Source organism: Rutilus rutilus (assembly GCF_951802725.1).
Source record: "Rutilus rutilus genome assembly, chromosome: 6".
Taxonomy (NCBI): domain Eukaryota; kingdom Metazoa; phylum Chordata; class Actinopteri; order Cypriniformes; family Leuciscidae; genus Rutilus; species Rutilus rutilus.
Window position 1 is genome coordinate 18,028,055 of NC_140214.1, and position 144,179 is coordinate 18,172,233.

General features: G+C 37.2%; 4 protein-coding genes across 13 annotated transcripts; all 4 read left to right on the top strand.

Moving 5' to 3' along the window:
* Positions 1-3,871: 3,871 nt before the first annotated feature.
* Positions 3,872-30,432, top strand: slc4a2a (solute carrier family 4 member 2a). Its single transcript, XM_084412369.1, has 23 exons — positions 3,872-4,011; positions 8,205-8,363; positions 14,066-14,222; positions 14,678-14,934; positions 15,009-15,145; positions 15,222-15,454; positions 16,937-17,076; positions 19,367-19,547; positions 20,459-20,594; positions 20,745-20,934; positions 21,021-21,126; positions 21,229-21,413; positions 22,057-22,273; positions 22,398-22,601; positions 22,702-22,850; positions 24,332-24,526; positions 24,799-25,011; positions 25,121-25,210; positions 26,343-26,509; positions 26,597-26,850; positions 28,121-28,290; positions 28,390-28,563; positions 28,895-30,432. The coding sequence occupies exons 2-23, from the start codon at positions 8,304-8,306 to the stop codon at positions 28,973-28,975; spliced, it is 3,696 nt and encodes a 1,231-aa protein (XP_084268495.1). The 5' UTR covers positions 3,872-4,011; positions 8,205-8,303; the 3' UTR covers positions 28,976-30,432.
* Positions 30,433-32,472: 2,040 nt separating this feature from the next.
* On the top strand, positions 32,473-44,887 carry ubtfl (upstream binding transcription factor, like). Of its 8 annotated transcripts, none has more exons than XM_084411370.1 (20): positions 32,473-32,614; positions 35,718-35,824; positions 35,952-36,133; positions 36,341-36,424; positions 36,548-36,703; positions 37,695-37,759; positions 37,854-37,974; positions 38,197-38,307; positions 38,410-38,537; positions 38,775-38,916; positions 39,678-39,719; positions 39,832-39,942; positions 40,050-40,208; positions 40,445-40,573; positions 41,054-41,139; positions 41,443-41,632; positions 43,224-43,271; positions 43,683-43,814; positions 44,010-44,126; positions 44,220-44,887. In XM_084411370.1, the coding sequence occupies exons 2-20, from the start codon at positions 35,767-35,769 to the stop codon at positions 44,307-44,309; spliced, it is 2,151 nt and encodes a 716-aa protein (XP_084267496.1). In that variant the 5' UTR covers positions 32,473-32,614; positions 35,718-35,766; the 3' UTR covers positions 44,310-44,887. The 8 variants fall into 8 exon arrangements, with proteins under 8 accessions (XP_084267496.1, XP_084267497.1, XP_084267500.1 ...); XM_084411371.1 differs by having other exon boundaries at positions 44,013-44,126; XM_084411374.1 differs by having other exon boundaries at positions 43,683-43,748.
* A 799-nt stretch (positions 44,888-45,686) lies between these two features.
* On the top strand, positions 45,687-95,879 carry asap1a (ArfGAP with SH3 domain, ankyrin repeat and PH domain 1a). 3 transcript variants are annotated; one of them, XM_084411367.1, is made up of 30 exons: positions 45,687-45,879; positions 46,289-46,373; positions 47,891-48,017; positions 64,711-64,783; positions 70,353-70,498; positions 71,553-71,627; positions 74,963-75,012; positions 75,217-75,346; positions 76,277-76,362; positions 78,615-78,690; positions 79,052-79,138; positions 80,062-80,162; positions 81,415-81,484; positions 82,796-82,883; positions 83,081-83,129; positions 84,263-84,426; positions 84,621-84,754; positions 85,448-85,539; positions 85,670-85,856; positions 86,078-86,163; positions 86,261-86,376; positions 88,197-88,264; positions 88,464-88,571; positions 90,086-90,311; positions 90,764-90,925; positions 92,396-92,471; positions 92,632-92,696; positions 92,788-93,344; positions 93,589-93,711; positions 93,803-95,879. In XM_084411367.1, exons 2-30 carry the CDS (start codon positions 46,315-46,317, stop codon positions 93,875-93,877), a joined length of 3,456 nt encoding a protein of 1,151 aa, XP_084267493.1. In that variant the 5' UTR covers positions 45,687-45,879; positions 46,289-46,314; the 3' UTR covers positions 93,878-95,879. The 3 variants fall into 3 exon arrangements, with proteins under 3 accessions (XP_084267493.1, XP_084267494.1, XP_084267495.1); XM_084411368.1 differs by lacking the exon at positions 90,764-90,925 and having other exon boundaries at positions 45,692-45,879; XM_084411369.1 differs by lacking the exons at positions 45,687-45,879; positions 46,289-46,373; positions 90,764-90,925 and having other exon boundaries at positions 47,391-48,017.
* Positions 95,880-96,498: 619 nt separating this feature from the next.
* Positions 96,499-116,137, top strand: fam49ba (family with sequence similarity 49 member Ba). Its single transcript, XM_084411378.1, has 11 exons — positions 96,499-96,637; positions 106,316-106,405; positions 108,960-109,081; positions 109,226-109,331; positions 110,705-110,841; positions 113,554-113,631; positions 114,384-114,500; positions 114,755-114,834; positions 114,948-115,074; positions 115,527-115,597; positions 115,708-116,137. The coding sequence occupies exons 2-11, from the start codon at positions 106,333-106,335 to the stop codon at positions 115,772-115,774; spliced, it is 978 nt and encodes a 325-aa protein (XP_084267504.1). The 5' UTR covers positions 96,499-96,637; positions 106,316-106,332; the 3' UTR covers positions 115,775-116,137.
* Positions 116,138-144,179: the final 28,042 nt, after the last annotated feature.

Here is a 144,179-nt window from a genome sequence, read left to right on the forward strand (position 1 = left end):
TTGTAGAGTGAACAATCCCTTCAAGAACCACTCGAATAATATAACAAACTCATTCCACATTTACATCAAAAACAACGTCAAGACCAGGCCTATCCCATAACACAGCGACGGAAACGATGGATTGTTCGTTTGCGGGTTAATATTTGTGCTGTGAATCTGTAATGTGACTGCTATGTTTTGCACTTCTTCCCCAGGGATTTAAAAGCTGACCAATTAATCACACGCACACACCATGCACCACTTCTTGTATATAAAGTGAGTCTTGAGTGCCCTTTGCAAAAAAAAAGTTGACTGATTCTTCATGAGAGGGCATGCAAAGGTTTCCAGGCGAGACCTCCCTCTCCTGACAACAGCAATCACTAATAGCGACTACATAATCTTTTTGTTACAAGAGCACAAATTTCAGCATTTGGAAACCTGGACACCTCTTGCATGACAGGTGAGTTCTGTTTTTTCCTGTCTGGTGAGACATGCAGTGCACCACGGAATAGTCTTTGACTAAAACTGTATTCTGTGAGTATGGTAGCCTACAATTTCATAATTTGTTTTAAAACGTCTATCTTTTTACAATTTAATGTATTATTGTAGGGTGGTTGATGCTCAACCTTTTTTAAACGTCCTTTTTAACCGGTCGTTTCATTAACTTCTTGTGAATTCTAGTCATGGTCAATATTTGACTGAAGTTGACGGAGCGTGCAGCTCAGAATGCGATATTGTTGGAGCTTATTTAACATTTAACATGTTTGTGACGGTACATCAAGTTCAGACAAATGATGAGGTCGGTAATCGTTTGAGCTCTAATGTTCAATTCATATTGTCATCATATTTATTTAACACACCCGATAAACACTGCTTACGAGCGACGCGACGCTGCTATCAAACTGCGTGCACTGCAAGCGCGTGATGTCAATTGTAAATAATGCAGCATTGATCGCTTTAAACAAAATGACAATAATGTGAGCCTCGTAGTTTTGTCGCGTCGCTTGCAGACCATGTAGATGGTTGTTTCAAACCTCTGAATGCCGCATCATGTCCACGTTTTTCTGCGCGTTTCGTTTCGAACTGAACGTGAACAGGTTTGTTCTTTCCAGACCGACCAAATGACATGAATCGAGTTAATTCAGTCACGTGCATCGACTCGGTTTGTGACCTGTCATAAACGCGTTCTGGAAGAGCGTTTGGCAATATGACGGTAAATGAAATATTAACGTTTGTTAAACTAGACAGAGGAGTAATCAGTGCAAGAATGAACATCATTTATATATCTATGTGAATAGTAGCCTAGGCTAAGCATGGTAAGAAGAAAAAAAAAAGAGTTAAATTGGACTGCTGATTGTTTGAAAGCTCATGGTCATTACAATACCCTGTTAATGAGATTCCAAACCTTTAATGAATTAGAATGGGCTTTTAAAGCATTTTCCAATAACTGCAGCATAAAATATCTCATAAGACTTTTTTTTAAAGGTGATGTACACATTAGCCAACTACATGTAGGCTACTACAACAGTAATTTATGCATACAAGTAACTAACCCTGAACCAAACCCTAACTGTAACTCTCTAGTAAGTAGGTTACATGTAGTCAATTAATATTAGGCTACTCAGTACTATTTGAGTAAGTACAAAAACTGTCACCTTAAAATAAAGTGTAACCAAATATCTTTTTATGAGGTCTTAAACGTGGATCTTAATTGGACAATGATGTGCATGTAAACATGGTCAGAGCATTGTTCATTGTACACAGAGTTTCTCTTGGTTTGTTATTAGGTTAGCTTACTAAATAGACATTATAAATTACTGTTTTTCCAGATCATTGATTTTTTTTTTTTCAGGTCAGTTTGACTTTGCATAGCAGTGTTCAGCGGAACATACAGAAATATACTTTGCCATTCTGGATGGTTGCTGAATGGGGAATTGGCAGGCTTGTTTTTGGGATAACTCCATTTGTAAATGAAGACCTTAACAACAAATATTTGTCGCTGTAAAAATAACTCCCTGCACCCTCCCTTCTTCTGCTCCCACCACAGCTGCTGGAGCTGAAAAAATGTTTTGACAGGGTTATGGTTATCCCAAAGCACTAATTATCCATAATAAGCCCACCAGTTGCTTGTTCCAATTTACAGTTCCAGTTTTTATTGCTTTATATTTCATAATAAACAATATTATTAATTTCACAATGCTAGTGGATAGAAAGATGTGTTTATACAGATGAATCTAATCAGCATAATAACATTTGCACTTAAATACCTGTATTTTTATGCTTATTGCTTTGATTTTCCAAAGGTTTGTACTGGGACAGGTCTTTCTCAAGTACCATAATCAGAAAACAGACAGAATCAACTTGTGGCCAAACCCTTGACTGCCATGCAATGAGTCGTGATTGCTGAATGCATCAGGGTGTATTTATGAAAAGAAAATCTGCATAGGTCAAACAGGAAATGACAGTGTTCAGTTATAATTGACCATTATAATAGCATCCTTGTAATATGAAATTAAAACGTACTGTTTCAGTGCTGGTGGCTGGATTGCATGTTGTGGAACAATTCAGCCGTGAATCCACGTCATCGCAGGATCACGGTTATCCATTATTTCATAATGTTCAAGACTAGGATTACGTTTATATGTTAAATGCGTTATGAAGACGTCATTTTGCAATTAAGACTATAACCTCAGGAAACAATAAAGATATGAGGCAAATTTCCTAGAACAGTGCTGGACATATAATCAGTTAAACACAAACTGTTGTAGCCTACTACAGTTTGTCACAGAGACTTAGTAACGTCCAGTGGCCGCTGAGGTCATTATCAGGATAAAGCGTATCTCCACTGATAGAAGAAGCATGCGAATTTGGTTGCTTGAAAACATTGTTTTGGCTAGAAAAGCTATACTGAGCTTCTCTATGTTTTATTGTTTCATAATGTAACTCTCGATTTTGAACAATAGTCAATAAAATAATTAGTTTAAAGTAATATTCCAGGCTCAATACAACAGCAACAGTATTCCAGGCTTAATAAACAGCATTTGTGGCATAGTGTTGACTATCACAAAAAAAAAAAAAAAAGACTCATCTCCTGTTTTCTTTAAGAAAAGAAAAATACAATGGATTACAATGAATGAGGCACTTATAATGGAAGTGAATGGGGACATTTTATTTAGGATTTAAAAACAGAAATGTGAAGCTTATCATTTTATAAAAGAAATTACACTAATCCTTCTGTTAAAACTTATTATTATTAATTGTATATTATTTGAGTTGTAAACCTGTTTATATCATTCTTACAGTTGTTTAAGGGTTTATGTTTTTTCAGCAACAAGGTTGGAAAACTGGATATAACGTTACACAGAAAAGGTTAATATACGATTATGCCACAAATGCTCTCAAATTAGCTTAGCTTGTACTGAACCCAGAATATTTCTTTAAAGTGTTAATTTCGTCTATTGTTACAAATTACGGTGACACATTTCAGATTTTGTATCCAACACTGCTAATTCATTCATATAGTGCAAAATGAATCGGTGAATAGAAAAATCAACTTTGTTTAAGGCATATGCAACTGCAAACTGCCACTTTTGTGCACACTTTAATGAAAGCATGTACTTGGATGTGTGTATCTTTTCAAATGAATCTTGGAGTTAAGGCCATAGAGCTGTATTGTTGAGTCATGTCCCGTCGGTCACATGTTTGTCAGAGGGCTAAAGGAGGAAACTTAATCGAGGGGGGAGGGACAGCTATCAGTGGGTGCCTCAAGGTTGGAAGTGAACGGCATGTAGTATGTGTGACAGATAGAGAGAGAGGGACAGAGAGAGGTTAGGGTAAAAGTGTAGTGTGCTTCTACTTCCAGAACAGCTTTTCTGTTCTCCAATCACTGCCTTTTTTCACCTCCTGTCCCTCCTCCTCCTCTGTGTCCTTTTCTTTATCTGCCTTTCGGTGGCTGTTTGGCTTCAGTGGGTCTTTGCCATCACACTACAATGACTGCTGTAGCTGTAGTCTGCCTGCAGTGAGCATTCTGAGGTAAGTCTGTCTCTCTGTTTCTCTGTTAGCAAAGCTTTTCTTCTCTGTAACAAGGTCTAGTTAAAGAGAGAGTTCACCCCAAAATGAAAATTATTTCATCCTTATGCTCACCTTCATGTTCTTCTAAACCTGCACGACTTTTTTTCCCAACGCGGAAACACAAAAGAAGATACTTTGAAGAATGTTGGTAACCAAACCATTTAGGTGACTGTTGACTTTCATTGTATGGACAAAAAAGACACACTGAGATGCTCTCCAAAATATCTTCTTATATGTTCCACAGAAAAAAGTTAGCCATTGGTTTGATGTCTTTGATTTTCTGTTGGATATTCATTTTATAGAAAGTGTATGTTCATATTTTTGTAGAAGAACAGCCTCATAAAGTGTTTGCAGTTGTATTTTGCTGAATATGTAACTGCAGCCCTTCCTGTCTTACAAAGTGTTTCCTGCTGGAATTTTTCAATTTCGCGCACACTGTCAGGGAGAGAGGAATGATACGCTTGGAAATATGCTTGAAGGAATCGTAGTGATGTTTTTGCCAGTTTTTGTTGTTGTTGTTGTGATTGGACTGTGATTGTCTGGAATCTGGCTCTTTCTTGTTTTCTCTTTGGTCTCTCATCCTCTGTGTATCCAGCTTAGTGAAGATGAGGATCTAAAGTTACTCTTGGTATCAGAGCAACAATGACTTTGGCCCAGATTAAGATCATTAGATGACTCAGTGATTCTAATAATGGACTGAAATACTGAAGGATTTACTCTGACAAACAGCTGCTTTTTCTCATTAACAAATCTGCTCTATGTTATGCTCCTGTAGCTCAAATAGTAGCTAGCAACATAAAGATTTTGGCTTTGATTTCCAGGGAATGCATGGACTGATAAAATATATTAGCTTCAGCTTGAATGGATAATAAATCACTTTGCCAAGTGAATGCATGTACTTGCAAATTAATCTAAAGATAGTGCTATGTAATGCAATGTTGAGTGTCTACATGGCTCAGACTTTTTTTCTATTTCTGACTGTCTAGTCAGTGTCGTCAGACAGGCAAAAAGCACAAATAGCATAGCAATAGGGAATGTTATGTGATAATTGCATGCTGTAAAGAAACTGCACTATTGCACTGTTTTGTTAGAAACTATCATTTATATCACATACTTCTGTATTTAACGTTCACATGATAGTGGTATTTGAGCAGCATAAGAATAAGCCTCACAGTGTGGATGTTCGAATAGTCTCTGGGGAGCATCTCTGCTGAATCACTGTCCTCAGTCACCTTTAGAGTACAAACACACAGTGGCACCCAAAAGTCTGCAGATACATTGAAAATCTGGGCTTTACTGTTTAAATCTAAATGAAAAGAAACTTTTGACAGTAATATTAAACCCAAAAATATTTGACACAAATAAAACAAACAAAGCAAATGTTAATTTTGAATTAAAAATGCTGTGAAATATTTGAGATTGTACAATATTTCTAGGTCTTCGTCTAGCAAATTTATGACATTGACCATCCTTTGTATAAAAGGTCAGATTTTCTTGTTGGATCATTCTCAAATCATGCTGGACAACATGATCATCAGGTTTTACACAAACATGTGGAATTAAAGGTAGGGTAGGTGATTTTCGGAGAGGCTAGCATAGCAAGCTAATTTGAAAGCATAAGATCCCACCCTCACATCATAGCGTCTCCAAAGCCACACCTCCTCCAAAACACATGAACGCATACAACAAAAGGCGTTGTGTCTCAAAGCAGATAATATTACAATAATAATGAACATAAACAACTTAAAGAGCACTGACCTGTACCACCTGACTGCTGCAGATTCATATCGTCGTTGATAGTGCTGCCATTGAAACGCATTATTCGAGTCACAAACCGCTCCAAGTATAACAACACAGGTTTCCATCTCTTCCCAATTACGGTAGTTATAGCGTGAAAGCAGCATAAGCTCCTTGTTTTGGCTCAGGAGGAAATGTAAAAGGTGGCTGCTGTTTCGGTTGCGGTGATCGGTGACTGACGTCTGTCTAACTCTGCATAGTATGAGCGCTGATGATGTGTGACGTTTGTGCGACCAGGTGCGGAGAGGCATGGAATTACATATGCTGACAGGCAGGTAGGACATCTTATCATTTTATCACGTCCGAATGCAATGATTAGATGAACATTTTATGGTCCTACTGTACGTCTTTCACAGACGATATTTGTATACATATAAATACATCTAGACCACTTAACTCAGTGATTGCTATCAGGATGTGAAGAGACTTTCAACCAGCATAACAAAAAATGTTTCTGGAAAAATCACCTACCCACCTACCTTTTATGCAGCTTGTGTACTGCTGTCATTAAAGCAAAAGGCCCTCTTAAAGGGATAGTTCACCCAAAAATGAAAATTCTGTCATCATTTTACTCACCCTCAAGTTGTTCCAAACCTGTATGAGTTTCTTTGTTCTGCTGAACACAAAGGAAGATATTTGGAAGAATGTTTGTAATCAACAGATCTCGGTCCCCATTGACTTCCATAGTAGGAAAAATATATACTATGGTAGTCAATGGGGACTGAGATCTGTTTGGTTACAAACATTCTTCCAAATATCTTCCTTTGTGTTCAGCAGAACAAAGAAACTCATACAGGTTTGGAACAACTTGAGGGTGAGTAAATAATGATAGAATTTTCATTTTTGGGTGAACTATCCCTTTAAAAAGCCTGGTTTCACAGACATGGCTTAGACTCAGCCAGGACTAGGCCTTAGTTAAATTAGGACATTTAAGTAGCTTTTATAAACATGCCTTAAAAAACATTACTGCTGTGAATCTTGAGACAAAACAATAGCACTGACATAAAGGTTTGTCAGTGCAAGTGGCTTTCAGTTAAGACAGCTCAAACATGCATTTTAAGAATTAAGCATTGTCTGTGAAACCAGGAAATGAACAGGGCACCTTCACCAAAATGCAGTCATATCATCAACACATGGCTCTGAACAATATCATTGCACAGTTTAAAATGGTACGTTGATGCAAATAACATTTGTAAAACTTTTTCTTGATAAAGCTTTGAAGACACTTTATGTCCTAATAATAAAGGAAACAGTGCACATGAACTGCAGCTATTATAACTACTCAGCCTTGAAAAGAGTGTTCTCTGTTTAGGCAAGTGCATGCTTCACCAGCGTCACACACATTACTTGACCTTTGAATGGACGGTGCCACAGGAAACTTTAAGAAAGAGTCAGGGGAAGTAGATAAGCTGAGACTGCAGTGGCAATGTTTTCTCATATTTAGGCCTTGTATTCCAATGATATTCTCTCTCTCTCTTTTTTTTTTTTTTTAAATTGCCATATTGTTTTTGTGATGGCTTGGTGTTAACCTGTTCTTTATAAGTGGAATATTTAAAAAAAGTACTGATGGTTCTGTGGGAAGAAATGCATTACGTACTGTGACCTTACACCTACATCTGTATCGATTTGAATCAGGATGTGGTTTCTAATTTTGGTGTTTTCCATTGAGAAATGTTGCAGAATTTCCTGTGACCTGACCAATTTATATGAAATGCTGTTACTGTGATATTGTATATGAGCTTTGACCTTGTGGTTGACTGATGCTCAGACAGATTTACAGTGTCTGAATATCTCTCTAATGGAGCGTACAAACATCAAGTTGAAGATAAAATATAGCATTGAAAAGCACATCTTCCAGCTTTCAGTTTTCTTGAGATTTTAAGGATGGGGAAATGCCTTTCATGGAATTGAGAATGTATTTTTAAACTTGAGAATGTGCATATGTGATGTTGCAATCGTTTATATGAGTACAAATTATTATGTGGTTTACTCTCATCATAATCTAATGAAATTACTCTTGGAAAAATGGTCTTTAAAAGACTTCCAGCAATATGCATTTACAGCTATTCACAGAATGTATCATTTATGTTACTATTTAACTATATGGATCTTTACTTTAGGGCTTTAAAGCCATTAATGGACAGGCTTTAATGGCCATTAAAGCCAAGCAATCTCTTTAGAATTGAGAGCTTTCTCAGTGCTGCATTTTTAAATAAACTACAAAAAACAAGCTCAGTGAGGAAAAAAATAAAGGTCGTCTCTAAGACATTGCTGCACGTCATTGTTGATATTATTTAAATTGATGTGTCATGGAACTTTTAACCAAGCATATTTTCTTTTTCTGTGTGTCACATCAGGTTATGCTGCCCGAAAGTTCCCAGTTGAGTCTGAGTGAAAGAGAAAAGGGCTAAAGCCAGTGCACTTTACAGCATCACCCACAAACCTGACCATAAGCAATGAGTGACCCTCAGGACGCCAGTGACGTCACTTCTGCCGCAGGCTTGACAAGACCTTCGGTAAGTCATTTTTAAGTATTTTTTAAGTTTGAATTTTTAGACTATGATGATCACTAAGCCGTCATAAGTTTTACTTTACGAGTTTTCATCCATATTACACACTAAATGTTAGTAAATCTGGCGAGTTTACATTGACCCTGATTACTTTTTTATGGCATATTCCTGCTGTAAATTATACAGGGAAGTGTTTCAGACTGATTCAAATGGGTAAATCGTCTTTTTGAACTATTCATAAAATAACTGCATCATAAAGAGTCATTCTGCTCGAGAATCGGACTACACTGGTTGCGCTGTATGTTTTTGAACAGACTCATAAGAGTCCTTTGCTTGTGAACCTAATTACACTGGTCCGTTGTATGAGTTTTTGGCATGCAGGCCTCAAGCACAGTTCAACAGAAAGACATTTTGTAGTTGCAAAGTTTTGTAACCACTGTAAAAAAAACTGGAAAATGTATTGATAATTTTCTGCCAGGACATTATCCAGTAATTTTACGGACAATTTAATGCATAGTGATGTTTAGGAACATCAAGTACCTGTTCTGCTGATTTGTAGAGACAGTGGTCAGATTGCCATTTATCCACCTGGGGTCTGATTCACTAGAATAAGATTTAAAAACAATCAGTGTAACCATGGAGACAGAGCCACCTAATGTGCCATACCCAGAAATCAATTTACATCTGAGGAACATGTTGTGCTATTATACAGCTGTGATGAAGACGTGCTGTGCCAATTGTGTCTTGGTTTTTAAATATTTGTATATTATGTCCCTGAGAAACTGTAGTGTTTTAATTAGCCTTTATCTGGGTGGTTTTCTGCTCCTCATGGCTTAAAGGACCTCCCCCCTTACGCTTCAAGGTGGGTACAGGGGCTCTCAGCAGTGACAATTGAGAATTTAAACCTACTATAAACAAAACTGTTGTTGATCAAAGGCTCATTTTGATGACTTTTGAGAGTGAATAATGTTGCATAATAGCTCCTTAAATAAAAATCTCAACTGGAATAAGACTGTAATTACTTTAACCCTCGTTTCACAGACAAGGCTTCAGTCTAGTCCCAGACCAAATGCATGTTTGAGCTGTTTTAACTGAAAGCAACTTGCACTGGCATCTTAAAATATGTCAGTGCCATTGTTTTGTCTCAAGATGCTCAACAATAATGGTTTATGTAATTTTTTTGAAGTCACGTTTAAAAAAGCTACTTAAATGTCCTAATTGAACTAAGGCCTAGTCATGGCTAATCCTTGTCTGTGAAACCAGGCCTAAATGTCTTCTAATTTAGGTTATATATCAGTGTTGCAGTGAAAATTGCATTAAGATACAGAGAAACAAGTGTTGCAAACAAGATACACACACTGCAAATATAATTTTTGTCTTGTTTAATAGTAAAAATAGCTTTAAACAAGATACATTTGCATCAGAAGCTACATTTTGTAACATATTGGCCTGGTCTCACAGACAGGGCTTAGATTAAGCCAGGATTGGGCCTTAGTTCAATATGGACATTTAAGTAGCTTTTATAAACGTCCCTCAGAAAAAAAACATTACTTGGTTTGCATCTTGAGACGCAACAATGGCACTGACATATTTTAAGATATGTCAGTGCAGGTTACTTTCAGTTAAAACAGCTCAAACATGCATTTTAGTCTGAGACTAGACATAAGCCTTGTCTGTGAAACCGGACGATTAAGACTTATTTTCAGAAAACCCTGAATTGATTATACTTTTCTTACCCCATTGAAATTTTTCTAGGCATAAACCTAAATTATTTATTTTAAAAATATGTAATTCGTTCATAAAACTATATTATTATTGTAAAATACATAATTATTTCCTTCATTTCAATTATTTACTTAATGTAAAACCAGACAAAATTCCTAAATAATGCAAAAATTCAGTGCAGTTGATTAAAATTCTTCAAAAGATTTATCAGTTTATTATATCATTTCATACATAAAGCGGAAATTGTCACAGGAAATGGCTCTTAAAATAAAGATCTCTTCAAAGTGGGTGGAACGGAACATCCTGAAATGTAATTTTAATACCTGATTAGATAATGGTGTTTGAAGGTTATGTGGAAAATTAGTTTTTTTGTGTGTGAAGACTGATGAGATAAAAGAGCTAAACAAATGTCAATCAGCGGATTCTGTGTGAAGTCATTTTCTTTCTGGTAAAACGATCATGTAATTCTGCAGGATCGCAGCTCATTCATTCATTGTTCCAGATATTAAAACGGTGCTCAGATCTCACAGAGGCAATTTCACTTCTGTGGGAAAATGTAAGTCAATATGAGTCTCTCACTGTGTAGATGGAAGGACGAAAGTGAAGTGATAGGAGCATCACATTTCATCCTTTGTAAAGAAAAAAGAGAAACCCTGTGTAGAGAATTCAGTATTCAGGAAGACAATACTTTGAGTTATATCAGAAATATTTGAGCCAGGTGTCCATGATAGAGCCAAATCAGAGAGGTGGAATGTTAGTGTCTTATGCCTCATGAACCTGGGGAACCAATAGCAGTAAGAAGTAAGTACACATACTCTTTCCCTCACTGAAGGCACCAAGTTAGGACTGCTACTGGTTCTCCAGGTGCATGAGGTCGTCACAACAAGATTCCAGGGACGTATTTTCATATAACTTTAGGAATTTAGGGATTTGGGATAATATAGGATTCTAAGCGTACATAATCAGTCCCATCCATGTTTGATATTTAATATAAATGAGGAGCGTTATTTTGGTCTAATAAGATTTTGGTGTAGACGGAGCTCCATGACAAAATCTAGTGTCACTTGTGCGGTCATGGTTAGGACAAACACTCCAGTTAACATACACCTTTTATTGCCTTTAGCTTTTTTTGGTTGCGACTGATTAGGATATGGTGCAAGACATACACTGTATAGGGGGCCATTAACACCAAATGTGTTTTTTTTGTGTGTTAAAAACGTCCATCTTGCACATGTTTACATAGAAAAGAAAAACAATTGAAAATCAGAGCAAAACCTTTCTGTGTGAACAGTCCTTAGGTCTGGTGGAATAGGATCAAAGGGGATCTGGGTTCAAATCCAAATCTATGTATGGGGTTTTGTTAGCCTATGAAACCAACTTTACTTGATAGACAGTGAACTTTAGTTGAGAACTAAAATTTCTCTGAGAAAAGCAGATTTTATATTTTGACTTCTTTTATGTTCCAAAATATTATGCAAATGACTTGTGGAGGGTGAAATGTCATTGGACGGACCAAATTTAGACGTGAATGGGTGGTTTCGGTCACAGTGTTTTTTCTTAAGAACTGGTAGTTCTTCAAAAGGGAAGAAGACGACGTGTGTAAGGGATCCGGATTTGACTATAGATATGGCCGATGATGTCATAGGCTGGGGGTGTAGATAAGTGTCTGTTTACTTCATGCTGCTTCCTTTACTTGACAGCTACCTAGTATGTGGTTGCCATGGTTATACACTGCAGATACCTTTCGTTGTCCTGACTGTCAGCTGGTCACTACTGTGTATTGTGTTTTCTGGTCCACAGCATTGGGTATTTGGTATTCTGATGTCTTACCAGGCTTTTTAACAAGGCTAACCAACAGCTTTATAAGTAAGACAATGCTTCATTTGTGTCCTCGACACGTTTAGCATCCCGATCTTGACTTCATGATCTACTTGAGCAACAGGCTCTGTGAGTGGCTGTAGGAGTGCTGACTCACTCTCTGTGGCATAGAGGGGATGAACTACATGATGTTGCCAGAGCCTGGTATCTGTGGGCATGTTAGTTTTACCCGGACAGGGCCCCCCCTGTCAAAACACTGAATTAAATTGAGCACAAGATCACAAGCCTCAGTTTATCCTCAGGATAGCATACCACAGACAGCGGGGGAGAAGATACGGAATGAGAGAATGAGTGTAGAGTGAGCAAAAGAGAGTGGATGGCCATAAACATTCAGATATAATTTACTAATACCCGAAGAAAGCAATCCATTTGCATTCACTTTTATGTCATTGGCAGTTAATTAGGTGGCGCAAGACCCCTGGAAGTGTGAGATTTGAAATCTGACTTTTTTATGAGCACTCAGTTCTGCATCCAAGTTTTCTTTTTACCAGTCATCTGTGACTGATTATTTGGCTGATGACAACACTGATTCACTGAAGGCAAAAGTTCATTTCATTCTTTCTTAAAGGGGTCATCGGATGCCCATTTTCCACAAGTTGGTATGATTCTGTAAAGTTTGTAACATACTTTGGTTAAAATTCCTCAATGGTTGTGTAAAACAACACCCCTTTTACCTCCTCAAAAACCGTTTTGGTGCATGTGTCTTTAAATGATAATGAGCAACTGCTAACCCCACCCCTCTCTTCGTGGAGATGACATCATATTGACATATGACATCATATTGCTCAGAAAATCCAAACGGCTTTATTATTGAGAGTGTTTAGGCTTTTTGAGGATTAAAAAAAAGGAGTGAATGGATTTTTTTCATTGAATGGTGGTTGTGTCCACACACTGCAAAGACACACTTATATGCAAACACCACATAAAAGTGAATTTTGCATCCGATGACCCCTTTAAGAAAAAAAAAGAAAAGAAAAAAACTTGGTAAATTACCTACTATAATATAACAATATATTTGCAAATCATGTGTTGCTTGCAAAATAATGTATTTCATCAGAATGCACAGGCAATTATGACTGGCAGTCATTGGATTTTGGAGCCAGATTGTGTAGTTCCAGAATATACTAGCAGGGGCTATCCTGGCAAACCTTGAGCCCTTGTTTTACCACGTTATTTTTGTGCCTTGTACTGAGCTTTTGCGTGCGTGAATACATTACAGTATTGATAAGTATTGACCACATAGCTTGTTTATTGAATATTACAACAAGCAGTGATAGATTGTATTTGTTTTTTTGTTTATCATAGTTTAATTGGGAGAATTCATTTATGAGATGGAATTTCATTTTTTGGTCTTTCCTTAGAATGTATTTTGTATAATCTTATTTCTATAATATTTATACAAAGTATCACCTTGTGCACACTCCCATTACAATTTTTGGGATTGGTAATATTTTATTATGTTTTAATGTTTTAAAAGAAGTCTCTTCTTACCATGGCTGCATTTATTTGATCCAAAATACAGTAAAAACAGTAATATTGTGAAATATTATTACAACATTACAAAAACCTTTCTATTTCAGATAAATGCTGCTCTTTTGAACTTTCTATTCATCAAAGCATCCTGGAAAAAAAATTTTACACAACTGTTTTCAACATTGATAATAATCGATAATAAATTCAGCTTGCCATCACAGGAGTAAATTACATTTTAAAATATATCCAAATAGAAAACAGTTCATTTAAATTATAATAATATTTTACAATATTACTGTTTTTCTGTATTTTGGATCAAATAAATGCAGCCTTGGTGAGCATAAGACGTCTTACCGATCCCAAACTTTTGAACGGCAGTATATATTTTCTTCTCTTTTCTCCTTATTTGTGTTTAATACTTTTTAAATAACTTTTTGTTTTGTTTTCTTATGCATCTGTCATGATTATTAGATGATAATTCTTAAATCATTTTATGTAAAGCACTCTGAATTACCATGGTGTGTTAAATGTGCTATAAAAACAAACTTGTCTTACCTGGCTATAATATAAAAATAAACTGAAGAACCTGAGAATGCATGTCTGTTAATATTTTTCTCTCTGGTTATGTGTAGCCTGTTGCAGTGCATTCTCCCCCCCAGCGATGTGACGATGATGACGAAGGGGACTTGAACAAGACACTGGGAGTGCAGCGCTTCCAGCAGATCCTCACTCCCGCCCCGCGCGTGCCCATCGAACAACACCGCACATTTAATGAGGAGGACTTTGAGTGTGAGAGCTTTAATATAAACCATTATATCAAATGAGAATGCATATTTATGTGACTGTTCACGGTGTTTATGCTGTTTCTATTTCTAAAATTTTGCTATTTATCTCCAAATGTGAACTTTAAAGACATAGTGATAGAAATGGGAGGGAAAAAATTGATTTCAAGTATAATAAGAATTGTGTTCCCCTGAGAAACTTTGCAGTCTCTGGCAAAACATTTGCATTCTCTCCCAAGAGTTTCCAGAGAATCTTTGCATTCACTCGCAAAGCACTGAAATATAGTTTTTCATCCTACCTCATATTATTTCCATCACAAAAGTTTTCTGAGGGGACGGAGACATTTTGGGAGAGAACACAATATTTCCTCCCATCTCATTTTATTTTTTACCATCACCATGTCCCTTAAGGGGCTCCATAGTGTGGCTCTTCTACGTCTGTGATGTTTGTGGTATTTGTAGATCACCGTCACACCTCTCTACACGTTCACCACCCTCTGTCTAAACATCTCCCAGAGGACCGGAGGAAAAAGCCCGGGAGGAAACGGAAGGACTCAGGACGGAGGAGGAGTTCATCCATGGGAGCAGCTCCCCCGATAGATGAGGATGATGAGGATGAAGAGGCGGATGAAGATTCCTGCAGCCAGCAGGAACGAGAGGGCAATGTCACCACCACACCTACACCGGACACAGACACAGAGGTGGCAGAGCGGGCAGAGGTAATCAAGGCTCACATACACATACACACACAACATGTTATGACCTTGCTAACCTTTCTCTCTTCGGCCTGCAGTTTTTTGTATCACAAGATGACCCCAACTCCACTGTAAAAAAGAACGGTAATGCCTCGCCTCATCGAAAACTGTCAATCATACCCCATTCAACACTTCACACCAGTATCAGCATCCCAGAAGATGTTGCAACAACCGCGTAAGTGAACACGCACGCACACATAGATTACCTACATGTATGTGCTCACCCTGACCTTGTTCTGTTAACTTTGCAGGGGCAGAAATTGGGTTCGTAATCTACCCAATGGCAGGCGAGTGTCCGCACCATGTTTGTTTCCAAGTTTGAGTTCTCCAGACGGCAGCTCTAAGCCCGGCCGCAGCTATGATCTGCAGGAGCGCCGCCGCACGGGCAACATGACGGGCACTGCGCTAGCACACTACCAACACATGCCCACCGACGAGAGCGAGGCACAGACGCTCGCCACGGTTGACCTGGATGGCATTAAGAGTGAGTATGTGTTTGTGTAAAATCTGACATTAACTTGACAATGTAAGACCACTGGAGAGTTTTAACATTTATTTATATTTAAATATAATATTTTATTTTATAAAAAAAAAAAAAAAAAAAAACTCCAAAGTTTGGGGTCTGCAAGAATTCTCTTATGATCACCAAGGCTTCATTCGATAAAAAATACAGTAACAACAGTAATCGTGTAAAATATTTGTTTTTGGTTTAATATATTTTAAAATGTTTTTTTTTTTCTTCCTGTGATGGCAAAGCTAAATTTTCAGCATCATTACTCCAGTCTTCAGTGTCACATGATCCTAATATGCACAATCATTCTAATACGCTGATTTGACATTCCATTGATTTCTTAAAATCAATGTTGAATATTTTTATGAAAACTGTGATACATTTTTTTCTTTTTGACGAATAAAAAAAGTTCAAAAGAACAGAATTTATTTGAAATATTAATCTATTGTAATAAAAGTATTTCTTTCAAATAAAATCCTACTGACGCCAAACTTTTGAATGGGAGTGTATGTGTGTATATATATATATATATATATATATAAAAAAAAAAAAAAAAAATTATGTCTGTATGAAAATGCACAGCCATTTGTGTGGGCTTTAGTACAGCAGTGTGAGCACAGATACTGTAATAACAATAATGAGAAGAAAAAGAATGTTGATGATAATGATTATGATTATTATTATTATTAAATACAGAATGATATGATGTTTCTAAAAAAGAATATATACAATTTATAATAAAATACAACCTATAAAATATTTTTGAAATACCCCTGAAACCTGTTTAAATGCCTTCTAGGCCTAGGGTATATAGTATAATATTATATATATTATATATTGTATTGTATTGGTTTTTAGTTAGATTGTTTTTCAGTGTTAAGTAGTTTGCATTATGCATTTTAGTAGATCATAGATCATCAATGACGTGTTTTGAGTGCAGGAAAAATTTTTTGTTTCCCCAGCTCTTTTCTGTTTTTTTTCTAAGGTTACAAAGGACTTCTTTATTTACCTTTCTGTTCTCATTCTTCTGAGAATAAATCATGTTTTCAGTCTGTACATCTAACCATCTATGGCTGTGATTCAGGAATGTGGACATTCTCAAAGGGTACAGAGCTTCCCACTACAACTGTGCCTTTGACGTCTCTTTTGTATCCGTGTGTGTGTGTGTGTGTGTGTGTGCTGAATATACAGACAATTTGACCAAACAATAGATCATTTTGAGACATAAAATTGAGTCATGTTCTAGTGACCGCTCAGTGGAGTTTTTCAGTTTGTGTTTGGATGCTGAGTATTGTGTGTAATGTAGCCAGTATTGTCAAGGAAAGGTAAGCACTAAGTTACTGATACTCACAGACCTTCTAGTGTGTTACAATGGATTCAGTGTTGTACTGACTTGTTTGTTGTTTTCAACTCTTGGTTTAGTATTTAAACATCGTCTTGCTGTCTTTCTCGCAGGTCACAGGTTTGAAGATGTTCCTGGTGTGCGGCGGCACCTGGTTAAGAAGAGCGCTAAAGGTCAGGTGGTTCACATCGGCAAGGACCACAAAGAACCCAGCAGTCGCATCCGTACTAAGCTGGATCGAACCCCACATGAGGTGAGACAGCAGCCAACTAGATAATCTTTCTCCTGTCCACTTGGAACTGTATCTAGGTGTTGCGTGTTTGATGTAGTAAATACAAATATTTGCATATTATGTCATCAGTATCACCTTAAAGCTGAAGTGTGTAGTTTCTATAGTGTCACTAAATGGAATTGTAAAAATATGATTAGTATTTACAGTAAAGTCCCCCTGTGGTGAAAATCAATCGTTTATATGTCTATGTGGTGTTTTTAATATGACAAACCATGTGCAAATGTATAAGTCAACACCACTGCTGAGTATGTTCTCCTTAAAACGGCGGTGAACCAAAGACAGTTTCAAAATCGCAATTTGAAATTACTGTTGTTTCTGATGTCACAAACTACATTGCAGCCAACCAATAAGTGAATCTCTGAGCTGGTGTGAATGAGTGGAGGCAGAGCTAATTTGCATATTCATAGAACCGTGTCTACTAATTAAGGCAAGGGTGCACGTTTAAGCTATTTTGAGGCATGAAAAAAAAAATTTAAGAAAAAAAAAGGTTTAAATGTGTAATTTTAGTGATCAAAGATGAGTTTTAAGGGATACAATTATTGACTACAGGGGGACTTTAAAAGAGTATTTCCCAAACACTTCCCCATCTGTCACAAACATATAGCCACACCTGAAACTCACACGACTGGTGAGTCAATATTTCTGTGTTTGCCTGGTCAAATGCTCAAATGAAAAGATCAATGTTTTGACACTTTTTAGGAAATCAACCCAGTAATAGTTTAAATATCGAGCAAATTGCTCTCTTTAGCTTTAATGTGTTCTTGTACTGGGGAGGAAATACTGTAAAGAATAGTTTTAGATTGCATGCTGTACAAATAAAGCTGCAGTATCTATTGGCTCACTGAGCCTGCTGTTGTTTATTAGAGGAGATCATGGCCCTGCTACATGGACCACAGGGTTCGTCATGCCAAACAGCTGAAGGTAGGGCGCCAGAGAGCTGGTATGATTGGTTTGTGGAACAGCTGAAGCTTGCGTGTGGTGTTTAACTACCACTTGTTTGCTGACACCACATCTGTACCTCTGGTGTTGTGGAGGGCAGAGAATGGTCACAATATCAGAACTGTGTATAACCAAGCTCATACTGGCAAAACTGTACTAGTATAGAGCTGTTCAGTTATTAAATAATGGTACTTTTTTGATTTATGAGTAAAATAAGTTCTTAAAGTACTTAAAGAGACTTTAATGTTTTGTTCTACAACATAAATTACATGCAGCCATTATGTGGATTAAAAACTTTTACAGATTTCACAAAGATGTGAGTTTATGTAGTTTTCCAATCAGGCGGCCATTGTAGTCCTTATTATACACAACCATTCAAAAGTTTGGGGACAGATTTTTTTCTAAAATAAATTAATACTTTTAATACTTTGGCAAAGGATGCAATTAATTGGTCAAAAGGGACTTAAACATTGTTACAAAAGATTTCTATTTCACATAAATGCTGTTCTTTTCAACTTTCTATTTATCAAAGAATCCAGAAAAAATGCCTTTCACAAAAATATTAAGCAGCAAAACCATTTTCAAAATTGATAAAAAAAAAATTCTTGAGCACCAAATAAACAATGATTTCTGAAGGATCATGTGACACAGAAGACTTGAGTAACGACTGCTGTTTGCCACCACAAGAATAAATACATTTGTTAGGATATATTTAAATAGAATACAATTTTTTTTATTGTAACAATATTTTACAATATTACTATTTTTACTTTATTTTTCTTCAAATAAATGCAGCCTTGATGAGTATAATACTTCAAAAACAATAAAACTTTTGAATGGTAGTGGATCTTATCTTAAATTGCTATTTTCAAAGCACACAACATATTCAGGATTCACATTTGAGGTGTGTAGTTTAAAGTCTCTTCAAGCAGTGTTAACCACATACTGTATTTTACCCATAAATGTAAACCTCTATTCTAAAAACCCATTAGAAATTCCTCAGGGAACTTCAAATGCTTGAAATTAGTTTTAGGACAACAAATTGAACAGCTCTACTGACAACACAACAGCAGTTGAAATATGCAGACATTTTTGGCTGGCTTGCCTGAAAAGATTGCTCTCGTCTAAAAGAACTGCAGAGAGTCTGCTTCCTCTAACAAATGGTATAGCATTACCTGCCATGATGCATGAACTATATAAGTAAATTTTTTGCTTAAGGTTGTGATGTGTTGTAAACTTTTTGCTTTAAGCGATTTGCATTTCAAACCTGACCGCTGTGTAATATACATTATAAGTGTATGTGCTCTCTCAGGTGTTTGTTGAGCTGAATGAGTTAGTGATGGATAAGAACCAGGAGATGCAGTGGAGGGAAACGGCTCGCTGGATAAAGTTTGAGGAGGACGTGGAGGAGGAGACCGAACGCTGGGGAAAACCTCATGTAGCTTCTCTCTCATTCCGCAGCTTGCTGGAGCTCCGCAGGACCATTTCACATGGTGAGAGAGGGGACAGAGACCAGAGGAGACAGAAATGACTGAAATACAATTATTTTATTATTGAATCAAATAAAACAATATTTTATCTTATATAATAATATAATATAATTCTAAATATTTGTACTATTTTATTAAAATGTTTTTTAATTATTTTATAAAAATATAATAGGTGAATTGATTGCTTGCATATATACTTTTTATTCCATATATATTTAAAGAGGACCTATTATGCTTTTTAAAGTTTTTAACAATTTTTAGTTTTTGATCATGAAAAAGTTCTGCAATGTTAAAAACACAGTCCACTCCAAAAGGAGTTATTCTCTATATCAGTAAGCACTGATTCTGAATTCCCTGAAACGCTTAGCCTTGATTAAATCATTTAAATAAAGCGGGAGAAAGAGAGTATGTGCTCTCCATACATAATAAAACGTAATTTTGTGGAAATAAAAAACATGGAAATAATTTTTATTCTATTGTTTAATATATTTATTTACTTTTTTTTTTTTTTTTTTTTTGCTGTTGTGGAGTGAAATAACTGAAATCATTTGGCGAAGTGAAATGGGTCAAGACCTGCCTGTAAACTACTTCAGCCGTGAGCTTCCCTGAAAATAATTGCACGCCTAAGAACGTTTGTCAACCAATCAGATTCAGGCATTCAACTGCCCCATAGTATAAGTGAAAAATAATGTGTTTTTTAAACATTCAAGCAAGAAAACCTATTCTAGTAGACCCTAAAGACAAAACCAATCAAGACTTTGTAAAAGGGCATAATATGGCCTCTTTAAAATATATTCTGAGCACTATATTACAGCCAGCTTGTAACTAAAATGCTTTCGCTGTAATTATGTTTTGTGGTGTGTTTTGGAAGCAATGTCTTTTGTGTCTGATGTATTGATGATATCATTTTGCAGGTGCAGTGTTGTTGGACCTGGACCAGAAGACCCTTCCTGGTATTGCTCATCAGGTTGTGGAGCAGATGATTATCACAGATCAGATCAGAGCACAGGACAGAGCCAACGTGCTCCGAGCCCTGCTCCTCAAACACAGGTTAGTTTACATAGGTTATGTGAACATTGCATAGCATATCTCAAAAATCCATAAATAATATCCCCTTTAAGATACTCACCTATTCAGGAACATCTTACTCATTTGGATTATGCAGCTGAATCTTCTGCTTTTTGTTCTTCTGTTTGTCAGTCACCCGAGTGATGGCAAGGAGCACAGCTTGTTTAAACGGAACATCTCTGCAACCAGCCTTGGCTCTCTCATATCTCATTACCATAGCAATAACCATATCGCCGCACCCGAGCCCCCTGCCACAGACCCGCTCATTGGAGGACTACGTAACTTTGAGTCGCGCGGTAGTGTAGACTTTGATAAGAATGAGGTACTACAGTCTGTGTGTGTGCTTTTGAGAGTCAAAGAAAGGTAAAATAGACAAACAATTAGACCTTTTCCTCATTGTTTCCACAGAAAGACACACCCCAGTTTTTTGGTTTGCACAAGGCCAAATCTAAACATGAGCTGAAGTTGCTTGAGAAGATTCCCGAGGATGCAGAAGCGACTGTTGTCCTTGTGGGTGAGTTTACTGTCTGTTCTTAGCTCTGTGATATCACAAGAGTAGGCATATGACATACTACATCTGTTAAAGCCTTGATGCAGATGATCTCGATTTTCACAGGTAGCGTGGATTTCCTGGACCAGCCCACCATGGCCTTTGTGAGACTGCAGGAAGCAGTTCTGTTAGAGTCAGTTCTAGAAGTGCCGATTCCAGTACGGTTTATATTCGTGCTCCTTGGCCCACCCAGTGCCAATGTTGACTACCACCAAATCGGCCGCTCCATATCAACGCTTATGTCAGATAAAGTAAGCACACAAGACACTATCAAGTATCTATCTATCTATCTATCTATCTATCTATCTATCTATCTATCTATCTATCTATCTATCTATCTATCTATCTATCTATCTATCTATCTATCTATCTATCTATCTATCTATCTATCTATCTATCTATCTATCTATCTATCTATCTATCTATCTATATCCTTAAAACAAGACTTTCAGAGAATGTACTCGACCCTTTTGAAGTTTGAGGTTTGGTGAGATTTTTTAAATGTTTCTTAGTCTCTTATGCTCACCAAGGCAGAATTTATTTGATCAAATATACAGTAAAAGCAGTAATAATATTAATATGATTCATATTTTTGTGGATACTGAGATGCTTTTTTGTTCATCTGCATTTTTTTCATGCAGATTTTAGAATTTTAGATAGAAAATTCAAAAGAACAGCATATATTTGAAATATTTTTTGTAACATTGTAAATATCTTGACGGTCACATTTAATAAATTGAATGCATTCTTGCTGAATAAAAGCATAAATTTTTTTTTAAATACAAAAATATAAAATCTTACTGAACCCAAACTTTTGAACAGTAGTGTTGTCTAACTGCTCTGTGAGTCAGTTTTTCCACCAAGTAAAAATGCTATTTCAAACGTCCCTTCCAGCACTTTCATGAGGCGGCATATTTGGCAGATGAGCGCCAGGACCTGCTGACAGCAATCAACAGCTTCCTGGACTGCAGTATTGTGCTTCCTCCATCTGAGGTTGGAGGAGATGAGCTGTTGCATTCTATCGCTCGCTTCCAGAAAGAGATTCTGCACAAGAGACATGAGCTAGAGGTCAAACTACAGGCCAAGGAACTTAAAAGCCCTGAGGACATGGGTACAAGGCTCTTGCTCATATGCAGAATACATAAGTGAACAGATCAGTTTCCTGTTTATCCAAAATAAATGTACTGAATGAGCATTTTATCTCCCTTTTATTCATTCTAAATGTATTCTTTCAGCTCTTCATCCACCTTCGAAACCTATAGACGATCCTCTTCAGAGGACGGGTCGGCTGTTTGGCGGGGTTATCAGAGATGTGCAGCGCCGCTACCCTAAATACATCAGTGATTTTAAGGATGCCCTAAGTCCTCAATGCATGGCCACAGTCATATTCATTTACTTTGCTGCCCTTTCACCTGCCATCACCTTTGGAGGACTATTGGGTTAGTTAAAGCTGTTTTTTATTTTATTTAAAGCACTGTTTTTCTGATGCAACTAAAACAAGGTACCATTGCCTGATCAAATAATTTCTCTCTTCCCCAGGTGAAAAGACAGATGGTTTGATCGGTGTGTCAGAGCTGATTATTGCCACTGCCATGCAGGGAATGTTGTTCTGCCTGCTTGGGGCTCAACCTTTGCTGGTGGTGGGCTTCTCTGGACCCCTTCTAGTATTTGAAGAGGCCTACTATTCAGTTAGTATTTATAATAACTAAATACAAATTCTACAAATTCACTAAGATCAAATTGCACCCACTGATAGTGCTTTTTTATTATGAACAAATTGCACTCAAATAGCACTGAATTATGAATAAAGTGCAATTTACAGTATATTTAGCCTAATTTGCTTACAATGGTGTTTTTAGACTGAAAATGACACCAAATTGAAATACCCGCTGTGCTATTGCAATGCATTTAGTACTCAGTTTAGTAAAGGGTACGCTATGTAACTTTTGGCCCTCTAGCATTTTGCGTAAGAACAATGTCTCTGTGACAATTTACAATTGAAACTCTGTAATGAAATCTGTTAGTGAGCTACAAATGGCAAGTTATCTATTCAATAAAATACCTTAATCACCTGTTGAGTAATGAAAACGCCATCTCTGCGTTGCTTTTACAACATTTCAGATCCCTCAGTTCTCGCCATCTCCGAAAAGCCAAGCCAGTGTTGATTTTTGTTTTATTACGAGCTCTGTCGCGTTCTCTTTTTGCCAGCACACTTGCCTCTGTTCAGTGTTTTTTTTTTTTATTCCCTGGAGGTTCGATATTTAGCTGGTTCATGTCTAACTTTCTTGCTCATTGTGACAACTAATCTATGGCACACCCACACCATAAACACATTAAACATTAAACACATTAAAGACACGCACAGGCGAGTGATGCATGTATGCAATTTCCTGAGAAAACCATTCTGACAAGGTCTAAAATATAAACGCTTATAATCAGAATCAGAATCAGAAAGAGCTTTATTGCCAAGTGTGCTTGCACCCACAAGGAATTTTTCTTGGTACTGAAGCTTCCAGTGCACATATACAAATACAAATACAACAAGAAACATAGTAATACAAATTCTAAGAATAAAAAATATAAAAAATTAATAAAAATAGTATAAAAGCAAAAAAAGTAGGGTCACAGTTGGGTTTAGTCCGAATAAACATTTACAGATTATGAACATATTTACAGTATTTTGAGTAGTATGAATAATATAAATATAAATATCACCTGAATTAGAGAATATTACACTAGACAGTGGGAGTCTAGCGCATGTTACAGATTATAAACATATTTACAGTATTTTGAGTAGTATGAATAATATAGATATAAATATCACCTGAGTTTATTGCACTAGACAGTGGGAGTATTGCACTTACAGGCATATGCTTTGGGGGGCATGTTAAGTGTTCAGAAGGGAAATGGCCTGTGGAAAGAAACTGGCTTACCATAGTGAATCAGGGTAAGACCAAAACACTTTTTGGCAGGATTAATTATGTATTGACTCAATATTTAAAGTTTGTACATTTTGAAAAAAAAAAAAGTTACATAGTGTAACTTGAATAAGACAAGTGGTGCAACTGTTTAGTGAATTCGCCCCACAAACAAACTCAACTGTAAAATGTTTCACTGGAATGATATAGCAGGAAAATCTGAATGTGACCATGTATCAATGTGTTTGCAGTTCTGCAGGTCCAATGATATCGAGTTTCTGACAGGACGTGCATGGATTGGAATTTGGTTGATCATCATTGTAGTTCTCACGGTGGCCTTTGAAGGGAGCTTCCTGGTGCGATTTGTGACGCGCTTTACCCAAGAGATCTTCTCCATCCTCATCTCTCTCATCTTCATCTACGAGACCTTCTTCAAGCTGGGCAAAGTATTGAGATGCTATTTGTTGTTTAACGTTCAATAGTGTGGGGTTGATAGGATTTTTAAAATGTTTTTGAAATGTTTTAATGTTTAGGTTCACCTAGGCTGCATTTATTTGATCAAAAATACAGTTACAATTGTTTGGGTCAACTGAATGCATCTTTGCTAAATAAAAGTATTCATTGATTTAAAAAAAAAACTTTGAACAGTAATGTATGTTTATGAGAGAGATTTAAATGCAATTAGCAGATATTCAGACAGTCTTTGTCTACTGTGCAGATCTTTATGGATCATCCTCTCAAGAGCTGCTATATGCGAGAAGAAAATGACACTGCTTTACCAACACCCAGCAGTGACGGCGGACCTGCAGATACCTCTCAAACCCTGAACCAGCCAAACACAGCTCTCCTCTCCTTGGTCCTCACGTCAGGCACCTTCTTCATTGCCTTTTATCTGCGTAAATTCAAGAACAGCGCTTTTTTCCCTGGCAGTGTAAGCTAGTTTTCCAATGTTCATTCTAACATGGGGTGGCATTTACTTGATTCTGTGTGTGATGAAGTGTTATTGACCATAGTGATATTGAATCTTATTTTTCACTCAGCTCCGAAGGGCTATTGGGGATTTTGGAGTTCCTATTGCAATCTCCACCATGGTTCTGTTGGACTACAGCATTAAGGACACTTACACACAGGTGACACATGAAGAAATGTTTATATAATTTGATTAATGTATAATGTAACTAGTTTAGTCTTAGCATTGTCCACACAAACATTCAAATTCATTGCACATTAAGCAAGATTTTAAATTACACATTTCAAAATGACTAAAGACCAACGTGATATTAAAGGGATAGTTCACCCAAAAATGTAAACTTTTAAATAAAAATTTAAATCATTTAAACACCTCATGTTGTTCCAAACCTGTATGAATTTCTTTGTTCTGCTGAACACAAAAGAAGATATTTGGAAGAATATGGGTAACCAAATACTTGATGGGCCCATCAACTTGGTTACATATTCTTTAAAATATCTTCTTTTGTGTTCAGCAGAACAAAGAAATTCATACAGGTTTATGAACCTGTATTCTGAATTTATGAACGCGTAAATGACAGAATGTTCTTTTTTGGGTGAACTATCCCTATATTTATTTTTTTGACATATGACATTTTGAAGTACTTGAAAATGTAGGAAATGTTTAAAGAAATTAAACTTGAAAAAAAAACAAAAAACTTTTTTTTAAATAACAAATTTAAAAAGGACTACCCCCCCCCCCCCCCCCCCACACACACACACACAATTTAAGACCAATTTTGTAACTATCCAAAGATTTATTTTTTTTCCTATGCTTTTTTTTGAGACTTTTGAAAAGGGACATTTTGAAAGTGAATTAAAGACATTTTAATACTTTTTAAACATCTCCCCGCCATTAATTAAAGTCCCATGATATTACTATCTGAGACGATCATCTTAGTACTGGTTTGTAAAGAGGCAGTCACATTTACTATTGTTCAGTGAATTTTTTTCACAGGCGATGTTCCGATATTTTTTTAATAGGAAATCCACATTATCTGCAATTTTGCATGAGGGTGTAAGATTTCCCCACACAGAATCTCTATATTGATCAACAGAAAGCTGCTTGGTTTAAAATGAGCTTCTTTGTGAGCTGAGCTTCATACATTGCTACACTATCAATATTTTTTGCCAACTTCGCTGATGTGACCGTGCTTTAAGGGTTATAAGTTACCCCATGCTTGTTATTTGATTAGAGACTGGAATATCAATACTCATCAATATCATACTGGTCTTTCTTTCCTCCCCATATAGAAACTAAGTGTGCCTGATGGCTTCTCTGTGACCAGCCCGGACAAGCGCGGTTGGTTTATACACCCACTGGGCTCTGATGGCCAGTTCCCCATCTGGATGATGGTTGCCAGCATTCTACCGGCTCTGCTCGTCTACATACTCATTTTCATGGAGACTCAGATCACTACGTGAGTCACAGGCATTCACTAATCTGATCTGACCATGCCTACTAAAACCTCCATTATATTATTCCTCTATTTTATTTTCCTTTACAGTCTTATTGTGAGTAAGAAGGACAGGATGCTGGTTAAGGGGTCAGGGTTTCACTTGGACCTGCTAATCATCGTGGTCGCGGGTGGGATTTCAGCGCTCTTTGGGCTGCCATGGTTGACTGGTGCTACTGTTCGTTCTGTCACTCATGCGAATAGTCTTACGGTGATGAGCAAAGCCGTTGCTCCTGGTGACAAACCCCGAATTCAGGAAGTAAAAGAGCAGAGAGTAACAGGATTTCTGGTGGCGTTTCTTGTAGGTGAGTGGCTTAATTTCAAGGATGATAAATATATATCTGCACCATATTGGTTAGCCGCCTATTTAGTTTATGGCTATCTGTTTATATTGGATGTACTGTATAAATTGGCTGGTATTAGATTTTTATTTGTTACATGCCTATTTCCCCTATTTTTACATTGTGATTAAATTGCCATTATCTAACACTCAATCTAATTTCAATCCAATACTCAAATTAATCTTTAAAATACGAATTATTTAACACTTTAATAACATTTAATACTTAATAATAATTTACTCAATAATACTTTATAATAATAATACTTTAATAATTTAATACAATTAAATTTAATATTTTGCAAATCTCACAATGATTATTAATTGTTTTCCATACTGTACATTATGCCTAATTTAAAATGCTTATTGTTTAAAATTCAAAATAGTATTCAAAATGTTATAGAATTTTAATACTGCCATTAATTACTTGTAGGCCATTACATGAACATAATTATTGGTTTATAGAGTGCAACAGTGCCCGCCCACTTTTTCCTGCAAGTATTTTTTTTCCATTTATTTTTCCTATAGGGATTTCAAAAAAGTCTTTGTTAAAGCATTATAATCCATGAACCAAGCCAACCAGCTACAAGGAGAATCATAACATTACAAACTTTGATTCGAAGCAAACCATTTAAAAATGGACAAAAATACAAGGTACAAGTTATAGAAAGAACTATAATCCCATGAAGCATTGTAAACAGCATAATCAGATTAAAAATATTAGAGAAACTACTCATTTAAAAATGTTGATTATGTATAAAAGTTTATTGCAAAATATGCATGCATATTCAAATATTTAAGAATTTTGAGAGTGTAGAAAGAACAACTCGATTACATCATTTGCGGTGCTTCATGGGAGTGGGCGGAGCTAATACAATCTTTTGGTGCGTTTTTCTGTACAGCAACATGGGTAATGTAGTTAAACATGATTATTTGAAAGAAAGATAAGTTGAGAGAATGCTGTCTAAAAGCTTCAACAGAAGCTTCACAGTAAGGCTGTCTTTAAAGGTTTATAAGTTATCATTGAAAGTCAGTTTACCTATGGAGAAATCATTTTTTTTTTTTTTTACTTCCAGAACTCGACAGTTGCTCTCTATTGGTATCAGCCAGAATTTTAAAATCAGTGCGTCTCTAGATAAATTAGTAGTGAATGGCCAGTTTGGCCATTACTGGTTGTATTTTCTTTATATTTGTTGTTCAGAACTGACATTATATAAACCCTCTTCCTTCCAAAGGTCTCTCGATTGTGATTGGAGATCTTTTGCGGAAGGTTCCTATCGCTGTGTTGTTTGGTATATTCCTCTATATGGGAGTGATGTCTCTCAATGGGATCCAGCTAACAGAACGCATGATGCTGCTATTCATGCCACCGAAGTACCACCCTGACCACACCTATGTCCGCAAGGTTCGTTTCAGAGATTTCAATATTCTGATGACATTAGGTCTGGAATGCCGTTCTCTTCCGATTTAGCTGTGCTTTAACCTTTTGACTCGTCTATTTCAGGTGCATACTCTCCGCATGCACCTGTTCACTTGTTTGCAGCTGGTGTGCCTGGTTGTGCTGTGGATTGTAATGTCAACCGCGGCCTCTTTAGCCTTCCCGTTTGTCCTTGTCCTCACTGTGCCATTCAGGAGGTTCCTGTTGTCCCGAATATTTACTCAACGTGAGATACAATGTGTAAGTGTTTCTTTTCTTTCAGTTTAAAGGCAAAATGCTATTTGTAGATATGGTGTTTAATATAGTGTGTTCAATACCAAAATATAAACCTGTTTTAGTTTTACACCTAAATTTGGCAATGGGGTAAGACAAATAAACTTTTAAGATACATTCTCTAAAAATGTGTCTAATGATATCTAAAATCTCACTTTTTTACCTCATATTTCTATTTTTTACTTGTATTACAGCATATATATAGGCTATATATATATATAAAACAAGGCTAATAATAAAATGTGAAATCTTAATTTGCCCATTGCCTTTAACACTGTTCATTTTGTCTGTGTGACAGCTTGACGCAGATGATGCAGAGCCGTCATTTGATGACAGAGAAGGCCAAGATGAATATACAGAGATGCAAATGCCAGTATGACCTCATTCCTCTTCTGTCACTACCTGGGCTGGCCTGACTTTCTTTTCAGGCAGAGATGCCCAAATGTACTGCCTGTCTTTTTTTCCTCTTTCTTTTAATCAATGTTTGTCTCATTTTGTTTTTGCTTAATTCATGGAGACGTTATATTTATACATATGTAAAAGTATTGAATAGTTGCTCAGTGTCACTTGTATCCGTTGCGTGAAGAAATGTTTGTCGCCTGTACTATTAATATTTTATCTGTTTATTTATCAGAGTTGAAACGTTATTGTGTTATGTGTGTGTTGTGGAGCGTTAAATGAATTTATGATCTCCATTCAGCTCAAAATGGTACAGGAAGCACTTAAAGGTAAATTTAAAATGAAGCCGTTTTTACTGCTTATCAGTTTGTTTTATTTCATTGGAAGATTGCATATAGTGTACTGCTAAAAATGAACAACTGTACAGAATAACATTAATGCAAATTGTGTATGTATATATACATATACTGTATGCATGTATGTCTGTGTGTTCAATATTTTTGTAGCTAAACAGAAATATATATCTATAAGCATTGCCACTAGTGACGAAACACGTTTAATTGGAAGAAGAAAATATATGTTTTTCACAACTGTGAATAATGTCTTTTGAAAATGGTTGCATAGCTATTTTGAAACCAGTTTTCTCACCAGAGCACCAAAGAGGACCGTGTTTTTATCACACGCACACTAAGGGAATCTTTTAAGTAGTCTTAAAAGTTAAAATAATACATGAAGACACAAAAAAAGAGTAATTTGATTATGGTTGATTATTATTTACACAGTTTGTATGAGAGAAAATGACTGTTCAAAGGGTTGCGTTTTACACTATCTCTGCTATGTTGAATAATGTTGTTATGATTTAAATATCACCAAGCACACTTGTGAAAGGGTTTGATCGTTCGCTGCACTACTGTTTAGTTTTATTAACAGGTTCCATAGGTGAATATTTGTTGTTTGAGGTACTGATTTAGAATGTAAACAATTAAGAAGCAAGTGTAGATTTGGTATAATTATGTATCATGTGTATCATGTACATTCCAGTCACCAAGATGATCTTGCGAATAATTAATTTTATAAAGGGACTACATCTAAGATGTTGTTTAGATATGTATGGTTTAAAAAATGTCAAATTGTGTATTTTCCCCTTCTAAAACAGCTCTCTACTGTTTTCATAACTATCCCACACCCTGTAGTAGTGCCTTTTTTCACTCGATTGTTCTTTTCAGATACAATATTGCTTTTAAAAAGCTGAAGTGACCTTAGCAAGAGAACACAGCAGGTGTGATTGAGAAAGAGGTGTTTAATAACAGATTTTTGTGATTATTAATTAATATATGACTGTGGAATGTCAATGATTTGAGCAAATGTTTTGGTTTTAGCTCTGTAAATATTTAGATGCAGGCCCAACAAAATAAAATAATGGAACTGATTTTACATAAGACTTTTTGTCTTATTTTTTTATTTATTATTTTACACACATCAAGCAAATTAATCATGAGATTTTGTTGTTATATCTTGCTGAAGTGCTCAAATGTTTTCTGCCATATTGACTAAAATGAGTGCATTTCAAATGGTAATATCATTACGATATTGTCTCAATTAATCCTCAAATTTTAAAAACAACCGAATATATCAGCCACTGACATCACTAAACTCTCCATATATCCTCTATCGAGTGCAACATTTATGTTCTCTCTCTAAGCTAGAATGCTATTTTACAACTCAGTGTAACCTGAAGCAAGACAAACTGACAAGAAAGCATAATGTAGTCACATGTGCTAGATATGAAGTGAAAAACTTTGCAATCCATGTGTTGTAGTGGTAGTGATGATGAATGACTGTTCACTCTATTAAAGGGATACTCCACTTTAAAATGAAAATTCTGTCATCATATACTCACCCTCATGTTGTTTCAATCTTTTATGAATTTCTTTCTTCTGCTGAACAGAAAGGAAGATGTTTAGAAGAATATCAGTAACCAGACAGTTTCTGGTCTCATTGACTTCCATAGTATATTTTTTTCCTACTATGGAAGTCAATGAGACCAGAAACTGTCTGGTTACTGACGTTCTTCTAAATATCTTCCTTTCTGTTCAGCAGAAGAAAGAAATTCATACAGGTTTGAAACAACATGAGGGTGAGTATATGTGAGTATAATTCATTTTAAAGTGGAGTATCCCTTTAATGCACCTCTGCTGCCATCTCATGGCCACTCAATGCTGGTAGCAACAAGATGTCTGTAAGCACAGAAACATGCAGAGAAACCAGGAGTACATGGCCTAAACATACTACACGTTGACTCACACACTTCTGCAGCATTAATTAACATTTAATAATAACATTTTCAGGGATCTTTTTCATAATGGATGGAAAACACTGCAGTTCTCAAATACAATGACCTAAACAAACAGTTCACATAAACATGAGGTGAGCCTCAAATATTAAAGTCACTTTGCATGATTTTCTTGCAAACATTGTTCCATGACTTTTTCATTCATTTTAATTTTAAAAATAAATAAATTAAGATTTTTCTTTTAATATCTGAAAAACCATGACTGTGGTAATCCTGAGAACATTTAGAAATGACCAAGTACACTAATAATCTTGGATAACTCAGTTCATGCCTGTTCAGCTCAGTTACCTATCACACTGACATGTGACAAAATGCTGCATAAATACTATAATAATCCATGAATGATAGACTTGTTTTCTCAGTCACTTCAGGGATCTGTGTGAAGCATCTCTTTCAGGCTTGGTCAAACTGAAGGGGTTGAGTCAGTCACAGCTGTCTCCTCCTTTCCTCGTGCCATTGGTCAGTTTCACATAAAGAAATATCGTGACGATTGTGTGTACAATCAGAGAGCGTGAGAGAGCGAGATACAGTCAATGGCACTTTTACTAAGGCTGAGGGAAATCGGTGCCCGACTGTGACAGTGATTCACAAGCAGGCACCAGCGTCTCTGCAAACATATGAAGATAATCTCAACACACACTAATTAGAACCGACTGTTTTTGGGCTGCAGAGACGAGATTTCAGGAGAGCGGAGGCCGTGCGAGTCTCCGCGGCAGCAGAATGAATGTGGGCACCCAAACCAATCGGTTTCGCACTTCAAGTAGTTGCAGGGTTGGCAAAGTGTCCTCTTTTACATGGCAACCAGTAGATATTTTGTACTGTTAAATGGCCAGTCATAAAAAGAGAGCTATATAGCAATTGTGAACTAATATTAACGTAGTTTATGGGTGTTAGATGCATGTACGGTAGATTACTAGCCTACTTTGGTTTTGCGAGTTAAAGCTTGAGAAAGTCGAGCTTTAAAATGTTGAAAAATGCATAAACAATTTTATTAATATAATTTAGAAATGTATCAATGTTAAAAATAAATATTATTTTTAAGTTTTAGCCTCCGCCTTTTTTTCTCGCATGTTTTCCCTCGGAGTTCCTCCCCCTGCGGCGCTGGGCGGAGTTTCATACCGAACCAGACGCTCCTTTTGTCGGATTCGTTTCGACTTGACTCCCCGGGGTTTACGGCTAAAAAACAGATACTTAAATACAATAAAATCGTTTAACACGAACACATCGCTAATTAATAAGCACATCCGTGCCGGAATATTGAAAAAGGTAAGAGATTTGATAATTTTTGAGCCCGTTTGGAACGGTTTTCAATTTGCTCGTCCCCGAGTCTTTGTAACATTCATGGCGGCTCTGCAGTGAGAGCTCTGGGGCGAGAGAAGGCACAAGCGCCCGCTCATACCTCTATTTTTAATTCTGATTCGCCGAAACATTGTATTATTCAACTGATATTTAATATGTCACTAGAATTAAACATTTAAGTATTTTATTCATGACAAAATTGATTTTATAGTGAAATAATGCATTTTATGATATTGTCACAATCCCTGCAAAAAAACAAACAAAAAAAATCTGCATGCAAATACACCTGAATTTTCAGCAAGGATGCCACTGGTATGCGTATATAAAGACATCGATTCGCATTTTTAATCGGCGTAAGCGCTATTCGTCGTACTTTCCCCAGTAGCTCGCGCGCTAGCTGAGGCGTTCGTGCCAGCGGAAGCTGCGTGGTGACTCCTGCCGGAATAAAGACGCCATTACCGGGATTGCAAACAGACTAACGGTCGGTGCACTAAAGGAAACGTATTTTACACTCATTCATTTAATCAGTTATAGTGAGCTTCACACGAATTATTAAAGTAAGTAGGCGGAAACTTTGTTATTGACCGTACTTTTAATATAACTCAATGTATTTTTGGACAGTTTTGTCATACTTTTGGTCGAAGTGATTAGTGCAATCCTTCTTGAACATAACACGGCTATCGAGGTTTATTGTTCATAGAAAGACTCGAACATTGCAGAAAGAATAACATTTTTGCGTTTTTAGCCTTTTTGGCTCAGTTGACCTTGCGCGCGGGCGGGGATGACACTGTAACCGGGAAACCGGCGCCTCGTGCGGGCGCGCAGCGAGACACACAGCTCGAGAGGAACGCGGGCACGTGCGAGGTGCATCAATGACACTTCTCGGTGATTTTGCGATGAATGACATGATATATAACATAGCATATGATACAAGACAGTAAATATTGTGATACTGGTAAAGTAAAAGTATACATGCGAGCCTTTCCTCAACATAAGAATTGTAATATATCACGCAAGATATAAACATGCAAGTAAGCATGCCAGTGAAACACTGGGCTTAAAGTTTGTTCGTTGTTATTAAATTTGAAATAAACACGAATTACACGCGAAGATATTATAAAATCAGTTAAACGTTTAAATAGATGCTGAAGCAAACCATACTATGTGTTTAATTGTATGCCATATCTCTTACGGATCAGAAAATAAAATGTCTGTACTATCTTTATGCGTTTATTGAAGTACTCGCCTATGAATGTGCTGCACTGGCAGAATGTAAACATTGAGCGCTCGCGGAGAACGGGAGGAGAGACCGAGACTTCCGCGGACACTGATGCGCTCGAGCAAGGGTCGTGTTCGTCCTCGCGTCTCGCTGCTCGTGGTTACATAATCCCAAAGGAAAGTCTTTCCTGCCGTTCCTTGCCAAGATGACCCCCGACACCATGTACGTGCGTTTCTCTCGCATCCTCAAACCGTGGCATGAATCGTGAAGCAATCCCGGATAGTTGTCGGTCCTTTCTGGTTTAGCCGGTCGCTCTAAGTGAACCAAGATGAAAATCGCGGCTTGGTCATGTATAGGCGTTGGAAATATGCGATCATAGCATCCCGTCAAGGTTTCTCGCCGCTCGCCACCGCTGGTGCACTGGTATGGCCACGGAGTGATGACGCGTCCGTGTCGAGGTGCTCCAGAGGCGGGGCATGGGCACATTATGTTCCTCTGGGTGGCAGTGATGACATCCAGTACATTTCATTAATCTTTCACAATTAGACGACCATTAACAAAATAACAATACATTCGAATCAGTTGTTTAATACATTAATTGTACATTCCCTTTCATTACGTTCCTATGTGCCAGTGTTGTTCTTGTGAACTAAAACTATTCAAAAATAAAAATAAAAGCTACTTCAAAATATGAATACTAATACTATACAAATAATACTAAAGTAACACTGCTCTGTACAGTCTGTTTTACTGATTTAAATTTTTTGTGATATGAGTTTATGAGAACTAATTTAGCTTATTTCCATTAATATGGAAATAACATATTTTTTTTAACATTTATTTCTTAACTAACTAGCATCTGTTACTTTTATGTTTACTGTACTTAATTGCTATTAATATAGTAGTGACTAGTATCATTCATTTTCAATTTCACTAGAACCTGTTCTTTAGATACTAGTATTTATGTACTTACTCCAGTTGTGACTAGTATTTATTCAATTAGTCATAACTGTTATTAAATTCGAGTACTTATTTCTTTGTTATTAGCCGCTCAATAATGACAAGTAACTATTCCATAGTTACTGGTAACATATTACATATTTTACTTTTGAATTGTATAAGGATCCGGGGTACAGATATTATGGAAGCTTGTTTCTGCCACAGAATAAAACATTTTTAAATATAATTGTGACTTTTTATCTCACAATTGTGAGTTTACAATTCTCGCAATTCTGACTTTTTATCTTGCATTTCTGAGAAATCAAACTTGCAATTCTGACTTTTTTCTCGCAATTGCGAGGTTTATATCTCACTATTTCGACTTTATAACACACAATTGTATTGCGACGTTATATCACGCATTTCTGACTTTATAACACACAATTGCGACTTTATATCACGCAATTCTGAGATAAAAAAGAATCGCAATTACCTTTTTTTATTTTTTATTCTGTGGCGGAAACAAACTTCCATAGATATCAGCTATTCTCTTCCGACTAGTATTTATATATTACAATTTACTATTCATGTGGTTCTAGTGCTTATTCTTTAGTTACTTGTAACATTACTTGTAACAATTCAGATTATCAGTATCTCTACCAGTTCTCCTAACACTAATTGAATAAACACTGGTACCTGTTTATTAGAATGTGTATTCCAATTGTTGCTAGTAACATTTGAAATCTCATTTTGACTAGTTATTACATATGAAAAGTTAAAAAGCAGTTGTTGCTTAACAAGAAAGAAAATGCTACTAGTAACAGTTCAAGGGATATGTATTAATATCTCATAAAAATGTACTAATATACAATATAATACTATATAATAAATAATCTCTCTCTCTCTCTGCAGCCACTTGGCCAGTGAAGTGTCAAGGTGGAGATTGGTGAATTCTGTCATCATGAATGGCAGCACCAGTGTGTCTGGCACCCAGACAGGACGAATCAAAATTGAGTCAAGTACGCTCGCACGCTGTCAATAAAGGACATATTCACACAGACACACAACAATTACACTGCTTTTGTCAGCATTAAAAAAAACCCTTTGTTTTTGATCATTCAACGCTTTGGTGTTGGTTTTTGTTAGATGCAGATACATGGAGCAAAGAGGACTGCATGACACTGCTGGAGAGGATACGCAGTCTGTTACCTGATGGAGACACAATGAAGTATAAAACCACAGAGTCTCATTTTGACTGGGAGAAGGTGGGGTTTGGGGCTTTCACTGGAGACATGTGTAAGCAGAAATGGCAGAAAGTTTCCACAGAGGTGAGCCAAATTCCAGTGAGCTAAAGCAATAATGTGCCTGTTTTCCAAATAACACTGATAGGCGTTTATGTGAAAGACATTCTGTTTAGATTGTCCATGTGAAGATTATTTTACTTTGAACTTTGCCGGCACAATAATAAGCAAAACATTAAAATTATTATTTGCCTTAAATCAAACGGAGTTGATTTAATAATTTTCCCACCCTAGGTACGTAAATACAGAACGATGACAGAGCTCATTGTTGATGCTATTGAATATGTGAAGAACCCTTATAAGGGGAAAAAACTGAAGGTGAGAATGTGTCAAAAGTTCTTAATATCTCTTTTATCCTAATCAAATTTCATGGTTTACCCTGATGTGTTGTGTCAACTAATAGAGCGTTTTCATAGTGTTTATGCATTTAACTCTGTTTAGACACATCCAGACTTCCCAAAGAAACCCCTTACTCCCTACTTTCGCTTCTTTATGGAGAAGCGAGCCAAGTATGCAAAAATCCACCCCGAGATGAGCAACTTGGATCTCACCAAGATTCTGTCCAAAAAATACAAAGAGCTTCCTGAAAAGAAAAAGGTTAGTTTTTGTGGGTAGTTGACATGAAATACTTTTGGGAAGTTTAGTTGTCCTTCAGTGTGACATGCTTTACTTGAAACTTCTGACTATTGCACTTGAAGACTGTATTTTCCTCATTCTTTTCTTATTATTATGCATGCTATGTTATATAAAGATGTTATATAAAACTAAAAATCGGTTTTGGTAATTGCAGTAAAGATTATTAGTATTATTAGTAAAGATGACTATATTCAAGTATAAATATATTGGATGAATAGCTTAAACTTAATTCTAAAACTTGTCTTTTGACTTCCGGTCTGTATTTTCACAGCGATTTGCGTGTTTATTAATGAACGGCTCGTTTTAAAATCTTCCCGGTCGATTTACATTTGTTAAGTCATCTGCTTTAAACAGTACAGTCCTCATGATAACTTTCGTTAACTTTACATTAAGTAAATCCACTTAAAAAGCTAATTACTCCTGGACAGAAATGCCATATAAATATACAGAGTGACCACAAAACGGAAGTTAAAAGACAATATTCCAAAGATGGCGGCGCCCTTGTTTCTCTGGTGCATAAGGTCTATAGAGAAAAAAATATAAAAAATAAAAGCTAATTCTAAATATTAATAAATACTAAAGTATTATATAAATAATACTAAAAGAACACTTTTATAATTTCACATCAATTGAGAATAATTTTACTTAAAAAACATTTCTCACTGCAGAACATTTTAAATGGCAAACAAATTATTAACAGTAGTGAAAAATGTAACAGAAATGGTAACCTAATGGTAATATAAACATTATTTTGTACATTCCCATACATTTTAACCTAAATTGTTGTTGTTCATTTAATAAAGTCCAGTGCTTTGGTATTTACTGTTCTCTGGTGTTTGTAGAATTTCATTCTTTTCAAAAATTTGAGCTGTTTTTCTCATAAAGTTCTTGTGAATATTACTTTTGAAGGTCATCTGTTTTGCTTTTACATTTGCATTATAACTTTTGTCAGCTCAAGTACATTCAAGAATTCCAGAGAGAGAAAGAATCTTTTGAGAAGAACATGGCACGATTCAAGTTAGTGTCCACGTTCCTCTGCACATAAATACCTAACACAAGTATGTCCGTTTTTTGTACTGGTGATTCAGTGTGAAGCTTCTATTGTTTTTAGGGAGGACCACCCAGATTTAATAGAGGAGAGAAAGAAGTCAGACCTCCCAGAGAAGCCCAAGACCCCTCAGCAGCTATGGTACAACCATGAGAAGAAAGCCTACATGAAAATTCACCCAGAGGTAACAAGATTTGGCAGGAAAAAGGCCCTAGTGGTCATATAGTCTTGGTATAGCAACTCAAGTACAAAGAGTTAGAACTGAGTAACTGAATCAAAGTCCAGCTTATGACTTATTTATATAAAATTCAGTCTATGTGTTTTTACTTCTTTTTGAGTGCATTTCATCATATTCAACTGTTTATGGATGGACCTACACTCACTTTTCCATGTTTGATACTTGTAGGTAAGCCAGAAGGAGCTGAAGGAAGTATTACGTAGACAGTGGTCCCAATTACCAGACAAAAAGAGGCTGAAATGGATAAGCAAAGCTCTAGAGCTGCAGAAACACTACGAGGTATGGCTTTGTGTTCTCACTGAGGCTAAGGTGATATAGTCTTTGTTGATTAGAGGGATAAATTACATTGTAAACTTTGTGAAATTTTACTTCCTCATTCAGGAAAGCATGAGAGTATATTTTGAAGCTCACCCAGATGCAAACTCTGATGAGCACGTCAAGTCTGTTTTAACCAAGGCTGAACGGCAGCTCAAGGACAAGTTTGATGGCCGGCCAACCAAACCACCACCGTATGTTTTAAACCGCTAAGTAACATTTGGTTTTCTCAGGAATCTCTTAATTTAGATGTTTTGCATGGCTTATGCTGACTTATCTTACCAAGATGTGCTGCTCTTAGAAATAATGTTGTTGACCATTTTGAAATCAACTAGTGGTTCTTGTCTATATATTTGCAGTATTTGTCATATATATATATATATATATATATGCAGTTTTTTTAAGTATATTTTTATGGTTTTGTTCTGCAGAAATGGCTATTCGCTGTACTGTGCTGAACTAATGGTAAACATGAAGGATGTGCCAAGCACGGAGCGAATGGTGCTATGCAGTAAGCAGTGGAAGATGATGACCCAGAAAGAGAAGGACATGTTCCAGAAACGATGTGAACAGGTCTTGTAGACCCATCTACTCTCGGTTGTTTAAAGCAAAAGAGAAAATATTAAAAGTCAGTATCAAATAATAGTTATCCAAAAAGGTTTCTGTGGTTGACCATTGGCTGACCCCTTTTGGGTGGCTGATGGCCAAAATGGTAGACTTATGCTCATCAAGGCTACATGTATTTGATCAAAAATACAGTAAACAAGCAATATAGTTAAATATTATTACAATTTAAAATAACTGTTTTCTATTTTAATATATTTTAAAATGTAATTTATTCCTGTGATGGCAAAGCTGAATATTTAGTCTTCAGTGTCACATGATCCTTCAGAAGTCATTCTAATATGCTGTTTGGGTGCTCAAGAAACATTTATTTTTCATTTTGCGCTGCTTAATATTTTTATGGAAATAGTGATGCAACTTTTTCAATATTGTTTGAACAGAAAGTTTTAGCATTTATTTGAAATATAAATCTTTTGTATCATGATACATTTCTTTACTGTAACATTTGATCAATTTAATACATTCTTGCTGAATAAAAGTATAATTTCTTTTAAAAAAAACTGTTAACTGAAAATTAACTTATAAAAATGATTCTTCATTGACAACTATTTTGTAACTAACAAAGGGGGAAGGTAAACACTCAGGTTAATTGGCAAAGCAGGCATGGTTAATAATAAATCTCAATTCTTAATAACACAGTTGTTACATTAACACTGGCTCAGCTATAACAAAAAATTACAATGTTTCTCTGTGTTTATCTGTCTCAACAGAAAAAGAAACAGTATGAGATTGACCTTCAGAGGTTTATTGAGGTAAGTACAAGGCACCACAAATTCATGCTATTAAAACAGATACCGTTGAATTCTTGATCAAGGGAGGCTCTGCTTATTTTGACACTTTGTCTTAAACACCGTCTCTCTCCAGAGTCTCCCAGAAGAGGAGAGGGAGCGTGTGTGTGGAGAGGAGAAGCTGGGAGGCAAGATGAGCATAGGGGGTGCAGGCAGCCCCCTGAGGGCCAAATCCCCATGTGTGAAGGTGGGCATGTGCAAGATGTCCTTGTTTATATACATGCATGCTGTTATGCTCTTGTGGTATGCTGTCTGGATCAGAATGAGCAGTAGTTTGTTCTTGTTGTGCCGTAGGAACGGTGTCGTGACCCTGAGCTGGATCAATGGGGGCATGGCCTTTCAAAAGAGAAGCGAGACAATAAGAATAAGAAAACACGGCTTCCTGAAACACCGAAGACTCCAGAGGAGATGTGGCAGCAGAGCGTGATAGGAGACTATCTGGCTAAATACAGAGTAAGAGCAAAGTTAATGATTTTAATAAGTTAGGAAGAGACCTCTTACTGAATCACAGAATGCTAAATTTGCATTAAACTTTTCTGTGACATCATGCAAAATCTCATTGGTCTAAAACGCTTCACGTTAAGCATATTTGTACTGATTGGCTTGCTTTGCACAGCTTTTCCAAAGTACTTGAGCTACCACTACATTCTTTTTTAGAAACCATAAACTTAAACTGCTGCTCTTCACAGAACGACCGGAAGAAAGCGCAGAATGCAATGGATGCTGCTTGGAAGGCCATGGAAAAGAAGGAGAAGATTCCTTGGATCAAGAAGGCTGCAGAGGACCAGAAGCGATACGAGGTTCAGTACCGGACCGTGGTCAGTGACCAGACGTTTTGACCACTGTCTTCTCACCTGTGCTGAAGAAATGTCAAAATGTTGGTCACCCCTAACTTTCCTCCTCCCCAGTGTAGAGGTGGAGGAGTCTGCAATGGATGCACTTGTATCTCAGTGTTTGTATGCATTATGCTTAGTTTGTGCTGTTTCCAGCTGAAGTTGGTGGAACTTGCACTTTTGTTTGATCAGTGTGACTCAACATCATTGCAGTGATGTTTAAATGTCTTTATTTTAGTGTTCTGTCACTTATTCTACCATATTCTCATGAACCTGGCATCTTGATATGTTAACTTTTGTGTGTATATATATATATATAGAATTATTTTGCAGTGGTTTATCAGCCTGCTAATCTGTTTTCATGAGCATTTTAACATAGACTTGTCTTTTGTCTTGTCTTTGCGTTTAGGATCAATAGAAAAAGTCTATTCGCTCATGTTTCTTCTTGTTTTTTTTATTCTGCAGAGGGAGCTTTTAGAGATGAGGACAGTTCTGTCAGGACAGGGACAAAGAAAACCAAAATTTGATGGCGAGCCTAAGAAGCCCCCGGTGTAAGTGTCACGTTTTTAGCTTGTTGCTTCCAGAGAGACTTTCCTTCTTTTAAAAAAACGTTTTGGTTACATTTGTTTAAAGGTGTCCTTGCTACAGTGTAACTATACATTTAACTACTGAGTAATATTAATTAACAACATGCACTTACAATATAATTAGGATTAGGGTTTAGTTTAGGGTTAGTTGCATGTGATTAATTACCTTACACAATTTACTGTTATTACTACAGTAAGTACATGTAACAAGGACAGAGCAAAATAAGGTGTTACCAAAACTTTTCTTCTTTTCCTTTCCAACCTCAGGAGCGGGTATCAAATGTTCTCTCAGGAACTCCTAACTAACGGTGAGCTGAATCACTTCAGCCTGAAGGAGCGCATGGTGGAGATCGGCAAGCGATGGCACAAGCTTAGTCAGAGCCAGAAAGACAAATATAAAAAACAGGTGGAGGAACAACAGCTAGAGTACAAAGCTGAGCTTGAGGCTTGGGTAAAGGTAAGAAGTTTGTTGAATCATCCAGTTCTGCAGATCAAATACACTTTGTTTATTAATGGGTCAATGGCATGATGCTAATTTATTGTCCTACATATTAAGTAGTTCAGAAATACATTAAAAATGAATTACACTTCAACCATTATGAGCATGTTTTCAATGTTTTCATTTTGAATGATGTTAAAAGAAAAATGAAATTATTTAGAAGAAAACCTTAAAGGTATAGCGGAGGATTTTCCCGAATTTTAGAAAAGAACCGCCCTCTCCACTTTTTGAAAAAATGCACATGCGCAACACTCTACCTGCTCCAGAGAGCATGCACGAGCTAATCATAGCTTACATTAACTTTTACTAGCAGTGATTTTAAATGGATTTCTCCAAATAGCATGCCAAACTTTACTTGTCAAGTAGAAACTTCACGACTGAGGCATCAGTGGAAAGCCCAACCTGTGTTTTGAGCGCACGCCATCGTGTGAATCGCGTGCACGAGCACGTATGACGCCCTTACGTAAACATATCACCAGAATGATTGACACTTAGGAGGACCAATAGTCTTGATGATCCACCCGGAAAAAGAAAATCCTCCGCTATACCTTTAAGTAGTTAGCCTTAAGTAAACCTTAGTAGTGGCATAATGGTTTGTTTTATCTGTTATTGTTCTTATTATATTTTTTATATTTTAACAAAGACTTCCCTACTTTTTAATTTTTGAAAAACAAAGCAAATTGTTCAGGTAAAATATCATGTAGTGTGAATCTGCAAAAACATAGATGTTATTTATGAATAAATATAAATACAAAGAGTACACTTTTAAAGGGCCATGAAACCCCCTGTTTCAGCACCAGTCAGTTTTGAAAAATGCTACAAAAGTGCATTGACCAGTGTAAGCTCCGGAGTGGAGGGGGAAGAGGGGAGACCGACAACACAGCAACGGCTTAGATTCAGACTTTATTTCGCTCTCATTGAGTTAAAGCATCAAAGCTTCCCACAAACGCACGCTGCAATTTACCATTACCATTACACGCAACACAATATACATGGTTTTGTGAGAAGTAAGTGCATCTTTCACTTACCGTCTGCAATCTCACTGTTTGAAGCGCCTGTCAGGGGAAATCAATGCGTGCTGTCGTGAATAATTAATACGATGCGTCTTCTCATAGGATAAGGACACACTGTCTCATGAATAATTATGAGACACTGATGAGTCATCACTGTACAATAGTACAAGAAAACTTCACATCCTATGACGTTGACACGAAGATGAATTTAAACCCGGAAGTTGAAAAGAGTGCAAAAAAGACTAAAATTAACTAGTTTTCTCCTACAGTTAAAACTAATGAATGGTAACATTGCCTTCTATCATGTTCAACACACTGTTAAACAATACTAAAATACTAAAATTTAGTTTAGGGTTTTTGACCCTTTATGAAATTGGCACACGTGTTTTAAACTAGATTTTTAAAAGATTTTCCTTTTCTTTAACATGGACACTTTTGTGTGTCTTTTACCTTATTGCAAAAATAAATGTGTGAACAATGTGAGTTTGGAGATTTGTAGTGACGTATTTCCCTCTCGTTTTTGCTTTTTTTCCTAGTCACTGTCCCCTCAGGAGCGTGCGGTTTATAAAGAGTTCTCCACTACGGTAAGTAATTGTGTATTTTTGCAGCTGCATTCTGCTCTTTATAATGCAAAGCTCTGTATATTAGAGTTACTTCTCACACAGCATTCATATAGCTGAGATTGTGATTTACTCTTCTCTATGCCGTAACCCTCTGCACTGCATGGCAAGATGAGGCACTCTGGTTAATTTAGTTGATTGATTTTGCTTATAGAGGCTATTTCTGTCCCTGCCACCACATGTGGCTTTATTATTCCTTTCTGTCTATTCAGAATCACATACGTCTCTCGGCTCAAACTAACATGACTTGAATGGATAATGTTCTTAGGGCTGTACTGTGGGCCTAATAATCATTGCTTAAGCTTGAACGTGTTTTTTTTCCTGTGCTGCTCTGTCCTTGCACCCCCCTACCCCACCTTCTCTTTGCCCTCATAGAAACGGCGAAGCACGACAAAAGCACGAGGTCCTGGGGCGAAAGTCCGAGTCACCAAGGCGAAGGCGGTAGGTGCCAGAGCCGCGACGGTGGGTCTTGGGGGGGGCAAGCGTTCCATGGCGTACCGGGCCAAGGTAACGCCCGCTCTCTCTGGGCAACTCACCCACACAGGCTGTGGACTCAGTATGAAGTGTCTTAGGGTGTTAATCAAAATCAAAGTTTGCTAATTGATGTGTGCTGATGGTGTGCGTGTTTGTATGTGTGTACACAAACAAATACAGTTTGAATACAAATACTTGTTTGAAAGATATGTGACTCTTGGTTTCCAGCAGGACACGTCGGACTCCGATGACGATGATGACAAAACAGACACCTCAGACTCGGAGGACGAAGATGATGAGTCATCTGGCAGCACTGATAGCGATGATGATGATGAAGATGACGAGGTTAATTTTCCTTTTGTTCAATTTTTCGAAAAATCTGCTCTATTATTATTATTGTCGGTATTCATTTTTTTCTAACATTGACACGATACACAGAATGAAGATGAAGACGATGATGATGATGACCGGTCAGACGGCTCCAGCAGCTCATCATCAGAAGATAGCAGTGACTCTGATTCAGACTAACCTGTCCCACCCCCTCTTAGAGGGGGCTGTGCCGGACACGCCCCCTTGTAATACCCCTCTCATAAAACAGGGAGGGGGTTCAGTAGCTGTGAGATCACAGCATGCAGTAATCTTGCTCCCTATCTTTACAGGGCAAGAGACAGTATGGGGGCCAACAGCTCTCCCCATCACCACGTCCATGCAACAGACTTAGTCAATCGGACAACTTTCTTTGTTGTTTTTTCTTTTAACGGAGCTATGTTACATGTGTGGTAATCGCATCAATTTTTATTGCCTTTATATAGGTGTGTTATTAAAATCTGTGTTGGCTGTTTTTTGTTCTTTTTATTTTAACTTGAAAATAATTTGTTCAAAGCCAGTTGAGCTTTTATAAGTTTCGAAAGTATCAGGGTTGCTTGGAGGGTGGATGTTAGGGTTGAAACACTTTGGAATGGAGATGAAATCCCCTGTTCTCCTGTTTATATTTGTTTGCCTCAGCTAGTTGCTGGAGCTCTGAGGACTATACGAGCTGCTCAAGTCTTGTTTAGAACGTTCTGTTGCAGATCCTCCATAATAAATGCACTTTTTCCCCTCTTGTACTTAATTGGCCATTTTCAGATACATCAAAATATAATCGCAATATAGTGATATTTATTACTGTTTTACTAGGAGACTTTTAGTATGTGGATGAGAGTGTGTACCAATGTGCCAAATGATTCAATCCAGTGTTGTAAAAACATGACCGATGCATTTAAGAGCAACAATTTTCAACCTTTACAGATCCAGACTTTTAACCAACCCAGAGACCCTCAATGTAGAAATGCTAGATTTCATACTTCAAAATTTTTATAATAATAATAAACTTAAAAAATAATACTTCAAAAAGTAATTCTATATTATATATATATTCCTGCATACACAATATGTATGATGAACTTCATATATAATACATTTGTATATTCATATAATAATATATTAATCAAATTATATATATTGAACTTCAAGGAGATGGAGGATGCTGATTTGATCTTTGCTATTCGTTACTATTTATTGTAGCTGTTTTCCAAATACGTTTAAAGTAATTAAAAATGATAAATTCTTTATTAATTTAATTTAAATTCTTGTGTCTGATGACCTTAATATAGGCTACTTTGATTATTACTCTGAGTGAGTACCATTGCTGATCAGCATTCTCAGAGAACGAGTTTGTCATTTCTGTCAGTGAGGCTGAATTTAATACTGCATAACGCGTTCATTTCGCCAGCGGTATCAGATTTGCATTTAAAAGTTAAGCGTTCCCAGTTCCTGCCATTAGTTGTGGTCCTGTGCAGGATTCCCTCCTCCGGCCCCCTCCAGCCCACATGCTTGATTTTCGCTTCCTGTCCAGCAGCTCCAGATGGGGCAGATCAATGCGCGCATTCCAGCTCATTGAAACTGTAGCGGCATGTGATTTCAGCCCGTAATGTCCGCGCGCTGGATTGAGCACAATGCAGTGAATATGGTGCCACTTGGAAACACGGAGCTCTACGCACAATCGGTTTTGCAAGTACTTTTTAATCTATTAATACGGAGTGAAACCGCAGTTGCCTCGGTAAGTTATAAGGCGTGGCTTTTTTTCCCCTGAGTGGCAAAATTTGTTTAGACAAATGTGATGTCAGCACAAACTTCAGGAGAGGCTTATTTTTAGGGATTGTATTTTTCCTTGGAAAGATGAGAATCGCACTTAACTATTGAAATATTTACTTCTCTGGAAAATCCATCTTAAACTGGGGAAGTTGTGTCTTGCAACATGCAGCTGGTTGACCAACTAGCATGTTAAAAAACAAACAGATTGACCAGTTCAATATGCTGGTTTTGTTGATGGCCCAAAATTGGTCTAACAGCCTGGACCAGAAACCAGCTACTAGCTTAAGCTGGATTTTCCAATTGGGATCAAATGTAGTTGACAGACATGTTCTCCTCTCACTGATATTAATGCATTTTTATTGTCTCAATTTGAGGCTGTTTTATTGAGGTGACTACAAAGATGAGGTCCTCATCCTCGCGTTTATCAAGTTTTTCCTCCAGGGATTCTTTATGGAGTCGGTGAGTAGAAAATGCACTGCTCACTGCTTTTTTTATGTTATACCACTAAGTATTCCATCTGCACATCATATGTGCTTCTAGTGAGTTTATTCTGCCTCCAGATTTGCACATCAATCTATACTAACACTCCTCAATTTACAGCAGAGTAGTCAAAACTATTTTTAAGTTTAATCAAAGAACTACCTGAACTCTTAAACTGGTTCATGCCCCCATGGACAGATTGTGGTCCTGTGAGGCCCTGGGCACCAGCCTCTTTGCCCCCTCTCGTCACAAATGATGTGTAATAATATTGCAGTGCAAGAAACTGTGAGATATATACTATATATATCCAAAAAAGCTTTGTGCCTATGTGCTGAACTGAAGTTCCTACAAAGTAAAAATGTGTACATTTGAGACAAACCATTACATGCTTGTGCTGTATTATAACAGCATAATAAACAAATGACTGACTGTCATAACTGTATTTAACTTGACCTTGACTGCATCTTAAACATATCTTGCTTCAGTACATGAAACCGTAAATTACTTTATAGACTACATTACATTTATGATCTATGAATGGAATAATAAGAAAAATAACCTAATGCATAAATAAATGACCCAAGAAATCCGCATTAGGGCAAAAAAATAATAATCACTGTATAGACAATAGCTATTTATATTCTATGAATGGAATAATAAGAAATATAACCTAATGCATAAATAAATGACCCAACTGGACCCTTTTTTATTTTTGCACAATTTAGTTCTGGATATTTTTTTTTACTAATACTAACATACTAACATAATATGAACATACTAATTCACTTTACCAATAATTAATTATTTTTATTCTTGCGTTTATTTAATTCTTTATTATTATGATTATTATTTGAACCATACTAATTTGTTTGTATAACTTCTTGATTAAAAAATATATGTATATTTTATAAAGCTGCTAATGTTAAGCCTTCTGACGCATGCGCGGTTTCTCCTCTTGTTTATCCCGTCATCAATGGTGGGAGGAGATGAGCGTGCGTGCACGCGCTGGTGTCAGGGAGCTCAGACCGTCAGGACGGGGGGGAAAACGGAGGAAAGAGAAAGGGAAAACAGAATGAAACCGCTTCCGAAACCGGAACAACAATAATTTAAGGAAATACTCAAATTATCATACTATTTTAAAGCTAAATTGTGGAATGAGGACATTTTAAACCAGCATCTTGTATCTTACATTGGGAGAACAAGGAGAGGAGCCTGAGCCGTTTTATGTAGATGCAAGTGGATAATTAAGACAGGGGAAGAGGAAAGACGTGGAAATTACACACAGCGACCCTCTCTAGGGACGGGAATTGCTCAGTGAAGAAAAAGGCACTGTCTGCCACACATTTGGCAACGTTTCTTTTCATTTTACGCATTGCCTTGCCATTCAACCTTACCCAAACTGAGACATCGCTCCGTTCTTGACCACCCCTGTCTAATTCATGGTGCTATTGTGATTTTTCTCCCCTCCATTTTTATTGGGCGACTGTGTTTGCAAGGATGCCGGATCAGATCTCCGTGTCCGAGTTTCTCTCGGAGACGACGGAGGATTACAATTCCCCCACGACATCAAGCTTCACCACCCGCTTGCAGAGCTGTCGGAACACGGTCAATGTTCTGGAAGAGGTAAGGCCGCTCTTTCACTGTTAAATGAGGGAGGCTCAACTCGCACTATTGTGCAAGACACAAATAACGGTCCTTGAACGAGCCCAATCCAATGGAGGATCCACTTTAAACACACTTAACGCTCATTTCTGTCCTGCAACCTCTAAATTCTCCTTGACACTCTCTTTCTCGTTTGAAGCACCGGTTCGTCCCCGTTGGGTTGCATGTGGTTCGGTAGATATGGATTTACAAGACACAGAATGCGGCGCTGATGAACATCATATGAATATATCCATTGTTAACAGTAACACTTTAAATTATTCGACAACAGTATGTATCCGTTTCTGCTTTCAGTCGTAATTTTAGGCTATTTTATTGTTTTGTGCTTATGTCAACGATATTATTTTTCAACGAAAATCTGTGTTCTCTTGGTTTCATCAATTGGTGCCTATTGTAATGCGTTTATAAAAATTAATTTTGTTCATCTAGAATTTCATGTAAGCTTGAAGAGGTCCGTTGGATTTAATATAAATTTTTAATGTGCACACAAGAGAAAACTTAATAATTTGGAGTGTTGGCGCAATTCTCTTGAATAACTCTGATGTCATTGAAGCCGTGGATGTGCAGTGAATTGGGTGCTTGATATGAGTCAATAGGAATTTGATCAAATTTTATTTGTCATGAAATTAACGTTACAGCCTTCAATATATATATTTTTGCTATAAAGATAATAATAACAGCACTTTTGAGAAATGATCGGTTTTAGCTGTTTTATTCTACATGTAGCCGGTTGCCCCTTAATGGTAGCTATAGCCATGTCATGCAATTGGCATAGTTGTTATTATTAATAATATTAACTATTATAATGTTTACTACTTCATATAGTGCTTTACAAAGCAAACAAGTTTAAACAAAACAAGCAATAAAATACATATAATATTTTGTTCAAGTCTTATTTACAGGTTTGGAGTGAGCGTGTTTGTGCATAATTATCATACAAATATGCATTAATAAATCAACAATAAATTCCATTATATCTGACATATATATTCAGGGATCTCCAGAGATTGTAAACAACCTCATACAAGCGAAACTTCAATTAGATCAACCTCAGTTAATTAGTAAAAGGCAACAAATGCACTGGAACATAAGCGGAGACAGATGGGCTAATGGTCCGCATGACCTAGATGCCTGTATGTTATTATGTTCATAGATGAGCATGGACTTGCAGAATGGTAGAGTCAAATGGGATTTGGGAATCTGCATAACCTTTACTTGAAAGGGGTTTTAATTTTTGTAATGTTTACGTATGTCATTTGGAATAATTTACCAAAGCCATCGTCAACTTTTTCATTTCACTATGTGAAACTATTAAATAATTTATCATAATGAATCAAGCTCTTTTAGTTCATCCATAGATATAAAAAATGCATTAGTTTAGATTATTTGCACGCTTTGATGTTTTGGAGAAGGAAACGTAAGACTCAGGAACAGCCAGTTGTGCTTCCCTAATTCTCAAAAGGCAGAAATCCCACAAGTCAAGCCAGCATCTCTCATCCTCTGTGGATCTGAGATTTGTGATGTTCTAAGAATAGTTCATGTAACAAGGAGAGGTTATTCTCCTGAGCAGTGGTTCCAGGAGCAGAAAGAGTGAGATAGAGAGAAGGGATTAACCTACTTACACATGGGCCAGTGAACACCTGACTTGCCAAGACAACAGAGAGCTCTGCAGGCGGATAAAGGGGCTTCCTCTTGCTCTGCCACAGAGCCCACTCTCTATTGACACACGGTTTTAATGGCCAAGACAGACACGGTGATCCCTGAATGACTCTGAGAGACATGAATGTCACCACCATGAATTAGCAATGTCCAGGGCAGTGATAGGAGGTATTGTGAGGCAGAATGAATGGGAGGTGAATGAACAGCGCTCTGAATAATACACATGGGTAGGCTGACCGTATTTTTTTTTTATAGCGAGGGTGTTAAGGAGACGAACAGAATGCTCAGGCTGGGTTGCGTAAAGAGCCCATTAGTGGTTTTAGCTAATGATGTTTCTGGTGATCTGGAGAGACTCCTCCGTGGTGTCTCGTTTTGGCAGCTCCACATGTTCTTTTGACCTCTTTTGAATACATCATCTGGAATCCAAAGGATTTCTTCTCTCTTATTTTATTCAGAACGTAGACTGTAAAAAAAGATGGATGACGCATCTCCACTCCAGAAAAATTAAGCCAAAATATCCCAGAAACGGGCGTTGCCGATTACGTCAATCCAAAGCACATCTATCAATCATGGCATTACACCTAGTTTTAATAGCATCAAATAACAAACAAAAACCAAACTTAGTGGGAAAAACGAACACTTGAATATACGTATGCGTGACAAGAACTACAGTGGACAATGGATCTCTTTTTTAAATGAAATTGGATTTTTTTAGTATTGCTTTGAATTAATTGCGTCCCTTTTGACCACATGGAGAGGGCGGGGTTTATGACTTATACTGCAGCCAGCCACCAGGGGGCGATCGAAACGCTTTGGCTTCACTTTTCAGGATTTGTGCGGCACACTTGATTCAGAACTAGAGGACACGGGAATTTTCGGGAAAAGAAGGGGCATGAGATGACAGATGACATGAATTTGCGTTGCCCTATATGATCGCCATCATGTTTCAGACCAAAAGATTTATCATTTTATTTAGTCTCCACACTAGGTAGCCTATGCACTAATTTTCATCAGTCAGAATTAATCTAATCTAATATCAGATTCTGAAAGTTTAAATGAACTGTTTTTATTTAGGACTGTTACTAACGATTATTTTGATGATCGATCAATCTATCGTTTTCTTTTTTTTTTTCTTTTTTTTACAATTAGTCAATTAATCTATCGATTTTCTAGTTGAATATTCTAATTCTAATTCTTAAAGATCAACCTAATAATTTTCTGTGGATTAATGCTTGATGAAACATGACAGGGATGAGCGTAAACAGTGTGAAACGTTGACGCAGTCGACGCAAATTGACAGATTTTTGTAATCGATGGAATTACGTCAACACTTCGTTCCAGCCCTAACCCTAAACATTGCAATCCAATTCACATATTAATTTACATGTGCATTACATGTAGGGCTGTAACGATATGCGATATGAAACCGAAATCGCAACACTCAGATCCACGAACTCGCGGTGTGAGAAGGCAGAATCGCGACACACCCCTTCCAACTCCCAGAGTTATCCTTCCCGTCCAGATCCAATGCTACTACATCTTTAAATTACTATTAGTATTATTTGAAGTTAACATTTTAAAATACGTAGACCTACACCACAAAACTAGTTGAGGATAAATTCTTTAAAATTGGGCAATTCCAGCATTATGGACGTGACACTTGCAGTCAAACCCTGAAATATGAATTCTCAGAGAATGCTTTTAATACCAATATACGGAATTATTACGGAAGTGACAAAAAATCTTTAACTTTTAGGTGGCAAAATATATTTTTTTGTAATACTGTGAATTACACTGCGCAAACCAAAAGTAATACTACCCACCGGATGAAGAAAGGTTGGCTCTCCACAGAACAGAACATATTCATTTTATATTCAGTTTTCATTTATGAGGAAAAAACAATGTTACGGACGTGGCCGCTCTGAAAGCGGCACTAAAAGACTGCTTCAAAACTTTCACAGAGACCTCAAACAGAAAGCACAAAGCCTTTCTTTAAAGTGAATTTCGTTTTGTATTAATTGTATCTTAATTTTAATCATTGTTTCATCAACCAATTGCCTGAATTTAATAAATAATAAGTATAAATATAGCAGACAATAGATAATCACGACACGGAGGCGCCGGCGCGTGAACTGGAGCTCTTCTCATAAATGAACCGAAACTCAGCGTATAAGGTAGCCTACTTGCCTCACAGACCTGAAAAATATATCTATAGTACAGGGATGGAAATTAGCACCCGCCACCAGCCAAATGCGGGTGATTTTGTGTTGTGGCGGGTAAACTCGCTTCACCTACCGGCCACCGTGGCGGGTAAATAAAAATATACTGTTTCACACAGATGGCGGACACTTTTAGAGGACATAAGTGTACGCTGAAATAAAGTCTTTCACCTCAGAAAAACGGACTTTCTTGTCCTGTCACGTCAGCCGTTATCCTGTTCTCGTAGCGAACACTCTTCAATTGCACGCGCAAATGTGGCGGCGCGCGCTGTGTATCGCCTCACTGTATATAAAGTGCAAAATAAACTACGAGCATGCAACGCCGTTACGTTGTAAATTACACAAAATAAAAGTAATGCAGGGATGATTTTCATACTATTCACCAGGAGCAGTTTCCATGGTTCATTAACAGTTATTGTTAATATTGTGTATTCACCATGGTAACTGTCGTTTCCATATTAACCCCAAAATGCCACTTTATTTTTCTTTGTGTTATTTTTTATATTTTTAAATGACTCTAGTGGCTCATACCAACATTGTATTAACAAAAACTAGTTTGGGACTGCTATTTAATAGCTTTAGCATAGGCCTAATGTTTATTTATTAGTACTAGTCTTTACTATTAGTCATATTCTTACAATTTATGTTAAGTAAAGGGGGACAGTACTTGTGTGTGTGGAAATAGCCGGTTTCAATAAAACTACTTGTGACATGTCATATTTGGCTTTGACTTTGACTGAACATTTGCTCTCACTTTGCGGAAAAAATATTGGGATATATATCGTATATCGATATTCAGCCTAAATAATCGGGATATGACTTTTGGTCCATATCGCCCAGCCCTAGTTTCATTGTTGGGACTAAAAACCTAAAACTGGAAGCCATAAAAGACCACGAATCATTCAAATGCCACATCCAGGTAAAAAAGAGATATATATATAAGAGAGAAAGAGAAAATGTCAGTATTTCATTGAGACTTGAGATTAAATAAACTGCTTAAGTATTGTAGATCTTGTAGTATTAATTTTCACATGCAGTTACACATTGTCGGTTAAAAACAAGAAAATGGCTGGTAAAAACATTGAGTGGCTGGTAGATTTTGAAATCCACCAGCCACAGTGGCCGGTGGACAAAAAAGTTCATTTCCATCCCTGCTATAGTAGGCTTGAAATGTCTATTTTTAAACAGAATAATTCAAAACGAAAGAAAACAGACTGCTCTCTGCTTATGTAATCCGTATGAAATGTGCATTTCTTTCTGGCGCGTTCAGTAGCCTACTGCGAAGATCGCGAGTCAGCATCGTCAATTTCATCTTTGCAGACACTGACACAGAAAACACTTGTTTATTAATAAACAATTAAAATGTATCCTTGCTATATTTGACATATTCAAAATCATTACTTTTGCCGAAAAGAATCGAGGTTTCGAATCGTGGGTCAAAAATCGTTATGCGAACCGAATCGTGGGTTTGGTGTATCGTTACAGCCCTAATTACATTCCACACTTTAGTGCATTCACAGTGCCCAATCGCCATGTTCAGAAATGGAGAAAGCCACTGTGCTAATGTCATCGGAGCTATGTAAGTTTAATTGTTATTTTTGCCTTGATGACATATTTAAAAAGAAAGCTGATATTAATGTCAGAATATTTAGTAAATATTCAGTCTCATCCCATGATGAGCTTGTAAGTCATCATGAGACTGAAGGTATTATTCAATCAGATTGAGAAAATAGTTAGGCTAGATTGTGTTAACATGCTTAATTTTTCCTGTTGATCGCATTATTTCACCAGCCCTTTCAGTTAGATAGAAATTTAATTCAGTCCGATTGAGCCGTCAATCTGATTATAAATGGATTATTTGTGTGCATGAAAATGGTTGAGGCCTTGAGTCTCGTTTTATGCGTTTGGCAGATGCTTTTATCTAAAGCAACTAAGGTATACATTTTATCAGTTCATGGATTCCCTTGGAATCGAACCATGACCTTGGCATTGCTAGGACTCAAACAGTAGTTTGTTCTCAGGATATAAAATAACACACCTCAACATTTGCACCGTCCTTCACTCCATTTTGTCCACAACATCTTTGCCCTAATCCTGCATTCCATACAAGGCCTCTCCATCTTGATAATGGTTTCCATGGCACTGTGCTCGTATATTCTCATGAGGACCAGATGGCAAGGTAATGAAGGTATAGACTGCTTATCAACAAGCTGCTGGCATGCATACTCAAAGACAGTATTTATTTTATTTTTTACTCAATTTCTGTTCATAATTTCCATTTCAAATAGTATTTGTGGAAATGTCAGAATGATCAGCTTTGTCTTGAGGGCTTACATAGAAACTTGCTTCTTGTTTATTGCTTGTGTCGTATTTTATACAGCACAATCGAGTGAAGGACGTAAGAGATTCTCTGTTTTAGTCCAGTATGGAGCAATGCCTGCCCTCATAATCCTCTCAGAAAAAAAAGTAAAAATGTCCCTGAGTGCTTAAGGGAGAAGTCCCCAGTGACTGATACTGCAGTTAGCGCTTCATTTACATGGGCATAGAATAAATCCCTTGCTCAGAGACACGCAGTTATATTCTGCACTGCAGCAAAACCCATCCAACTATAGACCGGATTCACTCATTTTATGCCTGAGGTGGAGCTTAAAGCATTAAAGGGAACCATAGACAAAACAGGACAGAAACTTGGGTATTTTATGGTCTAATGTAATGTGTTTAGGATGTGAACACAATGATCAAACTCCTCTTCAGTAGTCTGACTGACTGTGGGTTTAACGGGTCAGTGAAATACCTCCTTTACTTGACAACAATGACGCTCATATACAACCGCTGCCTAGTCATCCCTGTCTCTAGCAAAAAAAAAGAAAAGAAAAATGAATAAAAGATGTCCACCCTTTACCATTTGCTCATAATATGCTGCATTGTTTGCTCCAGTGAATTAAACAAGGACGTACAACAGCACTGTATTATTGAGTACAATAGTTTTCTTTTTAATTCTTGACTTTTTATTTTTATTTATTTGCATTTTTTGGTATTGTAGTTTGAAGTCCAAGCAGAGATTACGACAGTATTGAGGAATCTCATCATTGCTTTTTATTGATGACTCTGGAAACAATGATTATATTTGCCAACGCAAAAGACCACATGCTGACAGTTCACCATACAAATGTGATTCTGATTTTAAAACTATGTTGTTTTTTCCCCAAGCCATTTTTAAGTTTAAAAAACAAACAAATTTATGTTGTTGACACAATGCTGTTGACAGCTGTTTTTTTTTTGTTTTTTTTTGTTTACACATTATTTTCTGTGCATTCATTCATGCGTTATAGTGCCTGCAGAGTAGTCATGGGAACAACGATAAAATGCTCTAGTGACCTATTTTATGGCAGACCTGATCTGCAGCCATTGATTTGTAGCCAGATGGGAAATCAGAGGATTTACACCACATTTGGTTGCCTTGAAATTCCTGGTGCATGAGATCTATGGGATTGTATGGTTTGATGGTAAGCCATGCGACGACCCCAAGGGATTCCGGCCCATCTAACTGCTCTGCGTTCCATACAAGCTCCTCGAACCTCTTATCCTGGCGCGTCTCAATTCAGTGGTCCCGGCGACCTTTTGCCACACACGCCCAAGAACTGCTCCGCACTACACCAGCCGACATCTGCAAGGCTGCCTGGGTCAAGGCGAAATGGAGGGACCAGTGGAAGTCTGCGGAACCATCTCGGCTACACCTCTACGTTGAAGACCCCACGGACGTTCCTGGCCAGAAAGCAGTGTACAATCCTCAACCGCCTGAGGGCAGGTGTGGGACGCTTCGGGGCAGCAATGATGAAGTGGGGCATCGCAGATAGTCCTCAATGCAAGTGCGGAGACCCACTACAAACTGTGGAACACATTTTAACTAGCTGCCCCACATATCGGCCACCGAACGGCAAACGTGGTTTAATTGACCTTGATCATAGGACGCTGGACTGGCTCGCCTCAACAGAACTGAAGGTCTAAGGACATACACCAGAGAGAGAGATAGTATGATTTGATGTTTCAGTGCTGACCAGATTTTCATTTTTCACAGCATTATGTTTTCATTTAGCAGGAGCAGATTGAACTGTTAAATCTACTTCTTTTAATGTACATTTACATTTATTCATTTAGCAGATGCTTTTATGCAAATCGAAGTTCTATTGACTGATTTTCCAAAGCCATTTGATTATCCTATCCTGGTAATTTAATTAGAATTTTGCCTTGAAATTAAAGGTAATAATTATAATAATTACCTTATACAAATCAATAAAAAAACTTGAGCGGTGATAAAGTATAGCTTCCTTTTTATAACACTGATACATTTGTTTAGTTATACGAGGAAATCAAGTTATGTGGCTCTCTGGAATACTTCTGATTGGTTAATTCTGTGGATTCAGTTGCTCACTTTAATTCGGAACGACCATTAAGGCCCGTTCCCACCAAGAACGATAACCATAATGATAACTATATTAGCATCCATACTAGCGCTCGATAACGTTCTGTTTATTTTAAGCAGAAGTTGTCTGCACTTTAAATGCTTGAGTTATTTATTGTCAGGATGGATTCTGGTGGCTGTCAATGTTTTTGTTCATTAGCTGGAAAAAAATTTCTGAAAGTGTTTCCAACGATATTGTTTATCGTTATAGTTGTGTTGTGGACTTTTTTTATATGTGGACTTTATCTTTGTAGTTCTCGTCCTTGTGTAAATGGTCCTTTAGCGTTGCTGCAGCTTGCAAAACACATAAAGAGGAACTCTACTTTGCTTGTTCATCTTAAACGTGAGCAGTCGACTGGTGGTTATGTCATTATCAGTCAGAAGTAGCGCTCTCTGTAGCAGTCTGTGATTACTGAACAGTGGCTGCTTGGTGTTAGTCAGCAGAATAATAGTGCTGCTGCTGTTGGCTCTGGCTCTGCTGCTGTGTGATTGTGCTGTGTGTCTGTCATTGGAGAATTGTCCAGGCCGAGCTCAGCTGGATGGTTATACAAGCGCATGCAGCAACTGAGCGAGAGACAGTGTGCTGCGTCTCGTGTCCTTGCGTTGAGGTCACCAGACGCACTCTCAGGCATGGACAAATTGTCTTCTTCACCGGCCTTCAGGGCTGACCATCCCCTCTGTCAACAATGGCCACCCTGCTCAAGTTAATGTGCTACTCTGCCTGGCACTGATATAAATATTCTGGCCAAAACCAGTAAGCCGATAATTAGAGATGCACTGGTTGCAATTTTCTTGGCCAATTCCGATTTTCTTTCAAAGAACTATAATTGACAGCATAATATACAAACAAAAATCTACTTTTCTTCAATGGAAAATTTTATTTTCATAAAAAACAAGTAAAAAGTACCAAATAAACAAAATAAGCACAAATCAAACAACAGCACAAATAGATGCAACAGAATAAAGAGAGATATGAAATAAACACAGCGTTAAGTTTATCAGGCGGGTATACAGTGTATTCAGGTAAGAAATTCTACAGAAATGAAAGTAATCAAATGTAAAATTACACTGGATAGTCTTCATTGTAAAAATGAAATACAGATTAATGAATTAAAGTTACGAAAGTCAGCAGTGGGAATATTAGGCTGCTGCTATTTTAAGTTTATGCACGGATCCAATATACTGTTACACAACTTGCGTTAACTTTCTCAACTAATTAGGTTCCAAAACTGACTGTGTTTAACTGAATACTCGCCAAAACAGGCATTTTGACATAGTTTTGTGTGTATTTGACCGTTTAAGCACAGTAAGCCACTCATTTTCGGCCGATCATGCGGAAAATCAGCAGATTCCGGTCCTGGTCGGTCGATCGGTGCATCTCTACCAATAATTTTTCTGGCTATGGCCGATAACTGAAAAATGTGTGTAAAACGTTGTAAAACGTGTGTAAAACGTTGTATGCTGCTTAGGGATGTTGCGGTGACGGATTTTTTCCACCGGTTAATCGACGTGTAAAAAAAACGGTAATCCCGGTGTCACCGGGGTTGCGTGTCGGGGATTTCGGGTGGCCGAAAATGCGGACGTGCACACGTCTCAATTTACTTTCGCTTTAATTAGCGGCAATTCAGTAGCATTTGTTTGAATTAATCATGGGTTAATTTATTTTATTCTTAATAAAAATACACAAAACAATGAGACACTCGCTTGTATTACACAAATCTTTATTGCAAAATGAATAATAACTTAACACACCATGTAAAAACTAAACAAAAGCACTTATGAAACACCTTTAAAGTGCATTTATTAACAAAACGAACCACTGCACACATCGTGCAAGTATCAAACAAGAAATTATATATAAAAAAAATCACTATTCGTTAAATAAAGTGCCTGCCTTTTTCAGCAAAAAAAAAAAAAAACACCGCACAACCATCGAATATGAAATAAACGAACATCAAAAACTTTGTTAAATAAGGTAGCCTACCCGAATAATCACTGGACACTTAAGTGCAAAAAAAAAAACTAATATAAAAATTAAACTCACGTTTGCATTTCTCTTTGAAACCAGATCTTCCGCCATGCTTTGTCAGTTAGCTCGCCTCACTCTCCTCAAATGATAAATGAAATCGGACACTTGCTGCTTTACTGCGGCGCTCGTTCCGCTTACGCTAAATTACGAAGGCACGTAGTCACTAACTGAATTAAGTGCTTTATTACTATAGGCTAAAACTTCAACACGATGGGGACGGTGCCGGTGGTCAAGTGCTATGACCGGTAGGTGGGTTAAACACCGTGTATCACCGGTAACACCGACTATCGCAACAAGCCTAATGCTGCTTTATCTAAATAAATGTTAAATAAAATATTAAAATCGAAAATAAATGCTGCAACGGAATTTAGGCATCACAACAATCAAGATTAATTTAATAACACTGTGTATGTAGTGGGTTTTTTCACGCAATTTAACACTCAATAAATTTAAATGTAAAAATATATAGACCAATGTATGTCTAGTATTGAGTGATACTGAATTAGAAAATCTGTAATATGTGCCAGTAATGAATATGTCACGCAGTCACGCACTACAAAATCTGTCAGATTCATTGTTTTCTGACTGCGTTTTTTAAAAGCATTGAACCCAGTGTTACAAAAGTTTCCACCTGCCTCTGTGTTTATGTGTCTGTGTTTTATTAATCAGACTTGGACAGAACATGGAATCCTCAGAACCAAAGGCATACCTAGCATTCTGCGTGAGTATCAGAGGCCCCGTTGCTATGGATACGAACCAAACAGACCATAATTTACACAATGACCTGTTCTTCTCATATCTAGAGCCACAGATTCAATCAGTGCCAGTGCTGGAGTGGTGCTTGCCAGGCCTGTGGGTGTTCAGTGGCTCAGCGATCGGGGTGTTGACTTCATGCAATGTTTCCATTGCGTTTCTCTCGGACATTTGTATCTTTTTCTTCCACAGTTATTGTAATTAAAACAGACAGTAGAAAGTTGGATCACACTTGGCCTGCAGTTCTGACTCATAAACCCCATGAAACTTTGGTCTGAGCTTTTTCCCTTGTGCTGTACACCCCAGCCTCTCCACAGCCTCAGTCAAGTTTGCTGGCTTTGGCTTGGCAGAGAGAAGTAATTCCTTAAGGAGTTCATGTTTCTTGTGGCTGATAGCTGGTGCAGGTCTCTCCTGACCTAAATGTTCACATGGCAGTGTGTTCAAGTCTTGGAAAAGTTTTCTAGTAAAAGGCCCTTTTGGCAGACCATAGAGAGGCTTTTCTTGCTTGGCAGGCCTATGTTAGTCTTCTCGATTGGCTGTCTTGATAAAGTCCAATAATCGATCTGGTTGTTTGTAGTGTGAATCTAATGGATTGTGGTTGCTTTGAGTGGCAGTAAAAGTGTATTATAGCTCTGGTATTCCACCAGTATCTTGTTTCTGAGGGATCTACAGCTTTGAGATTTGTCCAGATTAATGCTGTGCTAGGTTGGGTCGTTTTTTTGTTTATTGTTTGCTTCTTTTTTTGACCCAGTGAAAAACATTATTTGACCGGTTTTGAGATATTGTCAAGAAAGGTGCTTTCAATTTAGGCTGGGATTACTGAGCACTCCAGGAAGAGAGCCAAGGGCTCAGTGATGCCCATCGGTTGAGTAGGTGAACAGAGGGTCAAGGTTTGTTGTGAGTGAGAGTATTAGTGTGTGTTACTGCAGTCTATCCAGTCATAAAGAGGCAAATGCTTAGTCATGGAAGGACAAAGTAACCCTTTATTGAGAGTGTCATATTGTTCTGGTGCCAGTGAGTGTAATGTTACATTTGTTCTCAATAGAGCACTTAACTTTCTCTGTCTGTATAATAACTGTAGTGCTGCATTTGATTTTTGGTCTCTCTTCAGGTTCCAGATGGTGGTCTGAAAAAATGTAGCTGACTGACCATAAAGGAAATGGTTCACACAAAAAGAAATTTCTGGCACATATTAGGGTGTGTTCACACTTGGCATGTTGGGTTCAATTAAAATTGACTTTGGTGTGATCGCTTTGTTAGTGCGGTTCATTTGAATAAGTGTGAACGCTGCCATCCGAACCCTGGTGTGCATCAAATCAAAACTCTAGTGCAGTTTGACTGAAATGTAAACGCAACACGGACCAAAGACATCTAAATGAAGCAAAAACAGGACGTGATGCCACAAGATGACTCTAAAAAGTACAGAATGTTCAAGCAATACCTGTTTTTTCCTGTCACAGGAGCTACATTGCCCATTACAGTTCGTAACATGTGTTGGAAACTCTGTCTCCTTGCAGCTAATCTTTCTTTGTGTGCGGATTCCTTGCACTGTTTTGACTCCTTGACACATTTTATAAGCTCTTCTCGAGTTCTCAACCGGTAAAATACCATCATATATGTACGCAGAACGCACAGCATTGTTTTTTTGTATATAGGTTCGGACCATTCGGTCTTAAAAATGACAGTCTGAACACTAAGTGAACCAGGAGGACTAAATGTATCATTTTCTTTTTTGGTCTGGACTAAAAGAACCAAGAGAACTGAACTACAAGTTCAGAACTTGTAGTTCGCCTCTCCCAGAAGTTCCCGGAGTCTCTTGCATATTGATAGCATCTCCCTGATGCCCGCAAATTATCTATAAACCCACTAATGAGTTATTGCAGGGTGGAATATCTACCTTCATGTTGTTCTGTATGACTTTCTTTCCTCGATGGAACACAGAAGGTGAATGTTTTAAGAATATCGTGTCCGCTCTTTTCTATAAAATATAAGATGCTATATCAGGCTGTACTTGTAAATTATTATTTCAAGGATAACTTCAAATGTATAAAGCAGCTAAATGTTTTTTAAGGTGGATCAAACTCATAAGGTTGAGAGATTATCTAGATCATAATGGAGATGTCACCTGCTGAGCTTTATCTTCTCTGCAGTGCTCAGATTTACTGTTCGGTTCACTGTGGTCACGCTTAATAGCCTACAAGACCATTTGAGGATATGGTTAGATTGTTGTAATTAGTTGTGTAATGAAATTACTTTCTTGGTCATACATCAGAAGACTGATAGTTCACGCTTACAGGGTAACTGAATTAGCTGGAGACAATTTTATATATATATATATATATATATACATATATATATATACACACACACACACACACACACACACACACAGAGAGAGTCACAGTACCGTTCAAATGTTTGTGGTCAGTATAATTAATAATATAAAGAATAAGTATAAAGAAATTGTAGTCAGCAGAATGCATTAAATTGATCATGTAAATGACAGTAAAGTAATTTATAATGTTAAAAAGATTTCTATGTGTTATGTTCTTTTGAAATGCTGTTCTTTCGATTCACCAATAACCATGAAGAAACTATATCACTGTTTCCACAAACATATTAAGCAGCACAACTGTTTTCAACATTGCTAATAATAAAAAATGTTTCTTGAGCACCAAATCGGCATATTGGAATGATTTCTGAAGGATCGTGTGACACTTAAGAGTGGAGTAATGATGCTGAAAATTCAGCTTTGCCATCATAAAAATAAATAACATTTTAAAATATATTAATATAGAAAACAGTTATTTTAAATTATAATAATATTTCATAATTACCGTTTTTACAGTTTTTTTTTAATCAAAATAAATGCAGCTTTAGTGAGCAAAAACATTTCCTATTGGTTTGTGTTGTCACTTGCTTGCCTGCTAAACTAAAATAAGTGCATTACTTTTTGCTTTTACAAACAATTTTGTAAACCCTTGTTTTCCATTAGAAAGTTACCCTTTCCACTAGAAATGTTCCTTTAAATCCTGGTATATAGCTACAGGATGTTGTTCCCCATAACAATGAAATAACAAGGGAAATGACCAGGGATACATTTTTTTTAAAAAAGCTCTCGACCTGGCGAGTCTGTCTGTCCCTGGACCGCAGTGGGCAGTCCAACTTTGGTGTACCAATGTCCAAACATAGCTGCAGAAAATGAGAGAATGGCCGCAGAGGGAAATCATTTATCACATGAGCGGCACATAACCACTACTTTCATCACCACAGGTTCTTCATCAGTGTGCCGCAGCTGCCCAAATGCTCATTATTTCTCTGCCTCAGCATGCCTTGTGTTCGCTGTAAGAGGAGGTACATGAACACAATGAGTGGTTTATAGAAACACAACTCATCTCTAAATGTATAGCAGGACATCAGTCTACAGACTGGATTAGAAATGACATGTTTCCTGTCAGGTTTTCCCTGGCCACTCAGCCACATAATCAGTATAGAAATGGCTGTTTTTGTAATTCACATGTTGTATTCCTTTTTCATATTTAAAATGGCAGGATTTGCATCTGGTTAAATTGAGCTAACATTATATCTCAATGGTAGAGCAAACAAGAGAAATGATGGGTCTTCAACATGGGGTCCACTATGGTCTGCTAACTATTGTTTGATATCCGTCATTTTTGGAAAACAATTAAATATGGGCAAAACAAACAATGTTAACTTACACCAAAGCTAAAGTATTAAAATGTATTAAAACGTATTCAATGAATACACTAACCTTCAAAATTTTGAGGTTGGTATTATTTTTAAAATGTTTTTGAAAGAATTATCTTATGCTCACCAAGGTTGCATTTATTTAATCAAAAACAGTAAAAATAGTAATATACACTCACACTGTATATATGACATAACAGTCGTTGTATTAATATTTCACAATATTAATACAATTTAAAATAAGTGTCCTATTTGGATATATTTTAAGATAATTTATTATAAAAACATTATAACATTACATTTATAAAACATTAAAACATATTTTGAGTATACCATAATCAGTTTTTAAAGGATTTTCTGATGAATAGAAGTAACAAAAGCATTTATTTGAAATATAAATCTATAAAATGTCTATACTGTTTTACTGTCACCAAACAGTAGTGTACATATGACTCATAAATAATGGTTATTTAAATAACTTCACAATTCATAATAAAGAATGTAAATGCATGATACTTCTACAGTATGCATCAATATCCACCTATCTTTTGAGAAAACATTTTATTTCCAGAGAGCTGTCATGAATGTTGAAGGATTTGTTTTAAATTGTGGCCTTAAGCTCTGTCTTTCTCATTAATCACAATTGAAGGGCTTCTTTAGAAACTACACAGATTATTTTTGGTTACATTTGAGTGTGTTTGTTTGGGAGGGGTGTGTTTTTATTGGTCGCTGTGACTGTTAGGACACACATCTGTTAGTCACCAGCTGAAACGGAGCACATGAATGCAGTATGAATGGCAAAGCCTGTTGGTCATGTTCAATGAATGCACTGAATCCGCTTTCCGTGACTAACAAATTAAATTAGTCAAATACAATATATTTATATATATTTGCTTTTTTCCCACGATAACAAGTTAATTGCTCTTGAGTCAGCCTGCCTGTATTCCATTCACTTGCATAATCTCCTTTTCATCCAGAGAGAGAGACACACGTCTGATAGAATCAGGGAGGGAGGAGGGCATCAGCCAGGACACAAGTTCAAAGTGTCTAAAAGAGTAAAGCAAAGAGTTCACATACAGGAAATGCATGTTTCCCAGGAGTTCAGATTTGGTTTCCATCTTTTAAAATCAGAAACAAATAGTTAGAGGAAAGGAAAGGAAACAGGATTCGTTGACACCCTGTTGTTTACTGTCATACATCAAAATATTTTAAGAGATTTCTAGGAGCGGAGAAACCCTCAAGGGCATGTCCTGTTCTCTGCTGTGTTTCACAGTGGTTTTGATTTTTGAAATGATATCCACAAGATGACAATGAAGTGCGGTTGAGGGGTTCTCCCCATCCTGTGCTGCGGTTTCTAGGAAACTGCATGTCAAGGGTCTGTCGTGGTATGTTAAGTTGTGTACCCATTAACCATCTCATTTAGCCATGCTGTCATGTCTGAGGAGATTTAGTCTAATGTTCATTACGTTTATTAGTTAGTTGAATTACTTTTAATCAATATCATTTTAATGTTTAAATATGTCCACAAGCGTATAAGTTGCTTTTCTGTTACTAAATTTGGTGTTACAAGGAATATCTCTGACATTTTCCCCACCTGTCGGCCCATCTGAGCATTGGAAATTCCTTCAAGTCTTTGTAGCTCCTGTGTTGTCATGGTTACAGTGTGATTATGGGATTCCCAATGTGTGGTTATGCTCCTCGGATGGGTGTGGCCAGTGATGTGATTCCTTTGGAATTCTAAGATCATGAATCATAAATGAATCACAGACATTTTTTAGCCGTGTTAATCACCCTATTCTCTTTTCTTTGTCTCTGTCTCTCCAGGCTTTGGACCAGGACCGAACAGCTTTACAAAAGGTCAAGAAATCCGTCAAAGCAATCTACAACTCGGGTCAAGGTTAGTTTTGACCCAGCTGAGGGTCTTCAACAGTAAAGTTCTGATGTTCTAAAGTTCAAAATTTTGATAAAAAGTGATTTTCCATTTCATAATTGAAAGAAATGGGTTTAATAGGCACATTCATGGTGAAGTACCAATCTAACCCACAATCCTGAAGTGAGAAGTCGCTGTTACCATGGAAACGGGAATTGCCATAGCACTTACTGTTTGCAGGCTCCTTCCTATCGTCTCTTCCCCCATTCTGTCTTGGCAAGCTCTAATGCTTACTTGCCCTCTAGGGTAAATCAGCATGAAAGGTCAGGAAATCCTCCAGACCATGTAACTAACATCTCATGAGTGTGACAGTGGTTTCTGGCTCATGCAGTCGCATTATCAGCTTGTAAGTGTTCAATGTTTACCGCTCCTATTGGCCAAACTCACAGTCCAGATGGCAAATATCAATGGCTGTTTGATCAGGGCTTCATAATGCCTAATGTTTACACTCTGGCCTCTCTTGTGGACCTGAAATTGACAAAGACATAGGCATGTTGGCAAGGTTGGGATCAGGGCTGGAGATTGAGAAACGAACAGTGTTTAAGACTCTAAAACAGGGCAGACATCTGTGTTTTGCTGCTGTGTGACCTAGAGATGGGTCACAATGGTCGACTAGATGATAAAAGCATAAAAAGACTAAATAAGACGATGAAAGGTTTTAAAGCACATCTACAACCAGACACATCCAGATGGATGTCTTTGGCAGTTGTCACATCTTGTGCTTGTTTTATCAGCAACATGCTATGATTTTTATTATATATTTTTTTTTATACAAACGGTCAAACTTTTAACGCATGAACGAATCTTAAGAAATACATTTATGCAAAATGCAAAACCAGAATAATTGTACAGGGCTTCCATTTCAGAAAAGAAGAAATTAATTAGAAATTCCAGAAATAATGATTATTAACTATTTTATTCGTATATTTTATTCATCAGTTTATTATATATATATATATATATATATATATATATAAAATACTAATATACTGTATATGCGTAACTAAATAATAGTTTTACAGTTGCATTATAAATAATAATTGTATTTGTATAATACCTTTCATGCTTAAAATGCAGCTAGACTACTTTTTGTCTTTTTCAAGACTCACACTGTCAGTTTTTGGGATTGACAACCACATTTACCTACAGGTGTGAGTCTCAATGTCCCGTTCAAACAGCAACTTACAGTAGCGTCTCGAATATATTACTTATATTAGTATAATGTAAGTATTAGAACATATTAGAACATATTACTCCTGTCTTAATCAAACTACATTGGTTACCTATACGATACAGAATTCATTACAAAGTGTTGTTGTGTGTTCTTAAGGCTCTGCATGGCCTAGGACCAGAGTATGTTACTAATTTAATCAGTCATTCTCAATCCAGTTGATCTCTGCGCTCAAATGATCAATTGCTCTTCATGGTTCCGCAATCTCGGATTTAATGTAAAGGTGATCGGGCATTCTCTGTTGCAGCTCCTAGGCTCTGGAATGACCTTCCTCTGTCTGTTAAATCTTCTTCTACATTGGGTGGATTTCAGAGTGCGCTTAAAAGTTATCTGTTTGCTTTAGCATTTGAAAATGCTTTGTAAGCAGTGTATGTCATATGTTTGCATTGTTTTTATGGTTTATTTTTTATTTGATCTTTTTCTGTACAGCACTTTGGTTCTAGCCTGGTAATACCAAACTCTGCTACTTCGCTTTGCTTCGTAGACAGAGTCTGGCATGGCATAATTGAAAAGCGTTTTCTTTCTCGTGGGGAGGCGCTTGTCTGAAGTTTAAAATCATTGGTTCCCGTAAGCCAATCACATAGCGTTTGGTTATGGCGTGTGTTATGCGCATGCTCAGCCGCATCTAACTTCCACTGTAAACACATGTAGTATGATGCGAAAACAAAACCATCGAGCGAAATACCGGAGTGAACATGGCTGTGAACGACTTTTGCAGATTATGTGAAGTAAATCTACGCATCCACGGTACAATCAGCGTCTACGTCACGGCTCTCAGCCCGCTCTCTGTTCGTTGATTGGCCGGCTGTTTTCAGGCCGGAGGAAAACGGAAAGCTATTACGCTGTCTCAGACTGAGAACAGAAGCGAAATGAAATTGAGCGGAAATAAGAAGTCTGACGTAGTCAGGCTACTTTGGTTCCACTTGTGGTGTTGAAAGTGTTCTATAAATAGAGTTGAGAATATTGTCTGTACTGTATGAACATGCAATGGAATTCAAGCCTGTATTCTTTTACCAGTAACCATAGCGTCAGTGACAAAAGTAATATCAAAGATGGCGAAGTTTTAATAATAAAACTGTCGTCACTTTTGACACAAGAGTCCAATCGAGCCGCGAGTTCAGACATCAAATCTTGAGAGAGCGGAGCATTTGATGCCGCGCTGCTCGCACATAGAATACCGTACAAAACTGACGGTGGAGAACATTGACTCGATCTAAAACCTTCAGATGACACACAGTTCACATCTTTGTCGATGTAAGTGACCGAAAGCGAAACCACTCACGAAAACCTGCAACACATGGTAGACACGTGCTTTTGCAGCGCAGAGCGACTCTCTCACACTGTATGACGTGACAGACAACTAGCTGTCCAGTCCGGTTCCATTCACACAGTGCAGAGAATGTAGTTGTCATTCCAGTAAATTACTGAAATGCGTGTAAATGTAACCATACCAAGTTCCTTAAATACAGGACTAAAAACCATATTCTGTTGCTGTGTGAAGATGGCCAAAGTCTCAAAGTGCTTCACAATATAATTCGAAACAAAAAAACACTTCAGTTTTTTTTTTTATCACTTTTGTGTTATTTCAAGTACTAAAAAATGAACATGTCTGTCCAATCTTTTGAGTGGAAGTTTATGCATTTGGGAGAGATTCATAAGCTCATAACAAAGACATAAACAGTCAGAAATGAGAAACAACATTTTTTTGTTCTATGGGCTGTTTACACAATACCCTGAATGAGCACTTTTAACACACTGAGATTCCCACAGATTGTTCCTCTGAGTCCATAACGGCTACAGTAAACCTTCCCATCTGTTTGTTTAGAGACCCTTATTTCAGGTTACCAGCTCGCTTAGTTCCACTCAACAAGTCAAATGTACCTTTTGCTCACATTGCCATTATATGAACGTAGTAGCCTCTGATTGTTATACTAATAATAGGACATGGCTGTGATGTGGCGATTTAAGTGATGTGATACAATATGTAAGACTTCCTCTTGTGACCTGCAGTGCTTGATCAGATTGATTGGCTGACCTCTCTCTGACCTCAGTATTCCTCAGAGAGCACACGGCCTCTACGCCTCTTCAGCAATACAGGGACATCTCCATCATGATTCAGCAAATGGCAGCAGAAATGTCACCTTTTCAGTTTGTGAACGAAAGCAGCCGCTCATGTTGCACATCACTGTGCTCGCTGATGCTGTCTTCCTGAAGTGTGCAGTGTATCTTACTGTGTGCAGCAGGCAGAGGATGTAAACCGGCTCCTGCTGTGTTATCCACTCTCTGCTGTGTGTGTTGCAGGTGGCCTCAGTGTCATGATCCTGTTTAATCAGATGTGACTGTATAGTAAGCACTCTAATCAGCTCCAGATGATTAATACCTGAGCTCTTGACACTTGGCATGGGGCGTTTGTTCTCTGTTGAATTCCAGAGGTCTGCTCATGTCACTTTGCTCACAGTCTTGTTTAGATCTGTCTGCAACCTTTTAATCCATTTGTGACATGGTATGATCTACTTATCTTCTCTGCTGACATCAGTGGACCATGTTCACCTGTGTTTACCCTGAAAGTCTAGAGTAAGAGTTTGTTTATCATGACCTTAATTTTTTTTATTTATATTATGGTATAACTGGGACTCCATGTGGCGACTAGTCTTTTTTGGCATCTAGTTGACCATTTATCATGATCTTACATTTTTTATATAATGGGTTCTATTAGTATTAGTGTTAGTAAAAGTATTAGTATTAGTGTTTATTTTATATTTATATTTATAGTGCATTTAATGCATACAATTAATAAAAGATGCTATGCAACTCAAATGAACTTTAACTAATTATTTTTAGTATTAGTAGTGATATTTATGTATATAATTTATGAATACAATATACAAAGAATATACAAATCAAATTATTGTTATTATTGTTAATAATTCAACTGAAAGCAAAATAAATGATTATTATTAGTAGTATTAGTATTAATTTTTATATTTATAATGTATTTCTAAAATAAATGAACAGCTCTATACAAACAAATTAAAAATACTACTAAGACATTTATTTATATAGCTCCTATCATAAAAATCAGCTCAAAGTCAGTGTTTCACAGATCAGACTATAAAACCTCTTTAGAAAAGTTTTTTTTTTTTTTTTACACTTAGACTTTTTGTGTTATTTCATAGTTTTGATGACTTCACTATTATTCTAAAATGTTGAAAATAGTATAAAAAAAGAATAATTATGTCTGTCCAATCTTTTTATCTGAGATATATGAATTTAGGAGAGATTCATATGCTTTTAATTAGCTGACATAAACAGTCAGAAATGAGCTCATCTATTTATTTTTTTGGTTCATGGGTTGTTTGCACAATACTGATTCCCTCAGATTGTTGAGTCCATAACGGCTGCAGTAAAACTTCCCATCTGGTCATTTAGAGAAGGTGACAGTCCCCTATTTCAGGATACCAGATCTCTTAACTCCACTCAACAAGACAAATGACCTAATAACGCCACTGTGCCATGGGCTGGGGTCCCAGTGTGGAGCTATGGGAAGATAATGAAGCAATACCAGATGATATAGTGTCCATACTGTGTTTTCAAAGTAAAGATTAGTATGGAGACCAGCACTAAAGTACTAAAGTACAGCACTAAAGATGGTCATATTAGAAATTCTCTTCATTATTCTTATTACACAAGAGACTGTTGTGTTGTGTTTTTTTTAATGGACAAATTGTGAATGGGCACCTGCATTATTTTTCTGTGGGCAATGATGGCCTTGACCTTGACCTGTGCCCAGTGAGGAGCAGCTTTAGCACATATGTGTATTGAAAGGGCTATTATTGGTTCACTTGACATCCTGTGGGCTGGGATTTACACAGGAAGCTGCCCTAGTTGACAAATGTGCAGGGAATTGAGGAATTGTTTTCTTCCTCCACATGGTATGCTATTTAAAATGTCTTTCTTTCTTTTTTTTGTTATATGACATAACTCCATCCTCTAGGGTCATTTTTTTATTAGTTGTATGGTTTTTATGTTAACCAGTAGGTAGGGTTATAAATTCTTGAAGTTGAATGTTTTGTTTTCTCAAAATACTTTCTCCTATTTCAGCTAAATATACAGACAAGTATTTATTCATATGTTTATTAAGCAAAAAGATCGAAAATGTCCAGGAACGTGTTTCAAAACAGTATTGAAGTCATTCTTTTTGCAATTCCATTGGTGATGAAAGTGGCGCAGAAATTACAGACTTCACCTTTGAATAAAGTATATTCCAATTCTTTCATAAAATGCATGGTCTGTTTTTCTTTACAGATCATGTGCAGAATGAAGAGAATTATGGGCAGGCACTCGACAAGTTTGGCAGCAACTTCATCAGCCGAGATAACTCTGATTTGGGAACAGCCTTCATCAAGTTCTCTGGCCTTATTAAGGAGCTGGCCGCTCTCCTCAAGAACCTGGTGAGGGATAGTGTACTGTTTTATGTATTAATGTTTGTATGTTTTTATGTATTGTAATATTATAATATAATAACTATAAATTATGCATAATTATGTGCAACTAAGCCTAACCCTGTAGTAAGTACATGTACTTTATTATTATTACTCAATACTTAAATGTATAATTACACTGTAACATGAACACCTTAAAATAAAGTGTTACCTAATTTTTTTTTTTGTATTTTTTTAATTATTTGTATTTTTAAATATATATATATATTTTTAATGAGGATTATTTGAACAACTTAGAAACTAACTAGTTTAGTTTAAGCTGCAGTCCATAACTTCTTTGGGTTAAAAATGATCCTAAATATATTTTTGAGCAAGTACATAACCAGCGAGTGTTCAAAACTATCTGCTTGCCTTAGCTCGATTCAAAACGGTAAGCTTGTAATAATGTTTCTAATTCCAGTGGTACTGGTGAATTTCCACGGGAAATTCGAGCATGTCTTTGCGTCATTACGTCACATCTGTACACATAAAGAAGGTGTCTCGGCTAGTAGGCTATGTTGCGTAATTCTTATGTTGGTCATACTAACAAAAAGTAGAATCTGTGATTCCGAACGACAGTTTCCACACCGGCGCGGTGACTGACAGCCGCACATTCTCCTTAAAACATTGGATTCATCCGCGCTGTGCCGTGCTGAGGCACAACCCACGTAAAGTTGATAATTCCGCGAATAACTGCAATTTCAGATTTCGAACAGAGATGGCGACAAAGAGGAAAAACTACGGACTGCAGCTTTAGTAATGAAAAGTTGAGAAGAATTGGACTAAGAGCATTTTAATTGTTTATCACGATTATTTAGATGGTTTAATGTTTAAACTAATACATGTACTAAAGTAACAGTAATTTTGATATTCCCACACATTTCATGCTTTTATAAATATCCCAAAATAGTCCTTTAAAGCTGATAATTTGATTATTACCATTCTTGTACAGTACATGTAGTGTGTTCTCTGATCATAAACTGTATGATAATTGTTCTGATTCTCCTCTGACTCTTCTCCTCAGCTCCAGAGTCTCAGCCACAATGTCATCTTCACCCTGGACTCTCTGCTCAAAGGAGATCTGAAGGGAGTGAAGGGGGTAAGATTTAATTCCCTGTCTCTGGACTGAAACTAATTGGAAAGGCCCCCTCTGAGGAACACCCTGATTTACTGCCCCATATTGGTCTTAAATGAGTCCCTTTGGACCAAAAAATGCACACTGTAAATCACATTGGAGTTAAATTGCAGGGTTCGTCACGCCACTGTCGTCTATGAAACACAGTGCTGAAGGAATGGCCACTGTTAGTGCTAGTAAACAGTGTGGGAGTGTTTAACGCCCTTTGACTCAGTCGGTTTGAAGTGTTTACTGGTTGACTGGAGGAAAGAGCTCAGGCGTCAAACTGACCACTCTTGTCAGCAGGCTTGATGTCTCAGGCTTGAAGGCAAACATGTAGTGATTGTGAAAATTACTTAGACTAAGAGTAGGGCCGTCTGACACTGAGCTGTTTTGGAAGGGCTGTCTGATTGTTTTTACATTAGCATGACCCAGGCTAAGAGCTTCAGCAGCATCAGCTGAATTTCTGAGTGGAAGTGATGAGGCTTCACTTTTTTGCTCAGTAGACAGAGGTTACATACCTACCAGCCCCCACTCTTTCTCTCTCACTCTCTTATCTCACTCATACTTTGTCTCTCTCTTTCTTTCACCCTCTTACTCAGCGGAAACAAAACCATTCTCTAAAGCCCTTATTGACAGAGGCAGAGGCAGTTGAAGGGTATAAGTGCAGTCCCTGGAGGACATTATCAGCTCTCTCTAAAATCTTTTCTGCACTGGAACAGATGCCTCATAACCCATTAACAAGCACCTACACCAATGCTCCTGTATGTTTAAAGGGATAGTTCACCCAAAAATTAAAACTAGCCCATGATTTACTCACCCTCAAGTCATCCTAGGCATATATGGCATTCTTCTTTCAGACGAAAACAATCTGTGTTATATAAAAAAATGTCCTGGTTCTTCCAAGCTTTATAATGGCAGCGAATGGTTGTTTTTGTTTTGAAGTCCATAAAAGTGCATCTATCCATCATAAAAGTGCTCCACATGGCTCCGGGGGGTTAATAAAGGCCTTCTGAAGCGAAGCGATGCGTTTGTGTAAGAAAAATATTCATATTTAACACGTTACAAAGTAAAATTCTAGCTTCATTCACCAACTAACCATTCAGAAATGTCTTCTACATGTTGTCACTTCTTCTTGAGTCTCTCCATCTTTCTGACTTCAGTTTGAACATAAAAGGCTAAACGTTTTTGAAATTTTCAGTGCATGTGTGTGTGAGTGCAAGCTGTTGAAGCTCCGCCCCCTGTGCTGGGAGCAGCAGCTCATTTGCATTTAAAGAGACAGACACAAAAACAGTTCGTTTTTGCTCACCCTCAAAAAGTGACAACTTTAACATGCTATATAAAAATATAGCTAAAACTTCACATTCACACTCTGGGGACATCAAAGACTTAGGGTGCTTTCACACCTGCCTCATTTAGTTCGGTTGAATCGCACTAGAGTTCGTTTTCCCCGTTGGTGCGGTTCGTTTGGGCTGGTGTGAATGCGGCAATCGCACTCGGGTGCGCACCAAAAGCGGACCAAACAAGCGTACCGAGACCTGCTCGAAGAGGTGGTCTCGGTACGCTTTGAAACGAACTCTGGAGCGGTTCGTTTGTGGTGAGAACGTGATCCGACCTCGAACAGAACCAACTGCCAAAGAAATGCGCATTTTTGGACTAAACCAGTTGCCGTAGTCAACTGCGCTGTGATTATGGGATGAGGAGAAATGTTTGTTGACAGTTTGCACTCGCGGACAAACTTGGAGTTGTGAGGAGGTGCGGAGCCTGATAGAAATTATTAACAGCCGCATCCTCGCTTCATTCTCAAATATTATTGTTTGTCTAAAGTGGTGTAAACTATAATAACCTATGACCAAGGATACAATCAGCCCACGCAGTCGTCTCTCCATAGTAAACGGTGGCGTGTTATGCACGCGTCGCCTCCTCCTGAAGTGACTCGCCGCGTGCATTGAATAAATTTTTTTTTTAAGCCGCATCCTCGCTTTGGACAAACTATAATAAACTATGACTAGGGATACAATCAGCCCACGCAGTTGTCTCTCCATAGTAAAAAGTGGTGTGTTGTCTGCCGGATGTTCCTCCTCTTTGCTTAATTCCGGGAGTTCTGTTGGAATTTTCCCGCACGTTAATTCTGACAATCGAAGTGCAGTTATGAAAATACGTTCAAGACCCATCTGGCCAACGAGTGATGTGGATGTTGTCACATGACTGCATTTTGGTTCGTTTCATAAACTGATCCGGACCAGAGCGATAAGTGTGGTGTGAAAAGAAACCAAAACGCCTGAAAAATGCTACAAAGTATCATTTTTCTCCCTTGGTCCGGACCAAATGTACCGAACTACAGATGTGAAAGCACCCTTATTTTACATCTTGTGAAAAGAGCATTATACCACCCCTTTAACATGTATTAGGCTTTACAAAATAGAAAAACTTTAAATTTAAGTGAACTTAAAACAATCTTCACATAAAGTCATTTTAATAAATGTCGCATTTACCTGTGCCCTTCAGTATATCAGGGCGACATTTTTTCTGGGCTCAACCAGTTCAGCTTTTTACTTGCCCTGTCAAAATGAACAAAAAGTTATGGTTTTTGTTGTTTATGAATCATGTAACCTTGTAAACAGTGCTTTGAGATTTTCAGGTAGGTCTAACAGGTAGTAGGATACTGAAATTGAATAAAGTTATCAGGCACTTTACAGTCTTCACTGCATGTACACCACTTCACTGTACACTAGTGTAATATTGCAGTGTAATATTTAATATTGCATTTAAGATTGTGCATTGGCATGCCTTTTTGTGCTCTGACTTAAATGTATTCAGAAGCATAAAATGCTGTAGGTTTCTGGATTTTGCTTCAGTAATAGGAATACTGTATATTCATGCTGTGAACAAATTTGTGCTTATACCCTTTCTAAGAATCCAGCAAACTGATACGCTTCAGATAAAGTAACACACTCCAAAAGGACTCAGCCAAAACATCTGTGTGTTTCATGATCAATTATTATTTGAGCAGATGAACATTTAGGTAGTTGGAAAGTGAATAACGTCATTAAGTCCAGAGAATAGGTTCCTGAGAGTGGGAAAATCTGATAATAAAGAAATTGCATTACCACTGTCCATATCAGTCACTACTGTACATCAGCAGTCTGAGTTTTATAGTAGTGTTCTGATCAAACCTCTTTAAATTTAGATGATTTCTTTGTGGTGTTTTATATTGTATAATAATGTGTTCAGTTTAACAACTGGAGAAAATGGTCTATAACCCTGCACAGTAAACCTAATTGCTCCTTGCACTATTTATTTTATTTCCCTCAACACAGGATCTTAAAAAGCCTTTCGACAAGGCCTGGAAAGACTATGAGACCAAGTTGTAAGTATCATTACCTTGTGTTTATTTTTTGGTCGTTGTATACAAAATGTTGTTTAATGTAATGTGGTGATGTACAGCAGTTTTATTGTCAAACACAACAATATCATCATCATCATAGTGAAAGAGCCACTTGCAGTAACCTCTGTCTGAACTTCTGCTTATTGTTTCTCTGTCATCTTCTGTTTCTTGTCTTTTTCGCCATAGCACGAAGATTGAGAAGGAGAAGAGGGAACATGCCAAGCAGCACGGCATGATCCGTACGGAGATCACCGGCGCAGAGATCGCAGAAGAGATGGAGAAGGAGCGGAGGATCTTTCAGCTGCAGATGTGTGAGGTGTGTGGGCTCGTGAGGATTTAAACTTTCGGTCTCGTTCTTCTGGGAAACGTTAGCTTGACGGTAGTTTTGATTGTTCAGCAACTTTAGTTTGTTTCCTTGTTCTCTTCTGCCATGATGTCTGCTCTAACTTGAGGTGTTGTGAAAGGCCAGGAGATTTTCTGATGTGTTCATATTTTTCACCCAGCAGCAAGTTTTGAAGTGGCTGTTTGAGACATTATTGCACAGCAGTGTCTTAGCTCATGAATATTAATTAGGCTGTTGTGACGTTGCTAGGTAACATTACTGAACCATCCATTCACACAACCTGATTAATATTCATGAGTCAAGCCTTTGCAACAGTGGGCTTTGTATAATCAGGTGCAGAATATGCTTGAGTACAGACATACCAAGATATCAGACCAGCTTTATGTTTGATCACGTTTTACATGATATTTTACTGTTTTTATAAATATTGTACAAGTATATTTCCAAGATGTATTGATATGAATATCAGGTCTGTGTTAAGAGTATTTGGTCATCTTTGAGATGCAAACAAAAATTATTATATCAACAATTTAATATTGAATTACATAGTACAAACCATTTAATCATAACCAATAGGTTTCAAGGCTCACTTCAATCAAATCAAAACTACTTTTATTGGAATTGGATTTCATAATCTAAACAATATACAAAGAAACTTAAAATACAAGTCATTAAATATATATTATTAAGTGTATAATAACAATTGATGCAGGCTGGAGTGGTCCCGTCCATATTTCTGTTTAAACCAGATGTGTTAGGGTGGAGCATTTAAACACAATTATTATAGTTGAGCCATTTTAACCACTTCAAAGCAAGTGTGTGTGTTTGTGTGTGTTTAGAAGGGAGCAGCATCTCAGATGTTCTTTCCTATTAACACACCAGTGTCTCTGTGGTTCCCAACAGTACCTGATCAAAGTGAATGAGATTAAGACCAAGAAAGGAGTGGATCTCCTCCAGAATCTCATCAAGTATTATCACGCACAGTGCAAGTGAGTGTCCCAGAATCCTGTTTTCTTACTGATGTAAGGTGTGTTATTGTAATTCCTAAGAAATGTCTCCTAGATTAGTTAAGATTTTAGTATTTTGCTATTAAATTGAGATATATTATCTTCAAAGAGGTTGTAATTGCACACAGTTATTAAATGTACACTACCGTTGGTAAGATTTAAAAAAAAGAAGAAGAAATTAGTACTTAATTATTCTAGAGCTGCTGTAAAGCCAAAACAATATCTGTTACTTTAATGTCCTATTATCACTGTAAAGCTGCTTTAAACAATCTATATTGTTAATAGTGCTATATAAATGAAGGTGAATTGACTTGACTTGACATTTATTCAGCTGGGAATGCATTCAATTCATCAAAAGTGACAGTTAAAGGCTGGAATACACAACACGACTTTTAAAATCTGGACAGATTTTAGACATTTTTATCGGTCATAACGTCTGGAGAAAAACAGCGCAGACAGTGGACAAAGATGAAACTTTCTAGAGTGCATGTTTCAACAGCCTCTGTTCGTGCACGCTATTGTTACGTCTAGGGTCCAGGAGAATAACATAAATAACTTTGTTATACCTTACTTCTTGTTTTTTTCTATTTATTATTTTGAAACAAGTTGTTCAAATTGGTAAATACGGTCAGCACAAGACCTCAAAAAGAAGCAAATTAATTTCAGGGTTGGGTCAAAGCCAAAATAACAAACAAAATTTATGGAGAAAACTTATTATCCTATCAAAGAAAACAAACGTTTAAACAAAATACAGATACTAAACTGACTCCCTTACTAACCAAAAACAAGAGAAAACGTAATGTTCACAACAAAGAAAAAATGGCACCCCAACCCTAAGGCTTCCGTGCTGAAGTGCAGTGACATTTACAATAATTACAATAACGAGCGAGTTACAACAACAGCCACGTTGAGTGTTAAAAGAAAACCGTTTACAGAAAACCTTACAAAAGAAATGAGAAAAGAACAACAAACCAGGGGGGGTAAGGTGAGAGGAAAATAAATAACACAGTATTCATAAGTCACTAAACAGAGTTAATTCTCTTTCCAACAACAACAACAGTTTCCACGACAGCGCTATGAACAACATTCCCCTCCCCTCCAGATCCACGTCTCTTCCTTTTTTTTAAAAGATGCGCAGTCCCATCTTGACCAACCACGGGGCACGTTACCGACATGTTCAATTAGGGCGGTGCAACCTGAGAGAGAGAGAGAGAGAGAGAGAGAGAGAGAGAGAGAGAGACACACACATACACAACATGTCTCATCATAACACTATCAAATGGAGTAAACTTTGAATGGCGCCGGGTTCGACTTTATGCATATACTAGCGAATGTGTAAAAAAAGAAGTATACTTTGGGCTTTAGAGGTGGTTGTTTTATCTGTCAAATTTTTAGGCTAATTTGTTACACATTTTCTGTAAATGTACTTTTATATTGTTATTATTTTTGTTGTATTTAATTGCAACACTGGTAGATAAAGGACAGCTTTGGTTTCAGTATTGACGCATCATACACTACGATATGTGTTCTAAAATCAGCTCAAAATATCAAACATGTTTTGATATCCTCTGGTTCTATGGAATCATTGTCTGAAGCTAAAAAACATACACTATGCGATATTCTGTGAAATCTGCCAACTCCGACTGCCCAAATTCTGCAGACTTTTGGCAACTATTGTCGACTCATCCAGACAGCAAATCGTGGCAAAAATCTGAGCAAAATTTGTGTAGTATTCCAGCCTTAAAGATAATGTTACAAAAAAAAAATCTATTTCAAATAAATGCTATTTGTAACTTTTTTTTATTCATCAGAATCCTGAAACAAATGTATCACAGTTTACACAAAAATATTAAGCAGCTTAACTGTTTTCAGTTGAAAATATTGTTTTTGTACATGTTTTGTATATAGTATATGTTTCTTGAGCACCAAATCAACATATAAATTGATTTCCTGAAGGATCATGTGACACTGAAGTGAAAATTAAGTTTTGCCATCACATAAGTACATTTTAAAATGTATTACCATATAAAATACTTATTTTACAATGTAATAATATTTCATGATATTACTGTTTTACTGTATTTTTTATCAAATAATGCAGCATTGATGAGCCATGAGTGTAAATGACTTATTTCAAAAACATAAAAAATCTTAACGACCCCAAACTTTTGAACAGTAGTATACATAGTGTTAAACAAATGCAACCTTTCATTTGTGCTTGTATTTTCTCTCAGTTTTTTCCAGGACGGCTTGAAAACCGCTGACAAGTTGAAGCAGTATATCGAGAAATTAGCAGCTGATCTCTATAATGTTAGTAAACCTTTACATTTGTGCTTCTTTAGGTCTGTTTTATAGTTTTCTGTTATGTTGCTAGTTCTTTTACTATGCATGCAGCTCTGCTTATGAGAACATTATGATTATATTAAATATGATATCATAAAACATAAGCATTATTAATATGTGAGTCTATGAGTGAAATATTATCTCATATTCAGACAGGAAAAAGTAAAGCTCAAACCAACTGTTTATTTGAAAAAGTAATAAAGTTTAACTAGCAGTGCCTCCTCAAGAAAGTGTTTTCTCTTATGCAGACATCTTGAAATGAGGAAACTGTTTGTTTTATATTGTTTATTTCTCCCCATATTGTAACACTGTAACTCTTTACTGTCAGATCAAACAGACCCAGGATGAAGAGAAAAAACAACTTACAGCTCTCAGAGACCTCATCAAGTCGTCCTTACAACTGGACCAGAAAGAGGTAGGTAGATCAGCGGAGGATGTGTCCTCTGCCTTTAATCTGCAATGACCCTTTTGTCTTTGAATGATCACTGAGGGTAATCTATACTAGTGCGATCACTTCCATATATATCATGCAACAATGGGTTTACATGCTGTATTCAGCATTAAAGATATGAATGAGTCCAGATGTGAATATGCTTTTCATGTCCAGTTTGTCCTGACATTTACTGCCTCTGAGAGACTGTGAAGTAGGTTTTCAGTGTTTGTGTGCGAGCGTACATGTTCTCATGAGAGAGAGGAAACATGGACATGAGGGTCAGACAGTGACAACACAAGCTCTTTTGTAGAGCCCAGCGTTTGATCTTTTATGTGTTTTGTTTGGAGTTGATGTCCATTTGAACCGGACGTTTCTGGTCTCGATTGAATAACAATGCCCTGCGTTGTATTATCCTCGGATACTGCTGTGAACATTGCAACGCTACGTTTGCTCTCATTTTTATTCAACGCACACTGCAATAATAATAATCTGACATCTGCATTTCTGACTCCTTTCCTCCTTTCTCTTTCACTGCCTTCCAACTGAAGTCTAGGAGAGTAAGTTCATAAAAGTAACGTTTAGTGTTTGCCAGACTTTTTTCCTTTGTCTGATTTTATTATATATACTGTGTGCGCAAATGTCTACTGAAAATTTTTCATTTAATACAATCGAATTTTACTATCATATTGTGGTTACATTTGGTGCTAGAATAAAATACTGAATATTTCTTCTTCATTTTACATCATATTGTTTCTTTGTTTGTTTAGTTTCTTTTCAGTTTTGTTTAGTGAAAAATAAAAATCCCAGATTTTCAATGTAGTCTCAGACTTTTGATCACACTCCCCCCTAATTTGCCCGGTACGTTTTTTTCGTTCGATTTTGAATGTTTTTGTTGTGATGTGCAGGATTCTCAGAGCAAGCAGAGCGGTTACAGTATGCACCAGCTGCAGGGCAATAAGGAGTTTGGCTGTGAGAAGAAGGGCTATCTCTTCAAGAAGAGTGATGGGTGAGCTCACACACTGATGTGAAATGTAGTCAGACGAGTTATGTGACGTAATTGTCTCTTGATTGTGTCTAATGGAATTGGCTACACTGTAATTGATTGGTTCAACACCACATTGCTTCTGATCACCGCTTCTTCCAGCTCTAAAGTGTCAAGTCACTTAAATATATACAGTATAAACATCAGGCATCACGATGCTTTACCATAGAAGATGTATCATTAGGCATTCCCCTTGAACAAGCTCTTTTAAAAGCATTGTTTTATTCCCATGTTTTAGTGTTTTTTATTTTTTTATTTTTAGAAAAGAGTTTATCTAACATATACAGTACCAAAAGTTGGGCATAGTAAGGTTTTTCAAAGAGAAAGAAGTACTTTTATTTAGCAAAGATGCAGTAAATTGAGCAAAAGTGACCGATTTTTATAATGTAAAAAAAAAAAAAAAATCAATTTCAAATAAACACTGTAAAACAATAAACGGCTTTCAACACTGATAATAATAATGCTTATTGAGCACCAAATCAGTGTATTAGAATGATTTCTGAAGGATCATGTGACACTGAAACCTGGAGTAATGATGCTGAAAATTTACCTTAGCTATCACAGGAATAAATTACATTTTAAAATATATGAAAACAGAAATTGGTTATTTTAAATTGTAATAATATTTCACAATATTACTGTTTTTATTGTATTTTTTTTATGTAAATGCAGCCTTGGTTTGCGAGACTTGGAAGACTTTTTTCAAAAACATGAAAAAAGTCCTACTAGCCTCCAAATTTTTAATGGTAGTGTATAAATGTTTTTTTTTTTTTTTTTTTTTACATAAATTGTAGTGCTGGCTGTGTTGAACCAATTAAACCTGTAATAAAAATGTATTGTATGAAAAATATATCAAATAAATATATTTTGTGTAGTTTATGGGAAATATAAGTTCATCAATAACTATAAACCAACACCTGTTAAGGAACAAGCATCACTTCCACTTAGGAACAGCTTATTTTTAAGCTATATTTGCAACCCTTTTTTAAATTTTATGAATTTTGTTCAGTTCACACATTGTGAACAGAGTCACACTGATTTCAAACCTTATTTAGTACCTTACTCATGGAAAACTACCTTCTGACTGTGAAAGAATGTGACAGAACAGAATTGGTATTCTTCTTAAATTAAATAAATCAAACATTTTCCTCCTTTGTTCCAATTATCGAGCCATCTTAGAGATTCTAAGGACGGGTGTAATGATTTTCATTCACAGGATCCGTAAGGTGTGGCAGAGGAGGAAGTGCTCAGTGAAAAATGGCATCCTCACCATCTCCCATGCCACAGTGAGTACTTCACTAACCCTTAAGTAATACTACGAGATATACTCACAGAATATGCTGATATTTGCTCTAAAAGGATGTTTGGTCTCATTTAATTACTACTTACCTAACGAATGTAATATTTTTTAGTTCGATTTTTTTATTAATTACAGCTGTAGCTTTTAAACTGTTGTATATAAACGGTGAAGCAACACAGCTGCCACAATTTAAAAATCGTTTTGTTTCTTCACTTTAGCACTCATTCAAAACTATCTCTCACCGTGTAAAGGTGAACATGGGGGGTAGTGCTGCCCAGTTACCATAGAAACATGCACCCGGTGCGATCTGACTCATACACTAATGATATTAGCACGAACGAGACCCAGCATGCTCCGGGCCCCAGGTGGTCGATGAGTTTCCTGGTGTAATTTGCTGGAAGGACGCTCCGTGTGGAGCGAATGCATTTTGCTCTCTCGTCTCTGTGGCAATGTGCTCATATTCCTGTCTGATAGCATTTTAATATGCTCCGAACCCTAACCTAACAGTCTGCATACCTCATAGGTTTGTCTTAAGTCTGAAACCATTGATCCTGTGTTGGATACTCCATTGCAACTAATTACATTTTATTGTAAAAATATTTTCACATGTTTCTGAAGTATGATTTCTACAATACTGCCCAGATGTCATGCATGAACTGTGTTGGCAGTTCTGCATTTCATCAAGGCTGTTTTTGTTACCAATATGGAGCTATAGCAATCTGTTTTACCACATTACTTCCAGCAAAGGCTTTTGTCCCTAGAGCTTTTTTTGTAGATTTTCTCATTTTTATTTTCTCAGCAAAACATTTTCTCTGGGATTTGAGTTAGACAGTAATGTATGCAAAAACAGTGTTTCTAAAATATTTGTATAATTAAATATTGTTATGACTTCTCATACTGACATGTGTTTAGTTACATGCATCAATTAATATATAAATCAAGTTGAGTTCAGCCTCCCCTATTATTATTTTGTTTTCTTATTTCTCTTATCTCTTATTTTTTTAACCTGCCCTAGCAATTTTCACTGACCCCACTACACAAATATATATAAATGTTATTTTAGCAACATATTTGTATGTGTGAGCAAGAAATCTGTTTATATTTTCCATAAATGTTTTAAATAAATATAATATAAATAAATAATTGTACATTTTCCTAGTCACTCTTCCAATTTCCACAAAGTCTCATCTACGTTAGCCAGGTTAATGCCTTTACCTTGGCGACATATTTGGCCCTGACAGGGCAAGTGACAAGTCCATAAACTGGCCCCAAAACTGACTGTAATTACTCTGTCCAGTCCAACAGGCAACCGGTGAGACTGAATCTGCTGACCTGTCAGGTTAAACCCAGCGGAGAGGATAAGAAGTGCTTTGACCTCATCTCCCGTGAGTAACTACACAAAACCTATGTCCCCTGCCAAACTTCAGAGTACTTCCATCCGTGCCAAGTGCTAGCAAGGCCTCCAGAAGTCTAACTCCATTACACAGGCAGAGACTACTAAGTGCAGTGTTCAGAGGCTGAAGAGCAGTTAACATAATGCCCTTCTTCCCCTAATAATCTCTCTCCCTCTTTCCCTCTGCAGATAATCGAACATATCATTTCCAGGCAGAGGATGAACAGGAGTTTGTGATGTAAGTGTGAATGTGTTAGTTCGAGAGTTGATACCATCTGTTATTTCTCTGCTCATGAGTGAGAACAAGATGTGAGTGTATCAGTGCCTCTTTGTGTTAACGAGAAGAATATTCTAGGGCTGTGCTACATATAACAAAAAATATAAGACAGAAAACATATACTACCATCAAGGATTCATTAAATTGATCAAAAGTCACAATAAAGGCGTTTATGATGTTACAAATTATTTCTCTTTCAAATAAATCCAGTTCACAAAATATTCAGCAGCACAACTGTTTTCAACTTTAAGAAATGTTTCTTGAGCACCAAATCAGAATATTAGAATGATTTCTGAAGGATCATGTGACACTGAAGACTGGAGTAATGATGCTGGAAATTCAGCTTTGCCCCATGACAGGAATAAATTACATTTTAAAATATATTATATTAGAAATCAGTTATTTTAAATTGTAATAATAAGTAAATGATGTCTTGGTGAGCATAAGAGACTTCCAAAAAAATAAGAAATAATTGTCTAAAAAATTTAATTTCCAGTTTTTGCACTACATGTAAGTGTTAAAAAAGTAACACTTTTCATACCCTGTGTATTCATATATTTTTACTAAAACATTTTAATATAGAAAAAAACATGCTGAAACTTCTGTGAACATTTTTGAGTGATGCTGCGAACTAATCGTTGATATTTTTTTTTTAAAGTTGAGCTGATTCCCAGAAATGAATTACTCTAATGCTGTTTTTGCTATTGAAGTTTAAATTATGGTCTTTAGTATGCTTAATAGCTAAAAAAAAGCTCATGTAAATCATTGTGAGATTCATGTTGCTTATATATTATATTATATTATATTATATTATATTATATTATATTATATTATATTATATTATATTATATTATATTATATTATATTATATATTTTGCTGTGGATTAGTAAGCTTGTGTATGTCTGTTGATATTTAAATATCTGTATTGCACATATATTGATGCATAAATATGTTTGTGTGCAAATCTGTCTTTATGTGTGTGTGTGTGTGTGTGTGTGTGTGGTATTTCACATAACTTATCACATGCGCATGCCCATCTGTGGTGGTGTGAAAACGATTAATGCATATATATATGTTCATGTGTGATGAGCAGATGGATTTCAGTGCTGACTAACAGTAAGGAAGAGGCTCTGAACATGGCGTTTCGTGGGGAGCAGAGTGCTGGAGATGACAGTTTGGAAGATTTGACCAAAGCCATCATCGAGGATGTGCTGCGCATGCCTGGAAATGAAGTCTGCTGCGACTGTGGCGCACCAGGTTAGCCAAGTTTGTGTGTGAAAGTTTTGTAGCAGTGGCATCTGACACAGTCCCCATTTTATCAATGCAGTGAGGTTTCAAAACAGAGTTTCATAGATTCAAGCGCCACCTTGTGGCTAAGAGGTGAGTGGCAGGACACAGCGCTCATCGACTACAATATAAAACCCAATTTTCTCCCATTTTATCTGCTCTAGAGCCTAAATGGTTATCCACTAACCTCGGCATCCTGACATGCATCGAGTGTTCAGGGATCCACAGGGAAATGGGTGTCCATATTTCACGCATCCAGTCCATGGAACTAGACAAACTCGGCACCTCTGAACTCTTGGTAATGTGAATGTAAATCTTGTCATTTACACTACCGTTTTAGAAGTTTAAGGGTCAGATTTTTTTTTTTTGAAGAAGAAATTAATACTTTTTTTTAGCTAAGATGCGTTAAATTGATAAAAAATGATGGTAAAAAGAACTGTAAACTGTTACGAAACATTTCTAATTCAAATAAATGTTTTTTTTTCTACTTTCCATTCAACTTTCTAACAAAAAATTATCAGTTTCCACAAAAAAGTAAGCAACACAACTGTTTTCAACATTGATAATAATAAATGTTTCTTGAGCGCCAAATCAGCATATTAGAATGATTTCTGAAGAATCTTGTGACACTGAAGACTGGAGTATTATACTGAAAATTCAGCTTTGCCATCATCACAATAACAAATTGTTTTTAAAATATATTAAAATAATATTTCACAATATTACAGTTTTTACTGTATTTTTAATTAGCATGTTACAGGTTTTACTGTATTTTTGATCAGATAAATTCAGCCTTGGTGAGCATAAGATCTTTTTTTTTTATTATTATTATTATTGCGGACCCCACATTTTTGCACGGTTTGTGTATATATAAATTAAAAAGTGTTGACTTTTTAACATAATCGCTTTGGTGAGTGTATTACTAAATTATAGATATGCTATGATCTGTTAACATGCTAGTTACTCACAGCCGATTGCGATCTTTCCACAGCTGGCTAAGAATGTGGGTAACAGTAGTTTTAATGAAATTTTAGAAGGGAATCTGCCGAGCCCTTCACCAAAGCCAACACCATCAAGTGACATGTGAGTACCGGCTTACCTAGCATACCTTAACAACTGTAGATAGTACTACAGACTTTAACTATTGGAATGACCCTTAATGCACTAATTCATATGTTAAGCAGTATGTGCTTTTTGAAATGAACTATTTTAGGAACGAGAGAAAGGAGTACATAAACACAAAGTACGTGGAGCACAGGTTTGCTCGGCGGACAGCCACTACAGCCACAGCCAGACAGGGCGACTTGTACGAGGCCGTGAGAACTCGAGACCTGATGGCTCTGATTCAGCTCTATGCAGATGGAGTGGAGCTAATGGATCCATTTCCAGAAGCAGGACGGGTATTGATCTTTGACTAATAGTTTGTCATAGATTAACTGATTTATATGCTGCTTTTTTAGAGAAGTATAGTCATTTATTTCTCAGAGTGTATATGAACTGACCTCAGGTCAGATGAGAAGTGTGGTCCCCAAGGGTTTGTCAGTTCTAATTAATATTTAAATGAATGCAAATATTTCTCAGTAATGTTGTCCTGATTCTGGTACTGAATTACTGTCGACAGGACCCGGGAGAGACAGCGCTGCACTTTGCTGTGCGGATGTCAGACCAGACCTCGCTGCACCTGGTGGACTTTCTTGTCCAAAACAGGTAACGGACAGAACATACTGTAGTGTGTATTAGTCCACTGATGCTCATTAGGAGAGAATTAAGCTGCAAGATGTTAAATATGGATCTGTGTGTGCAGTGGAACTCCAGACAGACAGACGGAGAGTGGAAACGCTGCTCTCCATTACTGCTGCACATATGAGAAGTCAGAGTGTCTCAAACTGCTGCTCAGGGGAAAACCATCTATTGACCTGGGTAAGTGGGTTATCTGTAGCAATGGTGTTTCAACAGAGACAACATCTGGAGTTATTTCAAAATAAATAAAGGCAGCTGATTGTTGACATTTATCTAAAGTTAAAATTCTACAATAGCAATTACATTGCTGTAAATAAACATTTTAATAAATGATAGAAGTCTGATAATTTGTAATATAATACTTTGTTGTTTAAACCTTAATGCATGGCTATGTGAATTTATTAACATATACTTCCTTTATTTAGATTCTACATGAATTTGTTGATTAAGTTTTAAGATTAAGTTGATTAAATGCAGTATTCATAATGTATATAAAGACACATGACTGTATTCATTTAATAATAAAGAAAATACAGTAAATTATACAAAATATATGTATAGAAAAAAAAAAAAAAATCCTGTAATGGCAATTAAATAAAAGTATTAGTTTCTTAAAAAAAAAAAATTCTTACTGACCCCAAACTAGGGCTGTCACGATGTTAGATTTTTCACACCACGGTTATTGTGGCCAAAAGAATTCACGATATCGATATATCGCGATATCTATAGAATCTATGGGGGGGGGGGGGGGGGGTACTCAATCTATGGCAAATTTTTGCGAAGGAAGACAAGCATGTGAAGTTTATCTGGTTTCAAACTGAAGCCAAACACTGTCTGAAGGTTTCCTGAAGAACTGAAAAGCTCTTAAACCTGTTGTTGCACTGGCGCCAATAAAGTCATGCAGATAGCAGATTTGAATAAAAAAAATCAAGTGCAAATACAAATACAAAAATAAGATGAGTAAAGAAAACGGGGTTCTTAATTTTAATAATCACCCTTTATTAAATATATGAACACAGAAACCCCCTGTTAACAGTTAATGTCACGTTTCCCATTCCATGATGACTAGTAAAATAATAGCCGCGTCGCGTCTATGACAACTCGAGGTATTGCACACCGGACACGCACTTTCTCAGTTTATGGCCAGCAATATCATTATGTTTAAGGACATTATGGAATTGAGATAATGTCTGTACTATGTTATGATTATACTGTACAATTAAATACAATAGTTGCTGAGTCTGTGATCTGAACACTTTTTTCTGCGCTCTGTGTCGCGGCAGGATTTTGAACAAGGTCCTGAGCCGTTGCTGGGCGCCGCGGACAGATGCCGAATAGAACCGCGCTGTGCTTCTCGTCCGGTGTGTGTACACTCATACACAATGTGTTCGAATTTTAAAGACGTGGCGCTGCGCTTCTCATCCGGTGTGCGACCACCTCTAAGGTGCTGTTTTCTTTGAAGCCGAAGAACTCTGTTGTTAATACTGGCGAGCTCAGCTTACTTTTTCGGGTGTGGACAGAGTGTTTCACTCTAGCTGCGCGGGCGCGGACGAGCGCTGCGTCTAGAAAACGCCAATATCGCCAATACCGGTATATTGTATTGCTCTAAATTAACACGATGTCGATATTTCATGCTTTGAATATCACGATTATCGTCAATACCGGTATATTGCGACACCCCTACCCCAAACCTATGTATAATCACTCTAACATTTCATATAAAGTCATAACATGATTTGCAAGAGTTTATTGGATATTTTACAGAGGTTTAAAAACCTAAATACAGGCCTCTGGAACCCACATGCCGGTCTGAATGCTTAGAGGCTCATTTTCCAACGAGTTTCATTCCTCAAATTCTTTTCATTTCTACTGAATAATACACAGGTGTCACCACACCTAACCTGGAGGCTTTGATTTCTGCGTCTTGCTCGGTTTTAAAATATGTCATTTTTCCATAGTAGTAGCAAGGCTGTACCTATGTGCTTTGTGTTTTATTTCAGTTAATCAAAATGGGGAGACAGCTTTGGACATTGCCAGACGAATGAAAAATGCACAGTGTGAAGAGCTAGTGAGTGTGATACTTTATATTCAATACTTAATTTCTGTGTTGCTGACACTGTGGTAATTACAGAAGAATTTTGCCATACAACCACATGCAATTTCACTATACAGTCATGTAATTGTTCAAAACATGACCTTTATTTTCTGGCATTCATGTCAGAGAGGAGACGTGTATTATGTTAATGGCTTTGTGATTGGTTGTGCAGCTGATGGAGGCAGCAGCTGGGAGGTTTAATCCTCACGTGCATGTGGAGTATGAGTGGAATCTGCGGCTGGAGGAGATTGACGAGAGTGACGATGACCTAGATGACAAGGTTTGTCCGCCCACCTTTTGCTTTGTCCAATATCTCCCTATACTAGAGCTCCACTAACTCTCACTCTTCATGCACCTGTAATAAGCTTAGGTATTATGAGTAATTTTGTAGGTAACTGATTACTTGTTGCTGGATACTCCACACCTGGTTAGAACATGGTGCAACACTTAAAGGGTTAGTTCACCCAAAAATGTAAATTCTGTCATCATTACTCACCCTCATGTTGTTCCAAACCTGTAAGACTTTCTTTCATCTTCAGAACACAAATGAAGATCTTTTTGATGAAATCTGAGAGTTTTCTGCACCCTCAATTGACAGTTATGCAACTACCACTTTGATGCTTCAAAAAGTTCATAAAGAGATCGTAAAACTAATCCATATGAATTGAGCTGTGTAGATCAAATTTTCTGAAGAGACTCGATCTCTTCATATGGTGAATAGATTTATTTTAGGCTTTTATTCACATTTAAATATAAACAGAAGCTCACCCGTAACTGTTTGACGCGCGAGAACAAACCTCATTGGTTCTTGTAGAAGCTCAAACGTGCTGTGTAACACGAGAACAAACCTCATTGGTTCTCACACGTGAAGCGAACATGCTTGAGCTTCCGTTTACCACAACTTATGTGTGAGTTGATGAATGCTTATATGTGAATACAAGCCTAAATTCAATCTGTTCATCATATAAAGCGATCGTGTCTCTAAACTAAACTAAACAACACCTAAACTGAACTAAACTACTAAACTGCTCAATTCAAATGGATTTTTTTTACGAACTCTTTATGAACTTTTTGAAGTGTCAAAGTTGTGTAGCTGTCAGAAGGTCTCAGAAGGTCTCAGAAGGTCTCAGATTTCATCAAAAAGATCTTAATTTGTGTTCCGAATTGGAATAATATGAGGGTGAGTAAATGATGACAGAATTTTCATTTTGGGGTGAACAAATTAGCAAAATTGTATTATGTTTTATTCACAAAAGTTACATATTTTGTAATTGTATCAAACTAAGCTAATGTACAGGTTTTTTTAAAAAACAATATGCTATTTAAAAAAATCTAGACAAAAAAAAAAAAGAGTTTACATAGAAAACAAAAAATATATTACTGCCATTAGGGTAATGCACAAATAAAAATTGTGATAATTGAAGTCTATATAAGAATCTATATAATGGTTGTCACATTAGTCTTCTAACAATAGGGTGGAAAATGCTCTTAGTCCACTGTGTGAACAAAACTCTCTTGCCACTCAGAAGCAAAACAATTTGATAAGCGACCAAGTTCCTTGTAGCGCTTTAAATAGCGCATTTTATGCCATCATAAAAGTGGAACCCTTATCTGCAAAGATACATGACTCGTGAAATGAGAACCGAAATCAAAATATTACCACACTTGGATGTGCCTGAAAGCACACACCACCTCAACGCCACGTATACCCAGTGCCACCTAATGCATTCACTTGTAATCGTGCTGTGGACTAGTCTCAAAATAAAGTGATGTGTAATATTTTTCCATCTCCAGCCCAGTCCGGTAAAGAAGGAGCGTTCTCCCCGACCTCAGAGCTTCTGTCATTCCTCAAGCGTGTCCCCTCAGGAGAAGCTGTCTCTGCCGGGGTATTTAGGACACAGGGACAAACAGAGACTCTCCTACGGAGCCTTTGCCAACCCTGTCTACAGCACCTCCACCGAAACACCTGCATCTCCGGTATCAGAGGGGCCCACAATAGCCAGCAAGACCACTGGGAAAGGTATACATGCCTTTATGCATGACGCTGCAGATAAAAAAAGAGCAGCCCGTGTAGCAGGAAAGGTAAAACATGATGATAGATTGAATTGTTTGCATGTACTGTTCTTTACATTAACTCTAATTGCGGGGGAGGTATAATGTGCAATCGGTTGAGGCTGACCCTTAGTGATTATAAAACATCCTCTCACACCACAACCACTGTTTGCTTGCAAACTGAACTGGAATGTGGAACCTTTGGCTGTCGTTTTATCTAATCAGTTATCAGCCGGCCCGCACCTGCATTCTGCGACCATGTTAGCTGTCATTTTCTTGATTATTTTGGTTGTGCTTTTGGAAATCACTTTACACTCATCACTCCTCACATGATGGGAGTGTTGTCTTTGCCCTTGTGTTCCGGTGCGTTCGGGCCTCACTTGCTTCTCGACCAATCACGTCATCTCGTCACTCTTTCAGCTCCGTCCTCTGGACCGCCCACCTCCCTGCCGCTGGGATCGCAATCGAGTGCAGGAGGCAGCTCCACTCTGTCTAAGAAGAGAGCGCCTCCTCCACCTCCCGGACACAAGCGCACCCACTCAGACCCCCCCAGCCCCGTACTGCAGGGCCCGCAGAGCAAAGGTGCGTCCAGGTGGCAACACCTCTGTTTTGTGATTGCAGAAACAAAAGTTTTTTGCCAACACCTCTGAAAAATTCTTGTAATTTTGTTGTTTTGTTGCTGATAGTGGTGGTGGTGTTGGTGTGAAATGGGTGGGTAGGAATTCTCAGCCTGACCTCAAATGGCCATTACATAATTAAGTGATTTTCTGAATAATTGATTTAGAGATCTTGTTCTTGAGTGTGTTAATAATCAAAGACCAAGAGCTTTCTGGGAAGGATGCCTGACATATCAAACAACCAAAAATATTAATACATCTAGCACTTAATGTTACATTTCCTTCAGCATTTTCTCTGTCCTCACCCCCCAATGAGAGTTAAAGTGTTTTTTCTTAGTAATTAGCTTATGGCAGCTTTCTTTTTGTTTTGTGATTCTGAGCTTTGCGATTTTAATAATTATCATTTATTTTGTTTGTGTTGTTGCATTGTATTAAATTAAAATATCCTATTAAATTGTTTAAAGGTAAAATGTGTAATGTGTTCTATTAGCTTCACCTAACAGAACAACTCAAATTAAAATGGTGATTAAAATTAGTTAATTATTACAATTAGACAAAATATCAATTTAAGAATTTGTCAAAATTATAACATTTTATCAACATTAATTCTTTTTTTTTAAAAAGCCTTGGGACACCAAATGTCTACTGTATTTGTGAAAAGTGCCAATTTTCAAACTGGTTTCCCCAAACACTCTTTCATTGGTAGGATAAACAAATAGTTGGCCCCAAACTCATGCCATTGGTTGAGGTAATTGGGCTGGTGAAGATCTAATTGTGCCACAGAGCCACAGTTTTATTTTAATTATTTTTTCCGAGAAATCAACCCTCTTTTAGTTGTCTTGGCATATTATAGTTTAATAAATTGCAAAAAAAACGTTGTCTTCATTTACTCACCCTCATGTCATTCCAAACCCATAAGACTTTCATTCATCTTTAAAGTACAAATGAAGATATTTTAAATGAAATCTTTCTCATTAACAGTCCATGCAACTACCACTTTGACACTTCAAAAAGTTCGTAAAGAGATCGTAAATCTAATCCATATGAATTGAGTGGTTTAGTCCAAATTTTATGAAGAGACACGATCGCTTTATATGATGAACAGAACTTTCTCTTTATGAACATTTTGAAGTGTCAAAGTGGTAGTTGCGTGGACTGTCAATGGAGGGACCCGGAATCTCTCAGATTTCATTTAAAATCTCTTCATTTGTGTTTCGAAGATGAACAAAAGTCTTAGGGGTTTGTAATGAGTAAATTACAGAATTTACATTTTTGGGTGAACTGAGCTGCGATTTGAGAAAGTATTTTAACATAAAAAAAATGTCTTGGTGACATAAAAACAAAGAGTGTAAGACATGGCCAAAGCTCTTAATGAAATACGGGGACTTCAAAACCGCTTTAAACCTCTTCCCCCTTTTTATTTTGAACCTCATAGGAAGTGAGTCTACACCTCCTTCTGCAAATCGGACATCCCCGGCCAATAAGTTTGAGGGAATTCAGCAGCAGCAAAGGTGTTGCACCACACTGACATTTAGACATTGAAAAGTCCTGTATTGCACAAAAAAACATTTGTGCATTTTACAGTGTGTGTAATAGATATTAACTGTAAACAAAACAGTTTTTTTCTAGTCTGTTATAGAGAAATTAATCACAGGACTTTTTTGATTTCAGCACTACTTCTATGAACACAAAAGCAGCATTTGGCCCACGGGTTCTTCCCAAACTACCTCAAAAAGGTACATTTAACATGGCATTAAATACAACGGATTTACTTCAATTTCTAATTTTTACCTTTACGTTGACCTGCCCCATGTCTTACTCTTTCAGTGGCACTACGAAAGATTGACACAATCCACCTCCCCTCAATGGACAAGTCTGGTCCCGATGTGATGCAGAAACCCCCACATGCCCAGGACACGCCTCACACCAGAGCTTCAGATACAATAACCAGACCCACTGAGCCTCCACCTAAAATCCCACAACCCGCAGAACGCTCCCAGCCCCTGGAGGTGCCACAGAAACCTCACATCTCAGACCTTCCCCCTAAACCGCAACTGTCTGATCTTCCCCCGAAACCACAATTGTCGGATTTACCCCCAAAACCTCAGCTTTCTGACCTCCCCCCGAAACCACAGCTTAAGGATCTTCCCCCTAAGCCGCAGCTCTCTGACCTCCCATCCAAGCCTATGATGTCTCCAGCAGCGGAGACCGCACAGAGGCAAACGACACAGGAGGAAACCAGCCCGAAGCCCCAGCTGACGGAGGTGCAGTCATCCAGTCAGCAGGAGGAGCTCTCTCCCAGACAGGCCAGTGAAGACACTAATGGTGCGCCTGCAGGAGCTGTGGAGATGCCCGTCCCGATGCCACGGAAAATAAACACAGTAGTGAGTGAAAGATATTTTAGAGAGTGTTCTATATGTACAGTGGACCCCAAAAGTGCACAAATAATAATTTTTTCCTCATTTCATGACCTATATCTATTGTTTTATCATTTTAAACCTAACAAAAAAAAAATTGGGGGAAAATATTTAGCTTAAAAAGTGCAAAAAGTTATTAGTTTATTATTAATAAAAAATACACTTATTTATAATTATAACACTAAAATAACTGAGGATCATCTCTTTGCAGGCAAAGAGCAAAATTAGGCGTGTGAAAACCATCTACGATTGCCAAGCTGATAATGATGATGAGTTGACTTTTGTGGAGGGGGAGGTTATAATTGTTACAGGAGAGGAAGACCAGGAGTGGTGGGTGAGTAAATCTGTGCCGTGCGCTTGCTACTAGTATTGTTAATGCAGTTTTAGGGCATATTGTCACATTCATCAACCTGCCTTTTTTACAGATCGGGCACATAGAGGGGCAGCCTGAAAGGAAAGGGGCCTTCCCAATGTCCTTTGTGCACATTCTGTCAGACTGACAGTGTATAAGCGGCGGCCGAGAGGCTTTCTAACTAGCACAAGCTCCGCTCTCTCTCTCTCTCTCTCATTCTCTCTAGCCTCACACTGGACTGTGGGCATTGCCTCTGTACATAGCTGCTGAAACCCAAACGGTCTCCAAACAAACGTAACATGAAGAATCAAACCCATGCTCCCTTAATCCTCAAGGGTGAAATGTGTAAACTATGTGTTGTTCATAAACTGTGTTATCCTGCCTACCAGTATTATCGTAGCCATGGCAGACCCAGCATGCCATACTGGGTTTGCAGTAGCTATACTTGGAAATCTAGCACTTAACATGTATGCTGTAACTTTGTGTATGTGTACACATATAGAAATTATGTAAGTCCATTTAAAGTGTGTCTTTGTACATACATATGCACAGATGTAAGTGTATATTTATGTACGTATGTATAATGTACAAGTGTGCAAATGTATGTTAACCCTGCTTGCTTATGGAGCCAGAGTGACTCTAGACATTTTAGTGTACTGTTTTAAAAGAAAAAAAAGATCATCTCTTAAATTTTTGGATGGCATAAGTGATAAGTGAGAATACAATAACATACCAGTGTTTAAAGTTCCCAGCATTGTGGCATGCTGGTCAGGGATCAAAACCAAAATGTAAAGGTTTAAACATCTCATCTGCTATACATAGACGATCAAAATTGCCATTCATTCCGTTTGCATCACTCACAAAAAAAAAGAAGCCAGAAATCTTTATTCTGAACGCTTCAATGAGAAGGAGAACAATTTACAGCCCTTGAAAATTGCTGGTGTAATGTTACCACTTTGTACCCATATTCTCTACATGCCAGTATGTTCATTTGGTGGCTGTAACCAAGAACGTCACTACATATAACCAGTTATAATTTAAGAATAAATCGCTGAAATGCTCATATCGATCAAATATTTCAGTGTCTATGGTGGTTACGGCCTTGGTCGCATCTGTGGGAACGCTTCATTTCTTCCCCATTGTTGTTTAACGCCAAATCTGACAAAACGCCTCAGCTCTGGGAAAGTGTCCTTGTCGATATTGTTTTATTAGATCATACAATAACCTACCTTATACATCTGGTCTCATGCATAAATTATAAAGCTTCTCTCATACATGGATACGACTGGTCAAACATTGTTGGCTTTGTATAAAAATGGACATATGTTGAGCAGAACACAATCTGTTTAAGGTTGCTTAGAGTGAGTTTTATTGTTTGCTTACAGTGACTGTGGAATGTGGTTTGTTTTGTTCATTTAAGTTGAATTAAACTGCAAGGGGACCCGGCAGTGAGTGACTGACTCGGTATGACTCAGAATGAACTAAAGCTGCCTCTTTCTCGTTACCCTATCAGGGAGACCAGCATTCACTCTTGGTTTTTAACTGTTGTTGTATTAATGATAGACGATGTATTAATGAATGCCACCTGTACTATATTTGATGATGATAGTATTTGACATTTATAGGGCTAAAGTGTTTCAGCATGGAGAGGAATGGACCCTTCAAGTGTAGTTTATTATGGGTTTTGTTCCTCTGTTTTAGGTCATGTTACATTAAAATAATTTTAACTAAAGGATAAAAAACAAGAATTCAGCACAAAGAACATCTCTGCTCAATGAACAAGACAAAACGACTCCGAGATTGTGGTATAAAGTTGTCGATGCACCGTTCCCGGACTGTTTTGTTTAGACCTCTATGATGAGCCCACTGTTGGACAATGTCTGTCTGTTTAGATGTTCAATCCAGCACAACTCCATATGATGGATTCTTGTGTTTGCTAATATTGTAGCACACTGAAGTCTGGAAACAGTCAAAAGGACAACGTCACATCTACGTGAATAAACTGGATTCAGTCCTAATGTTACATTTAGGATGAATTTTCACCACTCTCTTCCTTTTTTGTGTGTCTGTTTGCTGCACTGTAAGTTCAGTCAGAAAGAAAATCAAACTTGGCTATCAAGTCTTCAAATAAAGTCTTTAAGTTGAAACCATGTAGTCTCAATGTTTTTATTTATTTATTTATTAAAACTGGGTTATTTTATATGCTTAAGGGTCAGTCTTGAAAAGTGCTGACTTTCTGACTTATTTTTCTGACAAATTTCTGATTTTCTCTCTGATAAAAGCTCACGGTATTAATTCACTTTTAATGTGGTAGAAAATTGCACATTTGAAAAGCCTATTTTTCCTCTGAACTTTGCTTGGAAGTGGTATTCATTTTTGATATTATTCATTACCTCTTTCATGCTGAAAATCAGCCTGTTGAAGATCGGGCTACGGTCTAATAATGTTTTAATTGTTTTTACTCAATTTGTGTGTTAACACAAGTTTACCCAATTTGTGACAATACAGTGCAAAAGAACTAGAGCATTTTCATTACAATCAACGCTCGCTGCTTCATTTGTCGTTTTGCTCGCGCTTGCAGACTATGTCTGAGTGCCTCAGTGTATAAAATAATAAAACGTATAAGTGAAAGCAAAATCGTCCAAACTACATTGCGAACGCAACAGGCATAGCAAAACTAGTCTGCTTCCTTCCTCTCTCGAAATCAATTCCTTTTATAGATGTAGGCTGAGCCTCTTCAGCTCTCCCATAGTCTAGTCGAGCTCAACCTGCGCGTCAAACCCAACACTTCTGATTGGCCAATCCGGAAAATGTAGACACACGCCACATCTTCACAATGATCCGCTGAGCAGGGTGTTCTTCAGCGTTTCCCTATATTTACTTTTCACTGAATTGACTGGAAATTGAGGTAAGAATCATGGATTGAGATGCATTACCTTTCCACTATGCAACCTGACACCAGGCGCGAGAGAACGTTTGTTTCCTTCAGCGCTCAGGTGAGATGAGAGGCTACAAAAGACAACCTGAGTGTACAAATCACTCAAACTAAACTCAAAGAAAGATCAATCATACTTTAAATTCAAGTTTAAAGATTTTAAATGAATCATATCAAGCTTTTACATTACTTTCCTAAGTATGTTGTGAAACAAAGCGTTTGGTCACTTTTAATTTCACTTGACTTGACGTGTGTATTCTTTGTAATGGACGGTGATTACAGATATGGCTTTGAATTGTGTGCCTGTATTGTGTTTTACGTGTATTGTGCGTATTTGTCTGCTGCTGAGCAGAAAAAAAGAGTGAATTTTATGATAAAAACCGAGACTATTCTTGTGAACAAAAGCAATGGTGCGAGTTTTCAGACTTCCTCTGTGTTCAAATAGATCATGCCACTTCCTGATTTTGTTTATTCAAAACACGCATTTCAACGCACAGTAAGTTCCTACATTTTCACTGTCATAGAGCTACAGGTCCAAATCTAGATTATTCGATGTACGGATAGGGATAACCATTTATTTTGCAATTTCTTATGGCTGTTTATTGAAACAATTGTTAGTCCTTAACGTTCAATAAAAATGTTAATATGACAATTGCGCGGTTCATTCAAAGTATAACCAATAAAAAGGGTTCCCACTCTTTTAGGCCAATAAATTCTCATAACTTTACATGACCTTTCTAGATATTTGTGATTGACCATTTTAGATATTTGTGACTTTACACGTTTTACTAAGCAAGCTAGGCTACAGAAAAAAAAATATCTAGCTGATGTATTAATTTAGTAGATAGGCCAATAATTGTTTTAACCCCCCTTTCTCTTTTACAGGTAGGCTACATGTTCACATAGGTAACTTATCTATTTAATGTATTGTTTGCATTAAATAATAAAGTTTTTTTTACATAGTAATTTATGCTTAACCACTACTTAGATTGAGGTTAAACATAGCTACATTTACTTTTATTCATTACTCGTTATTATTGTGTCACAAGCAAAGATTATTAAAAGACATTTCTGGATATTGGTCATCAGACACTAAACATAATAATCAGTGAAGGGATGCACCGATATAAAAATAAATGTCGACACGATAACCGATAATTTGTTATATTTGAATAAACCAATATAATGGCCGATAAATCCAAATCCAAATTGTTTAGAGCCTGATTACAAAAACAAACGTTTTACTATTAAAAGCCATGTCCCAAGCACACAATTATAATGTTCTCATTTAAATTTTATGTAGCCTATGACAGACTTGCTCTGCTCATGTTGCACTTACCTGTATTTTCCTCATAAATCATATTTTAAGCAATTCAAAACCATCATGGCGGACAGTGCGCATTGATGTGTCTCAGCTGAAGGAAATAATCCATTATTTATCAGCTTTCATATATCGGCCAAATTTTCTTATCGGGCCGATAACAATAACATTAAAAAGGAACATATACGATCGGCCAATACTGATATGGTGGCCGATATATCGTGCATCCCTAAATTTGTGTAATAAAAAAAAAAAAAAAACAATAGTGGACATTCACTTTATTTTAGAGCAGAGCATTACTAGAAACATTATATATTAACTATAAAAATGTATCATAGGGACCCTTAATAAATCCACTTTTTACATATAAGCAAATTCTTTTTTGTTTGTTTGTTGTTCATGTGTGTATCCATTAGCTCATTTGTTAAATGTCATTGTCCTCCTCCGCGGGAAGTGTTTGTGATGTGCAAGGCCACAGGTTTTAATTAAGAACATGAACTATAAATACTGACACAGCAGCAATGGTTCAAATTCCAGAGCAGTGGTACGCATTAAAACACCAAGACGTGCAGATGTCCAGACTAGGTTATGGCAGATAACATCATTTATAAAAGCTTAATATAAACTATATTGCATATATTAACATGATGTGTTACATGTTTTAAGTGAATATTTAAACCTGCCATATATTCCCCCGGTTCGACAGTCAAGGCTTAAGCTAGTCTCAGACTTAAATGCATGTTTGAGCTGTCTTAACTGAAAGCAATTTGCACTGGCAAATCTTAAAATATGTCACTGCTCATTGTTTTGTCTCAAGATGCACACCAGTAATGTTTTTTTCTAAGGCCTGTTTATAAAAGCTACTTAAATGCGCTAATTGAACTAAGGCCCGCTTAGTCTAAGCACTATCTGTGAAACCGAGCCATTATGTGTTATGTAAAAGGGGAAAAGATCAAAAACGTGTTCGTTCATTGTAATTATTAACTACAGGCTAATACTGATGGACTGCATAAACAGCAGTGTTGCCACCTGCACATCTCTAATCACTGTAAGATGCTGATCAATCGCATCTGCTCTCTGCAAACAGCTACTTTGTGATGCTATTGTGCTGTGAGATGTCGTGCTGCGATTGGTCTTCTGGAATTAGCGGAGCATTCCTGTACTGCAGGGTTCGTGCAGTGGCACTTTACATGCCCTTAAGGCATGTGTGACTAACTGAAGCAGTACATGCAGAAACTGTATGTTAAATAACGTGTTGAGTGTTTGCATGTTTCCATGTTTACAATGAGCTAATACTATCTTGTGAGCTTATACTAACTAGCTTTCAGTTTGAGATGTAGCCTATTGTGAAGGAGGTTGCCCTTTTTGAATGTTGGTTCAATTTCCTGGTTATGCTTTGTGGTAGGACAGGCTCGCTTTATCTGTCTTCACAGTCAAACGAATCAACAGCAAGTTGACACCTTTTTGTGGTCGAACTCTCTTTAAAAATGCTTCAGCACATTTTTGCACTGTACGGTAATGGCTCCACCAAATACATTCACATGGCCAGCTTACTTTCATTGCTGTCCTAAGATGAAAAAAAGCTAGAAGTAAATATATCTTGCTCTTTTCAGTTTCAAGTATTATTTGGAATTTCAACTTAATTTCTCACAGGATCACATTTGAAATGGTATCCGTTCCCTCAGGTCGCGCTGTGGTAAAAGTGCAAAAATGATCTTTAGACACTGTCTGAGAACAACAGCATGCGTATTTTTCAGCAGTACATGCGCAACAAATAAAAAAGCACAGGAGAGAACAGAAACACCTGTGCTGTCATGCCTAAGGAAGCGTGTTCTTACAGGCCCGATGGCTGCGGCTCACATTAGGTTTCTCGTGTTCCTGCCTGTGGCATTTTTCCATGCTGCTTGTTTTTTCTTTTTCTTTTTTTTGAAAGAGGTATAGAGAAGTGAATCCAGCATTTCAGTAGCATGCAGAAGTTATGTTAGTGAGCGCAAGAAAGCATTTGAGAGAGCAAGAAGTTGTTCATGATGGCATGTTTGACCTTCTTAACTATGGATTTATGTATTTATTTTTGAACGTTTTTTGAACGGTTTGTTTCAGTTTTGTCTTTCCATAGAGTAAATAGTGTCAATTTCATGAATCTTGGATTCAATTTGAAATTGTACCTTCTATATTGTTAAAGGTGCATTGCGCAAGTCTCTGAGTTTTTGCAGAACTATGCCCCCTTCTGGCGACACGCGAAACTGCAGCCAGAGTTGTGCACGCGGTTACGTGGAGTTTGCGTTGGGTTTTGGGATGAACTAGAAGCCGGTCTCTTTGAATCCATCTTCTACTTTTGCAAAAGTCGCTTGAGTTTTCTTCGCTGATGCGGATAATGGCGGCGAATACACAAACCTGCCAGACATAGCCAGGTGAGCGTGAACGCGCATGACGTCACGCCCAGTCGATTCCGTCCCGAATCCCTCTTATTTATTTTACTGTACAGGATTATAGAGGCAATCGCAGTGATCATAGAAGGGCTCATTCAGCCCATCAGGCAATTGTTTAAGCATGTATGGGTTAGAAAACGGGTATTTTTAACATGAAAAGTTGCTTAATGCACCTTTAAAGGGATGGTTGATTATGATTTCACTTTTTTAACTTTAGTTAGTGTGTATGCTGCTGTTTGAGCATAAACAACATCTGCAAAGTTACAACGCTCAAAGTTCAAAGCAAAGGGAGATATTTTATTTGACAGAAATCGCTTTTTAAGGACTACAACAAACGACTGATGGGGACTACACGAGCTTCCTCCCGGGTTAGTGACATCATGAACCCTAAAATGTACATAAACCCGCCCCCGGAAACACTCAACAAAGGGGGTGAGTCCATGAGAAGAGGAAGAGTTGTTGTAGTAGAGCACATCTGTGAGTCTGCTCAAGCCGTCGCATCTGTCTTTTCACATTTATTACAATGCAGTACGTAACACAAATGCAATAGCATGTCACTCTGTAGGCATCTTACAACAGTTCCCACACGAGCGATTTATAGATTATCATGACAGAATATGCTAATCAAAGACTTGAAGAAAGTTAACTCTACATAAATTCATCAACTAACCATTCAGAAACGTCCTGTTGCGTTCTACATGTTGTCACTTCTTCTTTAGTTTGTCATCATTGTCCGACTCCTGTATAAACATAAAAGGCAGTATCTGACATTTTAGTGCGTGTCTGCAAGCTGCTAAGGACATGAGCTGTTGTAGCTTCGCCCTCTTCTTGAAAGGGGGCCGGGAGCAGCAGCTCATTTGCATTTAAAGGGACAAGCACAAAACGACGTGTTTTTGCTCACCCTCAAAAGGGACAATTTGAATATCTAAAAAATTATCTGTGGGGTATTTTGAGCTAAAACTTCACATACACACTCTGGGGACATCAGAGACTTATTTTACATCTTGTAAAAAGGGGCATTATACCACCCCTTTAAACTAAACTGACCCAATCATGACCCATAAACATCCTAACAGTGAAGGTAGTCGGTCTTGCAAGTTGCATGTGAGAATGATGTTGTGCAATCAACATTATGCAGCAAACTGTCCCTCATCTTAGTTCAGGAGGAACAAGCAAATGATACACAGAGTTTCAGTCTATCTTGAAGATTTAACCGAATTAAGGATACATATCTGTATCTAACATTATTCCCTACTTGAATCTTCTGATTCACCAACATAATCTCATAGCAATTCATTACTATTTCAGGTTTTGGCGAATTGGTGTCTAATTCGTATTCGTACAATCTGCTAACACCCCACTGATGGTTATGCTTAGGGTTGTGGTTAGAGGTGGGACTTTAAGCTTACTTTTTTCTTCATACATTTTTGTCTGACTCACAAACTTGCCACCTCGTAAATAGTTAAGTTTTCTCATGAGATCAGGTGGGACTCATCCTGGAGTTGGCAAGGGATTGCAACTGCCTTCCCCTGTGAGATTTAATGCTAAATGTAATCTATAAATCTAAATAGTAAAGGTGCAAAATAACCTGAAGCTGAAAACTCAGTATAAGTGCAAAAATTCACAACAAACTTACTATGGCTGGCAGTTGAGAATTCATTGTTTCTGCATCAGTGTCACTTAATGCTGCTTTGGTGTGTTTTTTTAAACCAGAGGTGTCAAACCATCATTTCTGCATCTTATTATCACCCCTAAAGAGGGGGAAGGCACTTGTTTAAATTGAATTATAAAAAAAAAAAAAAGAGGATGTTCATAAAATGCTTGGTCTGGTCAGAGCCTTGGCTTAGTGGTTTTTATTTTATATATAACATATTTGATTAAAAAATAATGTTGACATTTCTTTATAACGTCAATAAAATGGCGCAAAAAGTAATTTCTTGATCCCGCTAAAAAAGGAACAAATTTAGGTTTAGACAACATGAATTGTGAAGTTGTATTAAGAGACAACTTAATATTTAAGTCATCTCAATTTAAATCAACATTTTAAGTTGTGATGATAGCTAATTGCACCAATATTTTTTTACAGTAGTGGCTAAACAATTTAAGGTAATCTAATACAAGTATGAAGTCTATAAACATTTAAAATTCAAGGCTTTTTAAACTTTTTCCAAAACTTTTGTACGCCAGCATTTAAAATTTTGACAAATGTTCCTTTTGAAATAGAAAATTACAGTGTATTTCTTTGAATTTGAATTCCTCTTCCTTATATTCAAATTGCAATGCATCCCGATTCAGTTTAAGTTCGGTAATTAATTTAGAATTTACAGTGCATTCTCAATGATGCATAACCCTGAATTAAAGTCAGCAGGGTGACAAAACCTGTCATAGCTACGAATGTCCACCAGGAGGCAATACAACCCTTCAATTTCTAGTGTCTGTACACAGATACTGTAACCTTCCTATTATGAAGTAGATATGAAACGAAAGAATTTCTGTAGCTTTTTCAAGGTCAAATCAGCTTGACACATATCTTAATAGCATTTTTAAAGTGAAAACAATATCATGTGTTGGGTCATATTAGCTTTGCATTTAAAGGTCGTCATGAGTGTAGTGGATGTGAAAATTCTCTCTGTCGGTTCATTGACACTGGTGTTTCAGAATGATGGGGAATGATGTGTCTTTCACATCCATGATCGCACAGGGGCGGAACAGAGGAGATTCACGGGCAACGTGGGTTTCATTTTTAGGTTCATGTAAAGTTCAGCTGTGCTCCCAACAACAAGTTAATCAGAGATTTTGTACAGCTAGATCTAAATAACATCATCCGCAATATGGGGCAATAACAGAAAAATCACCAAAAAATATTGTCATAAATATTGTTTCATAGCAGACAGATTCTTAAGAAAAATGTGTCATAGCTAATATACCAAATGTTTATTTGATCAAATCTGGGCGTCCTGTGGTATTTCGAGGGTCTAAATGAAGGGTGCAGATGTCAGAATTTCCATCATGCGGCGGAAGGAGTGATCGCTATTTCTCACTGACTCATGCCTGACGCTTCCCAGCCCCGTTACAGCTGGCCAGCCATGCATGCTTGTGTCCATGTGTAGACTATCTGTCTGTCCAGCACGCGCACGCGCCTGTGGCTCTCTTTCCCTCCTGATGGTAGGAAATCAAGCTCTGGCGGTGGGCTGACACCTAATCAGAGCACAGTGCCTTTCAGAACAAATAATGGAAAAGTTTACCTTTTACTATTGATATAGTATTAATAATATTATATAATATTATCATTTATATATTCATAATATTGTATTATTATTTATAATAAAATATATAATTTATCATTTCAATAATGCACACACACACACACACACATATATATATATATATAACATTTTTAATTTAATTCATTACAAAAATAGAATTATGTATTTATTATCATCCTAATAAGTGACAGAAATGATGACTGTTAGTGTAAATAATTTCATTTGAAATTTGTATTTTATGTGTGTGTTGTGTGTGAGAAATTCAATATATTTAATCATAAATATGATTATATTTTTGATATGTTTTTTCTATATAATTCATATACAATATATCACAAATATATATTTATTATTATTATCTATTTATTTATTATCATTATAATAAGTGACGGTAATAAAGATAGTGTTAGTGTTTTTATTAATATATCATTAAATTAGAAAATGATAAATAATTTAATAATTAACAGAATATTGAATTTTATTATATATAACATCATATTACATTTATTATTATCACAATAAGTGTTATTAATTCATTAAGTTGATATAATGTAAGGTAATTAAGCTTAAGGGACAGACTCTGTGTGGCCAAAGGCGTGCGTGTGTATGAGTGTTAGCCGTGTCTGCCGGGGGCAACCTGCAGCGTATCTGCCCATGTCTTTCTATGCCAGGGTTAAATGTTAACCCAGTGTGACGTGGCACGGCTGGAATCTGGGTCAAGAGGAGCGCTATCTGTGCTCTCTGCACTGCCGCAGCAGACTGCCTCAGACTGCAGAGCCTCCCCTCACACACGTGACTTCCTCCCCCGCTCTCTGCCGTATAAAGAGGGAGAGGGGAGGAAACGGGCGGGGTCATATTCTTCTCTGGTTGGGTGATAGTAGTAGTAGTAGAGGCAAAAGCACGTGGAGGCAATGCTGCAGTGGGAGGAAACAGCCCACTGCATTCACACCTATAATCGAAATCTCTCTCTCTCTCTCTCTCTCTCTCTCTCTCTCTCAGACCAGCAAAAACTGAGATAGCTACACATTCTTCTAATAGGATTTGGGATTTTACTCCTCCTCACTGAGATCATCACCTAATTTAAATTTGGAAGTATGATTGTATTTCGCCCCACTTCAGATGTAGGCCGACAAATTTACTATTTACCTACCTCTTAAGTTTTGTAATCACAATAAAACATTTTTTTGCTCTTATTATTGCTGTTCAAATTAATTTTGTAAATAGTTTTAGTAATGTTGGTAATGTTGGTATAAATGAATATGTAACCATGAATTATTATACATAATGATATGATATATCATTAATTAATTTCATCTAGCAGTTTCCTAGAACACCCTACACCCTACCCTTCTTATAGTAAAAAGGTTTTGCTTTAATAGTTTGTTGAACTTGAATGTATCTTATGCAGAACTTAATTAAATGACATTTGTAAACATTTAAGAGAACTTGCGAGGTTTACTTTATCAAACTGTTCCAGTCACGTGTCTCTTTTCCTAGTGCCGCACTCATGATTAATTCATTCAAGTTCTTTTTAAGTCCTGTCGAGTACTCCTGTGCTCCGCTCCTATTGGCTGTCGGCACATTTTGTGTTGAAAAATATTTTAGGCTCCATGGAAACAGCAGAATGTTCGGTCTCTCCCTCCTTAGCCAATAGGATTGCAGGTTGTGTATGTTGTAGTCAAATGAGTAACCTCAGTTTAGATGGTACCATCCCTCCCCAATCTGAGGGGTGTAAAGCTGACAGGGGGGCTTAGGAGGTTCAAGACACCAGTGCTTATTTAGTCCCTTTGGTTGCTTAAATCCGAAATGGCATGTGAACACGAGTATGCCAAGATATAAAGACAGCACACCCCCGCTCACACTGCAGCATGCGCTGTAGGTCAGTGAGACACTCTAGAAACCCATTTACCTATTTTCAAGGCAGTTCGTTTAGAGGGAAAGAAAAGTCCTTCAAAGAAATAAACAAAGTTTCCTTTTGGTTTGAACACAAAAGTCTGTCCTTGGGCTTTGAGTGTGTTGACATGCCGTTTAACTCTGAGGTCTATCCGCTCCTCTGTTGGTTTTTTGTGATGTTATTTAATCTGTTATGCTCAGTGACTCGCTGTGGGAGCGCTGAGCTCAGAGCGGATGAATAAGAATGAGAGTGCGCTCTTTTCAGGGAACATATGATTCTTACAATGATTTAGTCCTGAGCTCAAAGGGAGGGGTACTTCGGAGTGTCAATTTTGGACAATAGAGACCCTTTGACTGCTAGAGGGCGACATGATCCTGCAGTAGGATCCACCCATGCGTGCTGCAGTCTTACTGCATTCTCAGCGGCTTGTGTCCTTTCACCTGCAGGAACTGGGGTGTGTGTTCAGGAGGGGAATGCAGCAGCATTTGGGTCTCCCCTGATTTCTGCACTGCCCCGAGCAGATGTTCCCTGTCACGCTCACGTGTGTGTGGCCAGATGTTGCTGTCGAAAGCACAGGTGTCACAGGTCTTGATGCGAATTGAGTCAACCTGAATGTGTTCTTGTATTTGAAGGCAAATAAAATGGTGTATACACCTTGATTGGCATTCAAAGCGCCACGAGCAAAAATTGTCATACAGAAAGTAGTTTTGCGTCACTTTTCCTTTTCTCCTTGTCTTTTAGGTGTCTGACAGGTCGGGATGGGGAATCTGATCAAGGTTCTCACGCGGGATATTGAGAACAATACAGGGAACTTTTTCCTGGACTTTGAAAGTAAGTGAATATACCGTCACAAGTAGGGCTGCACGATATATCGTTTTAGCATCGATGTCTCTATGTGTGCATCAGCTGTTGTCACATCCCAGGATGTGTGATGTCAAGGATTGTGTTTGATACGTACGGACCAGGCACCACGGTTCAAATGCACGTGATTCTGGGATTAATTGCAAACTATCATAGAGCGCAAGTTTATCATTTACAGGCGTTTTCGGTCCTGTCAGTTTAAACATTAAAGCTATTTTAAACCATATGAGCACAAGAAGGCGTGAAAGAGAACTCGCGCACTGTTTTCTATGTTCTTCATTAATGTTAATCAAACAACAAAATACAAAAAGAAAATCACTTTTGTAGCATTAACAAAGATTAATTATATTTAATGTATACAGTGATGAATAAGCAGTATTATTTTACATTTGATTATTCAATTTCTGTACCTTAGTGCTTTATGTTTTTCAGGCAAGTCTAACAGCATTGTTTATTAAATTGAATCTTTGTTCTATTGTATGTATTTACATGCTTGCAAATTGTTTATTATTTGCTCAGCAGATTCACTCCCTACAAAATCAGCCCAATCATTCTAGAACCAGGGTTCCCACGGGTCCTTGAAATCCTCGAAAGTTTGTGAATCTGCCAAAAAAAATTCAAGGCCCTGGAAAGTTTTTGAAAATAAACACACATAGATACAGGTCCTTGAAAGTGCTTGAATTTATTTTGTGCAAGAAGTTTTCTGGAAAAAATTCCATATTATTCCCTCCGGTCCGCTAATGTGTTATTTCGTCAACACTTCGTGGCCCATGCATATTAGCTTGCTTGATTTACCTAAGTTACCCGCATTTACGCATTACGCTAAGTGTTTCCCGCTTTGTGTTGTACGTTGCCATGACGTTCACGCGCGCAAAACTGTAACAATGTATCTTAAAAGGTAACACGATATAACCTTGCTCTCACTTGAAATCTGTCCCCACATTAAGTCCTTGAATTTGAGAGTATTGGACCTGGAAAGTCCTTGAAAGGTCCTTGAATTTGAAGTTAACCAAGGTGTGGGAACCCTGTAGAACGATTCATTCTTTCCAAATAGAGCTATTCAAGACATCTGGTTAAACTGTTATCATATTGCAATATATATCGCAGAAAGACAAAATATCGCAATGTCAGTTTTTTTCAAATATCGTGCAGCCATAGTCACAAGTTACAACCTGTGTATATTACCTGGAGTCAAGGGCTGGGCGATAAATCATACACTGACAATATATTCACAGTGATTTTGCTGGTATAAAATTAAACAAACTGTCAATATTGTAATAACAATAATTGCTATTTAAAAATAAGTATTATTAATATATAATGTTATATATAAAAAAAATATATATAAAAAAAATATATATATATATAATATATATATACAGTACTGTGCAAAAGTCTTAGGCATGTTAATATGCCTTAGGCAGTTATTTATATCTTTTGCTGTAGTGTGTCAGTAGGAAATATCAGTTTACATTTCCAAACATTCTTTTTGCCCTTATTTGTAATAATCCAGTGAGATTTCTGTATGCACAAGGAGTCTGACAACCATCGAGTCCGTCTGTGATTACATGAAGAAACAGAAAAAACGGAGAAAAACATGCCTAAGACTTTTGCACAGTACTATATATATATATATATATATATATATATATGTATATACAGTGCAATGCATAAGTTAATACACCCATGCTAAAGTTGACTAAAAAGAGGAATAAAAAATCATAGATTGGCATGGTTTTATTTCAGTTAGCCTAATAGCTAGTTTGATTTGCATTGAGAGATGATCTTATGGAAAGTACCCCATGCCAATCTCTAGGTATGGTGAATGCTATGTGATGATGTGGGGCTATTTTAATTCCAAAGGCCAAGGGAACTTTATCAGGATGCATAGTATCCTAAAAAAAAAAAAAAAAAAAAAAACTTAAAAATAAAAATCTGCCTGCCTCTATGGGAATTTAACATAGGGGTGTACACACTTATGCACCATGTATTTTAAGGAAGAACATTTATTTATTTACGACACATTATTCATTCACAAAGAAAATTGGTGTCCTTAAAGGTTGGATTTTTCCTAATTTTTTTAATTAAGGCATTAAGTTCAATTTCCAAAATATGATTTTTTATTCCTCTTTTTAGTCAACTTTAGCATGGGTGTATTCACTTATGCATTGCACTGTGTGTGTATATATATATATATATATATATATGTGTATGTGTATATATATGTGTGTGCGTGCGTGTGTATATGTATGTATGTATGTATGTATACATATATATAATTAATATTTATTATAAATAATTAATTAGTATTTAATTATTATAATGATAATAATAATGGATTATTAATAATTATTAATATTACTAGTTACTATTAACTATTGCTATTTTCTTATTACCATAACTGTACATAATTATTTATATTAAAAATTAAATATATTTTAAAATAATTACTATAACAAATTAATATGATAATAATGACGATTACAGTTCCAGCCGCGATTCTGAGCTGATCTCTCCTCTGCAGATGCCAAGCCCACAGAAGCCGAGAGGAGAGTATGGGAGGAGGTCAACGGGGTGCTAACAGAGGCGGTGATTGTACTACAGGAGCTGCAGTCATACAGCGGAGCAGGTGAAGCCATCAGACAGGCGAGTACATCTAGAGTGCACTGCAGATCCTTCTGACATCGGCCTGTGCTCTGTGTTGCTTTTCATGACACAAACTCCTTTTATTTCTGTTGTCAGCAATGTCGTCCCCAGCTGGGTTTAAGTGTGCGCGTGTTGTCTCCTCAGGCCATACAGCATCCCAATGATGAGCGTGTGCAGGAGGGAGCGTGGGCCGCCGTTGTCCCGCTGGTTGGCAAACTAAAGAAGTTTTATGAGTTCTCACTTAAACTGGGTATGTCTTTTTTTTTTCTCTTTTCTTTAATGTGCACTGCACACAAAACTATATATAATAACACGTACAGCTATTTTCACCTAGAGGCACAGGTGATAAATGAGAGGTCATTTTTAATGTGACACAATTCCTCACAGGTGTATGGTCCACTGACCCATTTACCGTGTACTGTAGAATTTGCATCTGCTTTGGAGTGTTTCGATTTTCAGTGAGACTTGATTCATCAGTATGATCAAACATGTACCAGTGCACACGTCAGCAGCCGACATTAGTGAGATTATATAAGCCCAGGCATTAAACTGTCCTTACTGTTACATCAGCTCATATGCTCCTTCACAAGCCTTTCTTAATTAGAGAAAATCACCTACTGTCATATAGCTATACGTAAGTAATAAAATAAAAATGTGGATTGTGTGATATAATTAAGCAATGTCACGTGAGCAAGACTGATGATGTACAGAATATGAGCAGTCTGTGAATCACAGTTACATTAACTGCTGAATATGTTTTTGAGTTTGAGTTGATTTTAATAGTCTTGTGAGATTTCTGTTCCGACTCAACGCATGTTCCCAGGGAACGGGCCGTAAACAGAGCAGCAGTGCGTCACAATTGGATTATCATGCTCTTTGGTCAAGGCCAGTTTCTTTCACCACATCTAGCAAAAACACAGCTCTCCTCATCCCTGACAGTATTTACCCCACATCTACTGTATCAGTGACAAATTCATTATCCTGGAAAGAAATACATTCTCTTCAAAAGTTTGGGGTTGATGAGATTTTATTTAAAAGAAGTCTCTTATGCTCACCAAGACTTCATTTGATCAGAAATGCAGTAAAAACGGTAATATTGTGAAATACTATTACAATTTAAAATTGCTATTTTCTATTGAGTCCTTAAAGAGATGGTGAAAAAGGAGAGTAAAAAATTAGATGAGAAGAAAAATAACATTTCAATGCTTTAGCGAGATGGCACAAATGTTTCGCAAGTGAACGCAACTCATTTGGAAATTTTGAGTATTACACACCACTGATGTATTATACAGAAATATTTTGTTTTATAATCTTGTATGTCTCAAAGCATCTGCCATGCTCCTTTAATAAATGTCATTGCTTTCACTTTTTGTGCTGTCTGTCTGTGGGTTTGAGTGACTCAGATGGAGGGTATGTTGTTTAGAAATAGGTCATGACCTAATTAAACATGACATAGCCCTTAATCAAACATTAAAACCAGCCAATGGCAGTGCTCTCTGGAGGCGAGGCTCTGGTGAAACATCAAAGGGCAGACTGGTCTTGTTCAAATTTTGAGACCATAACCCAGTATGCATACCTATATTCAGCATGAACTAGCAGTTGTTTCTTCTGTGTCTCTTGTAGAAGACTCTCTTCAGGGCCTGCTGGAGTTCCTCACGAGCTCACGCTGTAGCCCAACTCAGCATCTGGAGCAGGAGCAGGCACTCGCACGGCAGTTCGCTGAGATTTTGCATTTCACCCTGCGCTTCGATGAGCTGAAGGTAACCAGGCAACCTCTGGTCACAACCACTCTGCACTTTTCTTCCAGTCTAATCCTTCATGGAATTATCTCTTACTAACCTGGTTCGGAAAACGACTGCGAAATCACAACAATTAGGTATAATAAGAGGATGTGGAGCAAAGGTGTAAGGAGCAAAGACCCTATTTATTGAAACTCCAGCATCCTGCCTCTTCTAAGCCCCCTAAAATCTGCAGTTAGCTGACCATTAGAAATCTGTAAATTATATTTATACGTATTCATTTATTAGACTTACAAATGAGAAACATAACAAGCAGTGATTATGCAATCTCTCTTCAAACTGCAACAAATGGATCAAACAGAAATAGTAACAAATGTTTTCTTCCATTTCATGATGTACATCCAAATGCAACGGATTAGCGAAAAGCAAAAAATGTAGGGTGCGGTCTTGGTTCTACATATCGGTTGTTCATTGGATGGAGTCAGATCTAAATGTGAGCTTACAGTCGACTGTGTGTTCCTGTTTACACCCGGTGTGTTTTTGTCAATCAGATCACAAGTGAACAACACTGAATACAGGTGTAAACTGGGTCTAAAACGTTTTGAGCTTGTCCCCTTTGACTACTTCCGGAGTTAAGGTCTTGCACACTCCGGGGTCTGAAATTCTTATCCGAAATTTTCACACGTTAAAAAATGAATACGACCTCACGTTGTGTCAATCACGTTTACACACTGCCTCCGAAATGTTTAGTCCGTCAAAAAAATTTAATCGGTAGCAAGCATTTTGAGTGTGTGCCAGGACCTTTAGTCAAAAACGCATTCAACCGGATTGCTTTCGTAGTGTAGACGCTCATGCGGTCGAATGTGTTTGAACAGCCGCAAAAGACGCCTACTCTCCACCTACTGACCTACTGTGTAAACATTACGAGAAGCGTGCTAGCCAGACGTGATTTAAACTTTGTCGGCTGAAGACCTAGGTTTGGTTTGAAGATGAAAAACATACCGAGCACAATGTTCTCTCACCATTCCTGATTTCTAGCAGGTCTGCTGCTGCTCTCTGTGTTTTTGCATCATCTCTGGTCTCATTCATATGTAAATTGCACAAGCCTCCATTAGATTGAAAGCTCTGAAAAAGCCATAGACCCTCCCCTCGAAGAAATCAGGACAGAAGTGGTTGAAAGTGGACAAAAGAGACGGATTAAAATACTAGGTGTAAACGGGAAAGTGTCTCCCTCGCCTTGAGATCCGATCGACCAAAACACTCTTTTTTTCAGGTTTAAGCAGATTGATTGGAGAAGTCTGCTTGGAAGATGGTGTTATGGCATTTTGATTAAGAATTACAAGGTAAAAAATAAAAATAAAAATGAAACGCACAGATGAATGTTCACATTAAGCTCAATGTGTATTTAAAAATGTACAATTTTTTGAATATTTTAATTTCATGCCGACTTTAAAGTAAGGATGAAACGGAAGTAACGACAAATGTTTTCTTCAGTACTGTGAAGTACATACGAGTGTAACGGATGGTTCTCAGAAGCGGAAGTCTTCCTAGTTGGGTAAACTTCTATAGTGGTGAACGGGAGACAACAGCAAATACAATTTTTGTATTCCCATTTGCTCCAATAGCAAAAGAAAAATAATCAATTTCCACCACTTTTCAAAAGAGGGGAAAAAATTGAAAGATTGATTACAACATTCAAAAGAGAGAAAGATGTCAAATTTTCCCTCACTCCATCTGAATTAGAAACACCCTGGCAGCAGTGTAAATTAGTTTTTTTGTAATTTAATTTAATAGAATTACAAATAACACAAAGTTTAGTGTAATAAAATTATATTACCTTTTAAAAAATGAAAATATGAAAAACTTTACTAGATTTACGATGTTGATAACTATGGAAACACATCTTTGAAAAGGGTCCATTTATTTATTAAGATAAAGGGTGGAGAGACTCGGTTCTATGCATCGGTTGTTGATTGGCATGAATGAATACATGCTTTCAAGGCCAGGGTTTAAGTGGGCTAAATGATTGTAGAAACTGACATACCGGTACGTCAGCAGAGAAGTCTGTCCTTTTCTCCGGAAGATCGAGTTATGACACTTTGATTAAACATTACACGGTCAATTTTTCTTTTTTTCTTCTTTTTTTTACAAAAATGAAACATGCACGGATGACCGCAAAATCTATAATGTGCATTTCGGGTGAATTTTCATTTCATGCCAACTGTTATGTTAAAGTATCATACCGTAAAGCTGCTTTATTTTTTGAACCACAAAAATCCCCTCAGTTTTCTTCTATATCACACATAATCCGATTGCTATAGAGAACGTGTATGACAGAATTGATTTGCAAGCCACTGAATTTTGTATCCAATTAGTTAACTTAATTTGCACGTAAGTGATTCAGCTAATTAGTTGAACTATTGGAACAGAAAGTCCAGTTGCAACCAGTGACTCATATTAATAAAAACCCATGTGCAGTTGCTTTCAAAGGTGCCATAGAGAATCTGTTATTCTAGATCATTGAACTGATGAAGTCTGTCACCAGACCCAGCGGTGAATGAAATGGCCATATGCTTATTGGATTTTGAAATTGTTCACTTGAATTCATACATTCACAGTAAAATGAAAAATGCATGAATGCGATGTTTACATGTTTCCCATTCCCATATTCAGCAGAAATACAATTTTCAGCTGCCAGTTCTGCATTTAAATGCTCATCTGCTCTCTCGCCAGATGACCAACCCCGCCATCCAGAATGACTTCAGCTACTACAGAAGGACCTTAAGCCGCATGCGTATCATCAACCAAACAGTGAGTATGGAAATATGCCTCATTATCAGGCGACTTATGTTTTAGTAATACCCTGTTCCCCCGTGTCCCAGGGGTTAATGGGAGCTCTTCTGTTCTCTAATGGTCTGGATCATTAGATGGCAGAGCGGCACAAGATCCTGACTCAGGGGAACAGGAGATATCGCATTCATCTCGTTCTTTCCATCTTTTCCTGGTTTTTATTTTGTCCGTCTTCCTCCCGCATGCCCGCTTTTATCTTTTAGCTGACACAAGGCTTCAGTGCGTTTGGTTGACGTTGAGATGGTAACGTGCGCTAACGACTTGAGTCTCATTAGCGTGTGCTGTATCATCAGGGAGCGGCTCAGCAGGGTTTGACACAGAGGATCGTTGACCTTGCCTCGCCAATTAAAAGCACTCTCTGTGAGGAATAATTACGACAGCCGCTTTCATCTCATGAAACATGAGCACGTATTAGGAATTCTGGACATGTCTGCAGTCTGTGGATTTAAGCAGGATTTACATTCAGTTTTTAGCATACAGTAATGAATGAAATGTTTCAAGTCAGCTAAAATGCTTTTTCAGCACATCAGAATGCCCAATTTCCACATCCATTTCCATGATTAACTACTTAAGTAAAGCTGACCAAGGAAAAGCGCATCCATAACCTCCAAAAAGCCCATTGCCTTAACTGACCCCTTTAGTTTAAATCTTCAAAAGTATGGATTTTTCACATTTAGATGCTGAAAAAAAACCCATGTGTGTTCTTTCTGCAGGCAGAAGAGCATAATGAGGTTGACAACGAACTGGCCAATCGCATGTCTCTCTTCTACGCCAATGCCACGCCCATGCTGAAAACGTTAAGCGATGCCACAACTAAATTTGTATCAAAGGTAGGTGGTTGTAAAACTGTTGAAGTTGGATTTTAACATGCCTTACACAACCACTCAAATGGATGTAAACTAAATAGACAAACAAGTCCAGATGCTCATGAATAAATTCTACTTGATTAGTCTCAGAAAATGCATAATATACTTCAGTAACACATCTATACGAGAATGTTTCTCATTCACTTTCACTTACAAATCACTGTTTTCTCATTACAAACCAGCATAACCAACACATTTTGCTCTCTCTATCTGATCAGCATGCAGAACTACCCGTAGAGAACACAACAGATTGCCTGAGTACGATGGCAAGTGTGTGTAAAGTCATGTTAGAGACACCGTAAGTTCAAACAATTCTGTTTTAATCGTGCTTTTGTTTCTTCTGTAGCAGGCTGTAACTTTGTAATTCATCCTCTGTGTGTGTGTGTGTGTGTGTGTGTGTGTAATGATCAGGGAGTACCGCACTCGTTTTGCCAGTGAGGACACAGTGTTATTCTGTCTGCGCGTGATGGTGGGGGTGATCATCCTATACGACTATGTCCATCCAGCTGGAGCTTTCGTAAAGTCCTCCAAAATTGATGTAAATATATTAATTTAATTATGCTGATTCATTTATTAATTAATTCCAGTTTTTTAAATCTGATTTTAGATTTGTAAATAGTTTAATTGGGGCTGTCAGTTTAACACATAATGTTAAACATGTTAAAAATATTAGTACTTTCTCATTAAATGCAAAATGTGTTCATGTTAGTTCACAGTGCATTAACTAATATTAACATATACAACTTTTGATTTTAATAATGTATTAGTAAATGTTGAAATGAACATTAACTAAGATTAATAAATGCTGTAGAAGTATTGTTTATTCTTATATTTAACTTGGACAAACCTTATTGTAAATTGTTACCAACTAAATTAATGTGCTAAATAGAGCACCCTAATTAAAAGTAAACTATATACAAATACAAAACCTGATTTAAAAAAACAAAAACAAGTACATAATGTTATTGTCTGTTTTGTTTTATGATACAGATGAAAGGATGCATTAAGGTTCTGCGATATCAGCCGCCCAACAGTGTGGAGGGGCTTCTCAATGCCCTCAGGTCTGTGAGCTTTACTCTTTTATATTTATATAAGTCTTTGATTCTGCTGAAAACATTGTGATGTGATATGATTTTAAGTGCATTTAAATGTTCTCTCTTGACTCTCACAGGTATACAACAAAACATTTGAACGATGAGACTACCTCCAAGCAAATCAAAAACATGTTACAAGCTTGACTGTGTCTGCCAAAAGTATAACCTCTCAAATACATTGGATGAGACGCTTCAGCAGTTTGAGTAATACGATGAGAATAGCCATGTATCTTGTGGCAGCTACTGTTATCAGTCTAATTTTACTGTTGTAGTTTTTTTGGTTTTGTTTACTTTTACTGTTAGACTTAAAGTCATGCGTGGCCTTTAGATTTCAAACACGCTTCTTTGTTGTGTGGCCGTCCAACAAAGATGAGCTTAGTTCAATCCCTTCCCATATTTCCTCCGGTTGACTGAGTGCCCAGACATTTAGCTTTTTTTAACGACATAATTTACTGTGATTTTTATTAACATGACTCTTTTGAACTGAATAAAGCTATTTTAACCAAATGAACTGTGAATGCCTGACAGCAGGGCTCCTTTGAAACGGGACATTGATATCACACTGTACTCTCACCACTTTACAAGGTACAAAATAATTAGCTCTAAACCCACATCCTTTTGTCCAACAGAGTTCAGGATTATTCATCTCCCCTGACAGCGTCTGCTCCAGCACGTCATTATATAATAACATCCATTCCAGACTTTATTCCTGTGTTTTTTTTTCTTTATCGTTTGAGAAAATGTGGTTAACCCTTGTTATGAGTAAGCATCTCTTACTTTCTCCCAAAAACCCAAACCAGAATGTTCAGAAATTCCAGGCTGTCCATTTGATGGTCAGCTGACTCAGCTGGATTAATCAGAATGAGAAAGGAGAATGAGATTCCCACATCATCCAGCCCAGGAAGTGGGAGTAGGTTTAACAGAAGTATGAGTAATACATTCCCTGCTCTAACACTCTGCGGAGTATTTGATATTGCCCCCTCTGGGAACGCGCTCCATCTGCACGGGATACCCCTCCCAGTTTGTATTACTATCCTATCTGTGACCTCTGCCGTGTTTTTCTCTCGCTCATGGACTCGCGCACATGGTTTCCTCCTGTTTGTCTGGCTGCTCAGCGTGTGTCATCAACAGGCTCATCATTTCCCCACTGCGGAGTGTGTGATTCTTGCCCCCGCTGTCCTCTCTCCTAGTCGGAAGCACACTGTTTTTTTAAATGGCTTTCCTGATGAGCTCGGACACTTTTCCCAGGAGGCTGGTGTGGGGCCAAATCCTTGTCTATTCTATCCTGCTTCTGTGTGTTCTGTGAGAAGGGCAACGTCTGATGACTTCCTGCCAATAACACCGCGTGTGCGACCCGTAATTCCAGAGCGCTACCTCACCGTATGGGCGCTGTAATGTAGAGAAAACACCATATGTTCATTAGATTTCCCACTGCAGCCTAAAGTCTGTCTTCGCAACAAGTAAAGTAACTAAAGACAAGCACAAAAAGACAAAGAACAGTGCTGTATATGCTAGTTTAAGAAGTCACATGATATGATGATTTTGATAAATGCACATCCGTAGGATTTATCTAACTTCTGGACTTTGTGCTTAACCTGCTAACTTGCACCCACTTATCTGTCAACACTTAAATATTAGTGCATATCCATTTAAATGATTCCATTAACAAAAAACTGAACTGAATCAGAACTTAAATGACACGGGCAATAATGAAGATAGCTTGTCGACACCATTATTATTATTTTTTTTCAATATAAGGAAATGAACTGTTATATTAATAATCAAGTGCATGTAAAAGTAGTAAAGTAAAAAAAAAAAAAAAGTAATATACAGTAAAACAATAAAAAACTCTTTATTTGAATCCATTATTTTATTTTCTAAAATAATAATACAATAAATATAATACAAGTAAATCAATCAATAATAATTTATTAATAATTATTATAACAATGTAATACAACAAAAAGTTTATATTAAAAATGAATAATAATAACTATTAAGATTATTTCCCATTAAACATTTCTAATGTCTAAGGTTTCTGACCTTAAAAGGGGCGAAAGAGGGTGAAACTGAGGAATGTTTGACCTCTGAGATTCATTCTGAATCATATTACATGTAGAAGTGAAACATTCTGATGTTGGAGCTGAAATGGAAAAATGATGCTGGAAACTAATGCCGCTGTAATGTTTGGACTGAGTGAGTCGGTCGGACTGAAGAACATAAGGACCGCTGGATTTGGTGTATAAACATCCTGTTATCGGAAGCATTCTTTTTGGACTTATCTCTGCTGTGCAGAGACAGTAACAAAGTACATTACTTGAGTACTGTACTTAAGTACACTTTTTGAGTATCTGTACTTTACTTGAGTATTATGTTTTCTGGGAAACTTTTTACTTTAACTTCACAACATTTGAAAGACAAATACGTACTTTTTACCCCATTACATTTCTGTCAAGGTCCTTGAGTAGAAAGTAGTAACGTCAGTCAGGGGATGATTTTAGTTGCTGGGGTTGCATTTTGGTTGGAAATGAAAGTCCGATTTTTGACGTCGTTCTGACGTCAGAACCCGACGTCGGACAGACGTTGGATTTTGTTTGGAAATGAAAGTCGGGTTGATGTCAGAACCCGACTGATGTTGGTTTCTGACGTCAACCCGTTTGTCATTTTCAACCGCAATACAACGTCTGTCCAACGCTGGAGATTAACGCAAATGTGACGTTGGATTCTGACATCAACCTGATTTTCATTTTCAGGGTTTGGTCTTCTAAATGTGAATTTTGTCATTGTTTTGGAGCACACTAGCTTATTGATAACAGTAAGGCTAGCATATTCATACTAAAAGCCAAACAACTTTAAATAGGGTACTATTTGAGGGCATTATTGAGTGCACTTATTCAATCTCACATTCAATCTGGAACTGTATTCTAGGAATACATTTGATATTGATATGAGGGTAGGTATAGGCAGGCATAGATTCAGAGGCATAAGGTACTGTAAGTTAGCCCGATCTGCCTGCAATTTGATTTCGCCCTGCAGATTGAGCTTGGTCTGGAGATTGCCAAACTAAATAAGTATTAATAATAAAACAATGCATTGACATTTACTTTTTACTTTTGATACTTAAGTAAAAGTACAGAAGTACTTAAGTAAAAATCGGTCTTTACAACTTTTACTTGTAACGGAGTAATATTTGTACTTTCACTCAAGTAAGGAAGTTGAGTCCACCTCTGCTGCTGTGACCCTGCGGCTGTATCGCACATTCTGACATGTTCTATTATTTTCTTGTGGTGTGTATGTGTATTTGTGCCTGTACTAATTCTCATTGGGGAACAGATGACATTAATAAGTGCAGCCTTGACTCTGCAGATGGCAGCAGTAACTTGTGAAACAGTGTACATCTATATTGTGACCCAACATACAGATGATGACAGCGGAAGAACCCCATTAGAATTCTCCTGGAATACACCAGATTAAAACAAAACCATTCCTATCTTAAGCTTACAGATCTGATCTTGGACTCAATGTCACACTCATTTATCATCTGATTCAACAGGTCCGTCAGTTTTAATGAACTGTTGTGCGCAGCAGATGCTATCAATGTTAACAGACGGCCCCCTTAGCATGAAAAGACCGCTTACAAGGAGCGCTTCCTGATGGGATGTCCGCTCTTATGTCTCTGAGGTCCACTCAAAGACATTTTCAGCGGCAAGAAAAAAGGGCCACACAAGAAAAGAGAAAAAAACAGAAGTGGTAAGGAAAATGTGAAAGGTTGCCTTGGTTGTGCTCGGGTAGATGAAATCTAAGTTTTTCTGCAATTTCCTCTCTGATTTTGAGGTAAAATCAGGAACAAAAATACAAAATAGATTTATAAAAGTGGGGATGAAAGTACTAGACCCTGTATGAAGTCAGCTAATCTGATCCCACAAGAATATAAAAACCTTCTTTTTTCTGTATTTGGAAATCAACACCTGGAAGCATAATCAAATTAGCTGGGATAAACTGGGTGTTAAAAAATGATAAGGTCATAATTTTCATTTTTGGGTCAGCTGTCTCTTTAAGGTGAGCTGTTTAGAGATCCCCCTGAACTGCACAGTGGGTGGGATCGGGCTGCAAGACAGTGGCAGAGGTCCAGCTGTCGTTGTGTAATCGTATTACTGTAATTAGCTAGTGTACTCCCTAATCCACTTCAGTCAAAACACTGGCCTGTGTCTGACTCGCGTCTCACAGTCATCAATTACCAACAGACAGGCAGATTCTCTTCTGCAGCAGCGCTAGTTCATAAATGCTGTGTTTGTGGATTCATCTAAGGGTTAATTCAAAGTTTAGGTCCATATACCACGCTATATTCGTCTGCCAGTTTAAATGACTCTTTGGTTGTACATACAAGCATATGACAGCTAATGTGACTCCATGAATATTGTAGAAGCTGTGGATGTATTTCCAATAGTTTGACTGGGTGATACATAAATTATGTGGGGTGTATAATAGACAATTTAAAAGGAGGAAACACAAATAAATCAAATCCTTGCCTTTTCTATGCAATCGGTGGGTATTTGACTGAATGTCTATAGGTGTGTCAAAGTTCCCTGAGGTTAGAGTTTATGTGTGAGGCCTGCAGGTGGAGCAGCAGCACTAGCTTATGCACTATAGGTAAAGCCTATAGATGTCAGACACTATGAATGTATGGCTTGGTTTTTTTGTGATAATGGATTCTCAGAGAGGCAAACTCAATCAGCCAAAGAAGCTAGAGGACAAACTCTGCCCTTGTGAGGGAAGATGTGGTAAAATCACTGGGTGTCTCATCTTATATCAAGTTTCTGTCATGATCAGTAATGTCAAGTCAAGTCAAGTCAAGTATATTTGTATAGCGCTTTTCACAATACAGATTGTATCAAAGCAGCTTCACAGTATTAAATAAAAATAATACAACAAGGTTTGTTTCTAGTGGAATTTATTGATAAAATCAAATTAGATATCCCCAGAATATCCCCATTAATGATCAATCATCTCCAATGATTTCACATTAAATGACCTAGTCGGAAATTCTTTTTTCACTTGTCTTCAAGAAGGGGGTTGGCTAAAACTGATGCTGAGTTTGATTGCACAGCAATTTCTATTTTTGCTTATAGATCAAAATAAATGAGAGCCATTTATCTTTATCTCATCTGTCCATCAAATCTAACCTGATTTGCATCTTCGTATATTTTGTCAATAAAAATGCCTGAAGTAATTAATGTTCACTTTTATGTTTTGTATATTACTAAAAAATATAATTAATTAAATATGTAAATTATTTACAGTAAAGTTTGTTTGTTTTTTAAATTAAAATAATACTTTTTTTTTGGCAAGGATGCATTAAACTGATCAAAAGTGACAGTAAATACATGATGTTACAATGTAATCCTGAAAAAAGTATGTCAGTTTCCACTGTGAAAAATATTAAGCAGCACAACTGTTTTTAACATCGATGATAATATGAAATGTTTCTTGAGCTTCAAATCAGCATATTAAAATGATTTCTGAAGGATCGTGTGGCAGTATATTATAAAATATATTTAAAGAGAAAACAGTTATTTTAAAATGTAATATTCACAACAATCCTGTTTTTTTCTGTATTTAATTTCTTGTAAAAGCTGCTAAAATATTGTGTTGTAAAAAAACAAACAAACAAAATGTGTGTGGTGAAATATCTTCATTTCACTTTATGTATTCAGCAACAGTCTGCTATGAATGATTTAACTTTGAATAACTAGACAAACAATAGTTCCCCTCTGAGCAACGCTCTGCCATGTGGGTAGCCCTTGTGTCAACAAACAGCCTCATTACCTCTAATATGATTTCCTCTGGTATTTCTCTCTTTCTTTCCTTTATTTGCTCACTCAAAGATGGGGGGGCAAAGTGCAAAAGACATTTGGAGACTAGCGATTACAGTTCAATCCTGGAAGTTGTCGTTGTCAGTTAGGGCTGGGTATCGTTTAAAAAATTTCGATACCAATACCGATACCGATACCTTGATTTCGATACCGGTTCCTGATCGATACTTTTTTCGATACCAATTTTATGAAATCCATTTTAACAAGATTACATAACACATTACCTCAGAAAAACTTTGGTTTTATTTTTTCAGTTTGACTCATGCTCCTTAGTCAGTGCACAAAGGAACAAAAAAAGCACAAAGGAACAAAATATTCCTTATACATATACATAAGGTACCAAATATTTTTTTTTATAAAGAGCTCATGCTCACCAAAGCTGAATTTATTTCATCAAAAATACAGTAAAACTTGTAATATTGTGGAATAGTATTACAATTTAAAATCTTATTTGAATATATTTCAAAATGTAATTTATTCCTGTGTTGTCAAAGCTGAAATATGAAAACAGTTTTTGGAAGGTCATTTTTGATCACTTTAATGCATGCTTACTGAAAAAAAATTCTGACCAACACGTTTTTGAACGGCAGTCAGTGTTGGGAAAGTTCACTTTCTACATGAACTAGTTCAAAGTTCAGTTCACAAATTTTAAAATGAACTAGTTCAGTTCATAGTTCATATACTCAAAATTTTGAACTAAGTTCACAGTTCCAAAAATGAACTAGTTCATAGTTCTTTTTTTCTATGTTGTTGCGAGATATTATTTTTCAAAATGATTACCACAGCCCCCACAGACAATTATTTTATCAGTTTTAACACTGATGCGTCAGATTTTTTCCCATCTTCACCGACCTTATCATAAAACTCGTTTAAATGATCATACGACGCCTCCTTGCTGCTTTTTGTTTTGATTTGTAACGTAAGTGATGAGTCGTTCATGAAAGACTCGAGGTGAAGTAATTATTTATGTTCCCTGTAAACGATTTTTGACTGCATTATAATGATTTCTTAATTCAGAATATGATCAAGATTGCGTAGGTGGATGTGTTCGGGGAATTTGCCAGTTAATAGTAACATTTAAAGCCCCTTAAATGAACGAAATGACTCGAAAAAAGATTTGTTCATTTTGATGAACGAGATCGAACAAGAGGTCGAACACGGGTGGCTGGTGTTGCCAGATTGGGTGTTTTTTCCGCTACATATTAAGGGCGGTTTACGGTGGGTTTTAGGTGGGTTTTCGCCTGGAAGGCTTTATAGAAATCTGGCATCCTACTGAACGAAGTTAAACTGAGAGAGCGTGGCGTTCACAGACACCAGAATGAACGAGTTCACAGTAACGTTCATCAGGCAGTAATGCGGTACGTTCAGTTCACGTTCGCCCAAAATATGAACGAGTTCATGAACTATCGTTCAATGAACGCGTTCAGGCACAACACTGACGGCAGTGTACATTCAGTAGGTCATTATTGCAATATAAACACAGTCAGAGTGATCAACAAGGTATCTCTTCATTTACCAGTCGAAGACGCAGAAACTTTCTGCTCTTATGTTTACTCCGTGCACTGTCAAGGGCTTCATCATATCTGTCGCGGTACCGTCTTTGCAGCCATTATTTTACCACAAATACTGCATCGTGCGCTGTTGGCATCGAGCCTGGAGAAATGTAGCCACACTTTTGATCGACTTTTCCACATCTTTAGGGTATTGTGAGTGTGTGTGCTTGCGTGTCATTGAGTATGTGCGCGAGTTTGTGTGTGTGTGCTCGCGTCATAGGCTCGCGTCTCATGAGAATGTGCGTGGACAGTTTGTGTGCGCGCGCGCGTCTCATAAGAGTATGTGCGGAGAGTTCCGCGCGTCTCGTGTGTGTAGAGTTTGCGTGTATGTGCGTGAGCGAATTTAGGCGTGTCGTTGTGCATTTCATATGTATTTGTTTGAGCACTGACGTTGACGAGTTAACCCCTTAGGTATCGAAATCTGGTACCGAAAAACAAGTCATTTTTCGATACTCGATAGTATCGAGGCAATTCGGTCGGTACCTAGAAAGTATCGAACTCGGTACCCAGCCCTATTGTCAGTGACTGGCCTGGCTCCATGACCCTGCTCTCTGGATCAACTCTTGCTGTCTCTAAAAACCACAGAGGTGCAAACAGCTCTTTCTCACTTTCTGTTCTCCAGCATCACGCAGGCTTCAGCATCAGTCCAACACACTAAAATGACTGCTGAGATGTGTGAGTATCTCACCCTCATGTTGCTCAAATCCTGAGGCTCTTTTTCATCCAGTTATCCCTGATCTTTATCCACTCTCATTATATGCTTAGACATTCTTCTAAATATCTTCTTTTGCGCTCCATGGAAGAAAGAAGTCATACAGGTTTGAATAACATGAGGGTGAGTAAATTATGACAGAATTTCCATTGTGTATATTGGGTACTCTATCCCATTAAGATGAACCAGCATACTCGAACTGTTTATATTTTTTACAACAAAGGTGGGAAATAAAATGCGGGTTCCTCACACATGCCCTTAATCTCATAGTTATTTTCACAACATTACCAGTGCTGTGTCGGAATGACTCATTATTTCTGGTATGTTATAGAAATGATTAAGCTCATAGTTTTCTTAACAGTAATTTATTTTCAACCCAGCCCAATTCCAATTCATTCCCAACTCTAACCCAAACTGCCTTTAAATATTAACCTGAGTCTTTGATTAATTAACTTTGCTGATAAATGTGAGATTAGGTGGGCTTTTCTGCAAGAGTGTTTCTTCTTCCTTTCAACAGTGCACTCTTTAAAATAAAGGTTCTTTATTGGCATCCATGGTTTAATGAACATTCCACAAAAGGATCTGTTTTAAAAAATATATATTTTAAGAACTCTTCAGTGAATGGTTCTTTGGGGAATCCAAAGATGGTTCTTCTGTGGCATTGCTGTGAAAGGACTCTTTATTTAACTTAACGTTAACGATATGTATCGATCCTGAAATATCTGAATCGGTTCCAAAACTATCAAATTCAATTCTTTTTTGGGACTAATTGGGGAAATACATAGAAAACTGTGTGAAAATGCCATCTTGCCAAGTATTCATGTAAATACAGTCAGTTTTGGAACGTAAATAGTTGAGAGAAAACGCATGTTGTGTAACAGTATATTGGATCTGTACAGCTCTTAAAGTGACAGCAGCCTAATAAAGCAGCAGCCTGTCTTTTTTTTTTTTTTTTTTTAATTTAGAGCGACAATTAAGTCTCCCTGTTCTGTGTGAAAGCTATTGCAACAAAATGACCCAAATGTAAGAAAGATTATGAGATAATAACAACAACCATTATCTGTATGGTGGTAGCCTATATATGGCAGTTTTCCCTGTGGTATCGAATATCGATATATTTCAAGGTCATTTCAAAGTTGGAAATTCCAGCATCTAACAACACTATGCCTTAGAAACACAAAACACAGAAAATTAGCCATCACTGAAACTAATAAAATGTCACAGAACTTAATTCCACAGAAAAATAAAGTGTAATTAGTGCGTTTTGCCTTTGCGTGGCAGTAAGAGGTCTGCTTTCTGAGTATATCAGCCATAAATCAGATGTGTTTAGGTGGAAAGTTTTTGCACAGCTTGTAGGTACCACATTGAGTCCTCAGGGATCTCCCACCGCTACGGTCCATGACTTCAGTGGGCTGCCGATTTTACACAAGGGTAAATAAACAACACTTTGCCTGCTGATATATAAACAGACACTCGCTCCTTCTGGAGTCAGTTGTAGTCGGTGACAGTTGAAGTTACTCTTGCGCAACAAGGAACTGCGCAGACGGCTTTGGCAACAAAGGCAGTATTATGTTGAGAGGATCAGAGAGGGCTACAGTCATAGATAAAGGGGTAGTCAGATGCTCAGAGAGACCTGTGGCTCTGTTTCCTTCTCTTTCTGTCTTTATCCAGATGAAAATAGTGCCATGGGGGCACGTGCACTGAATTTCAACTTCCCAGGATGTGTTAGAGGCCGAGCGGGGGTCATTCTTCACCTCTGTGTGAGGTGAGTTCAAACACAACAGAGGCTTTTATGGGGTTTCCATAACATCAAACTCTCCATCGGTCATTACACGACAAATAGCGCACAATGCTGGACCTGTGCCCACTGTCTCGGGAGATCTCAATAACCCTGGGAACATGCCGGGCTTACTCTTTCACAATAGTGCCTTCTTATTCATATGTGGAGAAACGTTCTAGTGCAAACATCTGCACTTGAATTTAGTTCCACTTGGGTGATTCAGTTCATTCATGATGAAGCATTACTAAGATCCTCCATCACACTTTCTTCCATGATTATATGTGGTTAAACTACGATCAGGTCTGTCATCCTCATAAAAGTCTCTTTCATGATCTATAATGATCAATCATCTTTCCATCAATGCGTCATTCCAGCCCTAATTATCTCTAATAATTTCACATTACCTAACCTAGACTAGGATTTTCTTCCCAGTTATCCGTAAGAAGGCACTAAAAATGGATGGAAAACCTGTTAAAATATGAATGTTATCATAAAGCATGAGATTATGATTGCACAGCACTTTCTATGTGCTTAGATTAGAATTATTAAAACAGTCATATCTTTTTATGTATTCTCAATACAACAGTAATTGCATACTGTAGGCCTACATGTAGTTACATTGTCTATTTTTCCTATGCCAACACAAATCATTTTGACAGTGACATCAGCCTGTCAACAAGCAACACACACAGTTGTAGCGTCCCCGAGTGAATCATTGTTTTTGAACAAATTGGTTGAGTGAATGAATCAATGACTCACTCATAAAGATTCACTTGCCTCCTTCATCATGAATCTGTGTTTGTGAATGAACATTTGACATTAATCAGACATTTGTCACCACCCATTGACGCAACAAATGTAGGTTAACATCGCCACGGAGCCCGAGCAGTGCGCGCCTGACCAGGTGTGTGCCACCTAGTTATCACTGTCTCCCTTCAGTCCCTCTGTACCACCTCTGCCTCCTCTCAGTAGCGTGGTACCACCTCTTCCTGGGCATGAGGAGCCTCGGTGTGCTACGCTCTGCCTCGACCCTGTCGCCCACGTGCCCACGTGAGGTCGTGCCTACCAGGAGGGGGCGTTCTGTCACAATCACGTTTGTTTGGACTCTTTGTGTTTCTTCATCTTCTGCCTTAATCATTCATTAGTTGTCACATACACACTGTTCAGCTGTGCACTCATCAATCACCATCATTATCATTCATCTGTATATCTGTTCAGTTCTGTTTCAGATCAGTGTCCGGTGTCGTTGATTGTGAAAGTGTTGTATGTTGCTCTGTTCCTGTTCAAATTACCCATTGGATTTATTAAATATTACCTTATTGCATTCATCTTCTTTGTGTGTTTATACAACCAGAGCGTGACAGATTTCCCTATTTGTCCCCATAACTTTGGACCACACACGCACACATATTTCTTTGTAAGTAATGCTGAGATATTGTGTTGTAAAATCTGTTGAGTCTGGTAAAGCAAATATTCTTTGTCAGGAACCAGCACTTCCTTTTATGCAGGTGAATGATTTAACGTTGAGTAACTATAGGCAAACAATAGCTTCCTTTTTAAGCAACACTTTGCCATGTGGGCAGAACCTTATGTCAACAAATAGCCTAATTACGTTTAATGTGATTTGCTCCCATTTTTTCCACCCTATCGTTTCCTAATTTGCACTTAAATGGGGGAAAGTGCAAAATACATTATGCCCCTGAGCAGAGCACTAAAGCCCAAGGTGCATCAGGGGGACTGTATGGACAGAAGATAAGCAGAAGGTTTTGCTGACTCACTGGCCTTTATAACCATGATCAATTTTGATAAAAAAGAAATAAATAAAACTAAATAGGTCTTACATAGTGTTATTCATAATGTCCCATACACTCCCTCTCCCCCTGCATGAACATTACGCTTCAGAACAGAAGAATTTGCCATGCACCTGAGCTGTAACTCTACACCACATGCATCTCCCTTCATCCTTTGCTTCTCAATTACAGATTTGTTGAATAATTATAAGCTTTTATTGCGCTATCGACTTGCTTTAGAAGATATCTGATATCAGCGGGGCATTTGGAACAGGAGCTGTCTTTCATAGAAACAAATCATATAGGCCCATTACAGACATTATAGTGATTACGACCTCCTCATGTTTTACTGAAATTAATACAATGAAAGAAAAGAGCAATATGTGTGCGTCATATGAAAATCTATACTCTAATTTAACCCTATCATTCAGATTTAATGTGATGTCAGTGGCTCCATCTTTGATAGATTTCTTAAAAAGGATAAAACGTCAATATTGTTAAGTATTTATATGACAAGCTCTCTCACCTCTATAGGCCAAACACAGTTATTCCGAAATCATGGAAAACCATTCTAAGATGAATTTTGTAAGACACACTTTTGTAAGAGTATAATGCAATATAATGCACATCCAAAATATTTGATTTTCCTTGTATTATGAATGTTGTTATCATTAGGTTCAATAAACAGAATAATTATTTCCATAGACAACCATGTACAAAATATACATGCAAAATTGATTGCATAATAGTAAATAAAGTATAAATAATGTCTGTATGCTTTTCATGAAATTGATCTTTTACCATCATAACTAATTAAACTATAAGTGAACTGTCACTTTTGTCAGTAAGTCAACAGTCGTTTAACTAGTCTGAAGAAAGCAGACTCTGTGTAAACTCTGTGATCCATTAGTTGTGAAATCACATAGCCAACTGCATTGTCAAATATGCCGTATCTTCAAAGAGGAGCAATGAATTGAGCTTTAAAGTGCCACAAGTACAATAAAGAGATAAAGGTTCCCAAGTTCAATGAATTTCACTGAAAGTACAACCTGTAGGTATGCTTTAGATTATATATTTTGTAAGAACAACTGCTTCAGGTTTATTTAGGTAGTGCACAAGTATAAAATTAAAGTTCCTAATACTGTGGAGAAACTGTGCTGTTATGTAGTTTGTCTCGGTGTTCATCTAAGACAAGTTTAATTATCAAAAATGGACCTGCTATGGTTTTAGTGCTCTTATTAAGTTTTTCTTGAGTATAATTTTGTAGTCATTTAAATGTTCTTGTCAAATACATACAAGCGAACTACATCTCTCATCATTAAAAGTCACACACCAAAATGTTCATCTTGCCTCATTCTCTAATTTGCCTTTGGTAACCAAATGTCTCTTTGAAAGTCTTCTCCTTTGCTCCTCAGTGCATGAAAGGGGAGGGAGGTATTCATCTTATCCATGGGAGTTTCCCTTTGGTGCTAAAACGGTGGGATTCCTGGAATTGTACTCATTTTGAAACTTAACTGCCAACGTGACAGGTGTGCCCATAGTATATGGGTAACGGCTCATTTTGAAACCCTTTCTGTGCAAGCCTGACAGGATGTGAAGGGGCTCACAGTCTGGGAAAGTATTCTGTGCTTTCACTCTAGAACATATATGTTTCAAACATTACAATATGTTACAGGAAACATGAGACATGTCTTGTAAATGTTTAAGGCATTAACACTGTATATGTACTGCTATATATATACCGTACACAGTACAGTAAGACCATATTGAAATTTTGAGATTTAAATCAAATTTAAACAGAATGTTTCGAATTTGGGTTAGAACTAAAAGTTATTATCATTATTTATAGACTAATGAAATAAGCAATTCTCAAAACATGCTGGACAACATGATCATCAAGTTTTACACAAACTAAAGCAAAAGGGAGACAAAGCAAATATTAATAAATTCCTATAAAATAAAATAGAAATGTATAAAATGATTTAAAATGCTGAGATGAAACAGACAGCACAATGCATCTTTCGTGATCTGTTCACCTTGTATCCCTTCTAATTTGAAGAGGCATCATAAATCACTTCCTCCCTTTCATTAGCCCCCTAAAATATATATATATATATATATATATATATAGGATACCATATATTTTTACCATGCTCTTACTTTTATCACATATTCTCTGTTCCATTTTAAAACGTTATGATGCTAATTTGAATCTGGGTAACACTTTAGAATACTGTTCTGTCATTTATGAACAAATACACAGGAGCAAATGTATAACGCAATATTAACATTCTATTAACTGCTTTTAACTATAACATTACTCTGTAAGTAGTAGCTTAGTTAAACTACCTCATTCAACTGAGTGCTATTACTTACTAATTCATTAATCTGAGTTTCTTGGTAGTTCATAGTAGTTAATAGAATGTTAATATTACGTTACTCATTTGTTCCTGTGTTATCCATAAATGACCAAACAGTATTCTAAAATATTACCTGAATCTACCTTCAGTGGAGATACTTTGTTGGAAACCTTCACTTTGATATGGAAAATTCGCCATCCAATGTATATGAAATGAAGTCATTAACTAAAGTAATCCACAAACATGGCAGAACACGTTGTTACGTGGTTACCGATGGCTGATGAAAGCTAAATGCAATGTTACTTTCCTGACAATGCAGCATTGTTAGATTAGAAAGCAAAGTTGTTTGTGAGTTCAATGAAGAGAATCTGAAATCAAAACAAAGGATGAGTGTGTGGGTTATGTAACTGTGATTATGGGGCATTAGAGTAATCTGCTCCACGCTACTGCAGACGGAGCAGCTGGTCACAATCGCCTGCTCACTCATAAGAGAAGAACAGCAGTCATGATGCTACACTGAAACAGATAGAAAAACACACACAGCTCAATTATACTGCCAATGATCTCACCAGCTCAGTGCCTCAACGCTCACAGTGGTCGCCACTTGCTCATGACATCTCTTTACACATGCTTGTATTTATTGTGCAGTATCACATTAAAGTCTATTCACATGTCCTCTGAAGTGTGTGAGCAAGGCCCAGGATTAGGTCTGTCTCACTGTCTCATTACGGCCCATGTTTAATGACAGATGCTTAGGGTTTCCAGGTTAATGTCCATACTATATTGCTCACCCATGACCCTGTTTCTCTGTTTGCCCAGACAAATGTCTGTTTACACACACACACACACACACACACACACACACACACACACACACACACACACACACACACACACACACACACACACACACCTGGTTTGCTATCTTTGTGGGTACTCAGGCATAATGGTTTTTATACTGTACAAACTGTATATTCTATTCCTGTACACTAACCCTAGCCCTAAACCTACCCATCACAAACATTTTTACATTTTCAAAAAAATTGAATTTAGTATGTTTATTAACCAATTTCCCTCGTGGGGACATTTGGTCCCTACAATGTAATATAAACCTGTACACACACACACATACACAGACACACACTCCGTGTTGACTAATAACAGGATTTTATGGTCTCAAGTAAAAGAAACTGCAAACTTCAACTATGACAGCTGGACTTTATGTGTCTGAAAACTTCAGCTGTTCGGACCTGAAACCTCTAGGGAAAGGAGCTTCAATTATGTGTTTTACATACAAGGGTTGATACTGCTAAACTGATGCTAACAATGCCAATGGGTCATAGGTTTGATAATGTATACATTTATTATAAATAGGGATGCACCAATATTAAGCTTCTGGCTGATACCGATTAGCCGTTAATTATTTTATGTTATGGCCAATAACAAATAACAAATAAATAGTCAATATTAGAATTCTGTACTATTTTGCTTAATGAAATTAAAAATAAAACCCTAAAAAGTGTCATTTTGAATTTAGACATTTAAAATATAATAATGCACAGCATGGAAATGGATATTCATTTTGATATTTGCTAAAGATTACATGACAAAAAGTTAGATTACAACAACAGTAAAAATATGCACATTTACTGTGTAAGATATTTAAAAAAAAAATGCTGTTCTTTTGAACTTTCTATTCATCAAAGAATCCTGATTAAAATGTATCACAAATGTATCATATTATGTATCATATTAAGCAGCAACTGTTCTCAACATTCATACTAAGAAAATGTCTTGAATGATTTCCTAAAGATCATGACTGGTAATGTCTGCTGAAAATGTAGTCTTGCCATCACAGGAAAAACTAAAAGGAATAATAGGAATAAATTAGCATAAGAGACTTCTTTCAAAAAACATAAAAAATGTATTCAGACACAGTTTAACTTAATTAAATTCTAAATATCAAACCATGCACAATGAAATATCCAATATCAACCGATACCAATACATAAAAAAAACCCTGTTATGGTACCGATATATTGTGCTCTCTAATCATATATGTCTGCCATAATTGTGTTTGGAACAATATTCATAAACTATATGCCTGTTGGTTGATGTTCCAGCTGCTTGACAAAACTACCTGACCCAGTTTCAGGTTGCTGTTCACTGGCAGGATGGATTTATCCTCTTGGCTCCACTTCACATGTCCGGGAGTGCTGATAACAGCTGGAAAAAGAAATCCAGCTCTTCCAATAACATGGAACGTCAGCACGGTGAGTGTCTGGTGCCGTTTGAATGGAAGAATGGCAGAACCACTGTTACAGGCCAGATAAAACCAGACTCTGAGTGCGACAATGGGGAGAAAGTGTTACACCCCTTTAACTCCTGCTATCATAACTGTAGTATTCGTTATAAATGAAATGAATACCAATACGAAGTCCAGGGAAGTGCCTAATCACTTCTTTGTTGTGCAAAGAGTGACAGCAACAAATATCTGTGAGTCAGCAGAGACAGAGGTACAGTATCAGGTTATCCACAGTCAGACAGATCAAGTAAAGTCAACTGTCTGTGGTAGTAATGAGGAAAGAATGGAGTTTTAAGCCATTAAGCAGGTCTGACCTCAAGGCTAGAGTTCAAAGAGCTTTCTTTTGGCAGCTGTGGGAGTTAAAAGGAGTTGAGGATCAAATGTGAGCAAAGCAGTCAAAAAGTAAGTCTCGGATATGAACCGCTGCTACGTCCTCGATGCAGTGAAATGCGATATACTGCAGGCTTCTTTCAAAATGTGCTGAATAAAAGTTAAACTGTCAGTGTGGGTGGTGAGCTTTTGGAATAACATTTGCATTTGCATTTAATGTGGAAGGTGCAGTTTGTGCCATCTGCCAAATCATTTGATATAATGCAAATATTTTGAATTCATAATGAGACTCTAGTTAATGCATTACGTTTCTGAAAAAAGTTTCTGCCATTTTCATAAAAGTACTGTGACTTAATGGCACTAATTTTCATGACACATGATACAATAAGCATTTGGACATTTAAGTCATATGACATATGAATGCCATTGCTTTAGATAAACTATGAAACTATTTTTAAAGACGGCACAAGCAAATGTTACAAGTTTGTTAGTTTTAAAATCATTATTATATCTAATAGATTAATTCTAATAATAAAAAATGACTAAGAAAATGATGTTAGAGCTTGGAAAAGGTATAGCATTTGTCTGTAGATGCCATTTGGTTTGATATATTTTGGCGCCACAGTAAAATGTCCTTGAACTGCACTTTACAACTGCATTTTAGTACTTTTATGCTAATAGGCAAAATGTAAAAGCTCTACAGAGCATTGGCATACTTGTACTATATCAGATCATGGCAGATCTACTAGACCATATATGGCATTTCCTTCCTTAGTAAATGTTGTAACAGTGCCAGGCACATTGCAGGCTCTGAATGTGTGCCAAGAGAAAGCAGGAAATCAGTCATATATCTTTAAGATAAGAAGGGGTCGGCATTTTGGGTACACAAAGAACAAAGCGCAGCTGTCACGGCTGTTTCCTGCGTGTGCTCTCCGCCATTGCGGTCTAATATCGTTATCTTCTGTTGTCAAGTACACATTATCAGACAGGTTTACTCAACTGGGCTGTGAAATTGCATTTATGTCACACACTTGCGTGTGATTCTATTGAATCTGCACATCTGCATCCAGGTCATAAATTATCTTCAAATGTGCCGAGTGAGTCAAATATTGTTTTTTTGGTGGAATTTTTTACCTTCATTTTTATGAGTCAAAATAACAAAGTATAGGCTATATAAGCATATCAGCACATGCCCATGCATGCCGCTCTTTGAACATTCATCTAAACTATGTTCCTTCAAGATAAGGAACCAAGTAGCGATACAATACTTGTGAAAGATATTTACAACCATGCCGTGCAGTAAACAATGGGGTAGAACAATAAAAGGCCCTTGAGGAACTTGTCTGTAGATACTTAAATTGCATGCAATCAAATATACGTTACATTGTGGATGTTGAAGACCAAAATGATCTGGGAGGTAAAAAGTTGACCAATGGAGAACAACCCAAAGCAAACCACTAAACGACAAAGAAGTCTTGTGACCACACTGGCTTCTTGTGAACTCTTTTTTTTTTGGAGCTCCAGCTACTGTGTGCCACATGTTTCTTTATCCTCTTGTGGTCAGCCCTCATGAAGACCACCCGCCAGTCATCTAATCCATAATTGTTTGAAGGTTCTGCTCTGAAAGCTTTATTCATTATGACCCCCGTCAGAGTTACCCAGCACCGCCATCACTGGTTCTGCTGTGTGTGATCTACAGATGTGCTGTTGTATCATACATTTTCAAGCTGCAGTTATCACGTAAACCTAAATAATGACTTGGCAAAATCATTTTTCTATCACACAGGAGTTAAATAGACTCAAGGCTCCTTTGTTTTTCACAAAAATAGAACTGGGAATACGAAAAACCTGGCAGTTGGTCAACGTGTCCCTTTATAATGGTTATGACAAAAGTAGGTGTCTCTCATAATTGCTCCAAAGACGACCATCCCGCATCGAGTGTAATGTACTCTGACATTGTCAGCAGCACAGCATGACCGCTGCCAAGGTACGATGGCTCAGAGCATAGTGAATTTCATTTAGTTTAGAGTGAATTAGCCCCCCCATCCTGCGTGACCACAGGGTGCTCTATAACCAAAGAGCACAGGTAATACCGAACCGCCGGTTTACTGGAAAACAGAGGTCATTGAATTAATGTGCTGGGATAGATAGGGGACAAGACAACAGAGAATGACTATGACTCATCACAATTACTGCTCTTACTATTGTCTCTTTTTATTGGTAGTTAAATAAAGGTCATTTTCTGTTGTTTCCTTGTATTTTTTTGTCTCAAAACGAAGACATGCAAGAAATGTTTTGTCTCATGCTGTGACTTCACAAGACGCTACAACATTTACAGCGGCAAAAAAATGGATTCTACAGACGTCTGGGTGATGAATAAGTCAGTGCTGTGAAATTAAAAATGCATAAGTTCATCTGAAGTTTACTGGAACTGTCTAGTCAGCAGGGATTAGGGCTATAGGGTTTAAGGCAAAGGTATTTATAAATCCTTATGCTTTTTATAATCATAATCTTAAGGGTTTGCAAAATCACATTTTACTGAAAGTACATGCAAGATGTATTTACTGAAGCATGCACAATATAGCATGTGTGTGGCATATGGCAAATAGGAGCTCTGTGAATTGACTGTGACACTTAACCATATTCTGGCCCAACACAAAAACTTCACTCACTTTAATTAAAGAGGAGCAGATAAAGCTATCAGATACCCCACTCAGCACTCCTCACTCTGTGCCGACACCTAAAGCTGCTGCCATTATGGGTATTAAATAGCTGTGCTGCTCTTGATGCAGTTTCATTAAACTGTAAAACAATTGCACAGGGGTTCAGACAGCTGATCTGTTTGGTGGCACAATGCTGAAAAGTATCTTCGTAGTCAGAGACATTTAAGCTCACGCAAAAGTGCATTAAACAGTAGGCCACATCCGACTAAGAGTATTTATTAGACTTTTTTAATAGGACATATTCACTTTCAAGCAGCTTTTCAAACACACTGAAAAAAATTATTCGTTGAATTTAATCAATTTTCTTTATGGTAAGTGGTTGCACACAATTGATTTTAGCTACATTTAAACAAATGCATTAAGTTGAACTAAAATTGATTAAGTTCAACTTAATGCATTTGTTTAAATGTAGCTAAAATCAATTGTGTGCAACCACTTACGATATTTTGTTTTATTAAATTCAACGAATTATTTTTTTCAGTGCATAAAATATTGTTATTATAAATGGTAAAATATAAAATCTCTATAGAAATGCAAGAAACTGTAGAAAGGTAGGCTACATTAAGAAACTTTTCCTCCCAAAATTAAATAAATTTAAATAATGAGTAAATACATCATCAATTCTTCTTCCAAAACGTGTTTTTTGTTTTACCCTGATTCACAATGGTAAGCCTATGGAGGGTATGCACATCACTTTCCCACCGGGACACGCCCCCTCAGCCGGTCAATCGCACAGCTCTTTCCCATTTAAGATGTGCTTTGTGTATTTTTATCAGCATTCATGCTGAACACCAACTGAGTCTTTTTTTTGCACTAAATGCAGTGACTCCCACCTACCGTGACGTCATGTGCATACCCTCTATTATAAGGTGGGTTCGACGGTGCTGATCGATCGGTGTTTGACATAAAATTACCCAAGAGCGATTAGAGAGCATACGGCTCTGTATGCTTTCGAATTGCTTTCGCTGTACTTTGATGTCATACAAATGTTGGCAAAAAAAGAAAGCGTCTTGTAATAAAACGAGAATCAACATTGAGAATCAACATTGGCTTGGCTTTTCGGAGATGGCGAGAAAAAGTTCGAAATCTTTCGAAAAAGATTTGAAATGTGTAAAAGCGACGCAGAGATGGCGTTTTCATAACTCAAAAGGTGATTAAGGTATTTTATTGAACAGATAAATTGCCATATGTAGCTCTCTAACAGAGTTCGTTGTAAATAATTATCTATTGTGAAGGGTCATTTCATTATGGGTTGTTGTACTGCTGTGCTGAAATTTATTTTCAAGGAAGTACCGTGTCTATTAATGGGTAAAGCTACAGTAACGTCTTCAGATAGTCAGCTTGAGATCCTTGCCATCTGAACTGGTTATATCTCTTACTCCTAGTAGTGAATATTTTATGATCAGTAGGAGAATCATATTGATCCGCATAGTTACGCAGAGCTGAAGCACAACTAAAACAATGTTTTTTTGCAACATGCATGCAGTTTTGTTTTTTAACAAAAGTTAGGTATACCTTTGTTAATATAAATAAAATACATCATATGATAATATATCTCTGCTTCAATTAAGGTATCTTTAGCTAGTGTCCCATTAAACCCAAATATTAAACATATTAATGGAAAGAAAGAAAATAAAAATAAAATAATATCCACCTACTCAAAAATGTGAGGCAGTCAGCCCTCCACTCAATTTCTACTTTATTTGAACTTAATTTACATAACTTGAGTTGGTGCACACAACTGTGACAAGCAGGTAAATGTTAACCATTTTAACTGAACAGTTAATGGCCCTATTAACTCTTCCCATCCAATAAGAACACACAGTTTGTAATTTCTCTGTGGTGGCTACTGAAACCTGCCCTTGGCAGTGACTAATAAGCTCATTCTCACCTCCAGTTCACACTGAAAAACTGAGAAAAACTGAGAAAACGTATACAAGACCCAACAGATGTAGTGTGGTTCAAATGATGATGCTGTGATGATTGTTGTTCATGGTGATGGTTTACTTTCATCCAGTTCTCATTTTCTCATTTGCCACCAAAGTTGTTGCAATATCTGTCATATAGGCATTCGTTTAACTGATCACTCTTCTATTTCTAAAGTATGAGTGTGACAAACCCACAGTTGAGTATGTGGTGAGATTTCGGCTGTCAATAAAGGCGTGGCATCCTCTACCATTCAACGCTGTTTGGAGTTGTGAAGTAAGCAAATTGCTTTAAATTACTGACATCCATTTAGAACAATTAAAGTAAAGGATGAAATGGAGAGTGGTTTGACAAAGAGTTGCAAAATTAACCTCATCTGAACTAAAATGCTTTGAATTTTAAAGGTACAATTCACATAAAATGGGTGTGTTCCAAACTTGTATGCATTTCTTTTTTTTTCTTTTTTTATTTGTTGAACATAAGAGAAGATTTTTAAAGAATGTTTTTGTCCATTTTGGTTGACCAAGTCAGTGGTCAACCAAATTTCCATTTGGGAACAATAAAGTCTACTTTGACTTTGAAGTAAAAATATGTAACAAAATAAAAAATAAACTTAGATTTTGAAGTAAATGGCCTTCATCTGGACTAATAGATTCTGAATAGCTATGTTTCCATTCAAAGTTGCGAATTTTAACTTATGCACAAAATTGGAATATCACATAAAACATTTGTGAATAAAGTAGTGTTCCCATCCCATGATTTCAAGAGAACAAAATCGTCAATTGCTGGGAAATTGGCGCATAATATCTATAATAAAAATGGAAGTTGCTGCAATCGATGAGGCCACCGTGTCTCTTTTTTCCAACATCATAAATGACTTGTGATAGAAAAAATACTGAGACACTTCTGGAGGTCATTATACCAAATAATTTTGAAGACAGACTTTGGCTCACACATTTCAGAATGATCAAACCAACATTTGAGATACTGTGCAATGAAATTGGCCCACTGGTTAGTCTAGTTATCCAATCCCATCCACTGTTGAGGCAAAGTCAAGTTTTTCATTGTGCATTTGTTCACTAAATGTGTTTCCATCATAGTTGTATCATAAATGTATCAGCCTCAATTTGAGCACATAAGTTTCTTTATGCACATCTGTAGAATTTATGCGCATCTTAGCATTTTCATCAAGCGCTTTTTATGCGATGTCCCCAAAATGGAAAAAAAGATCCATAAAAATGGATGGAAACATAGCTAATGACATATTATGTCCATGTGCATCAACATCTAAGCAACACGACTCCCAACTAGGCTTACTAGTATAAACCACAGGATTTTTTTTTTTCTTTCAGAGAGAGTTGATGGGATGACATAAAAAACTTAGAAAGACAAAAATGAATCTCCTCACTTGTCTTCTTTAATCTGTGAGAGTGTACTAGAGAGAGAGAGAAAGAGAGAGAGAGAGAGAGAGGGAGAGGGAGAGGGAGAGGGAGAGGGAGAGGGAGAGATTGATAATTATTTAATACATTAATGCATCATTTTATAGCAGTAGCTCTAGAGAATTTCCAGAGCTGGCCACAATAGAGGGCACTTATTTCCTTTAATAATTTGGCAGTCTCTTAAGTGCACTTCCTGCTCTGTTTAGCATCTCTCCGTTCAATGTTCCGTCTTCTGCTCCTGTGGCCTGGGCTGAGCTCACTACACTGTGTGGTCCAAGGTTACAAATATGATTTACAGCAACTAGTGAGAGGAGCCTCCTTCGTAGAAAGTGGGGAACACATACTGCATCCATGTGAGAGCAGGAATGTGCTGCTGCCGTTACTTGCTGTTTATCTGAAGAAGCGGTATGAGCGTGCGAGACTGGAACGAGTGCAGGAAAATATGCATCATGAATACTTGCTCACAAGTGAGCTGTGTTACATGTTTAATTACACTAAGGTTGTGTTTACAGTATAGATATTTGTTAGTATTACTGAATCTGGTACAGTGTTAGATGTGTCCAATATTTGAAGCACTTCACACAGGATAGTTAAAAGTATCTCTTTCTGTGAAGCGTCAGGCCTGGGAGATTATTGGAAATGAATGTGTTTCCCAGTTCTTGGAAGCAGAAATATCCATGGAGACTTCTGGTCAGCGCACCTTGTTGATTTATGAGGAAGTTCTGAGGGGAGTTTCACTCTGTCAACAGCACAGCTCATTATACATATTCACGCATCACAAACAAGACCTCCAATATTTCAGAAAGCCTCAGACAAATACCATCTCTCACTGAGGTAGAGCAGCATTCATTCTGCAATGCTAGAAATTAACAGTTAAAGTGTGATAGACAAAACTTGAAATGCCAACACACAGTTGTACTAAGTTGAAAATAACAAAATATAATGATATCATTTGACTATGATTGTATAAAAATGTTTTAAAAAAAAATCTACAACAAACATGGTTATGTTAACCAGGTTTTATGCTTAGCTTTATGTTTTGGTCATACTTTTTTTTTTCTGTACTATTTCGCCATCTCGTATCATGACTTATCACGAGAATGGGTTTATTAGGTGTTTAATGCAATGACATGCAGACATCTTAATGTGACTTAAGTGTCCAAAAGTGTAGAAATACTTTTTGAGGCCACTGTATGATTTCATACTATACCAGTAAGAAATTATACCTTGTACGACCTCTCTAAATCCTCCTCAGGATTGTACATTAAAGGGATACTCCACTTTTTTTGGAAATAGGCTCATTTTACAACTCCCCCAGAGTTAAACAGTTGAGTTTTACCGTTTTCGAATCCATTCAGCCGATCTCCGGGTCTGGCGGTACCACTTTTAGCATAGCTTAGCATAGATCACTGAATCGGACAAGACCATTAGCATCTCTCTCAAAAAAATGACCAAAGAGTTTCGATATTTTTCCTATTTAAAACTTGACTCTTCTGTAGTTACATCGTGTACTAAGACCGACGGAAAATGAAAAGTTGCGATTTTCTAGGCTGATATGGCTAGGAACTATACTCTCATTCCTGCGTAATAATTAAGAAACTTTGCTGCCGTACCATGAGTGCAGCAGGCGTAATGATATGACGCAGCGCCTGAAATTAGATATGACGCAGCGCCTGCGTCATATCATTACGCCTGCTGGACTCATGGTATGGCAGCAAAGTTTCTTGATTATTACGCAGGAATGAGAGTATAGTTCCATACGATGTAACTACAGAAGAGTCAAGTTTTAAATAGGAAAAATATCGAAACTCTATGGTCACTTTTTTGAGAGAGATGCTAATGGTCTTGTCCGATTCAATGATCTATGCTAAGCTATGCTAAAAGTGGTACCGCCAGACCCGGAGATCGGCTGAATGGATTCGAAACCGGTAAAACTCAACTGTTTAACTCTGGGGGAGTTGTAAAATGAGCCTATTTCCAAAAAAAGTGGAGTATCCCTTTAAACAACAAATATAGACTGTGATTGGACAACTAGCACAGCGGTTGTTGCGTCACATTGCAACAATGTTTCCTAACCAGATGTGATACAATAAAATGACAAAGTTCTCATATGAATTTAATATAGCTATACAGTAGTAACAATAACTCAAGTAACTATAGTAATTTGTCATGGCAACATGGGTTATCAAAGTCATCACTGATGACTGATCAAAGCAACAATGCCTCAATCCAACCGTAGCACTTTCAGTCAAGAGCTTCATTTACATCAGCCAATCATTATTAGCTCCTCAAAAGTGAAGAGGATCAGGAAACAGAAATGATCACTTGCATGCTTGGTTGCATCCGTGAAAGCCTGTTAGCAATTCATTTCAGCCAGAGCCTGACATACAAAAGTAAAGTTTTGTGAATATTTAAATTAAATATGTGAATAACACTAATGTGTAAGGTTATACATTTTTCAAAAAAAGGCAAAGTGCAAATGCATGTAGAATTAGCTACTCAAAAAGTAGCTGAGCCATGCGTCTGTCACATTAGATGGTGACCAGTGACCTCGTCTAAGCACATTCATGCACTCAATGGGTTTTTTTCCCCATAATTACTGCTAATCACTTCACCTCTGACCCCCATAATTGCTTCCTATCAATGCCAACTGTTGACGTTCTTAAAATAGAGGGCTGAAACAGCCAGGCTTCCATTGACCCAACACAACACCAATAATTACACTATTATCCTTAGACAACGGCTATTGATTCAAAGAGTATATGCCTCTAAAAAAGACTGCATTCAGTGAAATATACGGTGTTTGAGGGATAATGTTAGATTATGATATAATTGAGAATAATGTGGCAAGAGGGCAAGAACCAGCCAGAATAAAAGCATGTTTGTGTGCGAGAGAGAGAGAGAGAGAGAGAGAGAGAGAGAGAGAGAGAGAGAGAGAGAGACTAAAGGCCATGTTATATACTGTAGGTGAGAAGAATATTATCCACTGTCAATTCCATGCTTAAATGCATGGTTAATTTCTGTATTGTGTTGGGAAATCATTACCTCTTAAAGGTAATGAGTGAATACATTTGGAATATTCTTACATTATACAAATGAACAACATGAGGTTGCAATGTTAAACCAAGAAAAAATGTTGTCCTTTGTTCACCCTCATGTTCTGTACACATGAGAAAACAAAACACATTATTTTTGTTTTGACATGTGCAATAACTGATTTGTAATTAGTGTTATTTTTTTTTCTTTTTGAAAATAGCCTTATCATTACTACAACAATAAAACAACATACATTTGGAATACTTTAATAATAACATAAAAAACAACACTAATATAATATGTTGAGCTGAAAATGCAACAAATGTCTTCAGAACTTGTTAAAAGATGAGTCATTTAAGCAAACAATTTACTTTCCGGATGAATACCGTTGTTGAACAACCAACTGACTTTGTGAAATAGTCATTTATTTTTCTCAAAGTAAAAATCTCTTGTTCTCATGCACAAAAATGGTGTCCTATTTTCAATAACAGGAAGGTGAGAAAATGATGAGAGAATGTACATTTTTCCTTTAATTGCAGGTCCTAATGTCTCTTCAACACTGTTGCTTTCACAAGCAGTTTTTCAGCTTCAGTTCCCAGTTCCCATTGGAATCATGCGAGAGAGAGAGAGGATATACAGCATACAGCGGATATAAAGTTTTACTACATTAATCAGAAGCTTATGGAATCATTAGACAAAGGTAATGTGCTGCTCATTATTTATTAACAGTGGTCAGGGCAGAGTTAAACTATCCCATGGTTCTCCAGGCCACCTTGTTAATTGTAATTCCCACAGGAACTATTTCACGTGTGTACAGTGGAACTCAAGACACGTACAGTTCAACCAGCGCAGACATACATCTTAAAATAAATACTGGTTCTGCAATAGGCCTATAATCTAAAATCATACAAAATGAATAAAAGTGTTCTTTAATACAACAATAACACATCGAACATATTTGAATAAAAAGAAATGGCACATCAAAGAAAGCTTTAACTGTTTTTTTTTCAGTTGACCTTGATTCCCCTCCAAACTCCGACCTCTTGGCAGGATCCAGAGGAATCCTGACGGCCCCTAATTAAACTGGGAACTTTATTTTTAGGAGTGTGGCCTCGATACAGCTGTTCCCTTTTATTGAGTAGCAGTAGTGGAGGCTGAAGTTGTCTTTAGGTACCCTCACTGTGGTGCACACAGACAAAGTGAGCCCTGTCTTTGGTTGGCTAAATGGCGTCTCTTCGGATACCGGATTGCACAATGAAACCAGAAGCCCCAGGCACGAAGCCCGAGCCACTGAAGTGGTCAGAGAGGAGACTCCTAAAAATATCCCTCAGTCTCTTACTCTCTCTCTCTTCCTCTGTCTCTATCTTCTTCTCCTCTTTTAATTCCACTTTTCACCATCATGACTTCTTCTTATTCCTCATCCTTCCCTCTTCTGGTTTACAAATAACAAAATGTGTCACGAATTGCTCATTCTGCAGAAGTATAAGCAGCCGAAGGGAATTAGCTGGCGTGTGTCAGAAGCCTCAACCAAACATGACAATTCTGTCATTATTTATTCACCCTCATGTCATTTAAAGTCCCCGTGAACCGGAAGTTGCAAACGACTTTTCTCCAGTGTATTTCCAAGTGAAACGGAATATTGAACAGAGGGCAGGGTTTTACTTTAGCGCTCCTCCTCTCCATCTCTGCGCATAGCAGACTGACGGTTTGAGGGGAGTGGTTACGCGTTCTCAACCCAAGCCGTCAAATTGACGTCATCAGAAAAGGAACGCCATTCCTGACCGGAAGTAATTTTTCAGATTTTGATTAAAGATTACCACGGCAAATACATTTTTTCTGTGTATTAACTTGGATTTTCTGTGGATTAATTGTTCACCACAAGACTAGTAATATGCGCTAACAAAGTAAATAGGGTCAATTTTGATTTCATGTCGACTTTAAGGCTTTATTTTTTTCTGTGTAACACAAAATGAGAATTGGTAAGATTCTTAAAAGTCTCCTTTTTTTGTTCCACAAGGGGGGAGTTGAGTGAACTATCCTTTTAATGGGAGACCCTGTCGTGCTTTTCCCCCCTCTTTTCTGTTTAGTGTTAGTGAAACATACAGTACACAGCTGTAAGATTTCAGTCTGACATCACTTCACATGGACACTTTATATCGATAGTGCAATTTGAACATTTGACTAACTATAAGTAAATTATAGTAGCAACTACATGTCCACCAGTCACTAGAGTATTAGTAGACTGTCTGCTTAATATCTGCTAACACTTTATGTTAATGGTCTCCAACAGATATTCCACTGACTATAACGTCAACTTGGAATTGTAAGGTTACATTTTTTTCAAAATTGAGTTATTCACATATTCTTATTCTGTGACAACTTCTTTCGATTATGTGATGTTTTTTAAAAAGTTGTGTACATTTTGGGACTTTTTATTTAGACATTTTTTGAAGCGCAATATCTCAAAACCGCTCAGAATGCAGATAAAACCTTATAATTCCAAGGTGGCGATAAGTAATACATGAACTTATTCTACTTACCCTAACCCTATCCTAGTCTACTAATAGTCTAATGAGTTAGTTGACATGCTGTTGCAAATATTACTAATAGTCTTATAGTCAGTAGAATGTCAAAAGTTGACTATTAAAATAAATTGTAGCCAATACTTGTACAAGCACACTATTGGAAAGGAACAAAGAGAGGTATTTCTGACCCCACAGGC

Bases quoted from the DNA above. Each gene is read 5' to 3' on its own strand.
- slc4a2a (XM_084412369.1), top strand. From the start codon at position 8,304: ATGAGTGACCCTCAGGACGCCAGTGACGTCACTTCTGCCGCAGGCTTG. The intron at 14,223-14,677 runs GTGAGAGCTTTA...TGGTATTTGTAG, and splicing joins TAATGAGGAGGACTTTGAGT to ATCACCGTCACACCTCTCTA. The intron at 15,146-15,221 runs GTAAGTGAACAC...TTAACTTTGCAG, and splicing joins GAAGATGTTGCAACAACCGC to GGGCAGAAATTGGGTTCGTA.
- ubtfl (XM_084411370.1), top strand. From the start codon at position 35,767: ATGAATGGCAGCACCAGTGTGTCTGGCACCCAGACAGGACGAATCAAA. The intron at 36,425-36,547 runs GTGAGAATGTGT...AACTCTGTTTAG, and splicing joins ATAAGGGGAAAAAACTGAAG to ACACATCCAGACTTCCCAAA. The intron at 43,272-43,682 runs GTAAGTAATTGT...TTGCCCTCATAG, and splicing joins ATAAAGAGTTCTCCACTACG to AAACGGCGAAGCACGACAAA.
- asap1a (XM_084411367.1), top strand. From the start codon at position 46,315: ATGAGGTCCTCATCCTCGCGTTTATCAAGTTTTTCCTCCAGGGATTCT. The intron at 48,018-64,710 runs GTAAGGCCGCTC...CTGTCTCTCCAG, and splicing joins CGGTCAATGTTCTGGAAGAG to GCTTTGGACCAGGACCGAAC. The intron at 88,572-90,085 runs GTTTGTCCGCCC...TTCCATCTCCAG, and splicing joins ACGATGACCTAGATGACAAG to CCCAGTCCGGTAAAGAAGGA.
- fam49ba (XM_084411378.1), top strand. From the start codon at position 106,333: ATGGGGAATCTGATCAAGGTTCTCACGCGGGATATTGAGAACAATACA. The intron at 109,332-110,704 runs GTATGTCTTTTT...TGTCTCTTGTAG, and splicing joins TGAGTTCTCACTTAAACTGG to AAGACTCTCTTCAGGGCCTG. The intron at 110,842-113,553 runs GTAACCAGGCAA...CTCTCTCGCCAG, and splicing joins TGCGCTTCGATGAGCTGAAG to ATGACCAACCCCGCCATCCA.